At 41.7% G+C, this 122,775-nt stretch overlaps 3 protein-coding genes across 4 annotated transcripts; 1 reads left to right on the top strand and 2 right to left on the bottom strand.

Annotated features, from left to right (window-relative positions):
• Positions 1–3,377: 3,377 nt before the first annotated feature.
• Positions 3,378–34,578, bottom strand: RCL1 (RNA terminal phosphate cyclase like 1). 2 transcript variants are annotated; one of them, XM_062018309.1, is made up of 9 exons: positions 34,423–34,578; positions 32,370–32,441; positions 30,002–30,177; positions 24,924–24,998; positions 23,631–23,755; positions 18,939–19,064; positions 16,288–16,444; positions 10,075–10,178; positions 3,378–4,714 (listed from the first exon to the last, which is right to left on the bottom strand). In XM_062018309.1, exons 1-9 carry the CDS (start codon positions 34,568–34,570, stop codon positions 4,564–4,566), a joined length of 1,134 nt encoding a protein of 377 aa, XP_061874293.1. In that variant the 5' UTR covers positions 34,571–34,578; the 3' UTR covers positions 3,378–4,563. The 2 variants fall into 2 exon arrangements, with proteins under 2 accessions (XP_061874293.1, XP_061874294.1); XM_062018310.1 differs by lacking the exons at positions 30,002–30,177; positions 32,370–32,441 and having other exon boundaries at positions 34,423–34,485.
• An 18,056-nt stretch (positions 34,579–52,634) lies between these two features.
• Positions 52,635–62,909, top strand: AK3 (adenylate kinase 3). Its single transcript, XM_010200789.2, has 5 exons — positions 52,635–52,868; positions 57,036–57,155; positions 59,997–60,169; positions 61,322–61,440; positions 62,595–62,909. Exons 1-5 carry the CDS (start codon positions 52,721–52,723, stop codon positions 62,716–62,718), a joined length of 684 nt encoding a protein of 227 aa, XP_010199091.1. The 5' UTR covers positions 52,635–52,720; the 3' UTR covers positions 62,719–62,909.
• A 537-nt stretch (positions 62,910–63,446) lies between these two features.
• On the bottom strand, positions 63,447–75,080 carry CDC37L1 (cell division cycle 37 like 1, HSP90 cochaperone). Its single transcript, XM_062017351.1, has 7 exons — positions 74,911–75,080; positions 73,259–73,540; positions 71,302–71,392; positions 69,192–69,307; positions 68,783–68,905; positions 67,042–67,197; positions 63,447–66,211 (listed from the first exon to the last, which is right to left on the bottom strand). The coding sequence occupies exons 1-7, from the start codon at positions 75,013–75,015 to the stop codon at positions 66,110–66,112; spliced, it is 975 nt and encodes a 324-aa protein (XP_061873335.1). The 5' UTR covers positions 75,016–75,080; the 3' UTR covers positions 63,447–66,109.
• Positions 75,081–122,775: the final 47,695 nt, after the last annotated feature.

Below are 122,775 nucleotides of genomic sequence, written 5' to 3'. Positions count from 1 at the left end.
CTCATAGGCAGAATTACAAGTCCTGAAATCTGGTACTTTTCTTGTGTTTTTTTCCTCCTGTTCCTCTCTGAAGAACATGATTGAAAACCGGAGAAGCGAATGTCAAGAGTTTGCAAGCAGCAGAATTACGCCTCAGTGGCTTGAAACAAAATCCATTTCACTCATAATAACATCTGTGGGGAAGAAGAGAGAGTATCTATCCCCTGGCAGAAACATAGTCACTGTTTCAAAAGCATTACCCAGGACTGCCATGTACCGTTTTGGCCTAGCTAACTTACTATTATGTGCTTCCCTAGACAGTTACTGCACCAGCATCCAGTCATACACCTTCAGTGAAGTGCACTGGTTTGGACTGAAGCAATTTCACGTTCAGCATTATCTCTGCTACACCAGAACCAGTTCTACAGCAAGTTACAAAGAATTTTCTGACGTGACCACAGGAAGTGGTCAAGTTACCATTACAGCTTAGAAATGGAAGAGAGCTGAACAACAGATATTACAGTAAGAATGAGGTGCAAGATAAAGGAACATTTTAAAAATACTTCTCACATCACTGCTGTAGCAGCCTTTCCTGTTAGGCAAGTTTAAAGGAAGAGATTCTCAATTTCATGAGGTGTTCTTGTCAGTTCTCCTCTCAAGCATTTTTTTCTTGCACATTCTTCATCCTCTCCCCATATGTTAAAATTATTGCAGTTCAAATGCACATTTGTCATGGTTCGACATGACAGCCTTTTCTGGTAAGGGGGAAGAGGCTGTAAAGATGGCTCCTGTAAGAAGTTGCTCGCAACTCTCCCCAGCTCAGAGCCAGACCCACTTCTGGGGCTGAGCCAATTAGACACCTCCATGATCACTTTTTTGAGAAGAAGCCCGAAGGGGAGGTTTCTTCCTCCATCTTCTTTCCTTCTTCTGCCCCTTCTTCTTTCTTCTGGCTGGTGGTGGTGCACGGAGTAGGAACGGTGAGAGAAACAACCATGCGGACTCCAAGGTCAGTGATGCAAGACAGGAGGAGGTGTGCTGGAGCAGAGACTCCCCTGCATTCTATGGAGAGAACTGGTGAAGCTGAGATTTATTTTCATTTCTTTAAAGACCCCACATCAGCGGCAGAGACTCATTTTGCTAAAGCTGGCCCCAGACCAGGGGCAGTGATTCACTTCATTAAAGGCCCCAAGCCAGTGACAGTGATTTTGGCCGGAGGAGGCCGTGTCCCGAGGAAGGGACCCAATATCCACAGCTGTAACTGTGGGGAGGAATCCACAACAAAGCAGCTCATTAAACATGCCCAGAAGAGGCCTTGTCCTGAGAGAGGGACCCTGCAACTGCAGAAACTGCAACCGCGGTGAAGAATCCACGCTGAGACATTCACCAAGGACTGTGTCCTGTGTGAGGGAACCTGTATTGGCAGAAGCCACAGCTGTTGGGAACAACCCACACCAGAGAAGTTTGTTAAGGACTGTGTCCAGGGGGAGGAGCCCCTTGTTGGAGCAGGGGAAGAATGCCAGGAGTCGTCCTCATCTAAGACAGAAGCGGCAGAGCCCATCTGTGAGAGACTGACCACATCCCCCACTCCCTGCCCCCCTGAGCCGTTGAGGGGGAAGGAGGTAGAGATATCCAGAGCAGTGAGCTGGGCCTGGGAAGAAAGGAGGGATGGGGAGGGAGATCTTAAACTGCTGGTTGTAATTTTCTCACCATCCTACTCCCTTTTTTCTGCTTTTATTCTGTTCTGTTTCTTGTAGAATAAACTTTCCTACTTTCCTCTCTAAGTCGAGTACTGGAGTCTGTTTTGCCCAGAACCGTAATTGGCAGTGAGCCCTCCCTGCCCTTGTCTCAATCCACAACAACCTTGCTTATCTTTTTACTCCCATTTCACTGGGGCCTCTGCCATCCTAACGAGGGTGGGGGTGAATGGGGGCATGGAGCGAGAGACTGTCATGGTGCTGCTGTGCTAGCTGGGCCAAACCACGACAACATTACAAAAGACTTCTGTTAATTATCCCGCTCCCACACCTGTACCTCTTTGTGGCCCAGCCTTAAAGCTTTCTGTAAGCAGAAACGTTTCCAGTCACAGCAGAAGGGTATTATCAATTGTTCACCCAAAGGGACTAACCAAATTGCTGAAGAATACCTCAAGGAGTACAGGAGTATTCACATACAGCTAATCAGTTCAAGTCATCCGAGTATTAAATCTGCCATAATGGACTGCAATGAAAGACGCATCTCCTAGTAACTGGCATTTCTTACCATATAGTCTGTGGCTACAAAGAGTATGAATTGTCTTTACCAAAAATTAATTTCCTCTGTTTAGCTTTAAAATGGAACAATCTCATTGCTTGCAGGATTGGCCCACCAAAATAGGTGTTAATCGCAGTCCCACCAATAAACACTTATCTGCAGGACTGCCTCCTAATAAGTACTTTTCACAGGATGTGAAGGTCAAACATTTAAGAAAGCTCTTAACAAATACCTCCTCTGGAATTGTTTCTGTTTCTCCAGAGTCTGGCTGCTCTAGCAAAAAAGTGTATTCCTTTCATATACCTATCTCTTTGCTACACAATTTGCATCAAGGCTAAGGGTTAGCAGCAGCCTAACCTGAAGCTAACACTGAGGTTTAGTTAAGCATGGGCAATTTTACAACATCTTACTCTATTGCCAAAGAGCCTACTATCTAGGCAACACGTTGCCCTTTCTGTGTTTGGTACAACTGGAACTTTTGAAAAAGCTGTCAGAGCTTCAAAGTTTAAAAAGCTTCAAAAGTTTAAAGATAATAAAGCTTTTTCTTTTTGAAATTGTGACAATACTTCCACATTTTTACTTAGGCCAATTTTTGAGATCCGAGCTGTGCTACAAACTAGTATCTTTAACTGGTATAACCTTTGTATTTTTGTTTTAGTGGCTATTAATCTCAGCTTGTACGTTTCATCTTTTGGATCAGTCTCTCCATGCATTTAGGGCAATTTTGAGAGTTCTTGGCTTTTTCATTGTACGTGTGATAAAGAGGGCAGCAAGGTAATTTTTTCCTTTCACATGCTTTTTCCTAATGTAACTTGAAATTCAGAAAATATAGTAAAAATTTTATTTCACATTCTACTATTTATTTAGGGTTTCCTTAGCTGCAAATTAAATTTTGCAATGCTAGTAGATTGTAAGAAGGTCTTTGCCCTCCCCCTTTCTCTTACCTTGGTGACTCCCAAAGGTGGTGTTCTGATATATCAGTTCAAACTAGCCACTTATCTTTCAAAGTGACACATTATAGGGATGTGGAAAAGGTTTTGGAGTGGGTTTCTTTGCTGTTTTTGGTTTTGTTTTAAAGGGAAATAAAACCTTATATAGGAAAAAATACTTTTATTTTTCCAAAACATGTTTAGACAGATTGCAACAAGAACAAAGTACAGTACAAAAATGACTCACACAGCCTTCAATAGTCAATAAAATACACATCACATACGTAACTTTTTGTCAAAGTACTTTTGGGTCCAATATACATTTTTCATGTTACAGAGGTAATGCCCTACTTTACAGAGGCATCAAGTAAAGTTTGTAAGACCGTTATAACACAGTCACTAGTATTTCCTCTATACATATACCAGCTTCTGACAAGGTTTTATTTTACTCCAGACACACTGAATGTAGTCTGAAGTATAAATTTCTTTCCTTGTGCTAGGCCTTCAGCATTACCTTCAGCCAGTTTGCCTGGAATCTGCCAAATGTTTCTTTCCCGGTAGGAACTTTTTGCACCTGTCGATCCAAGCGGTGCCCATACACCGTTATCTCCACTTCAAGACATGATGGCGTAACTGAATACTTTTTCTGCTCTCAAATCCTACAGTTTTTTTTGCTGCTTCTCAAAACTAATTGTGAACTGCAGTGTCTGGCATACCAAACAAGCCCGAAAAGAATATATGCAGTAAGACAAAAACTGCAAAGGAAGTTTCTCCTCTCATGTCTGTCTTTGCAGAGAAGGCTAAAACAAGCCAGTATAGGCATAAGGAAGACTAAAAGACAGGTATTTTTTCTTCCTGTGAGAATGTAATTTATTAAACTTAAGCAGGAGCTAAGTACTCGATAAATTCTATACACATGCAATGTATAAACTAAAAATTATTACCTCTATTTCCATGCCAATATTGTCTCTGCAATTCCAGGAATCTGACAATTCTGTTGTGATCATTTGTTTTGCACTGCAAAGCTCATTTTGGTCAATCTTGTTTTCTCTCTCTGTCTAAACCTTTCAGAAAAAGCTAAGAGTGAAGTTTGTAGATACACAAAACTAGAGCATGCACTTGAGGGCACAGCAACTTGTCCCCCACACAGTGGAATACAGTGCAAAGAGTTCCAAGCCCGCTGAGACTCCAGCCAGCCATTCCATGCAACAGAGAATACTGCCATCGCATTCATAAGCAGCACAGGTCTGAATAGCCTGAAGTCAGCTTTACTGTTTGGATGCAGTGAACTTGGGTGCCTCTGCACTGGAATAATCACTGGTCTCCCTGTGACAGGGAAAGACAGGTTTCATTAGATCTTTGCAGCGGTTTCAGTCACCCTGTTCCATGAAGTATGCAGATGTTTTCATCTCATAGTCTTGCTAAGGTTGGAAAATCCAACACCAACGCACGTCATTAAGACTTTCTCCCCACCAACATGTTCTTCCTCAGGGGTCTTTGTTTCAATTTTAAACATAATCTGGAAGAAGCTTCTCAGGTGCCGTAGAAACTCAATTCTGAGGGAGAGAAATCAACATAGTTTAAGAAATAAACTGAAAGCCCATCAGCAGTATATACTAATGCCAATTTCAGCAATGAGCACACTCAATAGAACATGAAAACACTGCTTAGTACAGAGAAACCAGCCTACAGGCTCAAAACGCAGCTGTCAGTCATGTTGTGGAAGTGGCTAGTGACCCCTACTGAAACCACAGCACTCTGTGTGGCCAGTGAGAGAAGCGATGACTCTTGACAGAGACAGACAAATGGTGAGGGAAGAAGAAAGGAGAAATAAATGTTGCCAGGCAGAAGCACTACTTACTCATGATGCTGACTCTGCCATCAGGGCCACACAAACTCCATACCAATCTGTGGTACCCTCCCCCTACCCTTCACTGTTTAAAGCAGAAATAAGAGATAAATGGAGATTTAAAAAAAAAGATAAAACACAAAAATAAAAGATAAATAGGAAACAAAAGGTTGGTCTTCAGTGCATACTTTAAGAAGAGAGACATCAGATCTAAAGTATGTGTTTTATTTGTATTACTAACTTGCCCACTTCTTAGGAACAAAACCAAAAGCAGTCAAGAAAATGTTCCTACTGGCTTCTACAAAATGGGGAATAAGCAATTATACCAAAAGGCTACAAATACAAAATTGGCAATTGCTCCTGACAGAAGTCTGGTCTCTTCTAGTCACGGCCACAAGTTAAGTCTGCGGTCTTGAACTAAGGTTTAATCTGCAGTAATTGGTACGTGTTCTCCTTAGGTTAAGCTAAACCTTTAAAGAAAGGGAATGTGCACATCCAGCCCACATGTTTGTTTGGCTGGCAATCCGGAAAAAGCCTCTGCTCTGCATGCTGAGAGCACAATCCTAAGCTAATCACACTTACAGCAAATCAAAAGAAAAGACCAACAAAATGGGAAGCGGGAGACCAAGAAGACAGGAAGGTCCCCTAAGAAGTGGGCAAGTTAGTAATACAAATAAAATATCACAAGGCCTATGAAAGCCTCCTGTCTGCTCCTGTTCATAGAAATTGTGAATACGCATGAAGAAAGCTGCAGGGGCAATAACTGCCTTATGCAACTCAGTTGAGCAAGTTGCTGCTACTTCACTCAGGCACACTCATGAGGGGAGGAGGCAGGCAGCAGGAGCCACACAAAAACAGGCTGCTGCTAGCTACGCTGGCCTGTGCTTAGCAAGATCTGAGAGGTATCTGTGAGGCAGTTGTCATGGTTTAAGCCCAGACAGCCACTAAGCACCATGCAGCCACTTGCACACTCCACCCTTGTCCAGTAGGATGGTGAGGAGAACTAGGAGGGGAGAAAAGTAAAATCTGTAGGCTGAGTTAAGAACAGTTTAATAACTAAAACGAAATAAAATACAGTAATAACAATAATGACATAGAATAGTAACTGCAATGAACAGGAATATAACACAGAGAGAGAGGGAGAAATGAAACCCACAGAATACAAAAAACCCAAATCAAATGATACACAGTGCAACTGCTCACCACCCACTGATCTGATGCCTGAGCAGTGACCCACCCCTCCTGGCCAACTTTCCCAAGTTTATATACTGGGCATGATGTCCTCTGGTATGGAATGTCCCATGGTCTTGTTCAGGTCAGCTGTCCTGGCCGTGCCCCCTCCCAGCTTCTTGTGCACCCCTAGTCTACTCACTGGCAGGGTAGGGTGAGAAGAACAGGCCTCGATGCAGTGAAAGCACTGCTCAGCAGTAACAAAACCATTGGTGTGTTACCAAGATTCCACCCAGCATAAATTAAAAGTATAGCCTTGTACCAGTTACTAGGAAGAAAATTAGCAGGCAGTCAGAGGAACACCTCTGCAGTGGTAATGCACAAACATGGCTCCTCATGCCATGTACACCTTTATGCCTCACCTTCCCCGGGCTGATAACTGGCCTCTGCACACACACCAGCTCTCTCCTCTCTCAAACTGATCAACAGCTTGAAAGAGTTGAAAAGTGTCTTTTCTTCAATTTCTCCCCATCTGTAAAATTTCTGATTGCTGCTATAATAGGCAAATATGCATTTGCTGGCACAAACACCTCAGCAATTCTCACTGGCAACAAGCACTGTACCAGCCTCCTCCTTAGCTGTGTCCTTTCCCAGAGCTCTGGCAGCACGACAAGGATCCAGCCAAGCCCAAAACAGCAGGAGTGGTGTGCTGCACTGCAAGGAGAGCACAGAATAAACTGTACAAATGCCAGAGGCAGCATGTAGCTGTAAGCTCAGGGTAAAAACCAAAAAGCTGATCAGCAAACTCTGCAATATGCTGGTGGCATCAGTTCAGTCTGTACCTCTCTGCACATATGTGGATCACTGTGCTTGTCTAGCAAGAGGGCTTTGCCACAGCCCCCAGGTACATAGGAAAGGCTCACAGGAGGGTGAGTGAAGGGATGTCGAGGGAGACTTTAGGAGCAGCAAGAGGCCCACTCTGTCTTGCAACAGTAAAAGCATAAGTGTAAGTGCCTTGGAAACAGGAGAAGGGGATATGTGACAAAAGCACAGCAGAAAGTGAATTTGTATTAGCTTGAGGTTGATATAGGTCATGTGTGGGAAGGTTTGCAGCTCAAATGACAGTGAAGGTTGCACCACACAGTTAGGGACAGACTGGAGGACAGAGGGAGGGGCTGAGAAGTATAGTTTTATTTTGCTGAAAATTTACACTGAGCTCAAGCAAGAACAAAGCAGAGTTTAACACTTTTCCTTAGGCCCAAGAAGAGCATGAGCCATACTGAGGTTTTCCTCAGGGTCAGATGCTTTCAAATAGAAACCCATTGTAGTACCAAAGAAATAAAATGTCTGTTCATCTAAGTATTATCTTTCCTCAGAAGCCTTCTAAGCAACAGCAAAAGGTACACTACTTTACACATCTTGGGCCAACTCCCATATCAATGTGAGCAAAGACCTGTGAGCCACCAATGCCCTGGGATGGGCACAACTTGGCATAGCCTTGCAGTGCCAGTGGCCACAGCATTACCACATGGCACTGCCCCCTGAACTGCATTGCTGTCTGGCACTGCTCCCTGGCACTACACTGCTGCCTGGCACTGCATTGCTGTCCAGCATTGCTCCCCAGCATGGCACTGCTCCCCAGGATGGCACTGCTGCCTGGTGCTGCTCCTCATCTACCTCCATCAGGGTCAAGCCTGGCCAGTGGCTGCTAGGCACTGGACACAGGACGTGCCACGGCCCGGCCCCAAGCTCTGGGCACGGGGCAGCGGGAAGACAGGAGAAAGGAGGAGGGAGGAAGCAGAAGGAGGAAGGAAGGAAGGAGGAGGCCTGGCAAGGGCCAGAGACAGGTGAGGGGAGGAGGGGTCAGACGGGCAAGGGGGCTGGCGACTGGGCACTCCTGGCCCAGGGCAGGGCTCAGGGACCCACTAGGCTGAGGCATCATGTCAGTGGCTCTGCCTGGACCCATCTACCCCCTCTACTTGAAGCCACAAAACCCTCATGAAACCAAGGCCCAGGGTGCTCAAGCTTTCCAGTCACTCTCCTTCATGTACTCCTGGCTCATGCCAATTCACCTCCAGGCAGACTACTCTGACCTCCAAGGCCACTCTGTGACAGCAACACAGCCAGCATGTTGCATTTGCTTTTCAGCTCAGATTGACAGTTCTGTGAAATCTCATCTGCATATGAGAGGAGGTAACTAAGATGGCCACAGGCCAAGCAGTCTTTTTGGGACTGGTGTCCCTGCCGCCACTCAGGACAGCCATATCCATGGTGTTGCTGCCCACCCCCATGCCATCATCAGGGGCTAGGGGTGTCTCCTGTGAAAATACACAAATTTGGGAGACACTTCCTCATTCTGATAGACCTATTCCAATGCACCATATCCCCACACAGTGCTCTCATAAGCCAGCTCAACTGTCACATTCATGCTAAATTGTGCTAGACAGAGAAACTAATCTAGTGTAACATGACTTATAAATAGCCTTGGATTCTGCAGGGTGAAAGTGTTAAATGGAGAGATGTCACAGCCCCAGTAGAGAAAAGAAGGGACGATGAAGTGGAACATGACAGTACTGCAATTTACTTCAAAAGCTTGTGCTCTTACTGCTGGGGAGCCAAATTTCCCAGGCCTTTATGAACCGCCTTAGGGAAGGCACAGGGTTGCTGGAGACAGAGCTATATGATCCCTGAATAGATCCTCATAAACTGATTCTCACAGAACCACAGATTTTCCAGTCGCCTGTGACACCTGCTGTTTCAGGATGTCTGCTCCTGACCTTCATCCCTGCCACGCACTAATAGCTTGAAAGAAGTGACAACCAACCTATTTGAAATCAGCCTGCTTAGAAAATAAACTAGTGCACTTGCTTGACTTGCACAGCATTAAAAACAAACGAAAAGAAAGGACAAAGACTGGACAATGACAAGTGATTGGTTTGTTTCACATGCTTAACTGCACTTCAAAACACTGACATCTATTCTTTGTAAGCCTTTCACATGGATACTTACTCTACAGGGAATTACTTTACTCCTGTGCCAGGGAGGCTTCCCTGTCTTCCCTTCAAGAAGCTGTTTCCAAGATTTCAGGGGTTGAGAACAGCAGTTAGGCAATATCTACCTCTCATGTGATGGCACCACCATTCTTCAGTTATCACAGTACTGTACCTTTCACGTATACAGCACCGGTACCATGATAACCGAAAAAGGACAGTTCATAGTCTTATTATTTGATGCCACAGTCAGATAAACAACCCTCCCTCCATCTGCTTAACGAAAAACTACCCAGTCTCTAGGAACAGCTGTGATCTTGTCAATCACTTGCCAGTCTGATAGTCAATGAATTTTTTGATACTGGATGCCTTCCTCCTAACCTGTATGTTGCAACAGAAGAAACTCAAGTCTTTTCCTATGCTCTGAACCACTACCAGACACAGATAAAGCTTTAATAAAAACTGAGACTGAAGACCTAGATAGAAGTCTGTTGCCCTATGTAACCAAAGCTTAGGGGTTGCACAAAGGCCCATGAATTGAACTATTAACCTGTTTCCTAGGCCTTTCAATGCCACAGATGCTGAGAGATCACTAGGAAAACATGGTGGTGTATGCTAGACAACAAAAAGCAACCTGATATACACATATAGTCCAAAATTGAGAACCAACAATAAACCCCATCTCTGCAATGCTCAGAATCAGGAATAATATAAAAAATAAGGGAATCATATTCTAATGTGTAGAAATAAACACTAGGTAACTTACTTGACTTGTCTCATTTGAAGATGGGTACCAGTTACTCTATTTATAGCCACAGGCAAGGTCTTCCATATACAAAAAATAGCTGTGCAATTAAACTAGTGAATTGAAGAAGACTAGGCCATGAAAGTGAATAAAGCAACTTACGTGTATGGAGAGAGAGGTCCTAGCAGGACTTTGGAAACATCCCGTTGTCCAAGGGTCATGAGGAGCAGAGCAAGGCTCTGATTTGTTGAATCTACACACCCTCCCTGCAAACCAAAATGTTTTAATAATTAATCTTTGTACAAACCAGAAATTGGGATGTCAGGAGAGTAATGAAAGAGACAGATACACTCCAAAGGCTGAATTATCACCCCCAATTTTCAATGGCCAAAGAGATAAAAATCTAGATTTTTTTACCAATGACAAATTAATTGCACATAGCAGGCTGGGAAAGGAACAGAACTAAAACAAAGTCAAGTAACAACGTCACATGAAAGATCCTTCCTATCTCTCCCAATCTGTTATCTTCTAACACCACAAAATGCAGCACTGAAGGATTTCTTTGCAGTAAACTGAAAACAGGTTTTAATTACAGCTCATGTGCATTTGAAGATACCACAAATTGGAGCACTTCCTGATAACTATGAAGTTACATTCAGGTAAATATGTATTAGCAGGTGCAAAACAGCAAGTTAGAAGTTGTTTCACACACATACACCTAAGTTCTTGCTGCTGAGTTTTGTGGTTTTAACTTCTGTAAAACATTTTTCCCCCCATGTTTACAACAGGAAGATTTTTTTCACTACTGCTATGTGAAAGAACCTTGCATAGAATTATGTACTACATATACTCTTGTACATATTTGATTGTAGTAAGTCATACATGCACAGTGAACTGTTTTGTATGTGGAAGTTGTCATCTATGATACATGAGTAAACTAGAATTGGAAGGCTTGCTTTGTTTACAAAGTTTGAACGTAAATTACTTTCAGTCAAGACTGCTGCAGAAACAATTTACCACCAACTACTGCTATGCAAACACATAGAAAAGAATTATTATAAAAAAGAGGTGTAACATTATTTCAGACTGAAATCTGCGAACAGGTTCCAGCTGGATCAGGCCTAATACTAAGCCTCTGAATAGGCTCCCTGGAGAGCCTATTTTTCTCTCTCTCTGGAGAGAGAAAAACTAAAAAAATCATCCTTTTAAAATGAATATTCTCTAATGAGGTAAACTGACAGCTATCTCTGTGAGCAAGGAGTGACTTGTCATCATTTTGAGAGATAACACCACCCAAAAAGGCAAGGGAGGAGCAAAACAAACTTTGGACTGCATAGATTAAGAAAACACAATGATGTGACAGACTCAGTACAGTTTCTCAGTGAGAAGGCAGAAAGGAGGAGCTTTCTAAGGAGAGTTACTGAAGGTTTAATGTTCAAGATGGCCTTCAGTGTGACAAGTCTCAGCTCTGTTCTGTTCTGTTCTTCTAAAAAATAGCCTCTGCTCTTCATGCAACAAATGGAACACCACAAAGGACACATCATTACATTCACTGTCATGACCAAACTCTTTGTAATGTGCTCTTACAGGAGACCTAACTGTGTGAATCTGCCATACCAAAGGGAAGTTCAACCTAATGCCTTCAATCTAAAGCACTGTATGGGACTGATAAAAATGGTGCTTTATCTTATATTAAAGGGGTGCCTGCAAAATTCACTGGTGCAACCTAGAGCCACAGCTGTCACAAGCTACATCTGCTAATCTCAAAAACATAAAAGAAGTAGATGAGAGTTTGCTAAGGAGTATTCTGTCACAGGACTTTCTGTATTTGCAGTTTGGTTAATAATTCAAAATGCTCTTTATCAGTTGGATGAAAACCTTACATTTTCTGAGCTTGTTTTTGTTTTTCCAAAGCTGAAAGCATTATAAAAAAATCTATTTTTATGACCAAATTTATACAACAGCTTCCATCATCATGGAAACAATCACATTTTAAACATTATAGCAAAACATGACGCATCCATCACATCCTAGTCGCTTACATAAGCTTTCCTGCTGCAGTGAGTCAGTCCTCCTCACTATTGTTGTGCATTAGCAATGCGCTGTTGTGCCCATTCCCATATAGGCAGTTGCCAGACAGGGAAATTAAGTGATTTTCTTGTAATCTAACGATGATAGAACAGTAACTTGTGTGCCAAATGAAGTACATGTTGCTCCCAAGGAGGACATCTTCTTTCTCTGAAGCTACCTGCCATATACTCACAAGTCCAAACTCGAAAACAACCCTCACAAAAGAAATGAGATGAGCAAAGTCAGAATAAAGGTACTGACATTTGTTCCAAAATATCTGGCACTTGTTACCAAAGTAGGATGTAGCTTCTAGTTCATGTTAATTCAGCTTATGGCAGCTTCTCCATTATTGTTTCCATTGACAACAGAGCCAGACCCAGCTGCATGTAATTAAAGACCCAGATGACTTAGAATCTCATCCATTTTGAAATGTTGTTATACAAACACCACAGCTGACATGCACATACAAATACCACAACTCTGGGTATTGGACAACAGTGTTTTGAAGCAGACTGTTCTAGGCTTGATCCTAGCTTTGGTTTAGCCTTGGTTATATTTTAGCACACGTATTTCCTACCTTACCTGTACAGTACGTATTTGCACGCCTCAGTACGTGAAGTGCAGAGGGGTTTGGTTTGCGTTTTTTTTTAAAGAAGAATATAGCAGAGGCTTGTCATATTGAAATAAAGTCATCTTGAAAATTAAGCCTTCAGTGAAATGCATCACTCTTTTTAGGTCTACTCTAGTTAAATAAAACAAACAGCTTTACCTCTCCTGCCCCTCCAAGCCCCTCTATCTCGACCTTTCATCATTAAAGAGCTCAGCCTTAAGAAGGCATTGCATCCTCCCCTACACTTCATGATCAGAAGGGATAAAAAAATCCAATCCTTTTCCACTTCTTCCAGGCTTTTCCATTCTGTCCATCACATGCTACATAGAGCTCCTATAACAAATGACTTTCAAACAGAAAAGGAAAATCATAGAATCATAGAATGGTAGGGTTGGAAGGGACCTCCAAAGATCATCTAGTCCAACCCTTTGCAGAAGCACGTTCACCTAGATCAGGTCGCATAGGAACATGTCCAGACAGATCTTGAAGACCTCCAAGGAAGGAGACTCCACAACCCCTCTGGGCAGCCTGTGCCAGGGCTCCCTCACCCTCATAGAGAAATAGTTTTTTCTTATATTTAAGTGGAACTTTTTGTGTTCCAGCTTCATCCCATTACCCCTTGTCCTGTTACTATCTACTATAGAAAAAAGGGATGTCCCAACCTCCTGACACCCACCCTTTAGATATTAGTAAATATTAATAAGATCTCCCCTCAGTCTTCTCTTTTCTAGACTAAACAGCCCCAGTTCCCACAGCCTTTCCTTGTATGGAAGATGTTCCAGTCCCCCGATCATCTTGGTAGCCCTGCACAGGACTCGGCCTTCTACAATTAAGCTGCATACATATTTGGTTTCTTTTTTGAGGATAAGACATTGCCAGTCTGCCACTCCATGCTCCCTCTTTCAGGCACACTGTAACTAGCACTGTGCCACTTATTATTAGTCAATTAACTCTGACATTTTCCCATCAACAAATGTACATTAAAAAAGCTCCACTGATCCAAAAAATCGTATGACCTTTTTAATTACCTTTTGAAGGCTTAATAAAAGGGATGGCTTAGCATTTAAATTCAAAGATTTCCTGGGTGGTAAAGGTCACATAATAGCAACCATTAAGTAAGCACTTTAAGAAATATCCCTGGGCCCCTTTAAACCATAATGACCTCCAGCAGATTTGTGGGCGACCTCAACAGCTAAAATCCTTCTATAGAGATTTATTCCCAGTGCTCCTAGGGTGTCTTTTTTGGTCAATCCTCTCTGGCTCCTGCAGCCCAGTATCTACAGGCAAAGACACAAATGGAGAATCCATCTCATAAAGAGGAGACCTAAGCACAGGAAAACAAATTCTCCCTTTAGCCCTGCATTAAGTGAGTAGTTAGGGTAAATAGAGTAGGACTAAAAGAGTGCCTGTTTACTGGAAACTATTCTTGCTGCAGGCACAGCTTTCCTAAATTTTTACCATTTCACTAGACATCTTATTCAGGCAAAGAAACTTCAATAAAAATAGTAACTTCAAACTAAACAAACATTGCACGCTTTGCAACATGTTTTTATATCTTCTTTGGCATCAACATTAGGTCAAACTGACCTAAGCTCAAAAAAAACTTCCAAAAAAATCAATGAGAAAGCTCATCTTTCCAAATTCCCTGGGTAGTCCTGTGAGCATGTCTGTCAGAAACATGCACTCTGAAAAACAGAGAACAAAACCAACGAAGTTGCCTATGACAGAGGGACTGAGCAGTCCACATATGCTAACAAATGTGAACTTTTTCTACTGTGAGCTGCTGCAGTGGAGGACCACCAGCACTCCATACACTGCTCAGCACTTGTCAGTCACTCCTGGACTGAAGCGGCTCCCACACAAAAGAACCTTCCAGAAGTTACAGTGGTATGATAGCAGGCCACAGCTCACTCAGAATCTGGTTTCAAAGGTACTGAAATCTCATGGCCTATCACTTTGTCATTCAGTGACTTGGCTGATCCTGCATCCTCCTCAGATGCTTTTTTTTTGGTGTTGTCTCAAGAGTTTAATTATCCTGGTGCTCTGCAGAATTTAACTTACCACATTCAAATGCCTGCAGTACACTAAAGCAGAAAATTGGCTGCTTTGGGCCTTTCCAGACTTTTTCCTTTTGGAAATTCTCTGATGATTGACTCTGAAGACAAAGTGTAACATACAGACTAATCCCTCACTAGTTTGAATCTGACAAGCACTGGACAGTTTTCAAGAGAGGGAAAAAAACCAAACCCTATTGCTGCTGATAGAAGCATGTGGAAATTCGATTCTTGATGCTTCCAATCATCTGACTACCTGAAGATGTTTTCCAGGAGGTTTACACAAAGCAACTGAATTTTAGGTTTGGAATTCTTTTCTTCTTCAAGGGCATAAGTCTGGGTGGAAAGAAGAAGCCAAAAGATTTCACAATTCACCCATCAAATAAAAATAGCTACCTGTCACTATGTAGCTGTAGAAACAGACAGCCGATTCAGTCACTAGTTGTGACTACATTCTCCATGCATGCTGGACTTTCAAATGTGAGGAGGGTCTGGACTGTACCCAGGAAGAATATTTGTTTGTGGTGTTCCTATGAGGTAAGAGTCCTGGGTGAGAAAGGGAAAGTCCTCTGGCAACATGGTGCATATACTGTATAAACGTAAGACAAAATATGAACAGAACGGTGGAACAAGTTGGCAATTCAGAGAGATGAAGAGTTTGCAGCAGGGAAAGGAAAAGCTATAACATGGACACAGATGAACAACCTACTACAGGTATAGATGCAATTTATTGGGCTAAGGGATATTTTAATAATGGATTACATTACCTAACACAGAATCTCATAAATAGCATTTTTAATACTTTTCAAAGTCCTGTCAGGTTGTTTTGGTTCAGAGCAACTGCTTTTTAACACACAGTGAGTACAATTTGTAGATGACTGCCTCCTAAAGGCCACGTGTTTTGTCAGTATTAACAGCTATCTTTATAATCTTTGTGGGGACACACAACAAAAGGAGGTAAGGTTCTTCATCAGATCAGAAACTCACTGTGATGCTAATGGACAAATCATTTGTAAGATTGAAAGCTGTTCATTCAGTAGAAGTCTCATCACAAATGAAAAACATTTTAACAAGAACAAGGATCATGCTGTGGAAGACTGTGGTGTACTTAAGATTCCTGTGAAAACACTGTCCCAGCTCTTTTCCAACAAACCACTCAGTCCGTTCCTCACACAAGCAAGAGATCTCAGCACTTTTGACTTCATCATCACCATCAGTGTCACCAGCATTGAAGCTAGCTGCTTTTCTTTTTCTTCCTCTTCCTTATATGTTCTCCCACTCATTATGCACCATTCCAACCACCAGTTCAAGACCATTGACTCTATTACCCCTTAAACCAATTCTTTAAAAAAAGCAACAGACCCTCTGAAGCCATCTGAATTCTGCTGCAGTCAGAAAGCCACAAAAGAAAAGTCTGCCACTATGCTCATAGTAACATCTCCTGGACATGGGCAGCAACGTGGCCTGCTGCGAACGGAACCATTCAAAACCACTTCTTACCTGGATGAAGACAACACTGGCAGCATCAGATCACTTCTCTGTATTTGAGCTTGTCTGAGGGTACCCCCAAACCACCTCTTCCTTTACTGATATGTCATCACCTTACAGTCATATACACAAAATATATTACTGGTGACTTACCCTGTAGACCTCCTCAAGCAACAGCTTAGCACAACTCTGGCCAAGTTCCTCTGGAAGCACAGCTTCTCCCTGGCCCTGAGGGTTTGAAGCTAGCTCAGCACTGAGGATAGTACCATTGATGGTTTCTGCAGTAAGGCACATGCCAAAACCTGGTGATCTGAAAGAAAGGGAAAAAGTGCCTTAGATTTAAAGAAAAATAAATCAGGTAATGAGCCAGGAACTACTCCCAGCCAACCTGGAAATCAAGACATAAACAGGTCCTCTCATAGGACAATACTGGGAGACTGGACTCGTTGACAAATTTCCTGTTCTATACATTAGATCCACCCTGGAAAAATCTTTAACAACATCTTTTAAAAGTTAAATGAAATACCACTTGCTCCAAATTCACAGTGCTGCCTATTCCTAGATAGGAAAAAAAGAAAAAAAAATAAAGCATTCAAACCTCAGAAATGCTCTCCTCTATTTTTTAAAAAAACAGCATATTTCACATTTAACTAATGTTTGATGAACATTTCAAAGGTATCTGAAGGCTTTTTCTCTGTGTCATTCAAAAAGAAAAGAAACTTCATTTAGGGATCAATCTTCTTCCCTGGAAGCTTCATCATTTAGCAAGATTAGACTGTAGCCACAGTGCTGAGCAGGAACATGAGGAAAAAAAAAAGTTTGACCCATATTACTTGTATTTACAACCACTTCTTTTACCTTTCAGTTCAATATCATCCAAACTGTTCAACTCTGTAGGAATCCTAACATATGACTTGCAGAAAAAAACAAAACCCACCTATTTTCCTTAGAGCTTAGAAACCTACAAAATGCTACAGTGAGAGTTAGGAGACACTATTGCTAAAAGAAAGTCATAGATGGGTGAGTACAGCTTGCTGAGAACATCAGAAAGTTGTATGGAAGGAGAAAAAAGTTACAAGATCCCCTTATTTATAAGCGCTCCAAGATCACCAGTGCCAAAATAAGGTTAGCTTTTACTCCACGTACAGGATTTCCCCACAGTTCTGGACTCCTGTTGACTCCACCAACCAAGCTTTTCAGTTACTCACATAAACCCCAAACTGTAAGAAATGTCACCAACAACCAAAATGGACAGAAAAAGAGCCCAAACATCAATAAACACAAACTCTACCAGTGTCACAAAAAACAACAGTTCCTCCAGAGGTGCTTCAGCAGAGTGGGAACAAAAAGACACCAACGGTTCCCACCCATGTTTAAACTGCCTGCACTCACTGAGCAACAAAGTAGGTAAGTTCCTTTTCTCCTTTCCTTTCCTTTCCTTTCTCTGAAAGAGAGTTCTAGACAGTAAAACAAGAACAGTGTCAGAGATGTTATTTTTTGGACAAGTGGCCTTTAATAACTATACCCTCTGGCACATTTTGTTAAACACTCAGTAGCACGAAGCGATCAGCCTAAACAAAAACTAAAATCATCCAGTGCCTCATGTGCAGACAGTATTAGGAGGCATCTAATGCACTAACTTTCTTGCTGCAAATGCCCAAAACAGAACTGGGAAATTTCTGTTGAGAGACTCGTTACAGGTGGCAGAAGACACTCAAATAATGTCTTTTTCGAAGCTTTTGGCAGTGTGGAAGGGATATAGTTCATGTCACAATGTTTATGTCAGGTGTAAGGCAGCTGTACCAGTGATATACTGAGTCTGAACGTGACAGTATGGCAGCATCAGAAAGCTAGAAGCACAAGAAAAGTGCAAAGGGATTCACTTCCTCTTCCCACACTATTTATCTCTGCATGGGCTACCCATGCATGTGCTAAAACACCAAGCTGCTGGGCCAATTACTTTGAGGGTTTTTTTTGCATTTTACAGATAGATAAAAATAAAAAATAGGACCCCAAAAAGATACAGCACCCAAAAACGTTTTTGCAATTCTGGTCACTGTTAACAGTCTGGAGCCACGAGACTTACTAACCCAGGATATTACATACAATGAAGGACTGGAAAAGAGGAAAAAAAGCACAAGGTAACAATCTTCAGAAGTGTAAACTTGTGAACCTAGAAAGTTTTCTTTAAGATAACACTTCAAAAAGCAAAAACAGTGAAGGAAAATGTGCATGCTTAATTGTCTGAATCACATTTATCACTCCTGTGGCATTTTGGGTTGGCAAACAAAATCTGTGGAAATATAGTAAATTAACATCTCAATTTTCCAGTCTTTGCTGGCCAAAGCACACTCCTTAAGCTATTTATACAATTGCAAAGCAGAAGACAATCCATACAGCTCAAAACACTTCCTAAAACAGTTTGGTCCCATCCTTAATACCATTGTTTCCATCAGAAGATGTACAGTTAAGTTTGAATGTGGGTTTTCACGACATACCATGAGAGCTTTGATCTTAATCTCACTTCAAAGCAACAGGTTTAAAACTGACGAAAGCTCAAGATGTCTTTGGTGGCAGTAATGATGTATTACACTCACTGTTTAAGAGAGCACACATCTTCTATCCCTGTACCACCTGCCAAAAAACTGAATCATTCTATATTTTCCCTGTAAGGGATACATAATTCAAGTCAGCAGATTAGAAGATCATGGTCTAAAACTCAATAAAATTACAGGTCAGAATACCCTAGCAGATGAACAAGTGCAGAATTACATTTCTGTTCCCTGTGAATACTGGATACTCACTTCCCAGAGCTGACCCCCTTCATATGATCCGTGTAGATGTAAATGTCTGGGAGGAATTTATTTAGGATGCTCCTTGCAGATTCCACCATCCTATTTGCCATCTGTGGTGACACTCTGACAGAGTATCTATAATTCCAAGCTAAGGAATTCACTGTGGTCACAAAAGAAATTTAAACCAGAGACTGACAAAAGCGGCAAAGACATCCCAGTATATTATTTTGGAAAATGTAGTTTTGTGCTATACGTCCATTTCGTGAGCAGTGGCCCATTTTTTTCTGTACACAGAAAAGAAGCACATGCACACAAGCCCTTTCTACAGCCTTTTCACTGATAACACCTTGAAGTGAGGTACACAGAACACGTGCAGAAGAAAAACTTACATTACTAGGAAAACATCCATCTTAAAAATGCCCTTCTAAAATTTTAAATTGCTGTTCTGTCATCCTGTACTTTCTTATGATGGAGGAAGTCCTGAGTGTTCTGCCCTCATGTACTATTAAAGATGGTGGTGAGTGACGTTTCTCTGAATTAGCAGCAAGAAAACCTGTCTGTGCATGTACTGTCAGGGACACATTGGGTAGATGAAATTACAGACAAATGTTTTAACAAATGAAAAAAAAAAAAATTAAAAGGCTGGGGGGAAAAAATTATCTTTGCCCTCTCCAGCTCTTCTGCAGCAGCTATGAGCCTATCCAGTTGACTGTTCTCTAGTCATATTCCTCAAGGTGACAGTTCTAGGTAAGAATTATGATCTTCCTGCGCACCATAACCCATCTCCTCACAGCATACAAGAGATGACTGACCCTGTGTCCTTTTAAGCAGTTGCTGCTTCAGTGATCTTCTCAAAAGATCTTCAAATGTACAAACTGCACCATGCTCCAAATTCTATCCCAGCTAGAACCCAGACTCACCTATCTGCACCTACATGCACAAAGCAACGCAGAGAAACACACTTTCAAACCTGGCAGAAAGGAATACCCTTTTCTACAAAAAGTTACATTGAATTCTTTTGTCAAATAGGGAAACTAAAAGCTTTAAGATCTTGTGGTGGCTTTGGCTGGGGTAAAGATAATTTTCTTCAGAGCAGCTACTATGGGGCTGGTGTTTTGGATTTGTGCTGCGAACAGTGTTGATAACCCAGGGATGCTTTCCTTATTGCCAATCAGTGTTTAAAATACAAGTCGTTTTTGTCGCTTAATCAACATGGGGCTCAAAGGGTTTGAGATAACAACAGGTTTTACTGGCATGTATCAGATTGAATATGCATCTGTTATTGCTGTTTAGCTATTAATGGCAGTCTTCTATGCCTGCCATGGGGCTTGCCTGCCTTACTGTACATTGGAGTCTAGTGCTCATCAGTGGCTCTTTTTTGCTTTCATCACTTGCTGTGCTGCTGCTTTGCTGATCATCTCAACTCTGCTCTTCTTTCTGTGCTGCACAGCCTGGAACTCCAGTGTAAACTCATGTCAATGGGATTGCCACTGGTGGATCAGCCCACGTGGGACCAAGTTGACCCATGGCTGGGGATAAGTCCACACCAGAGCAGGTACATGTTGAAATACCTGTGGCTGTGCTTACATCTGTGCTGCAGCAGGTAAACCTCTGAAGGGCCCAAGGATAAGCCCATGCTGGAGAAGATACACCTCAAAGCATCTGTGGCTGCAGGTAAGGGAAGTATTGGTGGCTATGCATTGTGTTGTGATGGGAGTACCTCAGAGCACGTGGCCAGAGATGAGCCCATGACAGAGGAGGTACACGTGTGGAGGGACTGCAGCCATGAGTAATGGAGCATTGGGTAAAACCATGCTGGAGCTGGTATATCTCTGATGGTGTTGAGGGATGTGGAGAAGGCCATGTGGAAGCAGCTATACCTCAAAGCAGCTGTGGCTGTGGATATGTCTGTGCATCAGCAGGTGTACCCCCAGATAGGCTGTGGCTCACAAATAAGGCTCCACTTGCAGCAGGTACAACCTATAGGACTGCAGTCTGCAGGTAGGTCCAAACCAGAGCAAGGGCAAAGTGAAAAGCTCATTGAAAGGTTAAACCCAAAGGTCTGGTTGAGAGGGAGCGTGGGTGGAGACTGTAATGGAAATACCTTCAAATTGTTGCAACCTGGGATTTGAGTTACATTATAGGAATTACTATAGCAGGAACCATCTGAACCAATGGAGGACAAGCCTTACAAAAAGGCACGCAAGCACAGCAGTGACCTGAGCTGAGCCGGCAGTGGTGCCCAGTAACTCCACACGACTCACCACCTTGCCTGTCCTGAGTGACCACCGTAATAGACAGAGTCCAAAGGCAACGACTAAATTATCTGTCGTTAGTATAGTTAATTAAAATCTGTTCATTAAAATCTGCGGACAATTTATGGACATTTTATAGGAGTCATCCCTAAACTGAGAGAAAAACATCTGTATATTATACCAAAGGATGGAAAGGGCAGCGGTGATTAAGGATGACATATCTGATAGTGTGGGACATGAGCAAGACATAAATGCTATGAAATAAGGGGTTATGAATGTGATGGGTTTGGCTGGGGTAGAGTTAATTTTCTTCACAGTAGCTACTATGGGGCTATGTTTTGTACTGAAAGCAGCGTTTTAGTTATTGCTAAGCAGTGCCTGCATCGAGTCTAGGCTTTTTCTGATTCTCATTTCACCCTGCCAGTGAGTAGGCTGGGTTTGCATAGGAATTTGGGAGAGAACATAGCTGGAAGAGCTGATCCCAATTGACTAAAGGGATATCCCAGACCACGTGGCATCATATTCAGCATATAAAGCTGGGGGAAGAAGAATGGGATGAGGACCACGTTTGTAGTGATGGTATTTGTCTTCACAAGTCATCGTTACATGTGATGGAGCCAAGGTGACCCGGAAATGGCTGAACACCTGCCTGCCCATGGAGGGTTGGGAACAAATTCCTCGTTTTGCTTGGCTTGTTTGCATGGCTTCTGTTTTATCTGTTAAACTGTCTTCATCTCAGCCCTTCAGTTTTCTCACTCTGCCATTCCAATTCTCTCCTTTGTCCCACAAGGGAGGGGAGTGACCAATCAACTGGGTGGTGCTCAGTTGCTACCTGTGGTTAAACCATAATGGACTTTAAGGGCAAATCCTGCAAATAATGATCAGAAAACTGGTCAATCTGCACAATTGCTGCACTTAGTATTCTAGATGAATATAAATGGCTGCTCCAACACAAGCTATGAGGAAGCAGATTTACTCAGTTGAATCTTGAAAGGACAAAAATACACATATAAAAGATCTAAGCACACATCCTTCCAGATGATATATTTTCTACTGACTTGAAGGACCACTTAGTATGTCAACTAAAATGAGACTGCCACTCACCAGGCTCAGTAAATGCAAACTTTTATCCCTGAGGAAAACCCTATAGGAAAGTGGAAGCTCAAAACCCTGTAGTTTATGTACATTGACCAAGTTCAGTGATAGTGGCCCACAGTCATAGTGGCTTAGATCAGTGCTGTGTATCTATGCTAATTTAGAAAGATGGCACTAAAGGCATCGTAATTGCTTCCTCCTTCCCACAGAAAGAGAGGATGGAAGTACTTACTACAGAGGTGGACAGGGGCACAAAGAAATTACTTTCTTCATGGAAATACCATGACAACTACCGCCAAAAGCACTACAAGCTGCTTCCTTTTCATCCTATAGCCTATGCACCCAGTAAAATTGTTCGCATTTGGCAGCATTGCACTCATTCAAATGCCATGGCTGGGAAAAGAGGTCAAAGCGTCCTGTTCTCACACACAATTATGATAGTGTGCCAAAAAGTAAGAGGAGGAACAGGCTGTGAGGCTGCACCTCTGGCAAGAAATCCATCCACCTTTCTGCTCTCCTTTTGAGTAATCAAAGCAAGATTATGCTTGGGACTTTCATAATCACAAATTAAACTAGAAGTTGGGCCATGTGTGAGAAAGAGCAGAAGGTAAAAAATCCAACTTTAGCATGCCTTGCCTGTAAGGGATTTCTGCCTTCTTCTTACTGTGACACCAGATTCATGACAAATACACAAGAGGAAAATCACAATAAATCACAAGAGGAAAACAACAACAAAAAACCCTAACCCCAAACATTAACTAGACATACAGTTCTGCTTCCAAAATAGAAGGCTTCACAACAATATTTTGTGCCTTTATGTGGAAGTAAAACCTCCTCCAGTTCTACACCAATGAAGGCAGTGCTGAAGGTGAAGAACTAAAAACCTTCATGACACAACAAAAAGCTAAGTTCATATGTGTGCAGTGAACTGAACTAAGATTTAAGCTCTAACATCCTGCTAGACTCATTAACAGCCAAGATGTCACTTATTCAGCACATTACAGAACTGCGTTTGTTACTACTGAATTTACACACAAGGTAAGATTTCTTTCAGTGCTGCTACATCATGCGATGGAAGGTAATTTTAACTTTTTCTTGCTATTGAAAGGGCTTTAAACAGTGCTGGTCAGTATTCAATTACTTGCCTACTGATGCTTTTTGAACAGCGATGTTCTGAACATAATAGTTTTGAGACAGTCCTGAAATCTAGCGGTGTTATCACTCTGTGTAATGTCAGCCCATGTTACCTGGATCCACGCTGAGCAACATGGGTGGATTTCAAGTTGGGACACTTATTTTTAAGGAAGATTTGTTTTTTAAAAAAGAGAAACAAATAAACAAACAAGGATACGCAGTTCCTCTGATGCGCTTGATTTTGCCAGGGTCTGTGAACTGAAGGGGCTTCAAGACCTTCCTGACTGGGCAAGCAAACAGTATCTCTCCCCCGCCTTTGGGAGGCATTCCTCTCCGGTTGATCTGGAAACAATAATGGAGAAAAAAATCCCACCAGGTAGTAAAGAGCATAAAGAATGTATGTACATGCTCAAATATAAAAGCTTTTCTTTCACAGATAATAAAACACTACCAGTAGGGGTATGTAAACACAGGTGAGAAAAAGGTGCCCTAATAGCAGAAATGGATTTTGCACCAAAGCTTTAAGAAAAAAACTGATTTCTTTTTCCTCTTGTCTCTCAAGTACAGTATGGCACGGCTTCTAAATGAAAAACAAAACATCACCAACCAAACTGAAAAACAACACCTTTACCAGGAAGGCTACCTTGGCTTAAGACTGGACTCATTTAATAACAAATCTTTACCTCACTACTGAGGAAAGTCCAGAAGTTTTTGGGGCTTAGTATGTATAGAGGGGACCAGATGAACACGTTCTCACAAACTGGCTTGGTCAGACCAACCCTGTTGCACGGCCTCAGCCAGCATCTACAACGGTGGGGAAGCAATATGGGCCTATGAGTGGGTCTGGCTCATGGGAGCATGGCCAGGCAGGGCTGTGGGGAGCTGGAGACTAGCTTTGCTGTGAGGCATGGCAGAGCAGGCAAAGACCAGTAGTGCAGCTAAGGCCTTACTATATTTTAAATGACTATCCTTAACTTTATAAGGCTGTAATTTCTTTCTCCAATCTAAAAAAAAAAAAAATTAAAAACAAATAACTCAATCTATATTCTGATTTATTGGATTAGTGAAGAATGTAGTCTTAAAAGCTTCTTTCCTGAAAAGCTCAATCACCCAAACACAGATGCAGCTCCTCTACTGCTGAGGCAGGCAAAAGATTCCACTATTACTTGCTTGCCCTACACACAGGGCAGGAGGAGCAAGTGGAAGGAAAAAGAGTAAGTGAACTAAAGAGGAATAAGAAAACAAAAAGGTTTCTGAGCTTGCAGAGATCTGAGAGATTACAAAAAGTCACTATTTTCTTCTTACCCCCTCTACCTACAGCCTTCGTATCTCTCTTCTACTATATCCTCAATCACTGTGTGGCTGGTGTGTCATGTAAAACACATTAAGAACAACAGGCAATTTTAGAAATGTCTGTAGGTACAACTAGGTATCTCCTAGAGACAGATATCAGTAGCAAGCACATGGGCCTGTGACATATGCTAGAAAAGAAAGGAACAAATTGTCTTACCTTGATTTCCAGACTTTCACCATCAATTCCAAACTTCTTCAGCAGGGGTAGAGCTGTTGCCTTAAGGACATCAACCTATATAACACAGAATTTTAAAAGTTGACTCTTTACTGGAAGCTATCTAAGTCAGTAATTTAAAAATCATTGCATTATAAGATGCCTAACCAAGTCAAGGCTTCTCAATACCAGGTATTCTATGGGCAGCACAGACAGCTTTGGTTACTCTTAGACTGACACAATATCTCCTTACTCCACAAAATTGCTAGAAAAAATTATGAGCAGATAGAATTTCCTTCTCTGGACTTTTTCCTCAGCTGGATTTTTACTTCTATTATGGTTCAGCTAAAATAGTTCACTCATTTCAATGAACACAGTTATTGAAAAAAAACATTCTCTGTCATTGCTAAAAAATTCCAACCACTAAACAAATGATGACTGTAAGAACCCTTGCATTTTGGAGCAGGCTCTTGATTTGGCACTAAGAATCTCATGCTCCTGTCAAGATCTTCTTTTCAACTGTTTCTGCGAAACAGAAGCTTCTAGATAACTTCTGTTGAAACGGTTTAGAAGAATCCAAAATGGATGACACACCATCCATGCACTCCCTTTGAGTCAGATGTTCACCACATCCAGGTCTGAAGCAGGATTTTCCTTGTCATTGCTTCTCCTAATTACTGACCTAAGACAACAGTGATTGCTGTCTTCTTTCCTCTGATGAAACTTCCGTACCATTGCCAAAAGCGACAAAAAAGCTTGGGAGACAAACAGCTTGGAAGAGACTGGACCAGGACAGCAGGATCAAAGTGGAATTTAACTCCGGCGAAGCAAATAGTAACGCAGTGGACAGCAGTTGAGGAGACCAAAAAACCAAAAACTCACTTGCCTTCCCATGCCTTCAGCTAAACCTGCAATTCTTGATTTTCATTCTCTCTGCTTTGCACAAAGTGCAAGCCACTAAGAGTAGCACATACCTCACCCACGAAGCTGTGAAAAAACCTCTCAGAACTACCCAACTAGCTATAAGTGTATGCTGTAGTTCTCACTCTTCAGATGGCCAAAATACTTACTTTCTCACAGACAGGCACTTAAGAGTTCTTTTTAATTGTTGTATCAGTATTTGAATGTGTTCATGAAAAAAAAACCCACAACCCTGTAAGCCAATAACCAATGTTTTATATTTTATGTTTTTTACAGCCAGACCCACTACCTTAATTTGGCCCCTCAGTAGTATTCATTAGCCACACAAATTTGTCTTTTAGAGCAAAACTCTGTACTAACACACATGTGCACGCAGACACACTGAAAACCACTGGCAGAAGTTACAATGAGCTGATCTTCACACTACAGTTATGCAATATTTCTCTTTTTGTTGTACTAGTAAAAAAAAGAAAAGCTTCACTGTGTAGGTTAGTATCTCCCTCTCTTTCCTCTATGTCCCCTTTAGCAATTGTTTGGACCAAAGCCTGTGTCTCTGGAGAAATCACATTACATCAGCATTGGGAAGTTGGATCAGTTTTGAGTCTGGTTTGTCCTTTTTGAAAATTTTCAGTTGTCGTCAAGAGTTTTCAGCCATCAGACAAATTCCAGGCATGACACATCAGGTACTAAACAGATGTATAATAAGAAGCAGTTTCTGTTCCAAATTTGTAGCCTAAATATAGAAGGTAATCAGCAGTATTTGAAGAACTGAAAAAAGCTGTTCTGCTTCTCAGGTAAGTAAGAGTTCACACAGCAGAGGCGAGAAGTATTTCACTGGAAATCACAAGACAGTAGCAGAACTGAGACTTAAACCCATATTTTCTAGTCTCTTGCCTATATTTAGCCATAAAACCATTCTTCAGCTCATGTTGAAGGGCAGTTATTCCACCACCAGAGCCCACATCATGAAGTTGTACCAAAGTAAACTCATCATACACCCAAGGGCAGATGACTTCACTGCAAATAAACACAATATGCTAAGTCCCATAGACATTGCTTGCTCACAAACTAGTGTAATTGTAGGTACAAATATAACTTGGACCAGCCAGCTTGAATAAAGATGGTAGGGATAAGTTAATGCAGCTGGCAAGCTACTGCCAACTATCAGAAACAGGTGCTGCAAGTTAATCAACTGGGCCCTGGGTGATCACATGGGCAGAAGCAGCATATAAGGAAGTAGCTACCAAAGAAGGGTGGCTTCGAGTTGTACTATGTTCCCCATGTATGTCTCTGGAGGTGCATTACCTAGCTTCTCTACATCTTTGAATGAATATAGCTTGCACTGGTACAACATGTAACCTATCACAGTTTAAAAAAACATGGAAGAAAGAAAAAGGAACTTTTAGTGGTCTGCAGCATCCCTCAGCTAGAGCAAAGCAGCCAAACAAGCCCCTCCAAAATGCAGACACTGATCTTACTATACATGGCTACCTAGGAAAGGGGCAAGTACTAGCTGGCCAGCATAGCTATTGCCACTGCACAGAGAGGCATTTATCCCTGTCATACATACAGTGCTGTTTCGGGAACTAAGACCTAGACTTGGGGTAGGACTATGGAGAAGGATCAAAACCACAAATAAAGACAGAAGAGTAGGTAGGAAAAAGCTTGTTTTCCCGGGATTAAAGACAGTTGATGAATTTTGATTAATGTTAAAAATTATTGCTCACATGGCAAAACATCATATGCTAGTCTTGTGCCAGGATGAAAGTAATTTCCATTGAAAATCCCCTGGCATTTGGCATTTCTTCAGAGAAACCTGAAGTCACCACAACTCTATACACCAGTCCCACATGGCCAGTCCTAGAGTTAGGCCTCATCAGTGGTTCCACAGGAAAACACAACCCACATGTAGGCTGACAGTGAACAGCTCAGGCTGGATTCCAAAGCCACACTTCTTCCCAGCAAGTGTGAGCAAAATAGTGTCCCTATCACTCATGCAGGATGAATCACATGCTGTTATCACCACCGTCCAACCTGGAGCAAGTGCATGCTGCCCTGTATTTCAGTGGCCACAGCACTTCTCAAATGGTGTCAGCTGTCAAACAGCTTGCCACTGCAGCCCACTGGAGGGCTATTAACATACAGAAACACATGCAAACATAAACACTCCATCTGTGCTCCAGGAACTCAGTCTGACCTCTCCTCACTGAAGCTGCAGTCTTTTCTTTCACAAGTTATCCTTTAGAAACATCTTTCCTCTTGCCCTGACCACTTGCATTCTCCCCACAGCAGGAGATTTGCTATGTTCCCTTTTGTCCACCTGAGAAGAGATTCTCTGGCAAAGAGCAACCTCAAACCCATAACACAGTTATGGTTTATGCAATCGCATCCAAAAGGTATTTTGAGGACCTGTAACTGTCTTAGGGAAGGCTCTGAAAAGCATCTAGGGTATTGGTGTATGCAGGACCGTATGGCTGAAAGCAGGGAATACAGAGGGAAGAGGGGCAGGACTACCTTTTCTTTTCAAGCACAAAGGGAGTGCTATAGGATCGTAGGTGTGTGTCTGTGTGTACATATGTCTTTTTACGCACGCACAAGCGACTTTGCACATTTATCTGCAGATGACAGATGTTGAATGCACTCATACAGGGACACATCCTGTGGAGTTTTATCTAGCTCCAAAATAAAGACACATGTTTGCAAAACACAACATCCCTTTTACAAATAAAAATAAAAATTCTCCAAAGCAGATGAGCAGGTGCTTTGACTATCGTACCTACTAAGTCGAGATGGAATGGTTCTTACACAAAGAGTAGCAGGAGGGGAAAACTCCTTGCTCATTTTAAACTGCTCAAAACACATTTATACTGGTTCACCATTCCCCCTTCTCACTGAAAAGCTAGGAAGTGTACAGAAGGACAGATACATTCAAGCATCCCTTTTTGGGCAATCATAGGCAATAAATGTTCGTCCAGTTTTTCAAAGTTTTGCTCCTACTGAAAAATAAAAGCCCAAATCAATTTAAAACTAAGTTGCCATTTACTTAAGCACTTAGAGCAGCACTTAAAACTTGTACTTTTTATTTTAGCAACCTGCAGAGCTCCATGCTATACAAAGAATATTGTAAAACTGCCTGCAGTAGCTTATTGCCATTCACCAGGTTTAATGTTTTCTCAGGCAAGTTAAACCAAAAAAAAAACCAAGTTTAAACCAATATTACAAACTGCTATTCAGTTATCACCACTTAAAAAGTTACTAGACATGAGCTGAGTCACAGTAAATACAGTTCTGTTTCCACAAAACAGCAAACTTCACATACAATTCTTTAGCATGCACAGCTGCATTTTATTTACATCTACTGTCAGGTACTGTGGATCAGCTGATGTATATCAACACCCATACATGTCTGAGCTTTACTTAATGCAAGCTTCCTTCAAGTACAAACTAACTGGCTCAAATTCTTGCACCTATTTCAACTAAAATTATTTAATCTCTACTGGCCTATGAGGCTGATGCCTGAAACGGGACAATTTCCAGAATCAAGACTCAGTCACTTAGAAGTCTTACTTGAAAGCAACATTAAGTTTGGACTGATCTTTGTCTCCAAATTGTTCAAGAATGTCTCCACTGTGATTAAAAAGATGCCATCAACCAAAAGACTTCTTTGATTCTTACTACTTACCATTTCTAACAAGTACTTTTAATCACAGTGACTGAAAGATTAGCAAAACATTTTTCCCCTTTTTCTTTGTTTTTCTTGGCAGTGCTGTGTATAGCCCACTTCAATCATCCTTTGACTCATGTGGGTGTCTCACAGACTCACAGGTGAGAGAAGAAGTTTTTAAAATGACAAGAGAAGCACAGTTGAAAAGCTATAAATACCAGCAAGACTCAGAAGCTCATCTAATATCTGCAATTATACTTCATTTGTATTCATTTAAACTGGTTTTCAGATGGCAGTGTTTCTTTAATCAGTGGAAAACAGGGGGTCTCCAATCACCATTCAAAAGGTAAACAGTCATGCTGTTCTCCAAAAGTCATCATGTTAGAGGGTTTTTGGTTTTCTTTTTCAAAAATACACTTCAAACACTTCTTCCAAAGTTTTTTTTTTTAGAAGGAAAAAAGTAATCCTCTACTGGTACCTAAATTTTATTACTTACTGAAGGATCTACTTGATCATTTGTTACTCCTCTCAGGACAATCTTCAGTGGATGTTTCATGAAAGGTGCCAAGCAGAGCAGACTTTCCAAATAGTAGCCAATACTACGACTGGGGCTGCAGTCATGTTCTAACGAGCCTCCATAGAGAAGTCCAGGCTGATAGTACAAAGAAGTACCTGGGGAAGATGCAAGCCAAAGGAGAGGGCTGTCAGCACACCTGCCATTACTGTAGCATAAAGAGACTTTGCAACAATGTATCAGGTAATTTGCAACAGTACCACTTCCAGCATGCTATTTCTATGCCTGTAGCTGATATATGGACCACTACACACAAGTGTCTGTCTTGCTGTCAAGGTTTGACATGACAGCCTTTTCTGGTAAGGGGGAAGGGACTGTAAAGATGGCTCCTGTAAGAAGTTGCTCGCAACTCTCCCCAGCTCTGAGTCAGACCCACTTCTGGGGCTGAGCCAATTAGATGTCTCCGCAATCACTTTTAAAGAAGCTGGAAGAGGAGGATCCTTCTTTTCTGGCTGGTGGTTGTTCAGAGAGTGGAAAGTGTGAGAGAAACAACTATACAGACTCCAAGGTCAGTGATGAAAGAGAGGAGGTGTGCTGGAGCAGAGACTCCCCTGCATTCTACAGAGAGGGCTGGTGAAGCTGAGATTTGTTTGCATTTTGTTAAAGACCCTGCATCAGGGGTAGTGATTCTCTTCATTAAAGGCCCGTGCCAGGGGCAGTGACTATAGCCAGAGGAGGCCATGTCCTGTCTGAGGGACTCCATGTTCACAGAAGCTGTAACTGTGGGGAAGAACCCACACCAAAGAAACTCATTAAACTTACGCCCAGAAGAAGCTGTGTAACCATGGGAGGGATCCTGTATCTGCAGAAACTGCAACTGTTGGGAAGAACCCTCACCAGAGAAGTTCCTTAAGGACTGTCGTGGTGCTTCTTTGCTGGCTGGGCAAAACCACCTCTTACCTTTGCAAATCACTTTTTAAGGAGGTGTAAAAAATCCACCCCTTGTTCAGAGGCAGAACCACAGAAAAGGCATCAGTCAATAGCACAGTTCATGATTTGCCCGTTACCTCTCACAAATAGTATCCTTATCTTAAATTTCATCTCCAGTGCTCCAAGTCCCACAGACTTGAGCCCCATGTTAAGCACCAAAAATGTCAAGGTTTTGCCCAGTCAGCCCAGCAGCACCATGAGAAGTCTCTCACTTGGAACTCCCCATTCACCCCCACCCTCATTAGGATGGTGGAGGCCCCAGCAAAATGGGAGTAAAAAGATAAGCAGGGTTGTTGTGGATTGAGACAAGGGCAGGGAGGGCTCGCTGCCAATTACGGTTCTGGGCAAAAGAGACTCCAGTACTCGACTTAGAGAGGAAAGTAGGAAAGTTTATTCTACTATCCACAAGAAACAGAACAGAAAAAAAGGATGAGAAAAGGATGAGTAGGAGGATGAGAAAATTACAACCAGCACTTTAAGATCTCCCTCCCCATCCCTCCTTTCTTCCCAGGCCCAGCTCACTGCTCCAGATATCTCTACCTCCTCCCCCCTCAATGGCTCACGGGGGCAGGGAGTGGGGGATGTGGTCAGTCTCTCACAGATGGGCTCTGCCGCTTCTGTCTTCTCAGATGAGGACGACTCCTGGCATTCTTCCCCTGCTCTGATACGGGGTTGCCATTACCATTACCCCATAACAACCTCCTGTCAAGCCATGACATTTCTCCCTGTTCCCTTGTCTCCTCAAAAACTAAGTATCTCTTTGCAAACACTAAAATGGTGATACAAGCAATTGTTATCCTCCACAGCAACTAAATCTTCACCAAATCATTAGGTCTGGACATATCTGGTGGTAGTTCATCTGCTTTACTGACTAACCATAATCCTTAAAAAAATCCTTAAGAAACACCAACCAGCCAACCAACCAAACATAATGCAAAAGAGGACAAGAACCAAAGAATAGTTTTATGTGGGATCCTTCTTACTGAAACCAACTCCTTTGCTGAGAAGGACTAGGCAGCAGTCTTGCTCAGAAGTTCGCCTTTGTTAAAGATAAGCCTTTGTTAAAGACAAGCCTTGCTTTCTACAAAATTCTGTTCCAGTTCACAGGGATCCTCCTCTGTGCCAAACAAAACACTAATTGTAGATCTTCAGCAATACAGTTTCCTTAGCTCTTTGCATTACAGTAGAGGGCTCATCTTCTGGCATAGAACCAATTACGAAAAAGCTTCTCAGCCTGGCTATTTCTAATCTTCTCAGTTGGTGATATATCAACACCTACATCTAGCAAGCCAAAACTTTGACTTCATTGTACAGTCTGGAAGACCAGAATAGAGGAAGAGGAGAAACCACCTGATCTCACCTGTTTGGTTTATTTCAATCCGAGAGCCATTGGTCACTTTGTCAATTAGTCGAATAAAACTTGCTTCAAAATCTAAGGAAGAACAAAGACAGAATTTCAAAGTTTCTTCAATTTATTACTTGAAAAATAAGAAACTTCAACATCAAACTTGTACATTTTCCCTTTCCTGCCTTTCATGACACTAAGGCTATCCTCACTCTCCAACTTGTTCTACCACATGAGAAAAGGCAACTCACTAAGAAAACAGAGATGCTTAGTTTGAGCCTCTATGCTTACAGGCATCTCAAAACAATTGACATGGCCTCAGATGTGACCGCTAGATTAGCCACACTTATCTCCCTGGCACACTGCAAGTGACACAAGTCAATACTTCTGAGTACAGTGGCCTAGGGGATCGCTGCAGCTCAGGATAAAACCTCTGACAATTCACGTTTTGCTCTGTATAAAACAAAACATAAAAATCCTAGCAAGACCCTATATAAGTACAACAAGCTAGTAACAGCTTCCCATTATTTTCTGTAGAAGTCTTACTTTAAGAGAAGAGGATATTCAGATATAAAAGGCTGCTGCACAGCCATTCCACAAACCCAATTAACTATCTGCAGACTGTCACATTTTCCATTTCCAAAACTGTCACTGACATAATAAAGGCTAAAGAAATAAAAGCCTCCCCATGGCCTCTCTTCTTGCTTACTGTTTATGCTTACTAACTTTTCGATTCTCTTTTTTGTGTGGACTCTCACTCATAGACAGAGGAAAAGACAGGCACATTTAACAAACAAAATAAAACAACTTAGCAGTAACCTTGTGTTACTTCTTAAATAGAAATCAGATTTTTCTTTCTATACAGGCTTCTAGGATGCACTAAATACTTAAACCAAAAAGAAATCTGCACTAATCACAGATGGTTAACAATTGCCTAATACAGTTGATGCCTTAGTCACACATGCAAGTTCTGCTCTCTGTTATGAACATTTCTGAACTCCAATTTTACATGACAGTATCAGGACCTCTTTCAGTGCAAGGCTGCATCCTTACAAACACACATTTCTCTCTTGGAGAACAAACTGCAAAAGTGTGTTCTTTGACAAAAGTTGTGGAAAGCAGAGAAAACTGCATATTGCATCAACAGCACAAATCAAGGCTGTTATCATTTTTCTGTTACTCTCACAGTTCATGTTTTAACCCATACTTGAAAAAAGCAACTCAAATGCCTTTTGAAAAATCCTACATGGCAAAACTTAAAAACTTCACCACCACTAGAACATCCCACGGTACTAATAATAAATACTTTAGGTCACGGTAAATGTTAAGTCAAGCACAGAAGAATGTTTTGACAGTTTCAGCAGAGAATTTCTGGCTACAAACTGAAGCCTCCTCATGAGGCAGAGCACTGTCTATGCTAGTCCTACAGTCCTGGCCCTAACCCAGTCCTGAACCTCACATCCTGCCAAAAAAATAACCAAACATCACGATAATGTTTCTTCTTCAATCTCTATTCTGTCGTCTTCTTACTTCAGTTAAACGAAGAAGTTTACTTCAGACTGCTAAGAGCCCTGTACAGGAATAAAGGGGTAACTCCCAAAGCAAGGCGTTTCTCAGAGGAGTCTTTAGCGTCCGTCAGGTCGTCCATTGCACTCTACGTCCGCCGCGGCCCCTGAGGGCCCACGCCGGGGGAGATGCGTGACCCCGCGGGAAGCCGCGCGGCCGCCGCCCAGCCGTGCGTCTGTCCGCAGCACAGAGGCTCTGCCACCAAAACACGGCGGCGGGCAGGTGACACCGGCCTCCTCGTTCCCGTGCCCCAAACCCCGCCACCCACGTGTGCCACCTCCACGCGAGCCGGCGCCGGCGGCTCGCCGCCCACAGCGCAGAACGGGGCTTTTCCGCGGGCTGGCACCGGCACGCAGCCGGCAACCGCCTGCGCTTCCGCCTGCTCTGTACGACCGGCTAGGAAGGGACCGGGGCCGCCTCGGCTCCCGGCGCGGGGCTGCTCCTGCCCGGCAGCCAGCCCCCGGCACAGCCGCCCGCCCCTATCCCCAGGGCCGCCGCTCACCGCGGAGGCCGGGATCCTCCTCCTTGGCGCGGATCTTGCGGATTTTGAGCGGCCGGCCGCTGAGCGTGGCCAGCACCAGCCGCTGCCGCAGGAAGTTACAGCCAGCGTAGCTGAGGCAATGCGCCTCAGCCGCCGCAGCGCCCGCCATGCCGCCGCTCCGCCGTGCCCACGTGCTTGGGAACAGGAAAGGTAGCGACAGCGCCGAGGTCAGAGGGCGAGGGGCGGGGCGGCGGCCCGTGGGGGCCGGGCCGGGCAGGCGCCGGGCCCCGCTTCCGCCCTGTGCTCTCTGCCCGGCCCGGCGCGGGGTTTGTTTCACGGACCGGGGTCCGGCCGCCGCACCCTGGCGGAACGCGAAGCGGAGGCTTGAGCGCGGCTTCCAGTCCTCGGGCTATCGGTTGGCCCGGGGACTGCGGCAGGGCCCAGCCGGCCTTAGAGAAAAGGCTGAGCAAAGCTCTCGATCTGTGTTCTGTGAGAAACATGGATTACCCAAGGGATGTGGCAGTGGCAGTGCCAGACTGCATTTACATGTGCACAGAAAGAAATTGCTTAGACTAGAGTAGAACCAGCAACAATCATCCAGTCCAGCTGCCTGCCCACTTCAGGGCTGACCAAAAGTTAAGGGCCTTGTTTAAATGTCCCTTAAACACAGTCAGGCTTAGGGTATCAACCACTCGTCTTAAGAAGCCAGTTCCAGTGTTTGACCACCCTCTTCACAAATAAATGCTTCCCATTCTCCATTCTAAACCTCCCTTGATAGAGCTGTGAGCCATTCCCACACATCCTGTCAGTGGATCCCAGGGAGCAGAGATCAGTGCCTCCCTCTCCACTCCTCCGTCCTCAGGGAGCTGCAGAGAGCAATGAGCTCACCCCTTGGGCTCATTTCCTCTAAACTAGGTAAGCCCAAGGCCCTTGGCTGCTCCTCACAGGACATGCCTGCCAGCCAGTTCACCAGCTCCCTCACCCTTTTCTGAAGGCATTAAAGGACCTTCACATCCCTCAGAACAGCAGAGGTGCTCCAGGTGAGGCCACAACAATGCTGCATTCAGTAGATTAGTCCCCCCTGTTCCCCAGCTGTTTCTGTTGGTGTGATGCACCCCAGGACACACAGTTTGCCCTCTCAGCTGCCAGGGCACTGCTGATTGATGTTGAGCCTGCTGTCAGCCAGCACCTCAGATTCTTTGCTGTGGGGCTGCTCTCCAGACACTGCACTCACTGTTGCACATCTACTGGAGAAAAAAAACTTATTTACACAAAGTTAGATAAGCAGAGATGTCCTTTATTTCATGATGCCCCGGTTACATGGGATCATTCCCAAAGTACATCCAAGTAAGTATTAAAATTAACAGATATTTTTACCCAACATGCTTTTGGTTTTTTTCACTATGCATAAAAGCCCGCTTATAATTGTTCATTGTGTTCACCCTTTACCTTGGTTGATCATTTGTTACTTTTACATCACTCGATATTGGTCCCTTATTACACAAGTTGTACATATTCATATATATTTCAAAGTCACTTGGCCAACTAACTGACTTAAGCTATTGATTATTTGGTGTTGTGAACCAGAATGGTACTAATTATCTAGCGTTCTGGACCAGAAAGTTACAGGGTTTCAAGGCAACGAACAGCCTAATGGTTAATATAACAAACTCTTTTCTTCCTCTGATGCAATCACTCCTAACATTGTTCTTGGATGTTTTATGGCTTGCAGGTGTGTGGATTTAAACAACCTCCCTCATTATCACTCTTATTTTCATTGTGCCTGGTTTCTCATGCATGTTTTTCTCTTACAGAGCAGCTTCCCCAAGGAGGCCTGGTTTTGCCTAGTTATGCTAACTTATTAATTTTACTTAAAAAGTAACTATTTGATAAAATTACATGGATTTTTATACCTCCTACAACATCACAATTTACATTTGTGCCTGGTGAGACTCTGTCCCAGGTGTGGAATCCAGCATATGTTTGTGTTGAATTTAATTCCACTGATGATTACCCAATGCTCCAGTCTATCCAGATCCCTCTGCAAGGCCTATTGTCCCTCAAGAGAGGCAACAGCAGGTCCCAGTTTGCTGTCATTAGTGTTCCCCGTGCCTGTAGGGTGATGAGGGCAAAGTCAGAGGTTATAGTAAACCAGAATTTTATTTTTACAGAATAATATGAATATTAGAATTGGAAATATATTTCACACACAGTTTCAATCGGGATAAAAATATGGGTTTTCAGTTAGCAGGCAATGGGTTAGAAGATCATTTACTACATGGTTATAAGAACACTTACTTTAGCTACTACTTATTAATTGAATTAACAGTTTAAAGCTAGCTTCTTTTATAGATAATGCTTACTTCATACAGAATGATGTTACCCATAACAAAGACAGCAGGTGATTCTCTTTCAGCTCCACAGTGTAACCTTGAGGGGCATACCTGCTCAAGGGGGAAGATTTTCAGACATACGCTGGAGCAGAGTGTGCAGAAATCCTCTCACCCCCACAGAATGGGACTGGGCTTTTATAGAATAAAGTGATTGACTGTTAGTTAGACTGTTTGATTTTACATCTCTGTAGAGGCATCAAGAACATCTGTTTCCAGAAACGTTATCTCTGAGATGTTGTTTTCACTGCCCACTAGCTCAGGAGTTTTCTCATCCTTCCAGGTTATTCTTGAAGATAGTGAAGTGAGGCTGGTCTGTAGGGGCCTTTGCCACTAGAAAACAGTGTGATCTTCAGCTTGTATCTTTTCACGAGGGAGAGTTCCCTGCCACAATCAGCCATGTGCAGAAAAGATCAAATAATTTTCGTTACAAATAGTAACATGTTTTTTTCTATTTTTCTTTTTTTTTTTCTCATTAGGTTGTTTTCAGGGACTAAAACATAATTTTTTTAAACCACAATAGGAATGCCTTACAGTAACTATTCAGGAGATAGACCTCCTTTTGTTAGCTGCTGGCTGACTCTGCTTTTCAGATCAGTCCACAAAAGAATCATTTGTTATTTTGATAAACTCATCTGCAAACTATGTGTCATAGAATAACAATGGTTTGGGTTGGAATAGACCTTTAAAGATCATCTATCCAACTCCCTGCCATGGGTAGGGATGTCTACTGCATCCAGTTGATCAATGTTGGGAATTAGTAAAACTTGATTGTAAAATATTAGAATTAATTGTGCTTTAATTTTGGATGAACTGAGACTAGCTAAAGCTGAACAACTTTATGAGTGCTGAGGCCTGAAGCCTCAAACTTCAGGGTGACAAATCACTGAGAGTTGTCTGGTGCTAAACAATATCAACTAGAGGAAGGGGGAGGAAATTGTCCTACTTGAAGTTAACAAAAAATGGACAAATTGACAATACTCAAGTGCAGATAAAGTAAAAGGATTATAAATCAGAATAGAACTGTGAATTCCAAGCTAAGAACAAAAACCAACTGGAGACAGAGAAAGGCACAAGAAGACCCCAGCTTCAAATATTGGACAGCAGCCCAAGCTGTCAAAAGAAGGGAGGGGAACTTCTCTGGGGAACCTGTTCCAGTGCCTCACTGGAGGGGGCAATCATGTCCCTTGACCTGCTGGCCATGCTTCCTTCTATGCAGCCCAGAAAATGGTCAGCTTTCTGGGCTGCAAGTACAGCTCCACTTTTTCTTTCATCACTACCCCTAAATCCTTCTCTGCAGCGCTGATGTCAAATAATTCACCCCCAAGTCTGAACTGATACTGGGGATTTCACTGACTCAGGTCCAGGACCTTGCAGTTGGCCTTATTGAACTTCATGATGTTCTCATGGGCCCACTTCTCAAGCCTGTCAAGGTCACTCTGGATAGCATCCCGTCCCTCAAACAGATCAACTGCACTGCTGAGCTTAATGTCATCTGCAAACTTCCTGAGAGTGCACTCAATCCCACACTATGTCATTGAAGGAGATACTAAATATTATTGGTCCCAATATAGAGCCTTTTGGGACACTACTCATTATTGGTTTCCACTTTGACATTGAGCCATTGACTTTAAATTGTTCAAGGCCAGCCAGCCAATTCCTTATCCATCTAACAGTCCACCTGACAAACCTAGGTCTCTCCAATGTGGTGGCAAGAATATTATGAGGGACAGAGTAAAAGGCCTTACAGAAGTCCAGGTAGATGACGTCTGTAGTTCTTCCCATGTCCACTGATACACAAGATACACCGATACTCAAGCATGATTTTCCCTGTGTGAAGCTCTGTTGGCTGCTTCAAATCACCTCTCTGTTTTCCATATATTTCAACATATCTTCCAGAAGGATCTGCTCCATGATTTTCCCAGGCACAGCAATGAGACTGGAAGGTCAGTAGTTCCCTGGGTCCTCTTTTCTATCCTTTTTAAAAATAGGCATGATGTTTCCCTTGTTCCAGTCACCAGGCACTTTCCTCGACAGCTATACGTTTTCAGATATGATAGAGAATGGTTTGGCAACTACAGCAGCCATTTTCTTCAGGGATGCATCTTATTGGGTTGTGTGTACGTTCAAGTTACTCCAGTCACCTGGAACCCAATCTTCTCAATGGGAAGCACTTTATTTTGCTGGCCTCTGCCTGGAAGTTCAGAGGCTCGAAGAATATTGAAAGAGAGATTACTGTTGAAAACTAAGACCAAACAATTGTTGAGTACCTCAGCCTTCTCCATGTCAGTTATAACCAGCTCTTATTTACAACAAGGAGTACCTTTTCTTTAATCTTCATTTTCTGGCCAATGTACCAGTAAAACCCATTTTTATTTTTCTTTTCATCTCTTGTCAATGAAGTATAGTGATGTCTGTCATAATATGACTAGTATAGTCATCAAGAGAGAAACTTTGTCTTTACTAATAGCTGTGGAAAATGCATGGCAGTTACCTTCCTGCAGAGTTTCATTTTGTGAAAGAAGTAGTTTAATATATTTAGATGTGGATTGTTACTGAATCTTGCAGTATGTATCCCAAATCACGGGTTGTCCCTGACTAAACATGTTGTGTGTGATAATTTCAAAGGGATAACTGCTGTGGTTTACCATTCAGCTATATGCCTGATTCTACTTTTGAACCTACAAATGTTTTTCATGCAGCTGCAGTTATTTTTTTTAATATTATTCTAGATTGCAGGTAAAGTATGCTTTGAGTCATAACTCACTCATAATAAGCCAGTTTTGCCTTTCTGTAAGCAGCTAAGATATGTCATAAAATCATAGTCTGCAGATGCAGATCTCTGGTGCCCAGTGATAAGACCCAAGGAAATGGAATGAAGCTGCATCAAGGGATGTTGAGGCTGGACATTAGGAGACTGCTCTTTATGGAGGAGGTAGTTGGTCACTGGAGTAGGCTCCCCACAGAAGTAGTCACAGCATGAGGCCTCTTAGAGTCCAAGGAGCGTCTCAATGATGCTGTTAGTCATATGGTTTAGTTTTAGGTGGTGCTGTGAGGAGTTCATAGAATCATAGAATGGTACGGGTTGGAAGGGACCATTAGAGATCATCTAGTTCAACCCCCCTGCAGAAGCAGGTTCACCTAGATCAGGTCGCATAGGAACATGTCCAGGTGGGTCTTGAAGACCTCCAAGGAAGGAGACTCCACAACCCCTCTGGGCAGCCTGTGCCAGGGCTCCCTCACCCTCACAGTGAAATAGTTTTTTCTTATATTTAAGTGGAACTTTTTATGTTCCAGCTTCATCCCGTTACCCCTTGTCCTGTTGCTAGGTACAATAGAAAAAGGGGATGCCCCAACCTCCTGACACCCACCCTTTAGATATTTGTAAATGTCAATAAGATCACCCCTCAGTCTCCTCTTCTTTAGAAGGATGCTCAGTTGAATTGGACTCAATGGTCCTTGGTAGTCCCTACCAACTTGAGCTATTCTAGGATTCTGTTGAATACTTCAAGATCTGAAAATGAAATAAAACCCGCCAATAAAGACTTGGAGCTACAACAAAGGTTATGTTCAGCATTTGTGTTATCCTAAAACTTGGGTTCATCACCTGGTGTGCAGACATCAGTTCCCACACAGAGTGATGATATCTTTTTTTATTGGATGAATGCACACCCAAGGTCTCAAGACACCTAATATTTATACACAAAAAAATAACATATTTGGAGCCTTAACGTCTACGTTATTCCACCATACAGTTGATTAAAACTTCTTTGTCTAGGATGTAAATTAATATGCATGCCTCACCTGCTCTCCGCTCCTTTGTCTTTTAAGTCAGGGGTGTATTTGGAGTCAGCAATCTGTGGGTCAGCAGTCTTGATCCTCCCAGCTGGGATTACTTTTTTACCTATTTTCTTCTTGTTTTGGCAGACCTAAGCAGTTTGTTGTGATTTACCAACCCAACCACCAGTCATTTATTCTAAGCTTATGCTTTTTTGACAGACATACACAATGGCACAGTGTTTCAAGACTAATTCAACAACTTTCTTAAATCTAACAAAATTAATCTTTAACCTATAACATTTCAGCATCTTGAAGAATGATTGGATCTACATTCAAATCTAATTGAAACTACGTTTCAGTTGTAATGTAAACTCTAAATTTGCTTACTTCCATTTTTGGAAACCTTGAAAAGTTTTGCCCTGTTGTATCGTGAGTTAATATAGACCTGCTTCCTGCTTAGTTGTTTTGATCATGGTTCTTTTCTCAGCACAGCTGGAAGTAGATTCTTCACTTGCGTTGCCTGATCGAAAGCTGAATTATTTGCCTTCACAGGAACTCAAAGAAATATCCATTATTTCCAGGCCTTTCTTTTCCAAAGGATCTATGTGATAACGACTTATAATCTAATGAATTCACAACAACCATACTTCCCAAAACTCCTGTTGCGTAGGCAAGAGAAAGATTTTAAAGCTTGTCATCCTTGGAGCTTCGTAGAGTCCACAAAGGAAGAGCTTTGGTCCAGGTTAGCTCTCATGAGATCAGGTTGATCCAATTTTGTCTGCTCTAAATAGTTTATTTTAAAAAGTGAACAAGATCATATATTATTAGTGATTAGTTTGGGATGGAATAAAATAAATAATACTAATAAGATTTTTTTTTCCCCCTGGAACATGACCAGATAGCATTTATCCCCTTGTTTACATGCAGTACATTTGGAGACAGAGAGAGGTGAAAATATAATCTGTAAGGTAAGTAATCATGGAGTTGCAAGTTTCCTCATTTTACCAAATATTGGACAATGCTAGATGTTTTCCATGGATTGGGTGGCACACATCACACCTGCAACTCAAGTACAAGAGTACAGCGTAGGAAACTACCCTCTGTTCAATAAGTACCTCAATTGTGAGAGTGTCTGAAAGAACCAAATGTCATTAAAGAGCAGCAGAGCCTTCAGAGCATCTAGCAACGAAACTTCTTACCACAGGTCTGCAGCAGCCACTTTCTTCTTGCTGCATTAAGAGGAAGTGTGTTTCTTAGGAGTAGATACCAAGCAACTAGTCTTTGAATTCTGTGGAGATATTTTGTGGGTTTGGCTGAACCCTTTAAGGATTCCTATTAAAAAAATGTTCAGAGCTAAGAATCACCACTTTTTTAGTATTGTTTTACCTGTGATAGCTTTAGTGATCTTCATTTTATGCATGCAACCTATATTCAAGAGTTGGGAGACCCATGACTAGCTTTAGCTCCAATTGTTCTTGCTTATGCATGTTAGAGTGACATGCAGCATTTGCTACTCATGTAGTTTTACTTTCAATGTCTTTCATACCAGATGTAGTACGAGGTGAATTATACTGTTATATAGGTGTCATGGTTTGACTTGATAGCCTTTTCTGGTAAGGGGGAAGGGGCTATAAAGATGGCTTCTGTAAGCAGTTACTCTCAACTCTCCACTACAGAAAAAAAGATTCACCCCATCCTCTTGACACCCTTCCTTTAGGTATTTATAATTGTTGATAAGGTCCCCTCTCAGAATTTTCTTTTCCAGGCTAACCAGCTGTAGTGGGTCTCCCCTTCCCTGGTTTGCTGAGGAGGTGGGTGATAGAGTGGTATGGCGAGCACCTGGCATCCAGCCAGGGGCAAACTACCACACCAGCACCAGGTCTCACAGTCTTTTCTTGTAAGAAATGTTCCAGTCCCCTAATCATGTTTGTAGCCCTGCACGGGACTCTCTCCAGAAGTTGCCTGTCCCTCTTGAGCTAGGGAGCCCAGAACTGGACACAGGACTCGAGATGAGGCCTCAAAAGGGCAGAGTAGAGAGGAAGGAGAACTCAACCTGCTGGCCACCCCCTGTCATGGGCAGGGATACCTTCCACTAGACCAGGTTGCTCAAAGCCCCATCCAACCTGCCCTTGAACATGTGAACACTTCCAGGAATGGTACAGTCACAGCTTCTCTGAGCAACCTGTTCCAGTGTCTCATCAGCCTTGTAATAAAAAAACTTCCTCCTTATGTCCGATATACACCCACCTTCCTGCTGTCATGACAGGCTTTAATATGAAAAATCCCTCCTTATTTCTTATAAGCCACCTTTTTGTATGGAAAGGCTGCTACAAGGTCATCCTGGAGCTGCAGTTTCTCTTAAGTGAACCACTGCAACTATCTCAGCCTTTCCTCACAGGAGACTTGTTCAAGCTCTCTGATCATCTTTGTGGCCTTCCCTTGGACCCCCTCCAACAGGTTGATGTCCTCATTGTGCTGTGGACCCCGGAGCTGGACCACTACTCCAAGTGGAGTGTCACCACAGCAGAATAGAGGGAGACAATCATGTCCCTTGACCTGCTGATTGTGCTGCTTTTTGTGCAGCCCAAGATACAGTTGTTTTTTCTGGCTGAAAGCGCACATTACCAGGTCATATCCCGTTTTTTTATGTACTAGGATCCACAAGTTCTTCTCTGCTCAATCCACCACACAGACTGTATTGATTTCCCCAATCTAAGTGCTAAGACAAAAATATGAAAACCGGAAGAATTATACATCCAAATCAAAAGAACACACCTGTGCTGAAGCCAAGCATGAGAAATTTTCTTACAAGAAGCAAGCTGGGCAATTTGTGAAAAATTAGGACTAAAAAGTGACAGCTGGAATAGAGCCTTAGCTCATGTACACAATGCCCAAGATTTCTAAGATATGGGAAAAAAAATGTAGGGCTATTCACATACAGATGAACACTGTATTTGTATCTGTATTTTTATAAAAAGTTTTATGTCGTGTTTTTGCAGAATCAAAGGACTATAGCTTTCTGTGTGCAAGGAGTTTGTTGCCAGTTGTAACCCTGATCTCGGGTATGACAGGAAAGATAGTGGGTCTTGTACAGCTGAAACTTTGTTCTGTGATGTACTGAGCAGAACTAATGGAAAACTGAGTGGGAAGAAGGTAAAGAACGTATGTCTCATATCCCCTCACACCTAACTTCTCTGCACAAAAATTCTTAAATAACTCTTGATAAATTAGTGGTTTGTTTTCCTGTTTGCAAACAAATTCATCCAAATCTCTGCATAGTTCCTTTGGATTTCAAAACTTGAAGAGTATTTTGGAATTCCAGAGCACAGTGCCAAATTCAAGGTAATATTTAATGAAAAAGTCTGATGCTGACCTTTCCCTATTTTCAGGGAACAATTTTGTCTCCTTTAATTTCCTTCATTCACAGTTATTTTACACAGAATCACAGACCTTTTAGATATAATGACAGGATAATAGTTAAATAACAGTTTCCTATGAGGTTCTGGGTATGGGATGGGATAGAGTGTGGACACTCTCACCAAATTCAAGAGAGTGTTCTGTGGAGACAGTGGTGTAAAAAGCTTTCAGGTGCTGGTATTGGAGCTGTGGAAGTTTTCCATGCCATTATCTGAACTCTATATCAGTGAACCTTTTGGTTTCCACAGAAAATGTGAATCCCAGTCCCATGCATGTAATTCAAATAAACCCATTGCTCTGGTTCATTTTTCTTCCTTTGTGTAGTCCCCTGCTTGCCTATACATGTATTTTTAATTTTGGCTGTCTCATGCTTCTGCTGTAACCTCTAATGTCTTGCTATCACCTGTTAACGATTTGCAAGGATCTGTTTCATGTTAAGGCATGTGAAAACAAAATCATGAGAGCAGTCTTCCTCAAAACTGACTCACTCCAGCAGCAGACGGAATGTCCTCATATAACTGAGATATATGTTTCACGTATTACTGAAAACAATCACTGACAGATGGACTGAAAAGTACTAATCATCTGGTATAATGGAAGTGTACGTGTAACGAGAGGTCTATCTCTCATAAGAGTATCTAATGACACAGAAGAGGGATTTCCTTTCCCTGGGAATGCTGGTAGTTTGTTGAGTCCAAGCATACCCAGAGCCAGGACAAAAATTTTTATTAATTACCCAGAGGTGCCACAGAGAGGCTGAATGACAGGTCATAGGTCTATAAATGTTGTGACTTGGACATCTCATAACGTAAAGCTGTTACTGGCTTCCCTTTAATACTTTCAACAGGATGTTTATTTTCATGAAACTAGTGACTGGGAAACCAGTAGAGTGTCCTAATATTTAATTGCTTGTTGAGGTAAGTACTACAGAAAAGGTAATTACAGAAATTTCTAAGATGGTCTGCTTTCTGCCAATATATGAGGCTTCCAAACGTCCAAGAAGGTAATGTTGTTTTGTAAATTTGTTTTGGTTCGCACATCTCTCAAGTGTTTTTGCACAGGCTCAGAAACACAGCTGTGTAGCCTTTGTTTTACTTTAATGTACTGTCTCTTCCTATTAGCTGTATTTTGAGGGATGTCGAAACAGTCTCTGATGAGTGTTTTTTATAAGATTAAAGCAGGGCTCTTTCATAACAGACCATAAATATATCTTAAAACAAAAGACTGAGAAGACAATAATGTTTTACAAATAGCTGAAGTACTGTATTTTATGCAGAAGGAGGATCCAGGGAGCTACAAGCCTATCATCCTGATCTTGGTGCCAGGGAAGGTTATAGAGCAGATCACCTTGGGTGCCATCATGTGGCATGTACAGGACAACGGGGTGATCAGGCCCAGTCACCATGGTTTATGAAAGGAAAGTCCTGTTGACTAACCCGAGCTTCTGCTATGACAAGGTGATCTGCTTAGTGGATGAGAGAAAGTCTATGGATGTTATTTATCTGAACTTTCATAAAGATTTTGACATAATTTCTCATAGCATTCTCCTGGAGAAACTGGCTGCTTATGGCTTAGATGGGTGTCCTCTTCACTAGGTGGAAAACTGGATGTCTGGGCCCAGAGAGTGCTGGCAAATGGAGCTAAATCCAGTTGGTGGCCAATCATCAGTGGTATTCCCCAGGGTCCAGTGCTGGGAGCCATTCTGTTTAATGTCTTTACCAATGTTGTGGATGAGGGGATCAAGAGCACCCTTGGTAAGTTTGTGGATGATACAAACTGGGCAAGTGTGTTGGTCTGCTGGAGGGCAGGAAGGCTCTTCAGAGAGACCTGGACAGGCTGGATTAATGGGCTGAGGCCAATGGTATGAGATCCACTAAGGCCGAGTAATGAGTCCTGCACTTGGGCCACAACCCCATGCAATGCTACAGGCTTGGGGCAGAGTGACTGGAAATCTGCCCAGAGGAAAGAAACTGGGGGTGTTTGTTGACAGTCAGCTGAGTATCAGCCAGCAGTGTGCTCAGGTGTCCAAGACGGCCAATGTCAGCCTGGCTTGTATCAGAAATAGAGTGACCAGCAGGAAGTGATTGTCCCCCTGTACTTGGTGCAGGCCACACTTTGAATACAGTGTTTGGTTCTGGGCCCTCACTCGAAGAAGGACATTGAGTGTGTCTTCAGCAAGAAGATTGTCAAACACTGGAATAGGCTGTCCAGGTAAGTGATTGTGTCACCATCCCTAGACATATGTAGATGTGGTGCTTAGGGACATGGTTTACTGATCGAAGTGGTAGTTAATGGTTGGGCTTGGTGATCTTAAAGGTTTTTTTCAAAACGAAACAATTCTGTGATTCTAAGATTTGGTTATTATGAACTTGTAAATGTGTAGCTTGTAATGAAGTCCTGCTATTCCTTGTGTCAGGCCACAAATCTTTTTACTGACTTTCTAAGGCCTCAGTGGTGAAGCTTGTCAGACTTGCTCATTATTAATACATTTTGGTCTGCTTACAGCTTTGCTTTGCTTCATTTGACTGTGACAGCATTTCCTCCAGTTTTCTACAGTTAATTCATCTTTCATCTTTTGTATTATATTTTTAAGTAAGTAATAGTAACAAGCAGTTATACTGTGTAGAATAATACTTATGACTCTACTATGATGAGTTAAGGTACAGAAATGCAGGTCTGGTACTATACTAGAGCCCTGAGAAGTGCAGATGGGAAAGACTGTATGCAAGTTGTTAAGAAATGGAGTATAGGGGTGACAATGCAGATCTCACAGCTAAAAACAATTAATCAGTGTTCAGTTGGAGAAATGCAGACCTGGAACTAGGCACAGTTGTTTTTAGCGTAAGCAAAGTAGGCAAAGTATCTAATAATACATGTGAAAGGCACTGAGTATATTGCTCAGATGTAATGTGGAGCTGCAGACTAGTGAGCAAGCAGCAAGGTGTAAAAGCATGTTTGTTAGCAAGCATACAAAAACAACTCCAAGTGGACCTTAGAGAGAGGAAAAACAACCGACATGAGCAACATATTCCTTACAGTGGAGGAGCCCAGGTGCTGATGAGCTACTGTAACCACTCCCCCCACACACACCCTGCAATGAGAGCTTGAGGTCTAGGAAATGAAGGGAAGAAGTGTGTTTAGAGCTATTGCAATAATAATAATAATAATAATAATAATAATAATAATGAAGCTTTGCAGCATACAGACATATCCTTCCTCATTCTGTACTAACTACTTTTGGATTAATAATAGCTATTGAATGAGGCTGTTAAGATTTCAATTATGCAAATAATAATTTTTTTACTTTAAAAATAAGTTGTGTTTCACCTTTGTCATAAATAAGGTTTTTAGCATAATAAGCTTGGTGTATGGACAATAAATTTATGTCTCAAGAACATACATTTCCTAGGAAACTTATTTTTGTGACAACCCTTCTTATGGATAAGTGTTAATTTGCCATACTCAGTATTTGGGAGGAATAATGACTTAGACTGTTTAATAAAGAGACGAATGACACCACTAATGTGGTACCATTATTTCTCTCTTTGCAAAGCATAAAACATTATTTAAATCTAAAGCAAGAATCACAGCTGTATGTGTTTGTTTTGTAAAAAGTCATACATTTGCGATGTTAACTTTAAGCCAAACAAAGATAACAACATTTCACTCTTCAGATTACAACCTATATCTGATTAAAAAAATTAAAATTATCCCTCAGATGTCTTTTATGGTAAATATTTTTGAGGGAGAATTTGCAGTTACATTGTGTGTGTATGCTATCTTTCATTGGTGAAGTGATTTTGTGTGGCCAGGTTTTGGTAGCAGGGGGCTACAGGGGTGGCTTCTTTAAACAAAGAGCTGCCAGAGCTGCCCCTTTAGCTGGTAAAGCCAATGCCAGTCAGCAATAAGATGGACCTGATGCTGACCAAGGCCTGGCCAATTAGTGATGGAGGTAACACCTCTGTGATTAATGTATTGAAGAAGAAGTTGCTGCACAGATGCTAAACTGCAGCAGCAGCAGCAGCAGCAGGGAATGAGAATGTGAGAACACCATCTCCACAAACACCAAGGTCAGTAGAGAAGGAGAGGGAGGAGGTGCCCAGGCACCAGAAGAGAGATTCCCCTGTGACCTGTGGTGAAGACCATGGTGAGGCAACTGTGCTCCTGCAGTCCGTGGAGGCCAAGGGGGAGCAGAGAGCCACTCACAGCCCATGGAGGATCCCATGCTGGAGCGAGTGGATGCCTGAAGGAGGCTGTGACTCCATGGGAAGCTTACCCTGGAGCAGGTTGTGATCCCATGAGGGACCGACCCATGCTGGAGCAGTCTGTTCCTGAAGGACTGCTCTCTCTGTGGGTGAGACTCTTGTTGGGGCAGTGTGTGAAGAGAAGGTCATGGAGTGCTATTTCCCATGGGAAGGACCCCACACTGTAGCAATGGTAAATGAGAGGAGGCCTCCTGCTGAGAAGAAGCAGCAGCAAAGTCCATCTGTAATGAGCTGACAGTAACCCACATACCCCTGCACTGCTGGAGCAGGGGAGGGAGAGTCACAGGAAGAGGGAGGGCTGGGGTAGGTGCTTTAGGATTCAGTATTTATTTCTCATTTTCCCTGCTCTGTTTTGATTGTTCATTAATAAATCAAACCAGTTCTCCCCAAGTTGAGTCTGTTTTGCCTGTGACTGAAACTGCTGAGTGATCTCCCTGTCTTGATCTCAACTCACCTACCCTTTTTATATTCCTCTCCCCTGTCCAGTTTAGGAGGGGGAGCAATAGAATGGCTTGGTGGGCAGATGGCACCACAACTGGATAAACATTTGATGCTTTTTTTTCTTTTTAAAAAAAATATTATTAATGAGATATCTTGTTTTAAAAATGTAACATCACAGGCCATTTCAGATTGAGATCCAGATGTCTAGTCCAACCTGTGACCCAAAGCAGGATCAGATTGTACTGCTGAGGGCTTTATCCCACTGAGGCATAAAAACCTCAAAGGGCTGAAACGTTTACTACAAGTACTCTATGAGTCCTGCCACACACCTCAGTAAAGTGCTTGGCCTTGCTCTCTCAGTAACCTGCTCACAGGTGTTAGAAGGCTGCTTTTAGATGCCTCTGGATGTTTTTCCTCTCCAGGCTTCTTTAACTTTTTTCCCTTAGTGTGTTTCCCTCAGCCTCTGGCAATGCCACTTCTCCAGCCCCTGACCATCTTTATCACTTCCTGTGAATCCTGTTCCAAGTAATTGATGTCTGTCTTCTACTGGAGGGCTCAAAAGTGACCACAGTATCCAGATCATAGAATCATACAATGGTAGGGGTTGGAAGGGACCTTTAGAGATCATCTAGTCCAACGTCCCTGCAGAAGCAGGTCAACCTAGATCAGGTCACATAGGAAGATGTCTAAGAAGTGTCTAATAAAAGGGGATAACTGTTTATCCTGATACAGTGGCTACCCTCCTGTTAGTATATCCAAGGATACTAACAAAGATGTCCATCTTTGCTGCCAGGGAATATGCTGGGTTGTGCTTAGCCTGCTGTCCACTGGTGCCTCCAAGACTTTTTCAGCAGAGCTGCTACCTTGCTGGTTAGTCTCCAGCCTGTGCTGTTCCAAGGAACTCTTTCAACAATTTGACAAACCCCTTTGAAGACTTTCTTATGCTTGAAAAAATGCTGAGATATCTGAAACACTCTCTATTGAAAAGAACATTTGGAATTGTTTCAAACCAGATTTCAATTACCACTCAGCTACCACGAGAGTAGCTTTATTGAGCTCATTGAGTCAGGATTTTACTTACATGCTACATGTATGAATAAGGCATCTGGTGGTCTGTAAGTAGAAAAAGGTTAGGTCAGAATACAATGCAAGTTGTAACAATTAAATATTGGTTATTGTGCTAAGATTTGAAAAACAAAGTTTGAATGAAATAACCAAATGCTGTGTCCCAAATATCAAACTGATGGCTTCAGGAAAAAAGAAAAAAATCACATGCATGTTTCTAAACACAGAACAGCTGTGCAAAATACTGTATAGGAACAAATGAACCAATGACCTATTTCAGTGCTACAGATACTTCCATGGTTTCCACTTTTGAATATGTTGCAACTATTGCACAAAACCACTAGGACAAGGTTTAGACTATGGAAAAAATAGCCAAGGAGAGGGAAGCAATAATCTATTTTACAACAAACATTTTCTAATATAAGTACTGACTTCTGTTCTGCAAGACTATTCATTAGTAAGACTGTGTGTGTGTGACAGAAGTGCCTTTCTGTCCACTTCCATCCCTTTTTTTGCATATCCTTTATGAAGTTTGGACAGATTTCTAAGCAGTCTTCAACAGTGGGATTATTTTAGCAATCCTCTGTGAAGATTTTCTGAGCTGCTGAATAGTGCCTATAGAGAGGCTGAACCCTCAGGTTGCCTCTTTAGCAGGCTAATAAATTATTTCTGCTTTGTGTACAGAATGAATTTGGAGATAAGGTTTAACAATCTCTCTGACAAATCTAGTTATTTGCTGCATATTTATTTAATATAAAACCTTCAATTGTTTTCTACAGATTTGCTTTAGGAACACTTGGGAGTTGTCTATACGTGCTATGGACTTCCACCTTTCAGAAGTCTATGAAGTGTGGAGCTTAAAACTAATAGCATGGCTTCTAACATTTAAATGGCTTTTGTTGCTGAGTTATTTTGTTTGGGTTTTTTTAAGACTGTAGTGCCTTGGCAGTCTGGGATGTTGCCCTGGGAACGTTCATAAAGCCGTGAATGTTTCACTCTTTCTGCCTTACTGTGTTCTAGAACAAAGGCATTACTAGGTTCAGTTAGGGAGGTTCACATTGCTCACTGTACTAAGATTTCTGCTCCTGTTAAGATTTCTGTTCTAAGCCAGTGTCTTCCTACTTAACTGTTAAGGCAGTTTATTTTGTCAACTGTCAGCTGGGCAGTATTGGGGCTACATTTCCATTTTCATCCTGTTGTATGTACTACACATCTGTTTAAAGGCTTTCTTGTTGCTGTTGCAAATCTCTTGTAAAACCATTTAAATTAAACAAGATTTTTAAACAGAATGCTAAATTTCATTAATGGTTTGGCTTTATCTCTGCTTCCCATTAAATCAGTTTTTCACTGTGGCTCCTCTAGCTTGCAGTGGTTGAGATTCATCAGCATCTCCAGAACCTTTAACAGGAAGGATCATTCCTCCTGCTGTAGACTTGAAAGTGAACAGTCAATGTTCTGTTTTGGTGAAAACACTGTGTTCTATTGTAGCTAGGAATTACTGAATCGAATCTGTAGGAAGAGACCTCTGGATGTCCCTTGCAAGAACACTGCTCAAAACAAGGCCAATCTTTGTCAGTTCCCATTCAAGTCTATTAAACAATGACTAGATCCAGCTTTTAAAAAATGTGTCTGCCTGATGACATGCAGTTGGAGCTTATTTGTCAGACACCAGCAAGAGCAGGGCTGCTGGGTTGGGGTGGATGGTCCAGGAGCTGAGCAAAGCAGAAACAGGATCCTCAGCTGACAGCCATAGCCTCATTGTCGCCATCCAAAAAGCAGATTCGTTGCCTTGTGTGCAGTTTGCCGATAATTACACATTCCAGAGAAACATTGATTATTTCAGCTTTGCACAATCCCAGGTGCTCAGTGGTCTCCTACAAATCAAGCACACCTGACAGGATTTTCCTCCTGATATTTTTACCCAAAAAAATGCAGAGTTAGTAATGTTTTCCTGTCCATCCCTTCTACAACAATTGGTTAGTGATTTACATAAAGTATAATATTGCTTGCCCTAGCATTTTACTACTGCACATACTCAGGGGAAAGGTCTTCCTTCACCTGGGCAAGGGTCTTCTTGACCTGGGGGTGTGATTTTTCATTATTATAATGAGAGTAGTTCAGTTGAGGGTACAAGGACATTGACTTTTCTTGCCAAGCTTGGCAAAATACACAAAATATCCTTAAAACATCAAAATTGTTTTCTCTGGCCTCATTATCTCAGAGTGTCCTTGGTTAGAGGATACTAACTATGTACTTTTCTGGTTACAAAACATTAAATGTAACATCTTGCACAGAGCAGGCAGGAGAACTCTTGTACTACAAACCGTAACTAACCCAGAGCGTAATTCTGAGTTAACTCTCAACATCACAGCACCTGAGCAGGACAGCGACAGCAACAGCAAGTGTCCGTGGCCCAGCGATCATCAAGGTGGCAGCCAGGTAAAGAGTGACGTCCCAAGTCCGTCTGTGAAATTGTAAGGATGGAATGAGATGTGGGTGGGAGCAGAGACCGAGAGCTCTGGGTGCAGGCTGGGCCGGGGCCCGAGGGCTCTGAGCATGGTCGTGGTCACAGAAGGCTGTGTGGCGGCTGGTCAGGGACAGTTTGGGCAGCGATACACTCCTCTCTGACGCTTCGCTCTCTAAAATGATATTTCGTTTAAGTTTTGTTCGGTTTGTTTTGGGTTGTTGAGGATTTGTTGTTTTCTCGCCCGGTGCTTTCACGTAAAGGATCTTTCCTTCCTGTCCTAACTGACAGCCAGAAAAGCTGGCACCTCTTTCGCCTGGAAGGACCGGCCTGGGATCCCGTCCCTCCCGCTTTCCCCAGCCCTCCGTCCCCGCCCTTCCCGGGTAAGGCGGCGGCGCCCTGGAGCCGCGCTCCGCCCGGCGCCCGGTGCCGGGCAGCCCCCGCCAGTCCCCAGCCCGCCCCTTGCCGGTAGCAGAAGCAGCCGCAGCAGCAGAAGCATGGTGGTGCGTCCGCTGCTGCGCGCCGTCATCATGGGGCCTCCGGGCTCTGGCAAAGGCACCGTCGCCTCTCGAATTATCAAACATTTCGGGATGAAGCACCTCTCCAGCGGCGATATGCTGAGGGATAACATGCAGAAGAAGACAGGTGGGAACGGGGATAGTTTAAAGCCGGGGGCTGGGAGGGGGGAGGGGAGAAAGCAGCGGGGAGCAGGGAAGGCGGCGGGGACGATCCGCCTGCCCCGGATGGTCCCCGCCGCCTTCCCACCCCCTGCACTCGAGGCTGAGCGTCTTCACTCGGCTCTTCTCGGAGGCCGTAAGCCACCGATGGGCCTGAAGGCCTCAGCCAAGGATCCTCTAAAAGCTGTCACTGGGCATTTTTTAAGCGTCAATGGGGGCATATCTGGGGTTTATCCCGTGTGCCTTGTTTCATAACTCCGTAAATTGTTTCCTCACCTCGGTGCTTTCACAAAGCCCCCAGCATTTTTTGTAGGTTTTTCTGACAGTCGTCCAGCAGAAATATCTTGAAAGGGGAGAAATATTCATGTTTTTTAACAGACAGGATGAGGGGAGGAGTTCTGGGCAGTCAGACTTGCTCAGGTCTAGAAGTAGAGGCACCTAGAATTACCAGCTATTCCAAAATTAAAGGCCCTGTCCCAAACTGGGAGGCATGACTCTAGTGTTGCTTTCCAAAAACAATGTGCAAAATATTCAAACTACTTACCCTGTGCTTCTAAAATTACTATTATCTTACAACAAATTTGTATAGTGCTTAGGTTTCAGCATGGTCTGTATTTGCATATAGAGTTGCTTGTATTAGGTATGGATGTGAGTTACACTTACTGTGTAGCCCTAGCTTGACTTACGACCCTCTGTTGAGATGCCACAACACCTCTCTCTGGTGGATTTTTGTGATGCTGGAAGGTCCCCTCTGATTTTCACATCTGCTTTACTTCACGGTGGGGTTAAAAACCTTATCAGAGTCATTTTGAGGTGCATGTGATGCAGGGAGAGTGTTGTTATTTCTAGCACTTTGGAGCTGCAGAGGACTACATTCACTGTGTCACTGCAGTATTACAGTTAGGTTCTTGGCACTCTTGGTTTTTGGAAGCTTATATGCACACAGGTAGGTGAAAAATTATTGGTATCATGAACTCAGTTGTGATGTGATTTCAACATCTCTTTTCACACATTCTGTTTGCTCTGTAAGAACAATGAATTTGGCATAGTTGACTGACTTCACCACTACAATTGGTATCTACAAGTTAAACATTTGCTAGGAGCAGCACCTGTACAGGCGTATCTTATCACATTGGTGCTTCTTCTGTCTGTAAGGTTGTGCAAGCATAAGTTTTTATTTACAGAGGGTCACAAAACCAAAATTGTTGCTGTTATGAACTTTCAGTGCAAGTTAGAACCAGTGAAAAGGGAAGGCATTCTAGAAGATTGAGGAAGTATATTATTTACTAAACACTTCAGATTTTGTGCTCTTTCAGTGTCTCGGAAGCAACATCAAAGAGCACCAGAATCAAGCTGAAGGGTGGGTGAGAAGAGGAAATTTCAAGTGGAAATACCCCATTGCTTGGTTTGAGGAGGGAGCCATGAAGTAGTGCAAAGAGAAGTGATTTGGCCAAGTGTTCTAGGCAGGTTGAGCACATGAAAGAATGTGAAGGAGACAAAGATGCAAAGTGAAAGTGTATTAGACACGTTAAAACCTTGAATGTGAGGAGAAAAGCCAGTGGAGACTGTGAGAGATTATGAGTTTGCTCTGAATTAGCTAGTGTAGAACTTACAGGAACCTGCTACAGAGTTTTCATTCACTAATTGACCCAAACAAAGTTCTGTTTTAGTTTTATTTATTGACAGTGAGTCACTTATTGCAGATATGTTTCCCAAAGAACTGAGATACAAATTTAGGTAGCAGGAGTAAGTAGTACACTGAGGGTGAGAGAGACTGAGAGGCAGCTTTGAGAGCCTTGACAAGTTGAGTTGAGGAAAAGAGTTAATGAGCTTTTATTATACTAGAAGAGTCCTGCAATTTCTAGTTCTTTGGGAATTTTATTATGCTAAGTTGGGCAGCTGAAACACTTGGAGAATCAAATATAATATGGTGCCATTTTTGGTGTTTGGTGTCTTGTGAAAATGGACTTTGTTGAAAAGTCCTGTTGAACGTGCAAGCATTCTTAGCAATTTGCAGTTATTACCATGTTCTGCTGCTTTGGAGGGTGGAGGGTTTGTGACTGACCACCTCTCTGGTGCTAAGCAACCTGTTGTCTGAATATATATAGAGTTTGTTAGCTGTAATGTGGTTAGGATGTGTCAGTCTTTTGCAAAACCATGGAATGTGGATACCTGTTACCACCTAGACAGGAAACCTGTGTTGGCTGTAATCCCAAAGATTGACATGCCTATAGTGGTTTCAGACCTGAGCTGAAAAGAATGGAACAACAGAAAAGCGATAAACTTCACAAAATCCCACCCTCAACAACAGGAAGTTATTTTTTGTTTGTTTGTTTAAAAAAAGAAGTTATGGTCTGCTATACAGACTTTTTGTCCTAACACATAACTTTGTGTAGTTGTGCCTATTTTTTTTTCTTCTGTAATACTGACTTTATAAATGACCTGAGGTTTGTAGAGAAAGGTAGTGTGTTTCTAGCTCTGTTGTTCTAATAACAGGAGTTTACAACTTGCTATACTCTAAACTTCTCTGGGCCCAAAAGCTCATCTGTCTTTCCTGAGTTTGTTAGTACTATTTTCTGTCAGCCTTGCCTTGAGCATATTCATAGATCGTTGTGAATAGAGCAATGCTGCAGTGTAGATCAGTAACAGCTCCAAGCATCAAGTACACATTAAACTAGATGTAATTTGTTCCCACTCCTAGCCTATTTTTGTGGGGTAAGTAGTTCAAAGTGCACTAGAATAATAAGAGAAGTATGACTGGCTGACCTCGAAGAGGGAAGGTAGGGGAAAAAAATAGACACTTTGTACCCAGACAGACTGTCACTTTCTGTCCAGTTTGTGATGTGCTAGAGGACTCAAGCACAGGAATCTTAACTGTTCTTTCACATTGTGAGGAAAGATCGTTTTCAACATTTCAAGTCTGACCAAGGTGCATAGTACCTATTTCAAAATGGTCTTCAGACTTTCCAAAGCCTGACTATTAGGTGTGAACAATCAATAAGGAGAAATTGCCACTCATTACTTTTTTTTTTGTTTGCAGCAGCAGCTGTTTGCTGAAAGCTATAGTTTGCATTACTTGTAGGCATCTATTGCTTTTCAGTTGCCTTGTCTGAAGAAGAGCCTCTGTGCTATCTATCACATGTTTGAATCCTGCGTCAAGTGATGGGACTGACATTCTTCATTGCTTTCTGCTGAAAGTGGTTATATCTTGTGTTGATACGTCAGCCTGTCCCATTTGCTCTCCTGTTTAGTTTACTGTAACTATATCTGAATTGGCTGCAAGTAAAGGCTTCTGCAGATTCACAGTAAAACCAATCAAGCTGCTATTTTGGGTGACTTACATAACTGAAAAATTGTTTCATAAATGAAGGCCACAGAAACTTTGAGCCTAGGACAGAAGCCAGGCAAACGATTTTTTTTTTTTTCCAGCTGTACCCATGATTTAGCAGCATGCTACTGCCTGTCATGTAGGGGCACAGTGTGATATCCAGGACTGTGATGCATGGACAGCATTTTGTCAAGCCAGTGGGATAAATGACCGGTATTAAAAGTTAGATAGCTCCATGGGAAAATACTAGAGTCTATGTGCTCCCATAAATAGTTTACAACATCTATAAACATCCTCTTGTAAGACTAGTAATCATAAAAATGTGTCTGGCAAGCGTGTGTCACTGCATACTGCTCTCTTGAATACCAAGGCCATTTCTCTTCATAGTGAAATTTAAAGTTAATAGTTAGCTTCTAAACTGAGAAAATAACTTTCTTGACACAAAATCTGAGGGCTGACATGTCAATGAACTTGTATCCTTTCCATTTTTGTTTTTGAAGATTTTTACTTAATGGTCTTTCCTGCTTTTAGTTTTCAGAAACTAGTATTTCAAATACTAGTAAATTATTTGAAGGGCGTGGGGATAGAGGTGTGCTGAATGCCCTGTTGCCATCCATGGAACTACTGACTGATATGTATTTGCATGATCAGATGCTAACTGGATTTCAACAACCATACTGTCTTGACTTGTTTACAACTTTACTATTCTGCAGCATCCTGGTATTTTTTTTTTTTTCAGGCTTGTGGTATTTTTTTCACTTGCTGGAGGTTAGAGATAGTGTAATGTGACACCTCTTACTTTTGCAGAAGTTGGAACCCTTGCCAAGTCCTACATTGATGAAGGGCGGCTTATTCCAGATGACATCATGACACAGCTCATGCTGAATGAGCTTAAACATCTAGCTGAGTACAACTGGTTGCTGGATGGTAAGTTAGCATACTGGCTGTCACTACATATGGAGAGAAAATGGAGGAGTGGAAAGCTTGGAGTACTTTAGTCAGCTGTGGTTAGCTATGCTTCAGTAGACATCCTAGAGTTGTATTAACTGGACGGTATTTGTTGGCAGCTTGTGAAACTTTCAGCAGCTAGTGTGTGCTGGTTTATTTGGTTATTAAAAGCTTTGGGTGCATCCTGCCTTGAGAACAAGGATGTTTAATTCAAGGTGAAAAAGGTAGTTCAACACTCAGTAAAATTTCAAAATTGGCAATCCTGGTAATTCTTATGCTTTATTTCCCCTTTAACATATGCATTGAGAAGTTGTGGTGTTTTTTTTAAAGCATTTTCTTATCAGAGTTATTGGGGAATGGAATACTTGTGAAGAATGGGGCTAAAGAATTACTTAAATAGAGAGGTAGGTATGTGATGCAGCAACAAGGTGCATATGAAAATCAAGTACTACAGCAGTACTGTAGTGTCTAATAACTCACTTATAAAAACAGTGCTCAAGTGCTCTACAAAGTCTGTTTCACTTACTGTTTGGTTCTCTTCTCTGAAGTGAATTGTTCTGCAGCCTAAGCTCATTGCTCCAGCATTCTCGGTAGAGAGAAAATGCATTTGCTGCCGTCTTAATGAACTGAATGGCTCTTGTTACCCCAGCCTGTGGGAGTGCAGTTGGACGCGCAGCACAGAGGTAGTGCCTAGGCTAGCTGTGTGTGGTTTTTGGATTATAGTCACAACCCATCTCAATAGATAAGAAATGATTGGCGTGACATTTTCTTTAGAGGGAGCAAAAAATCCAGAGTCACTTAGTGCTTTATTACAATTGCTTCTAGTACAGTGATCCATTCTGGTGGCTCTAGTCACAGCTAGGTTCCTCCTTAGTGAAGACAAAGGCTTAATTCCCACAGAAAACAGCACAACTGAAACCTAATTAGTAAAGGAAAGCGCTGCAGATGTGTTTTTTTCTTTAGTTCCAGGTCGTGTGTACGCACAGTTCCAGCCTTGTGGATCTGGATGTGTAGCAGTATAGCTGGGCACACTGGCAACTCTTAACAGGAGGATGGTGTGGAGACCGTAAGAGAGTAAATAAATTTCTGCTGCATGTTACCGTGCTGCCTTCTTTAAACTTTTGGAGCAGAAATTTTGTTTGCATCAGCATTTGTAATGAGACTCTGCAAATTACACTAGGGATGGTGCTGGCACAACCAGCTCTGTAGGAACAATACCATTCTATTGAAATATATTAACCAGAAATTGTTTAGTTTGGTAACTGCAACTCAGAACAAACGGCTCAGGTCAGGTAGGGCAAAGTCAATAGAGTTGCTGAGCTATTTGTATGCTCCCTTAGCCAAATACCCATTTGCACTGATTTATGATAGTTTGGTGGCTTCTAAAGAGCCACAGCAGATGTTACAGTCATGTATGTTTGGGTATGATTAGCTTAGATTTATGTGCTATATATAACTGGGGCGATTTGTGTTCCTGGATTCTTCATAATTCGTAACATCTTGTGCATTATTTGTTCTGTATCCAGAAAACACTGTATGAGGTAAATGCTGGTTCAGTTTCACTGAAATGCATCTGTAAAAGCACTTCCAATTAGTAGAGGAAGTCTCTCATTAACTAATTCCCAGAGCAAAATCATTTTCCAGCTGCATAACTAAGATGTGTGTTGGCTGACCAGCTTGTCAATAGTAAGAAAGAACAGCAGTGCTATAGTCCTGGCTCTCCCTCTGCTCTTAACATTTAAACTTCCATGAGATAATGTAAATGTAAGAGAAATAGGATGAGGGCACTTAATGACTGTGATGCAAACCAGGTGCATCAGATTTAATGCACAAGCAACAGCCTGGTCTGAGTTCATCAGCTCATTGCTTTTGTGACTTAGACAAGACACAGCAACCATAACATTTTTTTTCTGCTGTAAGGCTAGTTCCATACTCAGGCAATGAACTCGTGAACCAATGATACAGAGTTTCTTAAGCTTGTACCTATTGTACTTATCTTTATGGAGAAATTTACTTGTATGGCATGACAAAAATTACAAGCTACTGGAGGAGACTGTGGAAGAGCTTGCTGGGTAGAGGTGTTAATCCAGTGACTCTATGCTGCAATAGCATGTTCTGCAGTGGCTTTGACCACTCAAGATCCTGTTGTCAATTTTTCATTTTCAATTCTTTGTGGAGACCCTGGTTTTCATATTCAGTTTCCCCCCTCCACCCTTCTTAAGTTCCGCTAGATTTTCTCTAGCAGTAATGCTTGCCTTTGAAGGTACACAATGGCAGCCATAAAGTCTATGGGGCAAAATGCAGTGTCTTGTAAGTGAAGAGACAGATTCCTGTTCAGCCTGAATGTTCTCACATCATCTCTGAGGATAGTTTGATACACTAGACTTTCCAGCACTCTTTCTAAAGCTACTCTTGTATGTAAAACTAATCCTGGTCTGCCTCTGGTAGTTACATTAGGTTTACTGCATCTGAAAAAAATAGATTTATAATGGCCACCTCTGTCACCAGATTTACACAATGTGGAAATAAAGAGCTGTCACAATCGTTCCTAGGTTGTTCCAGACCTGAGTTAACTGCCTGTGGGTTTTGTTATTTTAAATCAGTATACAATGATTTTATTCAAGATAGTGGTACATAGTACATACGAGTATGGGGGTCTTTCTGAATTTATTTGTTACACTTCCGGTAAGATTATTAACTGAAATGACAAGAGGGTGGGAGGTGTTTAAGAAGTTCCAAGTGCCATGACAGACTGAGAAAAGACTTAGAAAATCTGGTACTCTGCCTTTGGATTTTCATGGACATATTTCCTTTAAAAAGGTTTCCCCAGGACGGTTGCTCAGGCAGAAGCCCTGGATAAAGAATGTCAAGTAGACACTGTGATTGACCTGGATGTGCCATTTGAGACCATACAGTGCCGGCTCACAGCACGCTGGATCCACCCTGCTAGTGGCAGAGTCTACAATCTTGAATTCAGTCCTCCCAAAGTGCAGGTAAGTAATACCTGTTAAATAAATGTTGCATGGCGTTTTGTAATTGCAGTAAAATACTGTTTACATATGCAAGGCCGGAGGCTCAATATTTTATAGGTACAATGAAGGCACTACTATGGCTGCCTGCACAGATGCTAGAAATAAATGTTTGAGTGTTGTATTATGTAAACAAGGGAAGACTGATCACATAAATCCATTTTTAATATGATACAGATGTTCTGGAACAAATTTTCATCACACCTTCATGAACAAGAGAGGTTTAGTGAACACTGAGGGTTATTGATTTTTGGAAATGGACTGCCAGAATGCAAGCTTTTTTGTGGTCTAATTGGATTTGTACATGCAAAATCACTCACATTTCCACTCCAAAATGTCAGACTAAACTTGTCTTAAGAGAAAATAAAAAAAATAATATGTATGAAAGAGCAAAGTCTCTTGTACCTGCAGTGGGTCATATTCTGTTCTTAGCTGTACAATACACCTATGAAGGAGCCAACTCTATGCCACTAACTATCCCTTCAAAGTGGCCAATAGTTTCTTCAGTCATTGCTGGTTCCAAGGCTTAAAAGCTCTGTAATCACTTAAAGCACTTCAGTAAACTGAAGGTGAAATGTGCGGTAAAGGAGGAGCTTTCATAGTTCATATGCTGGGTCCCTACTTTTTGTTTACTGAATCCCAGAAAAACTTCAGTTGGCTTTTATGACACTTTTTGTACAGCTGTTCCTAAATGGTTAACTCTTCCATTTTGTGACTTAAAGGGCTATTAACTGCTTTCCCAATTCCAGTATTGTCAAAGGTCTAATTGGTCTACTGCTTGTTTCCTGTTGTGCAGGAACATATTATCAACAATATTGTTTCCCCTCATATATATTATGAAGGTTTCGTCTACATATTTCTCATATTCTACGAATGTTCCCGAGGACAAATTTGTCAAGTTACTGTGACCTGATGTTCATTGCCAATACTGAGAAAATTATTTTTAACTGATGGAAATTAAATATATTATATTCCAGATAAGATATGGGCAAGTAGCCTTTCTCTTAGTAAGAAGAAATCTACCTCTTAACTGGAAACTGATCCTAATTGAGCTAATGACACAAAACAAACAGAAATAAGAAATACATACTAGTGTTTGCTTTTAACCATGATTAGGGCATTGATGATATTACTGGAGAGCCACTTGTTCAGCGTGATGATGATAAGCCAGAGACCGTTACCAAGAGGCTGCAGGCTTATGATGTACAAACAAAACCTGTTCTAGATTATTACCGGTAAGTATTCAAAGCTATCCTTCCACGTTAGCAAAATCAGCAACAGGTCTTTTCAGTTACAGAGCTACTGCAATAGCAAACTTGCTAAGAAATCAACCCACTAAAATTAGTTTGTTTTTTACTATTGCATGAAACCTCTTCAGGAGGTTTAGCAAAAGAGCCTTTTGCTGCCGCCATATTTGGCTTTCCAAAGAGTGCTATACATTATTGAATACATTACACTACTGTTCTGAGCAACATAGCTCTGGTTAGTCAGGTAACACACACAGCTTTTTTTTTTTTTTTAAAACTAAACAGTATTGTCTCTTCAGAATTTATGAGAAGATGCACTCCTAACAAGGGCAAGGGTTCAAGAAGTGATACACAAACAGGAAAAACTGTTAATGGGGATTCTGAAGAGGCTGTTCAAGGAGCAGGTCTGTGAGAGGCACATCTGTCTCAGAATACTGTCATTTGTATGTTGGAATGGTGACAAATTATTAGTTCTTTTAAGAGCCAAAATGATACACAGAGTTTCTCTTAATGTGAAGCTGCAAACATCACATAGCTAATATATAGATAATGGTAGGTCACCATGTAGAGTTTTGTAGTCTTACCTTGCCTAAGCAAAGAAATCAGACTCTTTGATAACACCTGAATTCTGTCGTTTTGTTATCATTATGCTCTACTAAAACTGCTAAGCAGAGGACTAGAACCTCTACCTTTGGGGTGGTTAATTTTAACAGAGTTTTTATGGATTGACAGCAATTTTTTTTTTTTTTCTGATTTTGGTAGCTTCCCGAAGTGAAAATGCCTCAAAGCATCACAGTAAGACACAGGCCTCAGCTATATTACTACCAAGAACTTACAGATAAAAATAGTTGCTAGAAATGCTTCAGAATAACTCGATAGTGCCAGTTTCATTTGTTTGTTGTGGTGATGCTTGAGGTGTAACTTTACAATACCCGGGTTAGTCACAGTTGTTTGGATGACTGCTGCATAGCTCATGTTATGCAACTGTACTGCTGTTTCTTATTTTTATCCTTCATAGTTTGTGTATTTTCACATTTCTGCCAGAGCAATCTTAAAGTGAGGTGGAGATCTTAGAACAATCAAACAATTTGACTTCTGTAATGTTTTCCTTTTTTTTTTTTTTTTTTTTTTTTTGTCCTTAGGAAAAAGGGGTTATTGAAATCTTTCTCTGGAACAGAAACCAATAAGATCTGGCCACATATCTACGCTTTCCTCCGAACCAAGCTGCCAGATGTGAGCCAGAAAGATGCTACCACTCCCAGGTGAAAATAGGTCTAACTCCTACTCATCTATCCTAGCTCCCACTCCATTACATGAAATGCAGCAATCAAGGATTTCTCTGAGTAGTCTAGAAAGCAGTTGGACTTCATGATCTTAAAGGTCTTTGCCAACCTAAATTATTCTATGATTCTAATAATTAAAGTCTAGTTTTGTCCACAACTTACATTATGATAAAACTTTGTTGCCTGTGGTTCTCACTTCAATGCTTTTTTTAATATTACATATACCTGATTTTGATAATATAGTAAATAACAAAAGCAGCTACTCTTGCATCTCTTACTCAGAAAATATTTATCTTTGCAAGTGTTGACTGGTCAAGGAAACACATCTTGGAATACAGCTTAATTACAAAGCACATTGGTTGATTTACTCATTCATGAAGTGTACTGAGAAGCAACAGGACTTGAAAGCAAGTTGCTTGAACCTGTAATTAGTTGGGGCCAGCCAGAAGCTGGCCATGACCCTCCTTCTGGAAAAAGCCATTTCAGACAAGAACTGGCATACATGTAGGTCGATCTCATGGAACACCATCACTTTCTTTTAGCTTTGCTTGCGCAGATGTTGGATGATTCTGTTGGGCTTAAATTACCCTTAAGATGTGGCTGGATGATTGGCCTTATTACTATGTTTATGTTCTGCCCTTTGAGCAGCTCTTGCAGTCATGAGAAATGGAGCTTCAATGATCTGTAAAACACTTGATAAAGCCACTGTCATTGTGCAGGTATATAAGACTTTATTAGTAAAAAGACAACAGATACTGAGCAGACTTTAATGTAACCTGGTAAGCCTATAGCTAGATGATTTTGACTAAGGAATTTGTATTTTCTACTGTCTTTGAAAAAAAAAAAGTGCTAAATGATACCAATTTCAGGATTTCCAGTTGTGAAATGGTCAACTTTTGTCATATTACTGTAGCAACTGGATGGATTTTCATGAGTTCATACTAACTCATGTCTCTGACCAGCTCTTGGTTCACTACATGAGTTACAAACATCCACACTTTTTAACAGCCCCAGTAATGCTATTTTTCAAAAGTGAACTCTCCTAGCCCTTTCTTTATGCTTAGCAGGTTGATAGTTTCAAGAAGACTCAGCAAAACCTGAGGAACAAACAACTCAATCTAGGGAATGTCTGAAGTAGCTGTGTCCTACTAATACAGGTCCCAAGCTCCAGTTGCAGTGACTGTTTGCAAACAACTACAGAGCTGTGGTGCTGACGTACTTTGGACTACATTTACATGTCTAGTTTTAGCATTATCAAGATGCATTTCTGTCTAAAAAAGATAGTCATTGTAGCATTTTTTTAAGCTTTCCCATTACTATAAATGAAAACTATGGGCAATTGCTATCATGGCAAGCAGGCTTCCTTACATTTTGAAGAAAGCTTCCCAAAAGGCTGACCACTTGTACTATTATCTTCAGAGGTGAGGCTGTAGACTGAGTTTAGAGACATAGCTACTTAAAAAACATGTGGTTAGAAAACAATAGCTACCTCTTTACAATAAGAAATCCTGATGTGCCACTTGTTTCTATTTATATGTTTTGCTTTCAATAAATAGCAGCTGTGCTTTTGTTTCTGCCAGCCTACACAGGTTTCAGTTAGCTGGAAGAGGAAAGGGGAAGGAATCTCCTTATAATTTAGCATTCCCGCACCATCTGATTTTAGCCCCTTAGAAACTTCAATAACTTCCAGTGTACCAACATGTTGCTAGAGCAATATGGTAATACTCCTAGTGGTAGCAATTGAAAGTTACTGTGCTACACTTCCCTTCCTACCCTTGTATATTACATTCAGTTAAAAAAAACCCAACCTCAAGTGTAGAGTTTCCCTTAGTTTCCCTGAATAATTACTTCCTGCCCATAATTAACTAATTATTAAGAAGGAAGCAGGGTTTACTTATCCCCACTGGAGTATCTGTCAAACTTTAAAAAAAAAAAAGTTTACTACTAAAACTGGTAATCCCTAATTCACATCTGGGACAGAGCTGCTGCCTGCTTCTTTATCCTCTGCCAAAAAACTGCTGGAGAACACAAGGCACACAAAAAGCTACTTCTGTTTGTACATTTGTGCTAACACTTAATCGGGTATGTACTGTGGACAGACTTTTCCCCAGCTCTGCTGTAGTCAAAGCTGAAAATTACTGGATGTCAGTACATTTTCTACTTGAGTTAGCAACTGCAGGTAGACTGCATTCATCAAACAGTTGAAATCTACATAACTTCTAGACCTTATATACAATCAAAACAATAAAGGAGCAAGATGCCACTATTTGAGATATGAGCTGTCTTCACTGGAGTCTTCCAACTGCAGCATCTAATTTTATAGATAGAACTGCTGCTGTACCAGTGGCAATCTAGAAAAGCACAGTGGAGTTTTGGATTTCAGAGATTCTGTGAAGGCTATTTGTCTAGAAATACTATTTGGATGTCTAGCTCCACAAACAGAAAGTTTCTAATGATCTTCCACTTTGAGTCATCTATGTCAGAAACTCTAGTTTAGTAGCACATGAAATACGCCTTTCAAATCTCACGTGATGCTTTACCCTGTATAAACTGTGACAAAGCTTTTTGTTTAAATTGTAGTCTTGGCCTAATCCTGGCACCTCAAATTCCACCCCTTTATCAAATAATTCTCCTCACAATGAGACTTGTTTTAAAAAAATTGAAGTTAGCTTTATGAACAAGAAGAAAGTCAGACTCTTAGAAATTATATAACCCAGCAGTCATGTTAAACAAGCATTGCTTACATTTTAGGACAAATCCAAGTTATGTTTAATGAAAGCACAATGTAACATTTAGATCCCCTTAGTAGAGGTAGAAAGACATTGTTTTAATCTAATCCTTTCAGATCTGAAATACTGATACCAGATACTGATTTATTGCTATTAGTGATAACCAGATTTGAGAGTTTATAATGTCAGCAAGGTAGCATGAATAGTTGTGATCTCCCAGTATTCATAGAGTAAAACATGTCTGCATCTGTAGTAAGACAATAGCAGATTCTACAAAGAATCTACTGCTTCTTGTAAACATTATATTTGTGCAGAATTTTTTTTCACACTTTAATTTCTAAAGTCATGAAAGGCAAGGTTAGTAGCAGAAAACACATCCAGTTTCACATTCGGCAATATGAGAACCCTGCTCTTCAAGGACAACCAAAAACCTAGCAGCACGTTTTCAAACAATATTACAAGTTTTTCTGAATTACTCGCCCTTCAAAATCCCTTTTCCCCAGAAACCAAACAACAAAAATCTGACATCAAAAATAAAGTGCAGTACCCAGAAAAAAAAAAAAAGTGTCAAGAAAATAGCCATGTTTGCTTCTTTGGGAAAAAATTAAAAAGAGAAAAGAGTACTTGGCCTCAGTCTTAAGAGTACTATACTGTGTCCATAATTTTGGATTCTTCTTCATCTCTTTGTATCACATAGTTTAAACTGCAGACATCTGTGTTTATGGAACCTTGTAGATCACCTGTGTTCTGCAACAGATGAAAAATAGACAGCTTAATTCTCCACAACTGTATATATGAAGAGAAAGACAGAAACAGATTTTAGATTTAAGTTAGACTCTGTGTTGTCCATCTAAAGATGAGAAAAATTTGCAATAGTAAGGAAATAAGCTCTGAAAAGTTCATCAATTAGCATTATCTCACCGTGTTAAGAGTGCTTTAAATGTGCTGGCATAGCTTGTTTTTATTCTCAATTATTTCTAGCACTTGACTGCACATTTACTTAAAATTCAACTGTTGGATCTTATGCAAGAGGTACGTTAATCAAATTATTTCAGCTAAGTAGTTTCAATTGTGACTCCTTCCCTAATACCTATTTTTTTTTACAATCTTTTAATGTGCTGCTTCATTCTGTAAAGTGGCTATCACTAGTACTTAAGAGAAGACCTCAGAAGTGCCCTCACTTCCCTTTGTCACAACACGGGACTTTCCTTAGGCTTGTTATACCTGAGCAATCCTAGGAATAGGATTAGTCATTTTACATGGGAAGTCAAATTTCATTGCTTGTGGCCAAGACTGTGAATATACTTCTAGCACCTGATCGGTTTTGTGAGGAAGAGTTTATTTTTGGCATTAAAATGTAAGGACACTGAACTAACATGCTTTTCACCATATGCTGAGACTTTCTGAATTCCAGCAAGTAAAAAGAAAGCTCGTTCATGCCTTACGTATGGATAATGTTATATCCCGAGTGCTGGCAGCTCCAGGAATAATCCTCTTTATATGTCAAAGTTACAGTTTCTCATGGCAGGACCTAATCCTACTTTAGTGAAATTAATTTCTGGAAATAATAAACCTACCTGTGAAAAAGATGTCAGCTCTCCTACAAGACCAGGATTGACACTGAGGTCATGTAGTAACATAGTTTGAAAGCCATGTGATTGTGACCAGATTCTCACTCTTGTCTTAAACGCCTCAAGTTCATTTTTAAAAGCCTCAAAATAGCCTCCTCCTGTCTGCAAAGAGAAAAATTAAATATCTGCACTTCAGCCAGATTTACTTTTTGAGTTGTAACCATACACAGTACTGAAAAGAGCCATGCAGTAACGCATATACCCTTTGGGAAATAACTATGAACAAGTCAAGAACAATGTTAGTAAATTTAGGCTGGCAGTTGACCTGCTGAAGAGCAGGTCTGCAGAGAAAGACCTGGGAGTCCTGATTGATAATAAACTCAACATGAGCCAGCAATGTGCCCTCGTGGCCAAGAAGGCCAATGGCATCCTGGGAACCATCAAGAAGAGTGTGGCCAGCAGGTCAAGGGAGGTTCTTCTCCCCCTCCACTCTGCCCTGCTGAGGCCTCATCTGGAGTCCTGTGTCCAGTTCTGGGCTCCTCAGCTCAAGAGGGACAGAGAACTTCTGGAGACAGTTCAGCACAGGGCTACCAAGATAATCAGGGGACTGGAGCATCTTCCTTACGAGGAAAGGCTGTGGGAACTGGGGCTGTTTAGTCTAGAAAAGAGGAGACTGAAGGGGGAATATCTAAATGGTGGGTGTCAGGAGGTTGGGACATCCCTTTTTTTGATGGTATCTAGCAACAGAACAAGGGGTAATGGGATGAAGCTGAAACACAAAAAAAAGTTCCACTTAAATATAAGAAAAAACTATTTCACTGTGAGGGTGAGGGAGCAGTGGCACAGGCTGCCCAGAGGGGTTGTGGAGTCTCCTTCCTTGGAGGTCCTCAAGACCCGCCTGGATGTGTTCCTGTGTGACCTGATCTAGGTGAACCTGCTTCTGCAGAGGGGTTGGACTAGATGATCTCTAAAGGTCCCTTCCAACCCCTGCCATTCTATGATTCTCAATTTAATATGAAATTTCAGGTAGATTTCTTTTTAAGACAATCTAGAGTATTTATATGTAGAAGCAAAGTAATTGATTTAGATAAGGATATTTTAACGTTAAAATAAATCTAATTTTAGCCTTTATTTCAACATAGAAGTCAATCCTCATAGAAGAACATGTGCTTGTTGTACCACTCCGGTCAAAAGTAAAGGACAAGTTGAAACGCACTTTAACAGAACTCCCTTAAGCAATAGTGAGAGTCTTGAATAACTGAATATTGTCTACAGCAAACCACAGTTTTATTCTTCCCAAATTTCCCCTGTATAGTTCTGGATTGCTCTGTTTCAGTAATGAGAAAGGGACACTATTTTGGGCCTCACTGTGAACTGTAGATGAAATTTCAGTTGTGAAAAGTATATAGGTATTGTTAAAACAGGTGTAATTAGCCAGAATAAGTCCTTAAACTGGTCTATGTTTGCTGCTGTTACTGACGTTATTACCGGTCTATAACACCCTTTTTGTCCTCCTGCTGTATCCTGCTTTCACTCTGGGACAAGCAAAAGCCACTAAACTTCAATTTTCAGAACAAGAATTACACCAGAATTGTCTCTCTAGAAAAGAATTGCTTATAAAGCAGCTTCCCATAAGCCTAAGTCAGTCAATAAATTGCCTCTTGAAGTTTGGTAGAAATTCTTCCTAAAACATCAGCCTCTCGTACAGCATCAAGAGTGTCTCCCATCATTAATCAAGTTGACTTACTTTGGCTTTTTGGAAAAAGAGTCGAAAACAGCCTCTTGGATCCACATTGCAGTTTCTGGCAATTTCCATAATAAACTGCATTACAACTGCTTGGTGTGCTACTTGCTCCATCAGAGCTCTTTTCTGGAAAAAAAACCGTTATGATTTAAAGATACCTCCTCTGATTATATTTCTAAAATTCAGCGTAATTTCCTTTTGTTGTAGTTCCTAAATAGCAGAGAACTGCTGCTCACATAAGCAAGGGGATTGATAATTAGCTATAACTAGACATATATGTGACAATGCGCTGGAGTTTGTCTTCAATAAAGAGAGATAGGAAGAACAGTTAAACAGCTAATTAAGGTGGTTGTCTTTTTTGTAGCATAAGTGGGAAATTATATGCTTCCAGACAATTTAAACGTCTTCATACCTGTTCAGCTTCTAGATGAAAACACCACAACATGAGATATCTAGATGTTTCTTCACATACAAGATATGGGTGATCAGACAAAAATCTTTGACTATCATCCCATCTGCTCAGCATACCTAATGAGAGAAACATAGTTAGGATAGTCTAGATGAATGAGTGATTTAATACAGCAAGGAAGTTACTTGCATTTATACCCCAGTATATACATAGCTCTATATATATAGCACCTCTGCAGTTCACTAACCTTAGAATGACAGAATGTATCTAAATTTTGGGCTTTTATTTACGTATCTATTGACCACTGAATGAGCATTACCAGAAGGTACAATCAGACTTTGAAGACACTGAAAGTAAATTTTAACAGACACAATTTCCAATATTTTAATGCATCTCTGACAATGTCGGTATGTTACTGTCTATCAGAACTGATTAAAAATAACAAAGTGGTGTAGGCATCTATTAGCTACATCATCAAATAGTTTAGAAAGTTTATGGCTAGAGAGTTCAGAATCTAGCAATTCTGAGAAATAGTCTCAGTATTCGCAAATAAGAAGGCAAAGAAAATGATGGGTAATCTGTCAAAAATGAAAGTGCTTCTAACACATGAATTGCTAGGTTTTTGGGGAACTCTAATGTAATTACAGGAACAGCTTGATCTCAAAAAGCAAAGCCATCAGTACCGAAAATTTAACTAGGAGACTGAATTGTGATAGCATGAAGTTACCTTCATGTATAGAGCTAAGTTTAAAAACCAGAACTCTATACTCAACTACTTCTTAATACTGTCCTATTACTGACAATAAAGCTATTACTGACAACAGGTACCAGATTTACAGCTTCAACCATTTACCAGCATATAATTGTAACTGGGCTAAAAAGTATACAGTGGTAATTTGGTAACCTAAAGCTAATCTTAATTTTAGCAAACACATGCCTGAAGAGAAGGCAGTGGCTAATATTTATTTTGGCTGTTTTTCAAGAGAGCTATTCTGCTTAATTTCTTTATAGCTTGGAAGTAGAGCAGTATCCAGAAACAGGACTCGTGTGCTATGGCTAGCAAAGTTCACATTGCTTCTCGGCCAAAGCTAGCACAGGACAAGAGTCTTGAAAGAGCATTAATGTGCTGTCCCCTTTTACAACAGACTTAGCTATTTTGAATGAAAGCAAAAGATTTACAACCTTCTGTAACAAAGTTTTCTGTAACAGCTTAATCTGAATTTACACAAAGTAATTTTGCCCAAATCTTAGCTAGGAAGCCACCAATAAAGCCTCTTTTTTTTCCTGCTGAAATGCACAGCACAGGAGATGTCTTCTAACTCTGCTACAATGACACTTGGCAGTTAAGGTATTTGAGAGGAACTGTGCCTATCACTGACTGCTATTTGCATACTCTGATGGTGTTGTGCCTCAATGTGGCACTTTGCAAAGTTTGCTGAGGCTAACAGGACTAGAAACCCTTTCTTTAAAACAGTTTAAGTGGAAGTTTAAGTGAGTAAAAGTGAGTTTGTATTGAAGAATTTAATTTTGCCAACTCAGTCCTGTTCTTGATTGTTCTTGAATTCCAAATATGGCTATAATATACCAAAGTCTGAAACCAGCCTCTTTACTAAGAATGGAAACCACTTTGGAGAACCACCAAAATTTCAGATGACTTCACAAGATCAGTTTTGTGCTTAATTGGAGTTAAGAGTTATGACTGAACTAAAGTGACACCTAGTGGAGAATTAATTCTAAGAAAGGCACAATTCCTCTCAGCAGGCATTTACAGAAATTTCCTTTTAATCAGTCATTACCCTTGTATCTTAACAGCCAACAGAAAAATGTTTATTAAAAGGAGACAACTATGGGCAATCCCATGCACTTTTATACATATAACATACTTCCATGAATGCCCCTGCCTTTTCCCACCGCAGAGCAGAAAAAGCTGCCAGAACTTTAGTTTTGAGGTCTTAAGCTCATGTAAATTTAAAAAAAACCCACAAACTTGAAAGCTGAACAGTCCATAAGCCAGGTCTCTCGTCTTTTAGCACTCATTCTATACAATAAGCAGCAAATCTACACAAATTCTGTAGAAGTTTGAACTGCAAAATGTTGGAAAAAGCACACTCACCAAAGTATCTAATCTTTTGTTCATGTTTTTGCATAAGTGGTTCAGATACATCTTCATCTTCTATTTCTTTTCTTTTTTGATTAATAAAACTCTGAGGAAGAGAAAAGTTGTCCTATCAGAGAAACTCCAGGCATGAGTATTATCTTTTAATATGTTACCATTTAAAAGGCTATGTTCTGACTTTAGAGTCATGTCATATACATGAGGTTTTCCTTAAAAAAATGCATTAATAGACTTTAAAAATGCCCTTGTAGTCTGTACTGACCAAAAAGAACTCTTGGAAGCTTCTGTCCTCACATAAGAACTTACTGATCTGTCAATAATGATAATCACCTACACTGCAGCCTGGATGCATCTAGATCAGTGAAAACTAAGAGATGTGCTGGCTGTTCAAATTGAATTGTGAAATCAAAGCAGAGACTCTACTATAAAAAAAACCACATTTGTGCTAGTTAATCTCTATTACAGTAGTCATTATTAGAGGCAAACCAACAGTTTCACATTGTAAGAATTTGGTGCAGTAGAGGAGGACACTTCATGTGGAAAAACTATTGCGTAGCACATTTGGCAGCACTTGCAATACAAAGAATCGTAGACTGGTCTGGGTTGGAAGAGATACTTAAAGATCATCTAGTTCCACCCCTCCCTACTGCAGACAGGGACATCTTTCACCATATCAGGTTGCCCAAAGCCTCAACCAGCTTGACCTCTATTGCTTCCAAGGAAGATGCATCCACAACTTCTCTGGGCAATCCGTTCCAGTGTTTCACCACCCCCAAAATTTCTTCCTCACCTTCAGTCTAAACCTATTCTAAACCCTTGCCTCTTATCCTATCACTACAGGTTGTGATTAAAAAAAAAAAAAATCCATTTTTTTAATGAGCTTTTTTAGGTACTGGAAGGTTGCAATAAGGTCTAATGGAGCCTTCCCTTCTCCAGGCTAAACAATCCCAACTCTCTCAGCCTGTCTTCATAGAAGAGGTGCTCCGGCCCTTTGATAATCTTTGGGGCCCTTCTCTGGACCTGCTCCAAGAGGCCCACACCCTTCTCACACTGCACTGCAGGTGGTCTCACCAGGTATAATCTCCTCCCTCAACCTGCTGGCCACATGTCTTTTGATGCAGCCCAGGATGCAGTGGGCCTTCTGGGCTGCAAGTGCACCTTGCTGGCTGATGTCCACTACCTAGATAACTCTGCTGGTTTTACCCCAGCCCTTAAGGACCATGCAGGTGCTTGCTTGCTCCGACAAGTTAGGACTCATGTCTTGAGATAAGAACAGCGTAATAATGAAAACAAAACAGAATAATAATAAAATATAATAATAATTGTAATGAAAAGGAATATAACAAAAAGATAGAAAATAAAACCCAAGAAAAGACAAGTGACGTATAATGCAATTGCTCATCACCTACTGACCAATGTCCAAGCAGTGACTGTCCCTCTCTGGCCAGCTGCCCCCGGTATATATATACTAGGCATGACTTTCCATGTTATAGAATAGCCCTTGCACTACTTGGGGTCAGCTGCCCTGGCCATGCTCCCTCTCAGGTTCTTGTGCACCCTCTTGCTGGCACAGTATGAGGAAATGAAAAGTCCTTCACTTACAATACACGCAACTTAGCAACAACTAAAACATCAGTGTGATAGCAACATTATGGTCACATTAAAGAAAAAACACAGCCCTGTATCAGCTTCTAGGAAGAAAATGAATTCTGTCGCAGCAGAAACCAGGGCAATGATCCACACAATTTCTGATCTGTACTTCTGGTAGAGAAATGGCATACAGGTTTGTACTATGAGTAGAGCTTCCTCCCTTTAATGAGGCAAAGTGAGAAAAAATCCCCAACCACTTAACATATACTGTCATTTTGGGCTGTACTGGATGCAGAAGACACTCAAGATTAGTAATAAGTGGAATGAAATAACTTGTTTTCATGCACACTTATATGGGTCATACCTTATTAAATACCTCCTTACTAATGGTATCTGTGTTCCATACGTTCTGTCTTTCCCTCTGGTTTAGTGCTTCTTCTTTTCTTCTCCATTCTTCCTCTCTCTGTCTCAACTCTGCAGCTTCAGTCTTTGCTTGAGCACATTCCTGCTCGTGGGATTCTGAATTATATAGTGCTAAGGTACCAAGCTTTTGCTGGGCTTCTGCTAGATTCCACGTACATTCTACAGAGTGCTTCATGAACTCTCTCTCTTTTTGGCAGGCTAATTCAATCCCTTGGCTGTATGTCTGTGAGGAAAATCAGACGTGCTATTTATAGAGGGAAAATTGATAGTTTACAGTTTGTATAGGAGCATACAGGCCAAAATCTCAAAGACAAAGGACCTTGTGTGAAGCATGGTATTGTACACTTAGATGTTTTAAAAAGAGATTTATAATTCAAAGTGTCTTCAATTTAAGTGCATTTACAAAATCACAGATCATGCATGGCTGTAATAATGTCCAGACTGTAAAAGTCTTTTTGATGCAGCTGAAACCCTTCTGAGTATCTCTGGTCTGCCACGTTGTAACAGCCAAGTGTGAGAATACTCCAAATATATACCTCTAAGAATGTATCCGTTTCGTGATGTCAGATCACAACAGTAAAGTACGTGCTGCTGCCTGCATTCCAATATGGACTAGTACCTAACAGCTGGCCAACATCTTACCTTGAACTGAGAGTGAAAGTGGAATTTAAGTTATGAAGCACCTGAGGCCCAGAGCAAACATATGCTCCTTTTGGTCAGATCTGCCGAGGACACCACTTTCAGCTGGGAGAGACAACGACCTCTGAAGAAACATTGCTTATATTACTTCCAGGTGTGTGATGGGAATTCGCACTTAGTAGCTTAAGAAATGGTCCTCTAAAGCACATGCTATGCCTTCCCACCAAGAGTGAAAAAGAAACATCCATACCCATGTGTTCCTCAGCCTTCCAGTGCCACATGATGAAACGTGTGGTGCTGATAACCTCTGGCAGAGGGATGTCAAGGACAACACAAGTTGTGCGGGATTATTTTAAGGGAACTTTAAAGCAGCTGTGTCAAAGTTCTCGTGCCAACTTTATTTGGGAGTGGCAGCCTTTCTATCTTTGTAATAGCAAGATGGAAATACGACTGGAAAACCAACGTCATGGCAGCTTCTTGCAAGAACACACACAATTCCTGACAATGTGTTTATGTAACGCCAAGCTGACCGAGCCCATAGGGTTACGCACCGCGCAAATACCTGCTTTTTAGACACCAGGATGCTGGGTTAACATCAGCCCAGCTACCTCCACATTAGTGGCCGAAAGTCGAACTGTTATGGGCAGCGGCAGGCGCCGGCCGTCCCCGCCCCCCGCGGCGGCTGCGCCTCTGCTCCCTCCGCGTGCTCCCAGGCGGCGGCGCGGCCTCGGAGAGCAGCGGACGCTTGCGCGCACCTCCGCCCCGACACGCAGCGGGTGACTCATGTCCCCCCGCAGACCTTCTCGGCGCAGCGGTGTCTGGCTGCGCCCGCGGCACCGCTCCGTTCCGCTCCGCGCCGGTCGGGGCCGGGAGCTGCGCCAGCGGGGGCGGGCAGCGGCACCGGGCAGCGGCGCCAGGTGCCGGGGCGGCAGCGGGCAGGGGACACGGATGTACCTGAACTTCCGGCAGGCGCTGGTGGGAGGCGGGAGCCTGCCCCCGCGCCTCGTCTTCCTCCGGCGGAGGGCCGCCGTTCCGCGGGCGCGGGAGCCACAGCGCCATCCCACCGCCGATCGGCGTCCCCGGACCACCGCCGCGCTCGCGCGCCTCGCCGGAAGTGAGGCGGCGCGCCGCTTCCGGCGATGTCAGAGGGCCGGCGCGCTTGCGCCCGCGCCGCCGTCGGGCGGGGCCGCGGTGGCCCCTCGTCCCCGATGGCGGCGGGAGCCCGGCCGCCGGCAGCGCGCGGCGCACAGCGGCCGAGGCGCTCCGACCCGTTGTTGCTAGGACCGCCGCGTGTCGCGCCTCTCCCGCAGCAGGGCGCTGACAGACCGCACGCGTGTCAGCACACGCGCCGTACGTGTTCAAGAGGAACGAGGCGCAGGCGGCGTCCGGGGGGGGAGGGGCGGGGCCGAGCCCAGCCGCGTGCCGCTGCCGCTGCCGTTGCGGCGCCGTCGCCGTGGCAACGCGGCGCGTTCCGGCGCGGCCCGTGCGGCGCGGTTGCAGGGACTGCGGCGTCTCCGGCTGGCGGCCGCGGGTCGCTGTGCTGAGGGCTACTGGGGACCTGGCTGTTTTTCAACAGCTGTGTTCTCAGCTGGGAATGGAAGTTAAGCTAAGAGGAGGACATAACTTCGTAGCGACAGTACCCCTGTGGCCGCCGAAAGGTGCCCTTACCGTAGCCACATCTTCCCATCTGCCGGTTATTTACCCCTTCATCTAAACAGGAGGCACTGGCAGGTTCTTTGGGGTTGCAGGTATCAAGTCGAGAAGAGTGTGCAAGGAAAAGGGGAGATTAAATTGTAGGGGTTTTCATGCTTTGTCAGGTCTAGTGGATTACTGCTGTTGTGCAAATGCATAATGACTAACGTTGCTCATTACAGGGCTTCTCGTTAGATGTAAATAAATACATTTTAAAAGGTGGTTCGCATTCATTTCCTTGTGTGTAATGCTGAGATCTATGAAATGAGTCCCTGTTACATGAGATGATAAAAAAGCCCAAAATACAAATTCAGAGGACTCTCAATTATAGATCTAAAGCTAGCAACCTTTTGAGATAAAGCTGAGGGCTTCTGGTGTCCCTTCTGAGGTACAGTCCTGCAGACTTGGACTCATCTGTGTGTGTAAGACTGGACTAAGAAGTCTTGTGTGAACATGTTTTTTTCTTTCCTAAGATTTTACATGTTCTTTTGTGTTCCTGCCTGAGAAACATAGCATTTTTCGCTGTGTGTGCATCTTAGGTCAACACAAAGAAACAGAGTGCCATCCACTTATTTTCCCTCCCTTGTTTTATGAGAAGATGGCCTTTGAAAAGCTGAGTTTAACTTCTGTAGTGGTTTTGCCTGGACCAGGCTTTTGGTAGCAGTGGGGGGAGCTACAGGGGTTGGCTTGATTAAACAAACAGCTGCCAGAAACTTCCCATGAAGCTCACAGGGTTAGGGCCAGACAATTCTAAGCTGTACCCTGCACCTGACCCAGGCCTGGCAAATTAGTGACTCAGGTAGTGCCTCTGTGAATAATATATTTGAGAAGGAGAAGTTGTTGCGCAGTAGCTAAACTGCAGCAGCAACAGGGAGTGCGAACATGAAAAGATCTCCACAGACACCAAGGTCAGTGGAGAAGGAGGGGGAGGAGGGTACTTAGGCCATGAAAGAAAGACTCCCCTATGACCTGTGGTGAGGACCATTGTGAGGCAGCTGTGCCCCTGCAGCCCATGGAGGCCACTGAGGAGCAGAAATCCACTTGCAGCCTGTGGAGGACCCCACACCACAGTGGGTGGATGCCTGAAGGAGGCATTGGAAGCTCACCCTGGAGCAAGTTCCTGGCAGGACCTAGTCTATGGGGAGAGTGGAGCCCATTCCAGAGCAGATTTGCTGTCAGGACTTGTGATCCTGTGAGGGACCCAGGCTGGAGCAGTCTGTTCCTGAAGGACCGTTCTCCGGGTGTATGACCCATGCTGGGGCAGCGTGTGAGGATCTGTGCCTATGGGAGGCCCCATGCTGGAGCAGTTCGTAAGGAGCTGCAGCCCATGGGAAGGACCCATGCTGGAGAAGTTCATGGAGGAGCAACTATAGAGAGACCCCACAGTGTAGCAGTGGGAAGTGTGAGGAGGCCTGCCCCTGAGAAGAAGCAGCAGCAAAGTCCATCTGTAATAAACTGGCTGCAACCCCCCATCCCCCATCCCCTTTCTCCCGGGAAGAGGGAGGGGTTAGGGGAGGTGTTTTAAGATTCAGTTTTATTTCTCATCTCCCTGTTCTTATTGTTCCTTTAATAAACCAAACCTTTTTCCCCCCAAGTTGAGTCTGTTTTGCCCATGATGCCAATTGCTGAGCAATCTCCCTGTCCTTATCTCGACTCACAAACTGCTCTTTATATTTTTCTCTCTCTCTCTCCTGTCCAGTTTAGAAGAGGAAGTGATATTATGACTTGGTGGACATAATGGCTGGCTAAATCACCACAACTTCTTAAATGCCTTGGGCTCTAAAGCTTAATGTCTCAAGCCTTGTATAAGCTGTAATTAATTAATAATCTTATTCTTTATATCTGATATGGTATTCTTATTTCATATTTATTTCAACACAATAAGATGAAGTATTAGGCCCATTCCTGGGATATATTTGAACACTTCTTTAAGATTTTGTGGTCTGGAGCTTGGACAGCAGGGTTATGAGAGGTGACCTCTCATATGGACAATTCTCACCTAATCTCAGTAATGGTAACAGTGTATGTGAGGGCAATCAAAATGATTCTGGTTGAGATAGGATTGTTCTGGAAGCAGTATGATAACTGGATTCTAATATAAATATCATGTGTTCAAGATTTTTGTCATTACAGTAGACACCTGATGTAGATAAGATACAAATAAATTATAGATAAATGGTTTTGCTGCCATTTTATTTGTCACACTAATGCCTGAAACTAGTGAGAACAAGAATCTTTAGTGTGTTTTTTGTGGTTCTGGTGATGGTATTTTTTGTTTGAAAAATGTTTTTAAAAATAATGTAAGACAGAATGGCGATGTGTATTGAGAAGGAAAACCATGCTGAGGGCATTGAGAACAGGAATAGGTGGAAGTTTAGAGAAACGGTATCTTATCTGTTTCCTTCAGACTCTTCTCTGTTCTTTTTCAAATCATTCCGTCTACCTGTCTCTTTCTCTAAAATTCCTTGCATCTGGCTCACAAGAGGCCTTTCTTTGAGGGACGTGACTACTTTCCTCCATGGTTATTATTGTCATCAATGAAAAGCTATACAGTTAATACACCAGAAAACTACAAAGTTTAGTTTTAGTGAAGACTTTTGCCCTACCTCAAGGCAAGTATAACTCTGAACACACAACTCTTTAGTCTCTTTGCAAGAAAAGCCCATAACCTTGTTCTGGCCAGTAGTAGGTAACATAATCCACTTCAGCAGAGGAGTAGCTTCTTGTATATTAGCCTAGTCATTGGAGGAGCACCAAAGTAATTATAATTAAGTAGATGTTGTTAGAGAAGTCCATCTTTTGTCTTAGCTCCCAGTAATATGTTTTTGTGCCTGTGGCCTTCATGAATAGGTATTAACTATGCAAAAAGGAACAAATTTTCTTAGGGAAAACATGGCTTTGCACAGCCCTCTCCGGAAAAAAAAAAAGACTACTGCTAAAATATTGTCTGAAAACATTGATAAAATTTGGAGAATGATGCTGGCACTTTTGAAAGAAACAAAAAAAGCAGCAAATGCTGATGAGAGGCAGCTGAAGGCAGCTTCTTTAGATGTGTAGAGTGTCCAGTATGAAGGCCATTTACTTCAACAAAATTTAATTCCTAGGCATGAGAAGGGCATCTTTGAATGAGACATAATTCACTGTATTAAAATAGACAAGAGCTAAGTAGAGGCAAATACATTTGAAGTTGTTTCTTAGAAAACATTAAATAGTTGACATCTTAATTTTATTTTTAGAAGATACTTGGATAATCTTTACATAATACATAGAAACATACAGGAAAGTACATTTCAAAAGTCATGGTGACTGTCTTTCATCACTGTTTTATGATGACACATTTACTTAACAAATACTGGAATGTTGTCATCTCATACCAACCTTTTTTATTTTATTCCTGCAGGCAGCTGTTTAGAATAATCAGCTGTTTACTCAGTGAGGTGACTGCTGGTCATACTGAAAGCACTGAGAAATCAACTGGACCAAGATTTAGCATGCTATGTATGTATAAGCACTTGTATTATACATATTTTGTAAAACATGCATTATACATCATCTGAATACGTCCTTTGTTACAGCTGGACATTTTCTACACTGTAACTGGGTAGTCTGCCGTCTGGCCTTGCAGTCATCTTCATCCACAAAATATTTTGGTGCACTTGTGGTGGTTGTAAAGTTAATGACAGCATCGAACTCAACTGCTCTGCTAAGCCAAATCTCTCAAAACTAATAAACTCATAAATAGTTTCTCTCCCTTTTGCTCTCTTCATTTCATGTTCAGAAGTATAGTATAAAGATGAAGTGAATAAGCCATTTGCTGGAGAAGCAGTTGTTCTCTCAGTCAAACAGACAAAAAAAGAGAATATCTGATGTTGCTGTGTTCTTTCTGTACACAAATACAGAGACAAGTGTTTTGTGCTTGCCATTTTTTTGTGGTTTTGTTTGCTGAGAGCCTCAAGAATGTGACCCAAAAGTTTCTCTGATGCAGAGGAGATAGTATACTGAAAAGGAACTGCTGTCTTAAACATTTCCAACGTCAAATAGTTCTAAATCATTGCGTCCATGTGCCATTTCTGTACCACTCTTTCTAGTCCCAACCACCACCTGTTACTGACAGCATCTTTATGCACAAGTGGCACAGCATTTTGTCAAAGACATTCATAATTTACTGAGTTTTCATTGCACAGCTGTTATTGAAAACTCCATGTTAACAACCTTGACAGCTATTTTTATGTGAAGGGTTTTTTGTTCTTTTACTAGAGGACAACCTTGCATTCTATGATGAGAGTACATGAGACTTTCTTTTCCCAGAGCACAAGCTGGCTCTTGCCTGTCCTGATATGGATAGAGAATTATTGATAAAAAAATATCATTTCTTAGTAAGTTGCCTGAAACAGGTGTTTGTCATAGTCTTTGAAGAGGGAAGGAATTCAGATACATGGTAGGAACTTTGTTAGGACTGGAGTTTGATTGTTGTTTTGTCGTCTTGAGCAGAGTTGGGTACTCATGTGTTTTTTGAGTATAGAAGCGCCTTGGGGAATGTACTGGGCGTGTACCATCCTAAAAATTAAATCTGTATGTCACAGACAGTAAGAACAATCTCTCTGCATAGGCAGGTTAGAAGCCCTAATAGCAATCAGTTATATCCATCTACAGATGATGTGAAAGGGCTAGGCACTTCAAAGATTTTCAAGTTTCTTTGAGGATTCCTTTGAGGATTCCAGCTTTCTGTGGTTTTTTGCTTCTCTCGTGTACAGGCTTCTTGATTTTTCACTCTGCTTGTTCTCACTCATGTCTCAGGGGTCTTTCATTTTCATATCTTTGTAAATCCTTTTAGTGCGTGTTCTTGACAGAGTTCCTTGTTTCCCGAAACGGCAGTAGCAGCCTAAAATGATTATGTTTTCCTTCCTCTCACTGCACTAAGGATTGGATTATGAAAAGCTGGGGTTTTAATAATAAATTGCAGGTATAGAAAATAGTAGACTTAAGAAAAACTGACTTTTAGAAAGTTCTGCCTAATACAAGAACACTTTCAATACATTTAGAACAGAAATGTAAAAATATATGCTCTGGTTAATCAAGTATTACATTGCAGGATTATTTAACTTGGTCCTTAAAAACCAGCTGAAGGCAAAGAAGGTGATGACATATTGCAAAGGAATAGATAATTTGGGGGTACCTTCAGGCTAGCTCAGATTCAGACAGAGAAACAGCAGCATCACCTCATTTGTCTGTCTGGATCTGGACCAGTCAGACGCTGTCCTCAAATCACCTGTTCCTTTACCACATGTCATCACCTTATTTCCCTTCAGTTGGTGAGCTTACTTCTTTGCTTCTTCATTGCTACTGGCTTCTATTTTCTCCTCCTCTTTGCATAAGTTTGGGGGCAAATATAGTTTGAAGGCTGTGGAAGTTTAGGCCCATCAAGGAACAAAAGACCATGATTAGCCTCAAGTGCCAAAGACCTGAGGATTGCCAAAGGGCACAGAGAGCTTAATTGCCACTCAGGACAAAACAGCTCAGGCTACTGGGCTTGGGGAAGAAAACAGAAAATAATTTAATGCAACATCAACTAAAGCATAACCATAAAACCCCAAAACATAACAAACACAAAACAACACAGAGTGGTACAACAATGAAGAGTCCCACTAGCCCTTTAAGACCACCTTCTCCCCACTCCTCCCCTCTTCCCGGGCTCAGAGTCCTGATCCTGGTGTTTTTACCTCCTCCCCCCATGAACGGCTCAGGGGGGCAGGAAATGGGGGTTTCAGTCAGTCTACTCCTGATGCCTTCTGCTGTTTGTCCCTCCTGAGGGCAGGTGGGCTCCACACCAGTCCTCCCTGCAAGTCCGTGGGGTACCTCACACACACAGCAGCCCTGTGTGGGATGCTCCGACGTGCATTTATCCCAAAAGCTGCAGCTGCTTTCTACCTCTCACGTGGGGCTGCTCTGCGGCGTGCAGAGTCTCCAGCACGGCCTGTGCCATGGCCACCTCTTCACACAATCTCTCGCCTGTCCGGATGCGCTCACACGGAGCTGCTGGTGGCTCTCAGTCCTGCCATGGCCCTGCATGGGTTGCAGGGGTACAGTCTGCGTTCTCACCACAGCTTGCAGAGGGGTCTCTGGTCTGGTGCTCCTCCTTCCTTCCTCCTTCTCTGACTGTAGGGTGTGTGGTCACCTCTGTCTTCTACCACTCTTACACCTGTGGTAGTTTGAGCCTGGCTGGATGCCAGGTGCCCACCACACCGCTTTATCCCCCACCTCCTCAGCAAGCCAGGGAAGGGGACAAAATAAGATGGGAGTCTCATGGGTTGAGATAAAAGCAGTTTAATAAATAAACAGCAAAGCCATGCACGCGGGAAGCAAAGCAAAAGCAGATAAGCTGTTACTCTCTACTTCCCATCAGCAGCGATGTCCGGCCACCTCCCGAGAAGCTGGGCTTCAGTACGCGTAGCGGTTGCTTTGGGAAGGCCAGAAATGAATCTCGCCTCCCCTTCCTGCTCCTCTCCCCCAGTTTATATTACTGAGCTGACATCATATGGTATGGAATATCTCCTTGGTCAGCCTGGGTCAGCTGTCCTGGCCATAGTCCCTCCCAAGATCATGCCCACCCACAGTTATTGGTGAAGGTGGGGGAAGGAATGCTGGAGGGACAGCCCTGATGCTGTGCGAGCAGTAGTCATAATATTGATATCAACAGTAAGCACAGCACTGCAGGAGCTGCTGTGGAAAATCACTACCATCCCAGACCCACTACAGTCTCCACCCCTTATTCCATACCATTTATGTAATGCTCAGACAAACCATCTTAACAACCCATATACATTCTTATATACTCTCATTAACCAGTACCCCCACTCTTCAAAAGACAAACATCATTCTTGTATTCCCTCTTGCATCCTGCATCAAACAAACACACAACATTCTTATATCTTTCATCCTCTGTAGATGTTCACTGGAGCAGGTGATAACTTCTATCTCATCCATCAAGATGGATATCCAGGCCAGGGGAAACAGTGTGTTCAGCGTTGGGCACCAGCACCGGCTTGGTTTGTCCAGTTGTCCGGTTTTTCTTGCAAAGTTCATCTACAACAGATAACTCACATAACAGGTTATTTTTCCCCCAAGGTTAAGTCTCCTTGAGGTACACATCGAGTTTCCCCATCCTTTCTCATCACCCACCAAGTACAGCCAGGCCCTTGAGCAAAGACAATCCCACGAATGGGTTTGCCCTTTCCCATGGGAGGTGCAACCCATACTGCCTTCCCCAGCCATTTCCCTGGGTGCACTACGGGGACCTTATCTCCTCCCACAGTATGTAGTGGTTTTGTTTGGGCAGGACCAGGACGGTTAGTTGAACCTCTGCTGTTAACCAGCCAAATGGCTTCTGCTAAATTTTTATCCCACTGCTTCCATGCCCCATTGCCCAGTGCTCTCAACATGATCTTTAGTAATCCGTTATATCTTTCAATCTTTCCAGAGGCTTGTGGATGGTAGGGGATGTGGTATATCCACTCAATGCCATGTTTCTTTGCCCAGGAGTTTATGAGACTATTTCGAAAATGAGTTCCATTATCTGATTCAGTTCTTTCTGGAGTGCCGTGTCGCCACAAAACTTGCCTTTCAAGGCCCAAGACAATATTCCGGGCAGTGGCATGGTTTACAGGGTATGTTTCCAACCAACCGGTAGTTGCTTCCACCATGGTGAGTATATAACGCTTGCCTTGGTGTGTTCGTGGTAGTGGTCCAACATAGTCAATTTGCCAGGCCTCACCATATTGAAAACCCAGCCATCGGCCTCTGTTCCAGAGAGACCTGATTCATGTGGCTCGCTTGATTGCAGCACACGTTTCACATTCATGGGTGACCTGTGTAATGGCTTCCATGGTCAAGTCCACCCCTCGATCACGAGCCCATCTATATGTTGCATCTCTTCCCAGATGTCCTGATGTTTCATGGGCCCATCGAGCTATAAATAGCTCACCTTTACGCTCCCAGTCTAGGTCTACCTGAGCTACTTCAATTTTGGCAGCTTTATCTACCTGTTGTTTGTTCCATTGTTCTTCATTGGCACGGCTTTTTGGCACGTGAGCATCTACATGACGTACTTTCAGAGTCATATTTTCCACCCGAGCAGCAATGTCTTGCCATAATGCAGCAGCCCAGATGGGTTTACCCTTGCGCTGCCAGTTGGTCTTCTTCCATTGCTGTAGCCATCCCCATAGAGCATTAGCCACCATCCAGGAGTCAGTATAAAGATAAAGTACTGGCCACTTCTCTCGTTCTGCAATCTTTAGAGCTAGTTGGATGGCTTTCACTTCAGCAAACTGACTTGACTCACCTTCTCCTTCAGTGGCCTCAACAACTCGTCGTGTGGGACTCCACACAGCAGCTTTCCACTTACGATGATTTCCTACCACGCGGCAGGATCCATCAGTAAACAAAGCATAATGCCTCTCATCTTCTGATAGTTCATTATATGGTGGCGCCTCTTGGGCACGAGCTACTTCCTCAGGCAATGCTCCAAAATCTCTGCCTTCTGGCCAGTCCATGATCTCTTCCAGGATTCCTGGGTGATTAGATTTCCCCAGCCGAGATCATTGTGTAATCAACGCCATCCACTTACTCCATGTAGCGCTGGTTGCATGATGTATAGAAGGGGTTTTCCCTTTGAACATCCAGTGTAACACAGGCAGATGTGGTGCCAAGAGGAGATGAGCTTCTGTGCCAATGACTTCTGAAGCAGCTCGAAGTCCCTCATATGCTGCTAGTATTTCTTCTTCAGCTGGGGTGTAGTGGGCTTCCGATCCTCGATATCCTCGGCTCCAAAACCCCAATGGTCGACCTCGGGTTTCTCCAGATGTTTTCTGCCAGAGGCTCCAGGTGAGACCATGCTCTCCAGCGGCCATGTAGAGGATATTCTGCACATCTGGTCCTGTACGGATGGGCCCAAGGGCGACTGCACGAGCTATTTCCTGTTTAATTTGTTGAAAAGCTTGTTGTTGCTCAAGGCCCCACTCAAAACAGTTCTTCTTTCTGGTTACTCTAAAGAGAGGGCTCACAAGCTGACTATAACCTGGGATATGCATCCTCCAGAATCCCACAAGGCCCAGGAAAGCTTGTGTTTCTTTCTTATTAGTCGGTTGAGACATAGTCGCTATTTTATTCACAACATCCATAGGCACATGCCGAGGCCCATCTTGCCATTTTATGCCCAAAAACTGGATCTCTTGTGCAGGTCCCTTTACTTTGTTTCTTTTTACAGCAAAACCAGCTTTTAGGAGAATCTGTATTATTCTTTTCCCTTTCTCAAACACTTCTTCTGCCCTGTTGCCCCATACAATGATGTCATCAATGTACTGTAAATGTTCAGGGGCATCACCCATTTCCAGCACAGTTTGGATGAGACCATGGCAAATAGTAGGACTATGTTTCCACCCCTGGGGCAATCGATTCCAGGTATATTGGACACCTCTCCATGTGAAGGCAAATTGTGGCCTGCACTCTGCTGCCAATGGAATTGAGAAGAATGCATTAGCGATGTCAATTGTAGCATACCACTTGGCTGCTTTTGACTCCAGTTCATACTGGAGCTCCAACATGTCTGGTACAGCAGCACTCAGTGGCGGTGTCACTTTGTTCAGGCCACGATAGTCTACTGTTAACCTCCACCCTCCATCAGATTTTTTTCACAGGCCATATGGGACTATTAAATGGGGAATGAGTTTTGCTAATTACTCCTTGAGCCTCCAGTTGATGAATCAACTCACGGATGGGAGCCAGGGAATCTCGGTTCGTGCGATATTGCCTCTGGTGCACCGTCCTGGTAGCAATTGGTACCTGTTGCTCTTGAACTTGCAGGAATCCCACAACAAAAGGGTCTTCTGAGAGGCCAGGTAAATTAGAGAGTTGTTTGATTTTCTCTGTATCTACAGTGGCTATACCAAAAGCCCGTCGATACCCCTTGGGGTCTTTGAAGTACCCTCTCCTGAGGTAATCTATGCCAAGAATACAAGGGGCCTCTGGACCAGTCACAATGGGGTGTTTTTCCCATTTGTCCCCTGTTAAGCTCACTTCAGCCTCTAATACAGATAATTCTTCACATCCCCCTGTCACTCCAGAGATCCAGACAGAATCTGTGCCTCTATACCTTGATGGCATCAATGTACACTGTTCCCCTGTGTCTACTAAGGCTTTATACCTTTGTGGGTTTGATGTGCCAGGCCATAGAACCCACACAGTCCAGTAGATTCAGTCATCCCTTTCCTCCTCCTGGCTGGAGGCAGGGACCCTCTATTTCTGTTCTTCATCAGAGTATTCGCTATCTGATCCTTGCAATTTTAGACCTGAAGTCTCCTCATTGGCATCAAAGGAAGTAGTTGCAGTTCTTCTGTGTCTTGGAGATTGTTGATTGTCCTCTTTTGTTTTGGCAGCCACTATGCTGACAGCCCTCTTGGGTGGTCCTTTTCTAACAGCTGTCTTCCCCCTTAGTTCACATACACGTGCTTCCAGCTTAAAAGTGGGTTCACCATCCCATTTCCTCATATCCTCTCCTTGGCCACGCAAAAAGAGCCAGAGTTCATTTCGCGGTGTCCTCCTGCGTCTGGGACTTCCTTTTCCCCTGGTCGGGACAGTGGATGACCGAATTCTTGAGGCAGATCTGACAGTCAGGCCATCATCCCACACTGATGAGGAGGTGCAGAGGCTCTCTTCATAGTTCTGTAACCAAGAAGATACCCTCTCCACTGTTGGTATATCCATGTCTGGATGATACACCATTGCCAGGATATTAGAATATGTAGCTGGGGCACTCTGAATCACTTTTCTCAACACGGCCCGTGTACACTGGACATCGTCTAGATCTGTGGAGGCCTCGGCATTATCTAATCACCATAGATGACTTCCAACACAGCTAATTCCCTTAGGTACTGGATGCCTTCATCAGCTCTAGTCCACTTTCCTCGGGCATTTACAAGGTCTCCCTTGAATGGGTATCTTGCCCGTACACTTGAGAGGAGCCGTTTCCAGAGACTACAAATTGAGGTCTTCTTTCCAATGCCTCTATCAATTCCCCGGTCCCTAGCAAGAGATCCCAGCTGTTGGGCTTCTCTGCCTTCCAATTGCTGACTGTCAGCCCCGTTATCCCAACATCGGAGCAGCCAGGCACCAATCCGCTCGCCTGGCTGGCGACTGTAATCTTTTCGCATATCTCTAAGTTCTGTTGAGGTGAGGGACCGAGTAGTTTCCATTTCCTTTTCGATTTCTTTCACTCCTTCTCCTGATCTCCTTACCGAAGGACCAGCTTCTTCTTCTAGCCTTTCCTCTTCCTCCTCTTCTGCCCTTACTAATCAATGATATGGACTTGACCTCCTTATCCACTGCTTCTTTTTCACTACTGGGGCAACCACTGTGGTTGTTGTTTGATTCCCTGACTCAACCATGGTAGTCTCAGGTACAGTTTGAATTTCCACCTCGGCCATAGTTCTCTGAGAGGACTGGACTGCGACTGACTCAACTATGTTGGTCTCAGGTACCGTTTGAGTTTCCACTTCAATCATAGTTTTCTGAGAGGACTGGAATGCAGCTTGGTAGGCAGAGGCTAGGCCCCAGTATAGTGCCTGAACCTGATGGGCCTCATTGGGGTAGGTAAGACACCCTTCTATCAGGTGGCATGCCAGTAAAGCAGGGTTTTTTATCTGTTCAGGTGTAAAATCCCAGGTTACAGGAGGTGATAACCGTCCTAGGAATTTGCCTAAATTCATCCACACACCCTGCCACCCAGGGACTGGCCGCTTCAGGGGGCATTTTAACATGTTTCCATCCCAAATTTGTCCTCTCTGATACCCAGATGAGTCCAGATTCCACAAGATATATAATGTACCAACCATGTTAATTAGTAATATTAAAACTCTCGTATAAGGGTGACTAAGGACCTGGGAAGTCTGTATAACAAAATTGTCTAGATCAGTCCGAGCTGAGGGGAAAGAGGTGCTTTGCCCCATGGCCTCCACAAGATAGCTCCCACAGCACAGTAAATTCATCAGTAACAGAATGAGACTTGCTATTATTATTTGGGCCATCATGTTCCCAGGCCCTTTCATCCTCTTCACAAAATTATATAGCCAGCTTAGCAAAGCTATTAAGGTTAAAGCACAGCACTGCAGGAGCTGCTGTGGAAAATCACTACCATCCCAGACCCACTACACACCTCCTACCAACACTTCAAATTCCTGTCCCCTAAATAGTGATGGCAGAGGCACCAGATTGGCCCAGCTGGCCCAGAGGTGGGTCTGAACCCAGGAGCCGGGAAAGAGTCCAAAACCTCTTTAACGGGTCTTCACTGCAACCCACTCCCCCTGTTACCAAGCAAAAGCTGCTCCTTGCTAAACCATGACAAAGGCACTGTACTATGATTTCTGTATCACTCTTGTAGGAGAAAGAGGAAGTGCTGGAAACATACAATTCAAAGTTGAAGGACAGCAAACAGATTTTTTTTTTTTTTAGTTAGAGATCATTAATGTCTTTTACAGTATTTGTCATGGCAGGTTGGAACTCCTTTTTCACATCACTTTGGAAAATGTTCTTTGAACCACCCTGATTTGCCAGTGTGATGGGTTTGTGTGCAGCTGCTTGTGCTTGGTAATGAGGATGGGGCTGCAATGTTGTCCCTGTAAACAGTTCTCAAAACTTCTCCAAACTTTGGGTCAGACCCACCTCTGTCCTGGCTGGGCCAATCTGGCAGCTCTGCCATCACTATTTAAGAATGGAAATTTGTAGTGAATAGGAGCTGGAAGGGTGGGGCACGATGGGGACGACTTCATGGACCCTGCAGTTAGAAAAGAAGGAAAGGAGGAGCAATGCCAGATCCCCCTGAAGCCTGCAGGGAGAAAGCAATAACTAAGAAGCTGTTGTGCAGACAGCTGCAGATAAGAAGGACATGGAATGTGGAAAACAGAATTGTTTGCATCCTGCTCCATGGCATGGAAATCTACCAGAGACACTGAACAAGTGTAAGCTCGAAGAGGACTTATCACAATACAGAGGGAATAGGTCATGAATATGTAATAGGCGCTTATGCATACCCCTACCTGTACCCTATAAGTAGCCCTTTGTTAGACAATAGTGTGTTCAAGCTGGGCAGCATGACCTCCCTTGCACCTGCTGGCACAATACATACCTGTTTTTTTCTTCCACAGGTCAGTTCTTTGTTCCTGGATGGGCCTAAACCAACCAGGAAGACTAGTGTGCAAATGGAGCTGCTAATTAATCAGTAAAGAGCTGTATATCTTGTCTGTGGTTCAAAGGATTCTACTCACCCTTTTTTCCCCAATATTTGCTTTATGAAGGAATGCTGTGGAGCAGTGCTAGTGCCTCAAGCATATGTTATGATCTTGGTGACCTTGTGCATCATGTCTCCTTCCTTCCATGGTTTATACTTGTTAAGAGACCAGACTAAAATCAGAGCTTTCTGTAGCAAAATTGCTTCATAACTGTTCTCTGCTGGTGAGTTTCCCATGTGTTTTTAGCTGCAGCACGTCTTTTAGTTACTGTTGATTCTGCAGTTGCAATGAAGGACTTGAAATGTTATGATTATGTGGGATATAGATGCAGTGATTACTCTTTTAATCCTTTCTCCTTAACTGTTATTTTTAAGAGAACAGCACGAAAAAAAGAGTTCTCCACAAGAACAATCATTACAGAGCTTCCACTTCAGTACAGAAGACAGAAATACCTAAGTATTTATGGTAAGGATGCAGACCAGGTTAGAATTTGGTAACCTTCCACTGAGTCTATTTAAGTTTAGATTTATTCCTTGCCTTTGTATCTAGATACCTTAAGCAACAATGGTAGATAAGATTTAAGGCCATCCTAGGGGTCCTGGGCTTTCTTGTAACAACAGCAAATCTGACTGACTGAACCAAAGCTATCCATTTCTCAGGTTTGTTACCTGCTGTCTTTCATTTCCTATGCAGTCCTTGCATTGCTTTACGTTGAAGGTAAGACTTGAGCAGATAATGAGTTGTTGATTTGATGGCATTTCACTGCCTCCTGCTTTTTGCTGACCGTGGTTTGTATATAGCTTTTACAAATGTTTCTCTTTGCATGATTTACTTGGTGAATGCATTCTACCTCTACTTATCATTGCATCCTCTGACTGAGTTGCAACCAGTCATTCTCTGAGAAGGTGCTACCAGTGTTTCCTGTGCTTTGTTTAGTGGCTATATACCTAATGGGTTATCTATAAGATAATATCCTGCATGGACAAAATTCTGCCCTCCCTACTGGAACAAAACACAGCAGATGAAGTACTTTTGTTTGAGTAACAGCTGCTGAATTTGGCTGTCATAAATTGTCTCTTGACCTGAAATACTTACAAGGTTTACTTGAATAAACTCTCACAGAAGTTAAGATTTTAACCAAAGTTCTGAATTTTCTAAGCTTTGAAGGGCTTTCCTGAAGTACTTCATCTTTCTGAGCTCTGTGACAGGCAGAGAACAATCTTTCAGGACTGAATCCTAGATGAAAGACCACTTCTGTCAACTCTGAAGAAAAAATGAACAGCAGCCATCAAGATTGAGTCTGGAGTCTGCTGAGCGCAAATCAGAAAATGCAAACAGGCCATCGCTCGTGGTCAGACCTGTAAGTCCTAAAACTACTGTACTGCATTAAGAAGGTGAATTTTTGTTAGTATTAATTTCCACATTTTTGTCTATCCCATATTGAACTACTACATCGGCAGAAGACTAAAGAAATTTAGAAACAAATTTGAAAATAAATCCAGAAATATTTTTTTGTTCAGTATGAAATTGGTCTATCAAACTCATGGACAGCTGATGAAAGTCAGGTCAGTCAGTAAACAACATTCAGGAAAGGAAAAGGTATTACAAACCAGTCAAAGATACATTTAGATACTACAAAAATATAATACATTTTAATCTTCCCTTTTGGACATAAATTAATGTAATAAGTACTTTTTGTACTTGGTAAGGAATCCATGGGCAGCTTATTTCATATTTTTGAGATATTCCTTCTGCTTCCTTCTAATCTCCAGGACTGGTTGTATTTATTGACAGGTAATTGAGGTACCTGATGATAGCAGTGATTGTCAGTCCCCATGGTTCAACTTAGATCCATTGAAGTATTTTATCAGTCACTGAAGTTAGTGGAGTGTGTTCCTGTTCAATAAAACTCTGAGTTTAGCCACTAGGGTTTTCTATCTGAGTGCTTCAAAGTGCCAACAACAGTGTTCAGGTGTTTAGTACTTCCAGGCTTTAACAGAAAACATATACATTGAAACAAGCACTTGGGAGTTAAAAAAATGAAGGACTAAACATCTAGATCCATATGAGCCTGCTGTTATTGACAAGAGACCTGGCAAATTGCTGTATTTGTTCTCTTGTTACAGCTACAAGGAACAGGATCCACAGGACATTGCGTTTCCCTATAGTCCTTGTGACTTTTCCCCGTCTTCCAAGAAGACTACTGCAGCTCTGCTGTTCTGCACTGGTTTACAGAAGGCTATTTCACTGGTTTTTATGTCAATGACAAATCCAAGCCTGAAGCACTTATTTCACAGCCAAGGCTGTAAATGCAAATCACTGACACTCCCTCCCTTGCTCTCCTAGATAGGCTATAAGTGGGAATTGCTCATTTCAAATGGAAGAAGTGGCAGAATTCATGCTCTTACTCTGATTTTTTTGAGTTGTAAGACACCGTAAACAAGAAGACTGTAGGGATTAATAAGCTTGCAAGGAGCTAGTGAGAGCTCTTCCATGAGTCAGGCTTTAAGGTTGAGGCCCTTGATGTCACTGAGGTAATTTCCCATTGTTTAACTAATTGGTATCAGCTGTTTGTAGCTTGGAGGTACACAAACAAGTGGCAAGTTTCAGTTAGCCTGACGCTAGCCTGAAGGAACCACCCTAGAGGAAAGAAGGGGGATGTATGACTGAGAATGAGTGAGTGCAAGATGCAGAAATAAAATTAACACTACCTTTTGCTTTCTAGTGCTACAGATGACACTATTTAACACATCTAGCAGTTGCTGTGAGGAGACATATGGCTCACAGTTGCCTCATTGGTTACAAGTGTTTACAGGGATAGGGTCAGATGTTTCAACTGGGGAAATTTATGTCACCAAACCCCAAGCTCTTTGTATTTCCCGGTACATCTGTCTTTATCTGATATTTCCACTAAATTTACCTGTCACATGATTGTCCCGTTTATTTCAGTACCTGAAGTGACATTTGCTAACCTGTTTATACTTATAATACAGCAGTGGGAAATGTCAACATCCAGTCATGAACTTGTTTAGCAAGAATTTGAGAATGAAAGGAGGTGGAAAACTGTACAACCTCGAGGCACGGTATTGTGAAAACATTTTATGTAGCATACAGTTTTTACTGTTATAGATACATAGCTCCCATTCTTTACTGTAAGTCCTATTTTTTCCGAAGCTGTAACATTGTATGCTAATCCCCTTAAGAATATAAGAGTTTAGTTTCACTCATCACTGTGAAACAGGAGAGAGAGCAATAAAAGCTGTGAACCTGCTATTAGAAAGTGTTACACATCAGAGGCAGCCAGCAGAAGCAACAGTTTATCTAGCCTTCATCCTGATAGCAGCTGCTGTTGTCCTGACTTCCTACTGTATCTGACCACAAATTCTGAAGAAGAAACTTATTTATGAAATCAGTGTATTTTTTAACTCCATCCCTGGAAAGGTGATGGAACAACTCATCCTCCATATCATCTCTAAACACATGAAGAAGAAGATGGTTATTGGAGGGAGTCAACACAGATTCACCTGTTTGATCAACCTGATAGCCTTCTATGATGGCATGACTGGCTGGCTAGATGATGTGAGAGCACCAGATGTAATTTACCTTGACTTCAGCAAGGCTTTTGACACTGTCTCCCATAACATTCTCATCAGGAAGCTCAGACAGTGTGGGTTGGATGAGTGGACAGTGGGGTAGATCGAGAGCTGGCTGAATGACAGAGCCCAGAGGGTGGTGATCAACGGCACAGAATTAAGTTGGAGGCCTGTGGCCAGTGGAGTTCCACAGGGATGGGTTCTGGGGCCAGTCCTGTTCAACATCAACAACCTGGATGAGGGGACAGAGTGTACCCTCAGCAAGTTCCCTGATGACACTGAGCTGGGAGAACTGGCTGATTCCCCAGAAGGCTGTGCTGCCATTCAGTGGGATCTCGACCGGCTTGAGAGTTGGGCAGAGAGGAACCTCATGAGGTTCAACAAGGACAAGTGCAGAGTCCTGCATCTGGAGAGGAACAACCCCGTGCACCAGTACAGGCTGGGAGTCACCTGCTGGAGAGCAGCTCTGCAGAGAGACCTGGGAGTCCTGATTGATACATGAGCCAGCAATGTGCCCTCATGGCCAAGAAGGCCAATGGCATCCTGGGATGCATCAAGAAGTGTGTGGCCAGCAGGTCAAGGGAGGTTCTTCTCCCTCTCTACTCTGCCCTTATGAGGCCTCATCTGGAGTCCTGTGTCCAGTTCTGGGTTCCCCAGTTTAAGAGGGACAGGGAACTTCTGGACAGAGTCCAGCGCAGGGCCACCAAGATGATCAGGGAACTGGAGCATCTTCCTTTTGAGAAAAGGCTGTGGGAACTGAGGTTGCTTAGCTTGGATAAGAGAAGATTGAATGGGGGATCTTACCAACACTAATCCCTAAAGGGAAGGTGTCAGGAGATGAGGCTAGTCTTTTTTTCTCTAGTGTCCAGTGACAGGACTAGGGGTAATGGGCATAAGCTAGAACATAGAAAGTTCCACTTAAACATAAAGAAGAATGACTTACCTGTGAGGGTGAGGGAGCCCTGGCACAGGCTGCCCACAGAGGGTGTGGAATCTCCTTCTGTGGAGATTTTCAAACCTGCCTGGACATGTTCCTGTGCAATGTGATATAGGTGAACCTGCTTTAACCGGGGTCTGGATTAAATGATCTCTAGAGTTCTCTTCCAATCCCTGTCATTCGGTGATTCTGTGAATCTGGGATCTTTTTTCTCACCAGCAGTGGTATTATCTAATGAGGAAGTCTATTTTCTGCAATCATCCTGAGCGGACTAATACTCTGTGTTGTTCTGTCTGCTTTGGTGGAGTTTACACAGGAATGACTTTAAGACTGAGAACCGACCCTGCACCACAACAGAAACATAGATGAATGAGTTCTTAGGTTGTCATCTGTCCCCTCGAGTCCACGCAGATCGTTGGAATGATAATTGTTACTTTCCTAAATACATAAACCACTTTTCTGGTGATAGGATTGTAATCCTAAAAAATGCCATTATAAACAGTGTAGCTATCAGTTAGAGACTGGTTTTGTCACAACCTTTAGATGGCGACACAGGTCTTGTTAATTTATTTTGGCTCTTGCTAAAATTTAAAGAGCATTGTATCCAATTCTTGAGAGGGCTACAAGTGACAGAGGATAGTATCTGTTGTCCAAACTTGATTGAAGACTTTTGGTACAAGTGAAAGTTTTATTTTGAACTAGATATTTTTATCAGTCTCCTGAAGATAAGCAATGAATTGAGATGTCCTTGAAAGCTGCTCAATCTGTCCGAGGTGTTCCCTGTACAACGACTCAAAGGAGTAAATTGTTACCAGAGAAGTAAGCAGCCTAAGCTTTAGTCTTTTGATATCCTGAATTTATTCCGGATCAAAAAAGACTATAAATGAGCTAATGCAGCAGCAAGAGAAAAGGAAATGAATCTAAGCAGCCATCGCTTTAATGTTGTAACTACCCTGTCACCTAGGCTCTAAATTCGGAGTTCTACACAGGACATACTCGATCCTCCCTTCCCCTGCCGGTCCTCTGCGTGTGCGGTGACGGGGACTGGCGGTCGCTGCTGCAGGAGGCGCGAGCAGGCACCGGAGGATAGCAGGCGGCGCCGCCGGACCCTCGCCTCCGCAGGTCGCTGCCGCCCGCACCCTCCTGTCTCTACACCGCACTCCCCTCTCCCATTCTGCACAGGCCACTTTAGCACCCAGGCACTGCTCCATTTCGTCACTGCCTTCACAGTCCTCCAAACCCTTGCAGATCTTCACATCACTGCATACCCAGCAAGGTGCTGTCCGGCCATTGCACAGCACTGCCCCACCTCCCTGAGCTTTCCAGTGCTGCATAGCCTCCACCACTGGATGATACCAGGCTGCAGGGAGCACATTAACTGCCCTCCCACAGTGCAGCACAGGTCACATCCCACAGTCTGTGCCACGCAGCGAGCACCACTTCCACACACACTTCCTGTCACCTTATATTACAATCTCCACCTTCCCACTGCACAGCTGCCTGATGAGCACTGCAGCGGTAGCACACAACTCACCCTTCCCATAGCACAGTCCTTGCACTGGTTCGACAGCCTTACTGTCGAACTTATAATGCTCATTAGGCACAGGGCAAGTGAGAAACAGTTAAAAGGCAGCATAGGGAGGGAATGACAAAGAGCAAGAGTATAAGGCACAGGAAAGAGCCATCTGAAAGAAAAGAGACTAAGGAATTAACCTACATCTTCAGCAGCCCAAGGATTTCCCATTTCCACTCTCCATGAATCACTAAAACCACAAGGGAAACACAAAGATACGTGAGTTTAATGGAAAAGAAGAAGGCTCTTGTTCAGCATAGTGGCAGCTCCCACTGTGGGTGAGTCCAGGTGTTGATGCTGACCAGAAAGCATTGCCTGCTATGGCACAGGGCTGACAGAGCACTGCCCGAGCCATTGCCCAGCACTGGCTGAGAGACAGACCCCACACCGGGTGCTGAGAGAGCTGGTGGGGCCTCACACAGCCCCATTTTCACAGCCACAAGCCCTGCATCATATCCAGCATGAGTGAAGTCGATGCAAGCTGGCTGCAAGTGTGGCACCCACGTAGCTGGGATCACAGTGCTGCCACGCTCCTCCACAAAGACACAGACAGATATGAGGTGCACTAACATCCTGGTAGATTTTCCAGATGACAAGTCCTAGATGTAGTAGAGGAGAGAGTCAGTCTCATGCCAACACCCAGGTATCACTGGCACCCTGAGGAGATGTCTGGAGCCCTGTCCGTCTGCAGGCCTGACCCTTGCTGGTGTTGCCTGCACTGACCCCTGGCTCCCCAGGGCTGACCCACTTGTGACACTAGTCACTCTCACCGGGCTGAGGCAGCTCCCTTTTGCTCTGTCTCCAGGTGAGCTGGCAGCTAGGCCTGGGCTGGGCAGCCTACTCTGCCAGGCTTCACTCAGACAACAGGCTTGTTTCCTCCAACGACCCCTCTGACTCCTGCACCACATCATGTCTGGCTGGAGCCTGATTTTTAGAAGATATGTAAAATAAAGCATTTCTCAAAGGTACTGTTGTGAGTTGACCAACATATTGTTATTTTTGACAGACTCAGACTATGACTTTCAGATTCATAGATATCGGTGAGGACAAATGATTCTGGCATTTAAAGAGAAACTGGTTTCACAAACAACTTCTACGTGCCTGAAGAGTCACCGATTTGCTGTAGCATTTTACCACAGTTATCTTGAAAATAATGGTAGTTTGTCTACAAACAAGTGTTGGGTGATGGAAATAGCAACACTGCAAATTTAAAAATTCTCTTTCAAGAGTTTCCTTTTTTCTCTACATATCTGCAATAGGCACGTTCTTGGGAGCACTGATCAAACACTGTACATTTCCCATAACTCATTTTTTTCTCAAGAGTGATTCATTAGGTGTTCCTTCTTGGAAGCGTCATACTAAACACTACATACAAAGAGTTATCCTGAAATTATTTGGTTCCATAGAAACACCTAAATGGGAAAAATTGGTTTTATTGCATGGATTTTGTTCTGTTTACAGTTCAAAAACTGGAAATGCTTGGTTATTTTTTATCATTGACTGAATTTACTATGACTGGAAGCAGAAACATGGAAACACTTCAGTAAAAATTTAGTTTAAATGATGTGGCTGATGTGGTTCAAACTGCAGTTCTCCCTTTGAGAGAATCTATTGATGTCTTCATCATACTGCTCTAAAAATCAGACTTCATCACTCCTTCACCACTCCTCCACCTCCTCTTCAGCTCAGATTTCCTTTCTTAAACAGTGATGGCAGATCGACCCGTCCGGGCTGGAGGGGGGTCCACCTCACAGCCAGATGTTTCTAGAGATGCTTACTGGGACAGCACTGCAGCTCCCTCCCACTGTTATCAAGCGAAAACCAGCTCCACACAAACTCATGACAAAAGGGCACTGTGATCCCTTTTCATATCCAGAGAATGGGCACGATGAACTATTAAGTTGGGCACACAAAAGGAATACTTGGTTCTGATCCTCTTCCTTTTGTGGTTTGTGTGGATTGTTGCCTTTTCAAGGAGTAAAGGGCTTAGAAAGCAAAGGGCTAAACTATGTTCTGATAGTCATTGAGAGTATGGTGTCTGTATTTCTGTCTCAACCTGGCTTGGAAAGGCTCCACTAATAGGGAGAGCAATTAATCTCTTTGTGTTATAAACGGAAGAATTAGTACAGGTACGTTTGAGAGCTAAAATGTATGACAAACAAGGTGTCCAAGTCCTCCCATGCAACGCCTACATTTTCTGTCTCTATATGGCTTAACCTAGTTCACATGAACCTTACAGTGGGATTTGCATGTTTACTCTCACCAGTTCTTATGAATACATGCCTTGCTTTTTAGGCTTAAATAGAACTGTAATCTGTGAGCTGTAGTGCGGCAGCTAAATACGTATATCCTTACAGCATAGCCCAGGAGTCTTGCAGTCACAAGCTATTTTTTGTGAATAAGGAGGACTTTGATATTTTTATAGCTCACCAAGGAAACAGTTATTTTCATGTGGCAGTGTAATTTAATTTATTCATATGCTCTCCTGAGATACTTTTAGTTGAATAGGTCTTGGTATAATAAAGTTAATGTGAAGCAAATCAGTTTCTACTTAGTTTGCAAGGGCTGTGAAAATACTTAAATAATAAGGTGTCGCATCTGAAGCAGTTGCAGATGGCTGACACATTTTCTTTTATTCTTATTAACTCTTATATTTTCTTCTGGAGAGGGTTTTTTTGTTTTGTTCAAGACTTTCAATTAAAAAACCAGTTGCATTTCCTCAAATGCACAACACAGTCCTCTAGACCTGAGGGCTGAAAGCAGGGAGAGAGAGATGAAAGAAAGATAAAAGAGAGAGAAGGAACTACCATGACATCAGTTAATCAGTCTAATTATTTGTTTGGTTACTGTCATGTCTTTATTTCTTCTTCCTCTTCTGAAATAGTGATTTCTTCTAGAAGATGAATTGTATTTAAATTGCTGAGGCAAAGAAAGGCATAGCAGGCATGGAAACAAAAAGCTCTGTCATGGCTTCAGTGGAAAGAAAATCTGATGGCCCTAGTCAGTTAACATGGAAATAAATACCCGATAGACAGTTCATGGTTATTCAGAAATAACTATGTAATAATTATGCAAATCAAACCTTCCTCAGAGTGCAGAGATTTGCATAATTGGGAAATGAACATACAATTATAGGTCAGTGGTGGCACAACATCTTGAGAGGAAACATTTCAATATCAACTGTATTTGAACGAAAAATGTGGAGTAGGTGGACTAGCAGAAAAGCCTGCTAGACTCAAGAGAGAAACAAGATATAAAAACCACACATATACTCTCTATTTGTTCATTGGGACAGAGAGCTGGAGGGACAAGGAATGATTTCCCTGAGTGAAAGATGATAACTAACCTTTTTTGGCACCTCATGTATGATACCATGGAAGATACAGGGATTCCCAGTGTGGGACAAGTGGCTTTGGCACTACCATCAGCCCTCTTTGCTTTTCTGTTGAAATTTATTAAACGCACTTATCCAGGAAAAAAGTCTGTCCTTTCAGTCTTTTGTTTCCTTCCTTGCTTCCTTGTTTGTTTTGCAAAAGCCTAAATAAACCCAGAAGATCATGCCTATTTGTGTAACTGAAATATATCTAGGGCAACTGAAATAACATTGTCAATTAACAAGGTAGTCTGAGGTTAGTGTTAATCTTATTTATTTACACTATGAAGGCTGTTTCCTACTTGTAGGGTTACAAGAAGACTTGTTGAAAGTCTTCCTTTTGCTCTGTGCAGTTTTTCTTCCAATACACTGTTATTCTACTACCAATTAAAAACACACAGAAAAGCACCACAAGATTGCATTTGTTAAACAAATAAATCAAATTGTGTGAGTGCTCTCATTTGTCAACATATGAAACACACACTTCACAATTATAAATTTTTAGTTTTGATATACTATATCAAAACACATCTGTAAGGTAGGCTCAGAAAACATAGCAAATATAACACAAATGAATAGTAGAAAGTAACACATTAAATGTTGAGTGTAGACCACATACCATAGAAATTACACTTTATATCAACACTGATTTTGAAAGGAAAATATTTTCTTTTTTTTTTTAAATATAGGATAAATACAAGAAAGATAATTTGATCCCTGTTATTCAGTTCTGTCAAAGCATCTTCTTTTCCCACTGGCGTCATATGTGAATTTTACAAGATGTTTTCAGTGTACCAGTTACGCTTATGAAGTGGAAAGCTGCTGTAACAAATTTAGCAGAAGTACTAAAATCTACATTCACACTCTTCTGAGTACTGGTATAAAAAGCTGGGCCTTGTTTTCCTTTCATTCAAATTGGTTAAAAAATAATCAAGAACTGAATTAAAAAAATCCCTATTCAGTCTTCCTACATGCAGTGGCATAGGAACCCCACAATACACATATGCAGAATAACAATGGCAATGTAAAAACATGACTTAATTGCTATGTTAACTAAAATCTAGAAATATTGTCTTTTTGCTTTTGATATTGTAGCAGATTTTGCACACCTCCTTCATAAGTACACAGCCCCAGTGCTGCCAGACAAAAAGAAGGATGAAACTTCCACACGTCCAATGTTAGTAGTAATCCAGACCTTAAAAGTGATGTCTGGAAAAGATAGCTCAAGTGCTGAGAATGAACCCTAATAAACAGGAAGTGAGGTGAATCAAGAACTTTCTGAATTACAGAACCCAGAGGGTGGTGATCAGTGGTACAGAATCAAGTTGGAGGCTTGTGGCCAGTGGAGTTCCACAGGAGTCAGTTCTGAGGCAAGTCTTGTTCAACATCTTCATCAATGATCTGGATGAGGGGACAGAGAGGACAGACCATCAGCAAGTTGTCTGATGACACCAAACTGGGAGGACTGGCTGATTCCCCAGAAGGCTGTGCTGCCATTCAGCGGGATCTCAACCGGCTTGAGAGTTGGGCAGAGAAGAACCTCATGAGGTTCAACAAGGACAAGTGCAGAGCCCTGCATCTGGAGAGGAACAATCCCATCCACCAGTAAAGGCTGGGAGTGACCTGCTGGTGACCTGCTGGAGAGCAGCTCTGCAGAGAGAGACCTGGGAGTCCTGGTTGATGATAAACTCAACATGAGCCAGCAATGTGCCCTTGTGTCCAAGACGGCCAGTGACATTCTGGGATGCACCAAGTAGAGTGTGTCCAGCAGGTTGAGGGAGGTTCTCCTCCCCCCTCTATTCTGCCCTGATGAGGCCTCATCTGGAGTCCTGTGTACAAGTCTGGGCTCCGCAGCTCAAGAGGGACAGGGAAGTGCTGGAGAGAGTCCAGTACAGAGTCACCAAGATGATCAGGGTACTGGAGCATCTTCCTTATGAGGAATGGCTGCAGGAAGTGGGGCTGTTTAGCCTGTGTAAGAGAAGATTGAGGAGTGACTTTATGAACACTTGCAAATACCTAAAGGACCTGTGTCAGGAGCATGAAAGGAGTCTTTTTTTTCTGTAACGTCCAGTGAGAGAACAAGGGGTAATTGGCATAAGCTGGAACATGCCATGGTGATGCCACTGGTGAGCTTTGCCCTGTAATGTGCCTCCTTGTCACAAAAGGCCTCACCCTGGCACTGCTGTAAAAGTAGGGCTAGGGGCACAGAACCATGACCTGCCAGTGGGACAGGGTGGCTGGCCACACCACTTGGCCAGCTCCACTGTAGTCCTATCCCAGAGCAGCAGAACACAAAGCAGGAGGCAGTGCTGCTGTGGCCCAGGCCATGTGCAGAGAAGATGGAATTGTCAGTATTTGAGAGTCTTATGCAAGGCTGGGAAACAGATGTCAGTGTGTAAATAGTCTCTGCTGCTGAGCCGACCACAGTGCTGAACATCTGTGGAGACAATGTTCCCTGAGGCTGCTGGTCCCCAGCATCAATTCACCACCACACTGCCGCACCCATGGCTCTAGCAGTACGGCTGGACTGCACATACTGGCCAATATTTACAGCCTTACTCTCCAAGTGGCATAATGTATCCTCAATAAAAGGAACACTGTTCTCTTCTTCATCACTTCCCAGGCTTGCAGTGATATGTACAAAAGTTTTTTCATTTTGCTCTGCATAGCCAGCACCATCCATTTGGGCAGCTGAAAAAGCACAAACTCCTTTTTAGTTATGAGTGCACTGGAGTCTAAAGCATCTGCCTCCAGAAATGCTGTTCTAAAGGCTGCGTTCTTATTGCTTGGGTATACAATCAATATATTTTGAAATGAAAGTATTAGTCACAATACTGTATTTTCACACAATATGGTAAGCTGTGAGCTTTGTTTCTCGGTCAGGTAAAATGATGGTTTTAGAGCTGTCAGCTGGGTTAAATTCCACTTCATTAGGTCATCTAAGTCCATTGGATAGTTTTTCTTAAGTTCTGTCATTCTAAAATAATCTACTGGCCATACTGAAAAAGTAGGTGGGAACATTAAATGAAGATATGACAGAAATAATGTGAAGTGTTTCAAAAGAAAAGTCCTTTGCAATTCAACTTTAGCGCATCATGTAAAATTATTTGTACTTTTTAATCCTGAAAAATAACAGATTCTTCTTTTGTGTTAGGTTTATCTTTAAATATTCTCAGACATATCTTAATGGTTTTGAAGAATGAACAGCTTATATGTCAAGCACGTTATTGTTAAAGTGAGAGGAGCTAACATGATACTTTAAAGCTACACATCTCCTACAGAGTGGTATTTGCAGCTTCTGCTTTTTTTAAGAAAGAAAAAAAAAGCCAAACCCTTCTGTTTTGTAGGAAAACAATCCAAGTTACAAAGAGGTGGCCACCTTCTCTTTGAAGAATTGATAATCTGAAACGCTAACATCAGTCTAACTCTCCTCAATTCAGATCTCTATATCTGCTTATTTCCTCACTGTTCATCAGCACATTTAAAAACAAATAAGTACCAAAATTTAAGCATATGTTGCACTATGTATATGTCAGAGTTTAGCTGAGAGGCAGTACTCTTGTGTGGTCCTATATTTTTCTCCCTGAGGCAGCCTGCATTTTGCAGGACAAAGAACAAGCATTATGCGGTACATAGATGTGTCATAATTTGCCTGTTCTTTTCACCAACACATTAAACTTCATGCTAATTTGACAAATTTTTAGTTCACTTTAAGTACTGAAGTAGAAGAGTTATTAGCCCTTCCAAAGATATTACCAATACTTGTGATAACACTGTGGTTTCTTTACATCAACTGGTTAAATTTCCATTTGAAACTTGCTGAAAGTACAATAATGGTTTTGAGCATCATTTAGTTTGAGTGATGTTTAATTACGCTGAGATCATTTCCTTGAAGCATGCTTAAACCTGTGAAGTCTTAGCTTCATGTTCATAGTGACAATACTTTTTTTCTTTTTTTCTGAGACTGGGTATAAAGAAGACTGTAATCATGTGTGCCTAACCTGGGCAGTACATTATATACACTTTCCTTTTATTCCTCAGAAATATGGTTTGTTCTAGCAGGTTGATCTAGTGAATCTAGCAATGTAGTAAAATCAATACTTTCTTCCATGGATAGACAGAGACTTCGTAGCCAGGAGCAATTATATGCCCAAATCTGCACACTTCCAAATACCAGGTACTGGTTCTCAAACTATTTTCAAAGCATCAATTTTCTGGACCTTTTTAATCTCCAAACAACATTATACTTCACTTAGCCTGTGAGTAAGCAAGACTGTGGAATTTATTTTTAACCAAAATTTTATGTACAACTCACTTATGCTGCCCAAAGACTTTACTGCTGATGTCCTGGAGTGTGTGTTTTCCACCATTTCCTACTGAGCCAGTTCTCCTTGCCTTGGAAGAAATAAAATATTTTTATGCCCAGTATCAAGGAATACTAAATTTGTACTGAAAATCACTACTCTCTCACTTTAAAAGTCTTATTATCCAAACTGAATAGCAGCATTTAGTAGTCTGTGTGGATACTAACCAATCTAACTTCTCTTAGAGTGTTTTCAAAGTAAAGTGCAAGAAAATCCAGAACTTGAGCCTTTACAGCAGTGTAAGCTCAGCCAGAATGCAGAAAATGCTGAATCCTTGGCAAGGCACATACATAAAAGCAGGTCTTCGACTGGGTATTTTCTGCTTTCTTGCAGCACTGTGTTCTTATCTTACACCTGCACTTGTGAAGCATCAGATGGAGGGATGGGGGTGGTGGGGGTGGGACTTTCCTGTCTCAGTCGATAATTTGAACCAGCTGAGAAGTGCAAAAATGCCACAGCATGTAACTGTAGAGCCTTCTCTCAAATCCAGGCTGCTGCCACAGGTGGAAACAAAGAGGGAACATGTGCAAGGGATAAAGTTTTAAGACAGAGAAGCAGGCAACCTCAGAACTTGCATCTGACTATGCACCTCTGAGAAAAACAGTCTATAGTTATGACAGACTTTAAACAGGGTTCTCCTTTCCTTTTCTTTTCTGTTAATTGATTTTATCCCATGCTGATGTTTTAGGCATCATAGGTGGTTGCCATGGTCATTAATGGAATACTTTTTAGCTTTGTTGAGAAAAACAAATCTGCATTGCCCTAATGCTAAATGTTTTCACTGTATATAAGTGAAGGATTCAGAAAATAACTGTCACGTCATATGTATTCATAATTCTAGGTACTTTACAGGCTTACAGTGGAGTAAATTGAGAATAACTTCAAGTTTCTATTCAGGAAAGAGCATTTTGAAAGTGTCACTGATCAGTCATGTTTTGAGCACTTCACTTGTGTGCAAAACAACAAAAACCTTTTCTGAGTTCAGCTGCAAAGAGCAATTACAATACCATTTAGTTTTTCTTGTTCGGTGTCGTAACAAAAGGCTACACTGAAATAAAGCGGAGGCTGAAAACAAAGGCATTTCTTTATTTACAAATTATGCTTCATAAATAATCGTCCTTTCCCTTTAAGAAAGTGCTCTAATTTTTTTGGGTAATGTTGAATTCAGATAAATGTTAAATGCATGGCTGTTTTTTTCTTAGGAAAGGTAACATCGCACAACTGTGCTTCACTAGTGGAAACTCAGCTTTTCCATTTCTTCATAATAAGACGTCAAGCAGCAGTCTTCCTTACTATTTATCTTGCAGATTGCTTTATAGTTTTTGTAAACCGTCTTTCCTGAATAGGGCTGCTCAGGTGATCCAAGAAAATTGCATAATATTAAAGAGGGCATGGCAGAGTGTTGGGCTTCAAAAGCAGCTGGCTGGCATAAAGAAAAAGTTTCAAAGTGACAGAATACTACAAGTGTCATTTAACAAAGAAAATCCCTCAAAATCGCTCTCAAAACTATGCAACACAGGTATTCTCCTTTAGAAAAATAAATATGATGTCCTTTTTTTGTCTTACTCCTGAAAAATGTGAAAAGTAACTTGAAGATGAAATTATTCTTTTAAAAAAACATTCAAAAACTTGAGACATTCTTTTTACTTTCTTTTTATTTTCCTTATTTTTCCTTCTTTTCCTTCTTGGTATGCATTCCTAACAAAATCCATAAATACTAGAAAATAAAATTCAGAGTTATAAAAAACTATAAAAGAAAAGCAAGTTGAAAGAAATTACCCTGTTTTGGGTTTTTTTTGGTTTTTTTTCTGTGATGTGAGATGCAACTGCCTAAGCTTTTTCTGTATAAACCTTTAAATCTTTCTGTGATTCTGGAAAGAATGATCTCCAGCAAAGATATATACAATATTGCACAAGATCGGCTCCAGAAGTCACAAATTCTAAAGGCTTAGAGATGAAATATCAACAGCAAAGCTTAGAACAGAACTAAAATAAAGTATTACAGATTGAGATCTTAAGCAAATAAATGATGTAACATTAAAACGTCAGGGAAGTTCTTGATCATTGTAGTGATACAAATTAAATGTAACTTCTTAAACAGAGTGGATGTAAAAGAGTAGACAGGACGTGGACAAATCTGATGAAGAAGAGGAACTGGATGTGAAGATACTGGCAAACAAAAGGCCAGAAGATTCACATGAGTAAAGAGAAGTAACTGTAACAAGTTAATCCAATTGCCAATTGAAATCTGATGTGCTTTACCTATGTTGATGCAGTCCTATGCATGTTCCTCGGGTGCAAAATATCAGATATGAAAAACATTACATTGACTAGAACCTTGTAGAAAATGAATTCCAGATTTGGAACACAAATACTGCTTTCATTTTATCAAGAGAAGTGTCTTTTCATGACTTATAGGTCACCACAGAGGCATAAAGGTTTCTATTTCAAATATCAGAAAATATAATGTACTACCACCTAGAAAAAAAGGCAAAAAGACAAGTTATACCATATTCCTAACAGGAATGGACAGCTCTCCTCCTATTTTCTGTCAACACAGGGCTACTGGTTGCTCGCCGCTATTAGCACAGTTGATCTAGACTGCATCGTCATATTATTCTCACATGAGGTACCATCGTACCATGTGGGACAGTCGCGTGCTTCCACTGTGGATGCCACCCTTTTCCCAGTTGAGATGTAGTCAGCAGCTTCAATGCTAATGCTTCTTATTCTATGTATACAGAAATGAAACAGTTAAAATACCAAATTAGATGGAAGCATATGTGCAGCTGGGTGCATCAAAAAATATGTAGTGACATTCAGTGGCTCTTTTATGTTTTGCTGTTTAAATAGAGTAAGGTTTTCCTATTCATCTCTTTCTAAGCTACGTGTCTGTAGGCATGCTATTATTTTTGTTTGTCATGTGAGGGAGGCTGTGGTCAGACACACATTGACAAAAATAGGTTTTAAAAATGTCACAGCACTATACCAGTAGATGGAAGGCTATTGCTGGCCTGGCAGCCACATGTGCCAACTTGGATTGCAGCTGCATATATAGCAAATTTGATACTAAACATTGTCTTCAAAATTTATAAATCACCTGTTCTCTGAAACATTAAATTACTAGGTTTTGGTTGCAGAGTTATTTTATTCTGGACAGTTGACCTCTGTAAAAGGTCTAGGGGTATCTGAGTGTTATCTGCACGAAAGGAAAAAGTACATACATGAAAGAAAAAGGAAATTTTCTACCATATATCTTGGTTTCCTCAATGAGAGTCAATTTTCTCTTTCATATATGATTACCCTTAAAAGAATAAACGCTAGTCATAGGCTAAACATTGTTTAGCCAAACACTGAATGTGATTTCTATTTTAAAAAACATGCAAGTATCATGAGAGAGACAAAAAAAGTATTTTGATAATCTTATAGGTAATAGGCAGAACTGACATAGTTTATCTCAACAGTATCCATTTAGGAGAAGAAACTGGGATTTGGGAGCTAATTAGGAGCTAATTCAGAAGGAACTTTAAGGTATTGTAGAGACTCAATGACTTCTATTTTCACCAGTAGTCTTAACAGACTGTTCAATTGCTATCACTACCTGAAAATATTTTTGAAGTTTTGTCCAGCAGAAAACACCTACATGACATGCATTTTGTTAATAATAAATTTTCTTTGGAAAATGAAAAGCAATAATTTTTCTTTAATTTACTCTTTGGCTGCTGAAAAATCCTGAAAATTCTGACAATTATTTGGATGACCAACGGCCACGGCTGCCTCCACACACAGCCCCAGCCCCTCCATGTGTGGTTGCCCCCTTTGCTGTAGGGTGCAGCAGGCCAGGGGTGCATCTGACCCAGAGCTGGGGAAGATTCAGAAACTGCTTGTGGAACCAGCACTGCAGCAACTCCTCTGTTACAAAGCACAAGCAGCTCCACACAAACCCTGAACTGATTCCTCAATGCCATTTCACCATAATTTCCAAGGCTCACCTGAGTATCTATACTTACCACGACTGGCCCCTCTGAATATTAGAACTGAGGAAACAGTAGTACCAAACTGGCCCTGAAACTTAAGCTACCAGACTAAATGCAATTGTGAGAAAGTTGTCTTTTCCTAGCCTGTTGCTTCTACCACAGATTTAACTGCAACACTTTGGAAGATCTCTCAAGTTAGAGGGTGATTTCAATTTAAACCCAGGAGCTGTAGTCACACTCAAACTGATTGCTCCATTTCTGTGTTATATTTTTTTATCCTTCTTGATCATCTGAATGAAAGTCTACTCCTTTGAAGAAGTTTTTTAGCTATGTCATAGAGCAGTAGCAACATTTTAAGCTTAAAACCCAAAAAATATTGTAAAAAATATTATTGAGTCAATCTCACCAGAACTGCATTAATATTGCTTAGTAAGCATTTGAAAGTGCTACTGATTAACTAACCTTTTCAATAGGTTAAAATAAACAAGGGTCAAAAAGATAACATTCAAGTTAAAGCCCTTGCTAAACTGGAGACTACTCCATTGAGTTTTTAAGTCTCTGTCTACATGACTGCAAGAAAGTTACTTAATCTTACAATGCCTCAATTCTACCCTCTCCTCAAGCACAGATTATGATAGCACCCTTGGAAATCCCTACACATGTGGTGTCATTATCTGTTTGGAAAAGTTTCACTATATGAATTAACAGGTTGCTTAATATAGCAATCTCTATTTAGTATGTTGCATAATTCTGCTGATGCTTTGGGGTAGAAATTGACATTCATGAAGGATCAAGTAACCCTGCAATATTTCTGTCTCTCTGCCAGACCTTCTTTACTGTCTTAAAGGAATATCCATCTGTCCACTGCACATACCTGTTCAAGAGAGAATTAAAAACTCTCAGTTCCTATCTACTTATCTATTCGGGCTTAGCTATTCACTATTTCTTTGGCAAAAAAAATGCCTTTCTTTGGAGACCAACAGTAGTCATTGATCAGTCTGAGTAGTCACAAAGAATATCCATTTCATCAGATGTGGACATTTTCCCTGCAGTGCTAAAGGAGCAGAGAATGGAGAAAATAGTTGTTTTGCATGATCTTTAGAGTTATAAGCACAACATTGCACCTAGTAGTTGTATGTTTTATCATGAGTGAAAGTAAAAAAGAATATTAAAAAGTTGGTATTGGGACATACCCTGAAAATCAGCCATATACCTACAGTAACGGATCATGAGCTGTTTTGTCTGGATGACAGCTAGATCACATGTCTGAGAACATGCATTGTTCTGAAAATATTTAGCTTGACCCAGTAAATCTCATCCTGACTGGTGAAACTTTGATACCTCCAGTTAAATCAAAGTTGTAGAATTAGGATCATCTAACTGTTACTAGATTAGATTAGAATTAGAATTACATTAGGATTATTCTTGAGAGAGTCCAGCACAGGGCCACCAAGATGATCAGGGGACTGGAACATCTTTCATATGAGGAAAGGCTGTGGGAACTGGGGCTGTTTAGCCTGGAGGAGACCGAAGGAGGATCTTATTAACATTTACAAATATCTAAATGGTGGGTGTCAGGAGGTTGAAACATCCCTTTTTTCTATAGCAGCTAGCAATAGGACAAGGGGCAATGGGATGAAGCGGGAACACAAAAAGTTAAATATAAGAAAAAACTATTTCACCATGAGGGTGAGGGAGCAGTGGCACAGGCTGCCCAGAGGGGTGGTGGAGTCTCCGTCCTTGGAGGTCTTCAAGACCCACCTGGACATGTTCCTATGCAATCTGATCTAGGTGACCCTGCTTCTGCAGTGAGGTTGGACTACCAACCCTACCATTCTGTGATTCTATGATTTGAATTGTGATTGTAATTTCATACCCTGTCTTCTGTCACACTAAACTGCAAAAGGCACCCTGACAGCACTCAGTAAAATGTGTTTACTTTAGAGCCAACTATTTTCAGGGACTTCTGGACAAGCTAATAGTAATCACAGTAACACAGTAACTATTCTTCTCTGGTAAGAGACATCACAGGCACAGCCTGAGATGTTAGCAGAAATATAACCCCATTTCTAGCAGAAAGGATACTCTTCAAAATTACTTCAGTCACTTCCCCTAAACTGTTTTAAAATAATAATTTAAAATTATTTTAAAAGTCTTAAGGCACCTGCCTTCCTAACTGTAGAGTCACAATCTAGTGGCTACTAACCTGCAAACTATAATTATATGATTATCCTGGAGCTGTTCAGAAACTATCATCTCCATTTGGTTGCACTTCTTTCCACATTTGTTCCTGTAATTTAGCCTCCTAAAAAAGCACTTTGAATATCTAATTCAGAAAGGTACTTGGGACCAAGTTAACAATATAGTGGCTAAAAATATCTGGATGAATTGTTTCATGTTCTTCAATGTTATGATTTCTTAGATGGCACACTTTAAAGGCATATAAGTGACAGTGAAGCCCATACTCAAATGAGATTTGAATCACCTCAGCTGCTTAGCTGGCAACATTGTTCATCTTCTGACCTGCCCTTGCAGATCACGTCAAAACAGATACTCATTGTCGCTTGCATGAATTGGTCTATTTTGCACAGGGGCAAGAAAGCAGTAAGCACTTGTATCCCTTAGTGAGCAGTCTTGTCCCAGACATCTGCCTGCTAAGATTTGCTAAGAGAGAGTTAATATTTTTATTACATTATTATATTTTTCTATAACTTCAGGACAGAATAATAAGAATAAATAGGAAGGTTCATGTTTGTGAGTTTTCTAAATTACACTCATAAACTCAGCCCAGAATCACTGTTACTGAGATATCATATCTCAATATCACAATTTCATAACCCTAGTTCTCTTCCTCCTTGGATGAACTGTACTGCATTATTTGGCAGCAAATCAAAATTAGATGTCTAAATAAAATTCAACAATTCATTGTGTTTAATACATAACATTGAAACATTCAGTGGCACCATGGAACTCTAAAAGCAAAAATTGAATCAACCTCAGAATCAACTCTTCTGTGAGCCTTGTGCTGCCACTACTGTTGAGTAGTTGCTCTTTCTGAAGTTAGCACTGAAAACATTCATGGAATCAGTGACTGATTAAAAAATATGCACAATAAGTTTATATGCTTTTTGTCAGAATATACTTATGAATCTACACATTCGCTCTGCCAATTCTCAAATCTCTAGCATTGTTCTCAGCTGTCATTTCATCTTGCTGAAGAAGAAAAATAGGACTGTTTGTCCAACCATTCCTGAAGTAAAAAATCTACTTTGCTAACAAGCCTTGACAAAATTTAGAATGTATGATTACTTTGATACAGTTACTTAACCAAAGTAACCATAACAGATAACCTTAGTATGCTTACTCACTTTCTTCTTCCTCCTTTGCTTTCTGTATGGCCAAATTCCTTCTGTAACCATGCCTTCCCAATCACTGTTTTCCAAGCTGCTGTAACTAGATCAAAGATTCAAAAACATAAAGCAGAGTGTATATTCTTCCAGAAGTGTGTTGTAACTGTAATTAATGTGCAGTTGCTGCCCACGTCTACTACGGTGGTGACAAGTAAATCTTGGTCCTTGGAAGACTTCCAGTCTGGAAAAATATGCCAGAGGCCTAGACACTGTAGCATAATTGTCAGGTACTCATCACAGAGGGATATTTTAAAAAGTTAGTCTTACATGTCATCAAAATTGCAGACATTTTACATTTACAGTTAAACTACAGAGCAGAAAAAACCTTCAGCTAATACAAACTCATTAGCTGCTGACTAGTTTTTCACAACATCTGCTCTGATCTTTACAAGCATCAATTTAGCAGGGCCAGAATGGTTGAAGACTGTAGATCTGGCTAAAAATACCAGTTTTTCTTTAACTGTGAAGATGTTTCAGACTACTAGTCATTTTAAAATAAAACTCAGTATTTGAGCATGAATCCTGAGGCATGTTTCTAAATAAACATTTCTAAACAATCCCTGTTTATTGTTGGTCTTGTAGATGTCAACAACCTCATAACTGAAAGTTACCGTTAATTTTACTGATTAAATGTTCATTTCCCAGTTCCATGGCCTTTGATTCCAAAGGGACAAACAGTAATTACAGTAGACATATTAATAAATGCCTTGCTGTAATATTAGAATGAAATGCTAACAAGAACATTTATGTCAATGTTCAATTCCATTAAGTCACAAGAACTGACTCTTCTCTTCCCATCTTGGGCTGTACTTCTTCACGAGTATTTTAACAAGAAAAAGAATTTGCAGAATTTTGCAAAACTAAAAAATCTCATATTTCCATGGCAACAAAAGCCCAGCATACCAGGATGCTTAACAAACAAAATGCAGGACCATAAATCAAGAGCAATTGTCCAAATTAAAAGCTGTCCTTAGTAAAAAGATTTACCCCGGCCTTGTGAGTGCATTTAGAGATAACCAACATTCACATCGAATATTGTTGAGAACATTCCACTGTGTGATGATCTTAAAACCAAAAGCCATTAATACTTCCTAAAGTGCTGAATTGCTAGTGTAAGACACAGTAAGAAATAGTTACATTATATTTCTTTGTTAGTACAGTTCACCAGGTTAGTCTAAGTATTCGTTATCTGTGGCTTTCTTTTGTGTCTGTGCTTGTAAAGCACCAAGCAAAATAGCTCCAGAGTGTAATTTCTAAACTTTGACATAACAGAAAGTGAAAAAAACCCCTTGATTTCTAACCAGCCAAAAGTGATTTTCCTGCCTCCTTCTACTTCAGTGTGTTGTGAGATTACTAAGGACAACACGGTATCACAATGATGGCTGCATAAGTATTTCAAATCAAAGTTTGCCATAACTAACCCTTTAGGATCCTTTACAAAACAGAAATGTATAATGTTTCAAGCATGAAAGAGTTGTATAACTGCCGTATCTGCTGTGCAAAATTATTTTGACAGAAAAGATATACTCTTTTCAATATCTATCAGTGTTTTTAACTTTTAAAATGGGAGGTTTTGAATTAAATAGCATGTAAATACATAAAGATTTTGAAGAAAAATCCTTCTTTTCTGAAAAAAAGGAAAGATATGCAAAGTCTAAATTTCTGCTCTCCAGAGGTGGCTTATCATCTGATATAATGTGCAACAATATTACATTCTTTTTTAGTTTTTTACTCTACATCATGGAGACCTCTAAGGATCATAAATCAAAATAAAAGCAGTAGAAATGAACATTGGAGCCTTAAGCAGATATAGATCTGTATAAACATGTCTCTCATGTACTACAATTCACTGACATGAATCACAAAAAAATCCTCTTCAAAATGCCTCGTGTTTTTTTTTTTTTAAAGTCAGGGGAAAACAAAGCAGTGAACCAGCTTTTCTGTGATTTTCCCACACACACACACACAATCAAGTTTGTTTTCAGATAATCTTAAAGGTCCTTTCTGAAAAGCTTTGCAGGTAGAATGTATTTTTTTCTTCAAGTTCAAAGTCCTTATCTTTCCTAAGGTATGATCTCCTATGAAAAAAATTCTTCTCAGAGGGTGAAGGGAGGGTAAGCAGTTGAGCTACTGAAATTGGAGAGCAAAAAGAAGGACAGAAGGCAAGTGAATTGATGCCCAACTGTGAGGAAGGAGAGACAGCACAACTTTGCAAGAACTCCATAAGAGAATTCATTCTTTCAGGTTCATTTTTCCTCTATGGGAGATGCCAAAAAACCAAAAATTAAATATTTTAATCATTGCAAGGTTAATGTAGCTTTAAGAACTTTGGAGTTTCTGCATTAATGTGTGTTGTTTTATTTATTTATTTTTTAAAAATTTCTTTAAAGGAAAAAACATAACAAATAACTGTTCTCCATGCATCATCCTGATTAGAAAAGTCACATTATTTTACAGTAAGACAATAGAGGTCACCACTTCTTCTTGTCATTTGTTCCTAGAGGTGCAGTGCTTTCCATTTACAGACTAGAAGCAATATCTTTTCCACCGTTTTTAATTTACATACTGTATCTTTTATTGGGGGTGGGGGGGGAAGGACCCTTATAGTCATGAGTTATCTCTACAACTTTTTGTAGATTTGGAGTACAAGTGGACTGTGACTAAACAAGGGAAAAGAAACAGAGTAGCAGCCTCCTCTGTGATGAAAGCAGCTTAGTTCAGTGAGGACTTGAGAGATATTGAAAGACTAATATTTTATATCAGACTGAATAAGTAGCATGGCTGGTGTATGTGATAAAAATGGCATAAATTGGTAGAGCCTAAAACTGTATCTCCATAACTACTTTTGAAAACCTTCATCAACCTCATATCTTATGCCTTTCAAGGATCTTTTATTCATAGGAGGATAAATTAATCTGTCTCCTCTGATAAGACCAACTGCAGGTTAATAATATATGTGCTGTTCAGCTCAGTCGTGGCCATATGAAAGCTTAGCATCCAGTTTTAGCTAGTCATCCATTTTAGATAATCAGTGAAGAAAGGTAAGAACTGCTAATATATCATACACCTCAGTTGTCTTAAATGGTGATTTTATGAAAGAACAAATCACCATCTTTCCACTGTTTATGGAAAAAAAATTGAAATGTTTAGCTCGACTAGATGTCAAACCTTTTTTCTGATTGGAATTACCTTAGATGATTCATAGAATCAACATAGATTGGTAGGGTTGGAGGGGACCTTTAGAGATCATCTAGTCCAACCCCCTTGCAGAAGCAGGTCGACCTAGGAACATGTCCGGGCGGGTCTTGAAGACCTCCAAGGAAGGAGACTCCACAACCCCTCTGGGCATCATAGTTGTCTGTTCAGTGTTCTTTCAGATGTTACTGTGGATGCCAGTATTAATGAACAGGCATTAAAAACAGATGAAAGAGCATTGTATTTGGCTTTATCAGTTCCTTGCTACAAAGGCTGGAGTCTGGCTGCACCTAGAGGATAGTCAATGAATGACAGGCAGAGAATGACCAAGAACAATACACGAGGAGCAAATATTATTTTCTTCTACAAATATGTTATTTTGGCTGACCAGTAGTTGATAGAGGTGGTCAGGACACAAAACCCTTCAGCACATGGCTGCAGATGCAGGGCAATGGCTCTAGAGCCTTTTCTTATCAATACTAATTATTTTTTGCTACTGCCTATCTAAGTTAGGTTTGAATTCATAACTGAAAGTAAAGCAATCCTCGATCATACTGCTAAAATGATGTGTCCCAGTTAAATCTTTTGTAAAAGTGAGGGCTTTTGCATATTGGACACAGCTATAGCTTCTTGAGTACAACTGCCATGTAGTCCAATGTAGCGATATGACGTGTGACAAAATGCTGACCTGATCTCAGGTCAGTTTAGGAGTTTTAGTATGCTAGCAGTGACTTCCTTTAACAACCGTACAAGGAATCCTAGACCAAAGGTTGGATTTGGACAAGAAATCACATTTCAAGATCATATTACATTGGTTTTGTTGTTCTCATAGTCAAGCATGATAGTCTGGGGTTGACACCTGTATGTTTTTACTTACTATATCTGCGAGGGAAATGCAGGCATTGGCAACGAGCTGTTTTGCATTTTACATTTTGACCTAGTTGTAGGCCAGTTAAAAACTGGACTTCTCCCTGATTTTTATTAAAAAGTTGTGTGCAAAGTTGTAAATAGTTGTAAACAGTAATGTTGGGCAGGGAAGCTTCAGTATAGCCTACCACCATTTTTTTACAAAATCAAGGATTTTGTATGAGGTTTGATTTTGTTGTGTTTTTTTTTTTCCTTTAATACCTTTGCTTTCATCTTCCCTGTGTCAAAGCATCATATCCCTCACGATTTTTACATGACAGATAACTAGAATTACCTATTAGTATCTTCTGAAACAGCAGCCCTCATGGAACTGTTTTGTTAGAATATGTAGTAATAGAACAGACACAATTTCCCATTTGTTATTTTTTAATAACTGAGGTGTTTGATGCATCACAGTTATCAAAAGATGAAGCTAAAAACCAATAATTTCATCAGCTATTATTGGCAATTATCTTACATTGGTACTATTAATGCATTAGCACTAAAGTCAAAAAGGCATAATACAAAATGTTTTTTTTACAGAAAATGATGCTCTTTGTAATTTCAGTTATGTGATGTTCTTGTGTTACAGTCTTTCCATCTGGAGAAGCTGCTGTTGAGAATCTGCCCCAATTAGATAACGCCTGCTCAGTTTCTGGGTACTGTAAAGAAATACGCGTTAATAAGAAAGATTCATTTGTACCAAGCTGTTTCTCAGAACAGAAGCGCACAGATCTTCCTGCACTATGTGACTTCTTTGTCATTTCCTGATATGCTGATTGGATTATGAATAGTTTGCATATGACAAGAAGCAGAACAGATGACACATGAAATTTGACACAACATCATACTGACATGGGGATCTGGCTACCTCCCATATGTGTTTCTGTTCATGTGAATGGACTTCAGACAAGGACTTTTAGAGATCCTCACTGAAACAACAGACGACTAGAATAAGATGTACAAGGTCCATGAAGAAGAAAGATGGCAAGATGCTTCTTTTCCTGAAAAGACTTCAGAACTGATTTTCTTTAAAGGTGTATGCTACTTGACAAGGGGGAAATCACTTTCTGGAATCCCTATCTACTCTCCACGTTTTGACTCTTCTAGCCAGGCATTGCTACCTACCCATCCCAAGCAGTATTTTCTTCTGTGAACAGTTTAGCTGAACTAAAAAACAGCACAAGCCAGAGTATTCTTTTAAAAAGATTTGTTTGAGGAAAGTGAGAATGCTACCAGCAGCATTAGCCCTGGCAGCAAATTAGAAGTACTTCATTTTACCTGGAGTTTAAGAGAATCTTTTGCTGATCTCACACTTTCCTTTACTTTATGGTTAGGTGATGGTGAAGTTATTTTACTGAATAACTTAGAATCACCCATTTAAAACTGAAGAATAATAGGAAGATGCACTTAATGTACAAAAACTTCCTCTGATGTAAAGCATCTCCAACCTTCAGATAACAATAAACTCATTCATCCTCGCTTTCTTACTCTCTTTTTTTCTCCTCAAAAGTGCAAAAGTATGTACATAAAAAATGGTGTTTGTTTGTTTGTTTGTTTTTTTTAAAGTCAGAGACTAGTACAAGTGTGTAAGGAGCTCCTAACTAAACCCAGACACAAAAAGGAAGTGTCCATGGAATGAATGCCATGGCAGGCGACCCAGGAGGAGTAAAGAGTTGCTGCCTTATTTTGCAGGCATAGCACTAAGAAAGTAGGGCCTACCTGGAGCTGAATCTGGCAAGATTTCTAGATGTGAACACATGAAGTTAAGTTTTTGTTATAAATAGGTCATCCCTGCCAATTTATAGAGAGAAACAAGAGTCCTTATGGGAAACTAATCCCAGCAGAAATTTATAGAATCATAGAATTGTTTTGGCTGGAAGAGAACTTTAAGATCACTGAGTCCAGCCTTTGTCCCAGCCCTATCAACCACTAGACCATTTCCCTAAGTGCAACATCCACCTGTCTCTTAAACATCTCCAGGGACAGTGACTCCAACACCTCCCTGGGCAGCCCATTTCAATGCCTCACAACCCTTTCAGTAAAGAAACTCCTCCTCATATCCATCCTGAACCTCCCTTCGCACAACTTGGGGTGATTTCCTCTTGTTCTATTGCCTGTTACTAGGGAGAACAGACTGATCCCTGCCTCGCTACAACTTCCTTTCAGGTAGTTGTAGAGAGTGATAAGGTCTGCCCTGAGCCTTCTTTTCTCCAGGCTAAACAGCCCCAGATGCCTCAGCTGTTCCTCACATGAGATGTGATCCAAATCCTTTACTAGCTTGGTAAATATTAATTATATATTAATCACATGTCTGCATTTGTTACAGAAGATAGCTTTAAACAATGTTCTTGCAGCATTATTTTATATTGAAGTCCTTGCTCCCCCCTAAAACATACAATCACTATGTCTTATAGGATTTTTGGTAAATGAAGACCAGTTCTGTTCCTGCTAATGTGCAATGCTGCAAACCTTGCAATGCAAACCTTGAGCTTGCTAAACAAGAGAAGAACTGTATTTGTGTCGAATACTGTAAATTGTCTGGGATACACTGCCTGAAACTCTGGCAATGATGAATTTAAAAAAATTACCTTGCTAGGCCCACAGTGTTTTGCTTTAATAAGCAGGAAAAGCATATTATCAAAAAGAGGCTGTTTGTACACATGTGCATAAAACAGACAGTCTGAACAGGATCTCTGAGAACAGGGAAAGAGGATATGTTACCCAACAAGGAACTTGACAGAAAAGTGTTAGCAGAACTAACTCTGTGTCTTTAGCATGAATGAATCACTTATTGGGTGACTAAGAGAAAAAGTTGGGAGGGTTATGAAAAAGGATTAACAACATGTATCTTGGCATGTAAAAGAGATGGTGCATGAAGTGGCGGAAAGACCAAGTCGAGAGGCCAGGCTTTGTGAATATTCATCTTTTATTTAACTAGTGCATGCTTGAAAAATGAGTGTGACTACAAATGCTTCTGAGTCTGTAGACTGGATATGTATATTTAGCATAGTAAGACCCAATAGTCAATCTTGACATAGGAGTAAATGTGAGATACGCTTTTCTCTTCCTTTCCTCTGAGTCCCCACAACGTGCCATGCAATTAGCATACTAAACCTGAATTGTAGTTACTTGTTACCAAGGTCTGTACACTGGATGTCTTCAAGACCTACCTGAGTATGTTCCTATGTGACCTGATCTAGGTTGACCGGCTTCTGCAAGGGGGTTGGACTAGATGATCTCTAAAGGTCCCTTCCAATCCCTACCATTCTCTGATTCTAATGATCCTGCCAACAGCTGCAGGACAAGTAGCCTTCTAGAAGTGGACCATGGCAACTGGGTTGCTGTTCATATTCTTTTTTATTGTGCTTGCAGTCTATGTTTGCTCTGCTATTCTGTTTTTTTTTTTTTTTTTTCCACTTGTTTGGAGCTTTCATGTTTTGCACTTCCTAGCCCTTTACTGTTATCTTTACCATGCATTGTACTTCTTTCCTCTTTCTGCCTACAGCAATGTGTTCTCCCTTCATCAAGCTATTCCCTGAGCAGGGTCTTCTACCGATTTCAGAGCTCTTTAATTTGCCTTTAATTCAAAGAAGGCTGGTTTTCAACTACCACAATTGTTTTCTCATTCCTGCCTGCAGCTCAGCAGAGCTCACACCAAGACATGCTGTTACGTTTCCCTCTTAAAGTAACTTACTTTTTGCCATGACTGTTGTGTTAACTCATGTACCATGTTTAGCTCCATCCAGAATTTCTTCTGCTCTGATTGCAAATATCATAAGCCATATTTTGTTACACTGAGTTATCCAGTGTAACATCTGTCTTAGCTACAATCTCACCTTCCTCTTAACCCATTATAAATTTGTCAATGAGAGTTACTCAAAGTTTCAGCTACATGTGCTCTGGGGAACATTAGATGGCACTGACCAAAACAACGGTTAAAATACTGACTGTTCTCCAGCTAACAGCCTTTGTGTCACTGTTCCATCAGGAACGATGGGCAATTTTTAATGTAGTTCCCTAATACAGCTTCTGTAGGCTTGATTCTGATTTTTTGTAGTCTCCAACTAAAGGCTACAAAAGTTGATTAGTCCCCAGCTGGCATTGATCCCCCAGCTGTTCTAGTCATGAGTCTGCCTTGGGGCCCAAAGATAAAATAACAGCAAAACAATTGCATTTCTCTGCTGACATCTGTTGGACTCTGGATTTGTGGCAAATACCTATATCCTTCTTGCAGCAGAGCTTGACCTTCTCAGGCTGTTTGCAGTTCTGTTGACTCTTGCAGATGTTACTTCTAAAACTGCTTGATTTACTTTAAAATGCATTTTAAAGACCTATTTTGAGGCTGATCACCTCCAACTACAGAGGTGAACTGGAATGTCATGGGTTGCCAGTCATTTCTTAGCCTCACACTTGCTCTCAAATGGGTAAGAGTGTTTCCCACTCATACCCAAGACTGTGTTACCAAATTAAATACTAGCTTTTCAAGGAGTCCATTTGATCCAAACCTTCTTTTTTTTGGTGTGTTGAATTAGAAACCTGTGGTCCTATATATGTGTCTTTATCTTTAGGGAAATGCTGCCAAAAAGAAGCAGAAGACCAAGCATGCATGTTAGAGAACAATTCCTGCAAAAGCAGTGAGGTACAGGCTTTGGCACACATACTGCAGCCCTTTGTTCTTGGAGACCACAGTGACAGCAGACAGAGCAAAAGAAGACACTGCTCTGTGCAGGCAGTTATGAGGACCACAAGAGCTTTGACGGGCAAACTGGTTTTCTGAACCTAGTGGTCATAAATACATCTCCCAGCAGTGTAGAAGATGACCTTCTGGAAGGGACTTCCCAGTTACAGCAGCACCTTGAAGACCAGGAGGCTGTTAACACCACGAGACTGTTTCCCAGGAGTTCCACTGGCTGCGCTCCCAAGCAATGAAGAGGCATCTGAAAGCCTGCATTTACCTCATACACAAATGTAGGAGGAATGGTGCAGGAGGTGGCAGATCACCCCATGGCTTCTGTGGTATGTATTCATCAGTGAGCATAGCTGGTCTTGAGGTTCAAGGTTAGACAATATGTAGGAGAGTACAGTTAAGTTAATTTAGATCAGGTGTCACTACATGAAGCTTGTGAAACATTTGGTCGGTGTATAGAGCAGATTTTTTATTATTTACACCATCTGTTTGAACATTTAGTAGTTATGCTCAGTTCTATCTTGAAACTGCCAGCATGCGTAACTCTTTGTACTCTCATACTATTAATTTGTGCTACATGAAGGCTGAGAAATTTTTACGCTTGGTCAGTGCTCCTTTGCAAAGTAAGAGATAACTGTATTTTGATCAGTCTTTTTGCCTAGCTGCCATTAAAAAGGCACAGAAACAGAGTATGCTGAATCCCACAGTCTACATTCTGTTCCAAAACTATTGACAAAAAGTGGTGTTATCTAATTTGTCTAAGTAACAGTCACAATAATCTCTGTTTTTCTGGGAGCCTTCCACAGAGCTTATAGCTGTGAGGGAGCTAACAGACTCATAGTTGTTAAGCAGAGCAAAAGAGGTATATGACAAACTGGGGTGGGTTCTGCACTGGAAGGCCATTTTGAATGACTTCTCCTTGTTTGAGAATCTGTAACATGTAAATATAGTCACCATCCTCCAATCTGGAAGACAAAAGAGCTGTAAGACTTTCAAGTCAAATTATGATCTTTGATCTTGCTAGATCTGTGTCCTCCTTTTACACTAACAACATTATTGTGGTTTTGAGGATATTAGGAAGGTATTTGGGGTAAGAAACTTCCGTGAGCTTTGCCATCTGTTATATAACTATAGCCATAGATGCAAATATTACTGCTGTCTCTGCTTGGCTCATGACTGTGCAGTGGACTTGGGGACAGATAAGATGCCCCAGCTCTAGGCTGCTGTGCACGTCTGGGAAATATTTGCAGAGGCATAATTCACTGGCTGCTCAAAACCTAAATAGATTGTTTGGATAAGATTTCTGTGAAAAATGTAAAGCCTACGTAGGAAAACATCACAAATGTGAAGTCTGGAAGTGTGGGCTGTGCTATGAACAGATACACAATGTAAACCAGCCAATGATGTTTGATGCATCTGATCAAAAATCCAGAGGTGGGGCAAGACAATGCCATGAATTGTATGCAGGAAACTGGGATACATAACCCAAACTACATTTTTGCCATGGAGTTAGCACCAGATGCTAACCAGGGGCAGAAAGGGATACTGAATAAGAGTGGGAGGACACTTGTCTTGGGGACTTTATGCATTTGTTTCTGGACACAAACAGTTTGTGTTCCTTTACAGACTACTACATTGGCCTCTACTTGCACGTCCACACATTGGTGTCTGCTTCTTAAACCTAATGTAGTAGTACTCTTTCTTCACATGGCTATTATTTGAGGAAAAAGAGATATACAAACCCCTTCAATGGTGTCTGAAAAGGAAAATATTAAAGTCTGTCAAGCATTACAAGATGGTGAATATCAAATGGGATCCTGAATGCCTATGCAGTTATTGATGGGTTGCCAACAGCTTTTCGAACTTAATGAATGCTTTTGTTAAGGCTGTATCAAATGCCACCATAAAAATGACCTGAACCCTCTGGAGGGTTCACAGCCAAAAGGCTGTGATAGTTTGACCCTGGTGAGATGCCAGGTGTCCACCGCACTGCTCTATCCCCCACCTCCTCAGCAAGCCAGGGAAGGGGAGAAAATAAGATGGGAATCTTGTGGGTTGAGATAAAAGCAGTTTAATAAAGAAGCAGCAAAGCCGCGCGCGCGGGAAGCAAAGCAAAAGCAGATAAAGCTGTTACTCTCTACTCCCCATCAGCAGCGATGTCCGGCCACCTCCCGAGAAGCTGGGCTTCAGTACACATAACAGTTGCTTTTGGAAGGTGAGAAATGAATCTCGCCTCTAACAATTCCCCGGTCCCTAGCAAGAGATCCCAGCTGTTGGGCTTCTCTACCTTCCAATTGCTGACTGTCAGCCCCGTTATCCCAACATCGGAGCAGCCAGGCACCAATCCACTCGCCTGGCTGGCGACTGTAATCTTTTCGCATATCTCTAAGTTCTGTTGAGGTGAGGGACCGAGTAGTTTCCATTTCCTTTTTGATTTCTTTCACTCCTTCTCCTGATCTCCTTACCGAAGGACCAGCTTCTTCTTCTAGCCTTTCCTCTTCCTCCTCTTCTGCCCTTACTAATCAATGATATGGACTTGACCTCCTTATCCACTGCTTCTTTTTCACTACTGGGGCAACCACTGTGGTTGTTGCTTGATTGACTCAACCGTGGTGGTCTCAGGTACAGTTTGAATTTCCACCTTGGCCATAGTTCTCTGAGAGGACTGGACTGCGACTGACTCAACCATGGTGGTCTCAGGTACCATTTGAGTTTCCACTTCAACCATAGTTCTCTGAGAGGACTGGAATGCAGCTTGGTAGGCAGAGGCTAGGCCCCATTATAGTGCCTGAACCTGATGGGCCTCATTGGGGTAGGCAAGACACCCTTCTATCACAGGTGGCGTGCCAGTAAAGCAGGGTTTTTTATCTGTTGAGGTGGTACAGGAGGTGATAACTGTCCTAGGAATTTGCCCATATTCATCCACACACCCTGCTACCCAGGGACTGGCCGCTTCAGGGGGCATTTTAACATCTCTCCATCCCAAATTTGTCCTCTCTGATACCCAGATGAGTCCAGATTCCACAAAATATGTAATATACCAGCCATATTAATTAGTAATATTACAACTCTCATATAAGGGTGACTAAGGACCTGGGAAATCTGTATAATAAAATTGTCTACATCAGTCTGAGTTGAGGAGAAAGAGGTGTGTTGCTCCATGACCTCCATAAGATAGCTCCCACAGCACAGTAAATTCATCAGTAACAGAATGAGACCTGCTATTATTATTTGGGCCATCATGTTCCCAGGCCCTTTCATGCTTTTCACAAAATCATACAACCAACTTAGCAAAGCTATCAAGGTTAGAGCGCAGCACAGAGTCAGTGTTAATAGCAGCATGTTCCTAAACATTACAAAGTGAAAGATAAGCTGCATTATGGCAAGGCTTCATGACCAGCACAGGAACTTTGCACTCATTAGTTTACTATAATTACAATGCATTTAATGTAAAACTGCTATTATCATGGCCCACCTTGGGCGCCAAAACACTTTTAGGTATTTGTATTACATCACACCACAAAAAAAGGGACTATGTAAGGAGAGCCAGTTACCACATCATATCTGCTATAACAAAATCATATGGGAAGCTTGCACAGTTCTTAGCCAGGACCAAACTACTTACACCGTTGGTCCCCAGAGATGCGCTTGTTGGTGGCAGGACAAATATCGTATGTCCATATTGCAAAGCAGCTACCAAAGTAAAAAAGATTCTATGATTTTATTAGCCTCTCTGCCTTCCTCAGAAAAATGAAACAAAAGCCTTTCGGACTCCCTAAAGGTATTTCTGAGAATTTTGACACCCTGAAACCTGCTTTGGGATGGTCAAAGT

The sequence above is a fragment of the Colius striatus genome, chromosome Z (genome assembly GCF_028858725.1).
Source record: "Colius striatus isolate bColStr4 chromosome Z, bColStr4.1.hap1, whole genome shotgun sequence".
NCBI lineage: Eukaryota > Metazoa > Chordata > Aves > Coliiformes > Coliidae > Colius > Colius striatus.
This window is presented reverse-complemented; position numbering and strand designations above follow the sequence as displayed.

What these genes read in the sequence shown, in the direction of transcription:
- RCL1 (XM_062018309.1), bottom strand. Translation starts at nt 34,570, where the DNA reads ATGGCGGGCGCTGCGGCGGCTGAGGCGCATTGCCTCAGCTACGCTGGC. An exon ending in AAGCGCATCAGAGGAACTGC is followed by an intron (nt 19,065 to 23,630) that starts GTATCCTTGTTT and finishes TTGGAATTATAG; the next exon opens with ATACTCTGTCAGAGTGTCAC. An exon ending in GGACCTCTCTCTCCATACAC is followed by an intron (nt 4,715 to 10,074) that starts GTAAGTTGCTTT and finishes TCTCTCCCTCAG; the next exon opens with AATTGAGTTTCTACGGCACC.
- AK3 (XM_010200789.2), top strand. Translation starts at nt 52,721, where the DNA reads ATGGTGGTGCGTCCGCTGCTGCGCGCCGTCATCATGGGGCCTCCGGGC. An exon ending in TAACATGCAGAAGAAGACAG is followed by an intron (nt 52,869 to 57,035) that starts GTGGGAACGGGG and finishes TTACTTTTGCAG; the next exon opens with AAGTTGGAACCCTTGCCAAG. An exon ending in GTACAACTGGTTGCTGGATG is followed by an intron (nt 57,156 to 59,996) that starts GTAAGTTAGCAT and finishes TCCTTTAAAAAG; the next exon opens with GTTTCCCCAGGACGGTTGCT.
- CDC37L1 (XM_062017351.1), bottom strand. Translation starts at nt 75,015, where the DNA reads ATGGCGCTGTGGCTCCCGCGCCCGCGGAACGGCGGCCCTCCGCCGGAG. An exon ending in TCTTTTTCCAAAAAGCCAAA is followed by an intron (nt 67,198 to 68,782) that starts GTAAGTCAACTT and finishes TTCTCTTTGCAG; the next exon opens with ACAGGAGGAGGCTATTTTGA. An exon ending in AGCTGACATCTTTTTCACAG is followed by an intron (nt 66,212 to 67,041) that starts GTAGGTTTATTA and finishes CATCTGTTGCAG; the next exon opens with AACACAGGTGATCTACAAGG.